This window comes from Melanotaenia boesemani, chromosome 14 (genome assembly GCF_017639745.1).
Source record: "Melanotaenia boesemani isolate fMelBoe1 chromosome 14, fMelBoe1.pri, whole genome shotgun sequence".
NCBI classification, from domain to species: Eukaryota; Metazoa; Chordata; class Actinopteri; order Atheriniformes; family Melanotaeniidae; genus Melanotaenia; species Melanotaenia boesemani.
The window spans coordinates 28200828-28304503 of NC_055695.1; the positions used below are offsets into that span (position 1 = coordinate 28200828).

Below are 103676 nucleotides of genomic sequence, written 5' to 3' on the forward strand. Positions count from 1 at the left end.
AAAGGCATGCTCTCATAACCACACCCAACAGTGAGGTCCAGTACAACATGCATCACTTTTATAAGGCCAGAAAACAGTAAACAGCCACCTGATCTGAAAATGAGTCGGAGAATAAGTCTTACTGGCTCATTGCCTTTCCTCACTTATAATTCAAAGTAAACAGCTATTATTGCCAACATCTGCATTGTAAGCAGTTCCCTCCTTTGTGTGAGTGAGGGTGATAAAATGAAGGCTGTCCATAATGTCCCTCATGCTCCCAGCACTGGACATTCAGTACTTTTCCTTCACTGCATTTTTAGGCAAGGTGCTACTCCTACCTTGACTCAGGCAGGGAGTACGGATTGTATCATTTAAAACTGTTGATACTGTGTGATTAAAAAGCAGTTTGCAGAAAACTTTGACATTTCTGTTGTTTTGTTGTTACTCCTTTCACATTGTGCTGTCATTCATCCACACATGTCATACTCAAATAAAGACTGATCCCTCAGTTTAGGAGCCAAAAACTACTGAGGACCCCCACATCTGTTCAACTGAGGCTTAGGGCCAAATAAGTTCATGTATATAAATACCATTCAATTGCTTTTTAACACAAAAATGACTGAACAGCCAATCACACGGCAGCAAATCAACACATGTAGCCATATAGACATGGTGAAGATGACTTACTGAAGTTCAAACAGCATCAGAATGACGACGAAAGGGGACTTAAGTGACTTTGAACGCAGCATGGTTGTTGGTCTGAGTATTTCAGAAACTACTGATCTACTGGGATTTTCATACACAACCATCTCTAGCAGGGCCAGACTGGGCTGGGAGTCATACACTCACTCCAGCTGCCCCAACACATCCTGCATGCATATGCCCAGACTCACTCAAGTGACATACACACAGTTATGGACCAAGTAATCACCAAAGCTCATTATTCTAGATCAACATGCACATAAAACTACAAGTTCCTTGTCCCATGTTTTTCTCTTCTCTGCCCTCAATAAAAGATTCAACACAACAGTCAAAAGATGACCTTATGTTGAGATAAACAAGATGATTGCACAGCAAATCTTTCATTGTTGAATGTGGCACAGTTTATGAAGCACACTGCACATTTATGTACATAGATTATTAACTCAGTTTTTGTTTTTTTTTGTCTTATCTTTATCTTTATCTCATATCTAGTTTTAAACTGCTTTCTTCTATTTTACAATCTTTTATGGCAAAGTAAAAAATTCATTGTTCAGGGAAACTTGTTTCTTTACTGGGCTAACGTCAAACACTTTGAATCTTTGAATGATTGTATTATTTTGTCTCAAATCATTTAGATAGAAATTTACTGTTACATAAATCAACTGATGGGATTTGTGTAACATTAGAAGATGAAAAAGTCAACTCAACTTAGACAAATAAGAGACTGTCCAACTTTATCGGCGGTTCCCAAACTTTATCATGCAGCAGCCCACCTGTGGAGGTATGTTTGGTTCAGCAAGACCCACCAAATATTTCATGCAGTCCAAATCTTAACCATGGAAACAGAAAAACATCCACAAACACACTCCGTATGGAGTTAACTAAAACCTCCGACATCAACATTTAACCAACAAGCATAAAAAGCTGCAATCACATCATTTACAACCAGATAAATACACTGACACACTGATTAGGTTAAACGGTTCCCTCTTCAGCATGCAGCCTGATAATAAAGTGTTCCTCACTATCACAGTTTGCAGCTGTTTCTGAGTTGGACAAGGACAGATGTGGACCTGTGTACAGACCAAGCAGCCAAAGGATCTAAACATCCACATGTCAGTTTAGCACAGCACATTATACTAAATAAGATTTTATCTATGATACGGAGAACTCCAATATAAGCACTCCTGTTTATCCAAGGTTGGAATAACCAGCAGCTTTATGTTTCGGCTGAGAGGAGCTATAACAGAAGGTTACAATTCTACTGCAACAAACCACAGCAACAACAGAATTAGGCTTTGACAGGAAGTAATGCCAGTGTCATTACTGAAGCTACATAAAAAGTGTCATGAAGAATCTCAACTAGCGATCATCATGTTATCTTCAGCAGAGCCGGCCCCATGGCATACGCAAACTAAGCAGCTGCTTGGGGCCCACAGGTAATCACTCTGATTATTTAAAAGTTCAAATCAATACTTGAACATTTTTCTAAATTTGCTACTCCATGAAGACTCAAGACCAAAGCCAAAATGACATTGATATGATGTAAGCTAACTGCAAATAAATGGCTGTGTTACATTTACAGCATATTAAATTATCAAACACCGGTGCTGGTATGGTGGGAGGGGCCCCAAATCAAATTCTGTTTAGGGTCCTATTAAGGCTTGGGCCACATTGGCCCTGATGGTCAGATACAAATTAGCATCATGTCACCAACTGTCTCACATATATCACACATTTATTAACCAGTCAACTCGCTTCCTGTTGCTGCTGACTGCACGCTGCTGCCGGTGAGGACTATGAACATATCAGAAAGTTCCCTCATCCTGGAGTTCCCTTTAAAAAATTAAAGTAAAAAAAACCTTCACTTTTCCACTTTTTATCAAGTCATTTTGTGCCACCACGTTCCTCCTCCCTCCCCCCTCTGTGTTCTTTGCTCATTTTGATCAATCTTAAAAAAAAATCTTGTTTGCCCGTTAGTGTCAAATGACAAGAAAAAATCTTTGTCTGTGGGTGGATGCCAATACCAGGCAGACCAATCAGCTGCACCAATGTTTTTTTTTTTTTTTTTTTTTTTTGGACAAGCAGGGCAGTCAGGCTACTTTGGGCCCCCAGGACACCAGGAGTTGTCCCGCTCCTCCCATAGGCCGGTCTGGGCCTGATCTCTAGGGTTTACAGAAAATGGTCTGAAGAAGAGAAAATATCCAGTGAGCAGCAGTTGTCTGGACCAGAATGTCTTGTTGATGTCAGAGGTTAGAGGAGAATGGGCAGACTGGTTAGAGATGATAGAAAGACAAAAGGAACTCAAATAATTGCTGGTTCTAACCAAGGTCTGCAGAATATTATCTCTGAACACATAACACATCCAACCTTGAAGGAGATGGACTACAGCAGCAGAAGACCACACCGGGTGCCTCCTGTCAGCTAAGAACAGGAAACTGAGGCTATAATTCACACACACTCACCAACACTGAACAATAGAAGATGGAAAAACGTTAATGGTCTGATGAGTCTCCATTTCAGCCCCACATTAAGATGCTAAGCTCAGAATTTGGTGGAAACATCATGAAAACATGGATCCATCCTGCCTTGTAGGCTGTTGGTGGTGTAATGGTGTGGGGGATATTTTCTTGGTCCACTTCGGGTCCCTTAGTACCAACGTGACCTGGTTTAACCAGCACAGCCTACCTGAGGATTGTTGCTGACCATGTCCATCCCTTTATGACCACAGTGTAGCATCTTCTGATGCTACTTCCAGCAGGATAATGCACCATGTCACAAAGCTCAGATCATCTCCACCTGCTTTCTAGAACATGACAATGAGTTCACTGGACTCCAACGGCCTCCACAGTCACCAGATCTCAACCCAGTAGAGCAGCTTTGGGATGTGGTGGAACGGGAGTTTCTCATCATGGATGCAGCCGACAAACCTGCAGCAACTGTGTGACGCTGTCATGTCAATATGGCGCAAAATCTCTGAGGAAGGTTTCCAACACCTTGTTGAATCTATGACACCAAGAATTAGGGCAGTTCTGGAGGAAAAGGGCGTCCAACCAGGTACTAGCAATGTGGACCTAATAAAGTGGCCAGCGAGCATAAGATGCAGTAATTACAACCAAATGAAGCTTACAGCAGGACAAAATGTTGATCTTATAATAGTCATGAAAACAGACAGCCTGGAAATATTCTGACACTAATTCAGAAACCTCTTGCTGTGCTATTACTTTATATTTAAGTAATTATATCCTTTTATCACCTCCCCACCTGAAGGGAAAGCTGTTTACAGATGTTTGCAAATCCAGCTGAGGCTGCAGAGATACTAGCTATTTTTAGACTTGTTGCAATGCAGAAGGACAATATACTGCTCATGCAATCAAATTATTTTATAGGTGGTGAAACAGCAACCCAGAGCACAGCTTTCACTCTTCAAAGCAACTGGAATCAAGGCCACATCTCTGCTGGTTTGTGCACATCCCATGAACGTGATGCCTACCAAAGAATTCTGAAACACGAATCAAATATTTGTTTTCTTCCCTGAAAAGGAAAGTGTTTGCATTTCTTTCGTAATGATGAGGCGCTATGGTTCAGTGAAAGTTTAATTCAGATGAGTGTGAGAGTAATAAAGTGGACGAACGCATCATTCTGGCTTTACTTAAAATGTTTACCACACTGAGAACTCATGAATCTTTACACACATGATGGTGAATCTCACTGAGTTTTAAGTGACCAAACTGATGTCACCTTGTCATAAGAAAGACATCCTAAACAATATTAACTTTTTATTTAAACTAACATTGTCAGACAACAGACATAAGATGCATTCATGTTTTATATCCTGCTACTGAACAGTGTCAGTCAAAAGATGAGGCCTATTTCCAAACTTTCTATTTGTGTTGTACACGTATACATACTCCCCGTCCTTTCCCACACATAGAAACAACTGGAGCAGATGTAAAAGGTGAAATCCAAAGTGGTCCCAGTGGTATTAAGCACATTAAGAGCTGTGAGTTCCAGACAGGGAAAGTTTCTGATGCAACATCTAGTCTGCTGCCCAGTGGACAGCATATACATCCACAGCCAAGCAGAGTTCATACATACATTCACCTCATTCTTAGTCTCTTGATGTGGCTTTAAAACGAATATCTGATGATGTATTATTAAACATCCATCCGTTTTTCTGCAGCTCCTGTTCAAGATAGCTGGGAGTCCATCTTAGCTGGATAATGTGCAAACTCCACAAAGAAATGAGCGCAGCTGGGTTTTAAAACCAGAGATTTTCTGGCTGGGAGTTGACAATGATAAAATCACAGAAAATAAGGACAAGTAGGATGATTTTCCTTAGTTTACTGCAGCTAAATATGACTGAATACATACTTCGTTTGGACTTGTCTTACTTTAAGTGGATTTAAAAGGTTAAAATGTAAAATGTTACCATAAAAAACTGCACTTAAACACGAGACTACACGCAGCACATGTGGGCCATGTTGGTTTCCTTAAAGAGAGACAGATGACATGTGGAATAGGTATAAAAATGAAGAGAGACCATTAGTCAATCCACCAAATTATACTCAGTCATTCTAAAGTAAGGCAGCTCCACATGGTGCTGTTTACACCGTGAAGCTCCTAATTTACCTAATGACAGCTCCATGAACACCAGCTATAAACTGCACATTATCACATCCCAGCCTGTCAGAGCTGTAAATAACTTTTAGGAACACAGATAAGTTTCCTTTATATTAGTTCTAATTTGAACCAAAAATCTCTTAAAACTATACCTCTGTTATTTTATCTTTATGGAGACATAAACAAAACCACTGAGGTGCATTATTTTTTTAATGATACCCCTAACAAGGCGCTAAGGTGTCTATAGTGTCACAAATTGCTATAGTAACTTCTTTCCCAGCCAATCTCTCCTTAACGATGTGTAAAGCAGATACCTTCTTATCTGGTGTATTGACCAAGGGCACCTGCACAGCAACAGACTAAATCAATAACATTTGAAATTCCTCTGGTTTCAAACCAGGCATAATGCTTAAGAGCTTTTGTTAGCATGTCCTCTCTCTTGTGCGACATTTATTATCATCTTGACACTGATAGGACCATGGACAAGACTTAATAGATGATTTATTAGAACTGCCAAACCATCTGTCAACATATTCATCTGTTTTATGCACATATGCTCCATTTACATTTCATGTCACAAAAGTTGGACTTAATTCAATGAACTCTCTGCTAATCATTTTATTTTCTATAAACAGGGTAATGTAAACGTGGTAACTGAGGAAACATTATCAACATTCAGATAAAGAAGCTCCCTCATGTAGGGACTGCAACTTTTCTCCTTCCTTCTTTGAAAGTAAGTCACAAGCCTCAGAAACAACAATGAGTCACATGTACTGTTCTGTAACTCATCCTCTAAATGTGTCTTCTTACTGTATGTACTGTGTTTGTTTTTTTTAATGTGGCTGTTTGGATCACAGTGCAGGGCGTTGTATGTCATAGGAGATGATACAGGAGCACGGTCCAGAAAGCACTCAGGCACACGCCCGACAGAGTCACGGCCAAATCACTGCTCTGCTGGAGCCACTGCTCGCCGCCCAGAGTGAGCCGTAGATTCCCCTCTGCTCCGCGGGCTCGCCCCCTGACGCCATTTTGCTCTGTACTGAAGTCAGCACCACGTTGGCTGATGGAAGACGCCCTCCTGTGTCTGTGTTCTGTGTTTAATTGCAAATGATGAAATGAGATTAAGATATTTTCTATTGAGCTTGTGTAAAATGATACATGGGGAAACTGCACCATCGTGTGGTTGACGTTTGCAAGTATCTGCAGCATTGAGCAAACAGCGTCGCTTACCCAGGCAGCTGTCCAATGGCACGACGACAAGGATGATTAAGATGGAGAGGACAGATGCATATGTCTATAGAGAAGGAGGAAGAATGATTTAAATAAATTATTACATTTTCTCTTTCAAAACAGCAACCTTTAATGGATTTAATGTCTTATTCATGACTAGAGCCCAATTTGAATCTTCATGTATTTCAATAATTAAAAGAAAATGGATAATGATAACATACAGTAGGAGAACAACTTGTGGTATGATGAGTTTTATTATTTTTTTCTGTTACATACAGAATGAGTAGGTTGTCTCATGCCTACCAAGAAGAGCTGAGCACGGTTCTGAGTCATCCTCCTCAAGGCTTTTCCCATCTGGAGTCCGAGCAGAGCTAAAGAACAGGGAGTAACTGCCTCCTCATCCTCAGCCTCTACACATCTTGGATAAAATAAAGGAAACTGTGTTACACACAATCAGAAATACCATCAGCTGTAGTCACTCAGACAGGATCGATTAGCATTACTCTTTGTTACGACAGCTGATGATTTAGTTTATTTTTGGTTTATTTTTTGTGTTTAAAAAGACACCTTTTTAAGATCTTCTCCATCACAAAGTCCGGCTCATCGTGACGTGACGCATTGAACAAGCTGAGGACGCTCTGTGGAAGAACGTGCCCACGATGTGCCAGAACAGCCAGGTTGTACACCCCCTGTGAGTCAGTGGGAAAACAGAATCAGAGCAGCAGGCCAATGGTTTATTCCGTCAGAAAAGTCTTCTAATAATAACACTGTGTGATGTTGTGTTTTTATTGCAGTGGGCCTCAGCCTGTGGACGTTTAATTAAGTTTATCATGGGGTGATGAGATTACAGCCCAAGTAAATCTGTCACCTGAGGGCTGCCCGCTAGAGCCGCTCTGCTATACATTGATACGGCCTGCTCAGCCAAGGATAATGAGTCCTCTCGTGTGCTGGAGGAACAGCAGTTGTAGTAGTAGTAGTCTCCCATTTTCAGCAGCGCTATAAAGAAGATAAATATTTGCTGCTCAGTGACCAGGCTGACAGAAAAGAAAAAGGTTAAAGCAAAATGAAATGAGCTGAACTCACCAGATGGATGAGGATCAAAGTTTAATAAAGAGTAGCTGTGATATCTCCACTGACAATCGTAACCGAGATTCAGCTCCTAAGAAAGAGCAGAGTAATAATGAAGGTTAAGTTATCAGCTGCTAATAACGGCCCTCTGGCATACGTCTCCTCTTTAAATGTGTGACTGGAATTATGTGCAATTTGTCCATCAGCTACGATTACGACTACTTATGAGACATCGACTGCAGAAGTGTGTTAACAATCAAGCTAAAAGATCGGGCAGTGCTTGTTTGAGGGACACACATGAAGAATTTAAAACTAGACAAAGGTGCATATGTTTACCTCACACAGGTGTGCCACATTGCTCTGGGCTAAACCAAGACCAGCCTCAGCTGCCAAAACATACTTCACAAATGCTTCCTGCCTGTTGGCAACACAATTAGAGAAATATGAAAAAGTGTGGATGAACACAACCGGCCAGCAGAAAGTGACTCAATGAGGATGATCGAAATGTGATTGAAACTAATTTCCCTACCAAGAGCCCTGGAGATAGGCCTGAAGAGCCTCTCTGATCATAAATCCAAGGTGTCCGTTCTGTTCGCAGACCTTCTTTAGCATTCTGTGCAGAGGTTAAAGAATTGCTGATGAATTATGGAATATCATTTACTTCTCATAAACGGGAAATATTATAACATGATCTAAAAATAGATGCAGATTTATTAAGGTCATTCTGTAAAAAAAAAAAGAAAAGACAAAGACAGCAGCAGAGAGCGTCTTTAAATTCATAAGATACCAGAAGAACTTTGGTAAGCAGAATCTCTGTGCCAGGCAATAATGTCGTTACACTGGTTTTTATTTTTAGACATGCAAATGTTGGGTTCTGACCTTGAATTAGCCACCGTCATTGAAATTAGATGCCACCGAGCTGCAGGCTACAGTGCCACAGCTCATAACAATGCTTTCTTCACCAAGCTAATGAAAGCCTCTTACATCACAGCCCTCTCCACATCCTGAGACACCCCTTGCAGGCCTCCTGTTGAAAGGTACCACGCCGCCTCCACTGATGCGGCTACGTGCCCGAATCGAGATGCGTTTAGAAACTGCTGGAAGGCAGCACTCTGTGGGTCATACCAGAAACACATCAGCTCCACAGTCATCCCCGAACAAAGAGGAAACTACTCTTTGACAAAGTCTAAGAAGTAAACCTCATTCCTCCATGGTCTGTCAGGGTTTTTCCCATTGAGGTGATAAACTCCCAGGTTGAACATCCCATCATCACTCCCGTTCAAAGCCGCTTGCTCAAAGTATTTTAATGCATTTTTGTGGTCCTTCAGTACAATCCCATGGTACCACCCTAAACCATTCAAGGCATTAATTGAGCCCTAAAGCAAGGAAACAGACGCTGGTATTCAGGGTGAACTCTCTTTTGGTAAACACAGCAATTGATCTCCGCTCACTCACCATCGCGGCCGCTTTTTTCAGCAGCTGAAAACCTCGAGTGTAGTTCCTTTTCACCCCTTTGCCCTGGAGGGATCGACATCAATCAGAGAATCAATAAGTGTCAAAACAACCCCACACACACACACACAGGAACAGACACAAAAGGTCCAGCGTTCAATTCAATCATAAAAAAGTGGTCTTAATAGTTTTACTCAACCTTCATTAGGAGGATGGAGTAGTCGTACATCGCAGAGGGATCCGTCATTTGCATAGCACTTCTCTCAAACCACTTCACTGCGCTCACTATGTCTTTTGAGACTCCGTTTTGTCCCCAGTATAGCATCGTTCCCAAGCGTTTCTAAAGTTAATCGAGTTTTTATTAGTCTGTTCTGGTAACTGGCTCTTCCACTTGCCACACAGGACAAATTAAAAAAGGGCTGAAGACTTTGTCTTTATGGTTTTATACTCTTGCACATGTAAGCATATTTGAATATTAAATCTGATGGAAAGCCAGATAAGCTTTGCAGCTCACATACCTGAGACTTGATGTCTCCCCTCTCTGCTTGGAATTTCAAAAACTGGAAGACATCACCTGACTCATGTGTCAGGGTTTTTAAATGGTCTTTGTTGCTTAAATAGATGTATTCAGGTGTGTATTGCTGGAGAAAAGACAAAAATAATCGCTATTATTGTAAACAACGACAGGTATTTGATTAAAAAGATTTGACTGACAGCAAACAAACTCGCAACAGTCATCAGATTGCGATGCCAAATCCTGATTGGTGGCATCAGCTGTTTTAATTAAAGCTCAGTCCGCATCAACGTCACAGCCAACAACAAAAAAGATGAAAGTCAGTTATTTTTTTTTCTTTTTAATTAAATTGTAAGCAGATAACATGTTGCTGTGTCATCTAAATTGACCTGAAAGTTTTCCTATTGGTCAAAACTCTAATAAGATGTTTTCTCTATGTTTAGGAGTATTTCAGCTGCAGCAGACAGTAAGGTATCTGCTGCTTTTATGCATCTCTCTTCACTGGATGTAGCTTATTGAAATACTCAGAGAATAAACAGGAAATCAGCTGGAAGCAGCCTTTTCTCATAGCGGGCTCCTTATCTTTGGAGTACTCTCCCTCCCATTCATCAAGACTGCTCTATTTTTAAATGAAGATTTAAGAGCCACTCTCCTCTGATCTAGCCCGCTGAACCAACAAACACACTATTAATCATATTTTGAAGTCTGTGTGTTCAGTAAGACTGCTGTCATATGTAAAGTATGTTTGTAGAGATCAATAATTTGTCAATGACTTTTTATACTGCACAACAGGACATAATAAAAAAACGTTTCTACGACCACGTTACGTCTTTTCTCTTTCTTGCCAAAAAAGATAAACATACCATTCATGTCTGCTCAGGTGGGAACAGCTAATGTGTGGGTTCACGAAGGCAGGAAAACTATCTATTAGCATATTGTAAAATTCACTAACAGTACTGTCTTTTCCTAAATAGAAAATGAGATTCAATTAAAAGTGGAGCCTCTCAGTATTTTTCCCACTTTTATCTAATCAGTTTAATGAAATAATTACGTTTTGTAAGAGGATCAAGCATTTGTCTGAATCACACATTATTATTGGATTTAATCTGAGACGCGTGCACATCTTTCACATTAGTGCAGGAGGGTCTCTATCCAGTTTAATTCTGAAGGGATTTCAATTTGATATAGTGCAGGATGTGTTAAGTGAGAAGAAATAGCTTGAATTGGGCAACTTTAACAACCCTGCCATATAAACTCATATTTCACTCTGAAATACTGACTTTGGGTCTGTGGCGTTCAGTAGAAGGAAATGCATTTATTTTACAGTGTTACGTGGGTGGAATTAGAGTGACTGAACAGGGGAGTTGCAAGCAGGTTGTCTGCTGTGTAGTCTGTAAAATAAAGATGCATGAATAACTGGGCATGCACTCAGTATTTAAAACACTTATTCCAAAAAGATAGAGATGCAAAATGCAAATACAAACAGAATGTAATGCTTTGCAAATCTCATAAACTCATGTTTTATTCAGTAGAACATAAGCAACATAGACGTTGGAACTGAGACATTTCACCATTTCATGGAAAATATTGGCTCATTTTGAATTTGATGGCAGCAACACATCTCAAAAAAGTTAGAACAGAAGCAACAAAAGCCTGGAAAAGTTACTGGTAGAAACTTCTGACAACTAATTAGGCTAAATGGCAACAGGTCAGTAACATGACTGGGTATAAAAAGGAGCCTTTCAGAGAGGCAGAGTCTCTGAGGTGTAAAGATGGACAGAGGTTCAATAATATGTGGAAAAACTGTCTACAAATTGTGTAAAAATTTAATGAAAATGTTCCTCAAAGACTTTAAAGATCCCACTATCTACACTGTATAATATCATCAAAATATTTAGAAAATCTATTTGGAGTAAAATATTAGTTTATGAAATCTGCAAATCACTGGATTCTTACACAGAATCCCAACTGGAATTCTACAAGGTTTCCCAGTTCAATTCAGTTCCATTATCGTTTAAATATGAAAGGATTTTCCTTCAGTGTGTTAAAAATGCTTTGTTAGCCTGTACGCTACCACTTTAATGCAACTTCTTGACACGTCCTACAGTTTTATCTTCAAACTATACTGCAAAAGTGAGTTTTTTATGGTATTTGTAAATGAACAGATTTCTGGATGACATGCATACAAACTGACAAACATGGAAAAGAGAAGTAATGTTTATGTGCGCTGTTCCAGATTTCATTTTGAGTTATCAGACAAGGTAACGTGGGAAAAAGTCACACTAATAATAAGAATTAGATATAAATCCTGTTGGCCCAACCAGTTTAACTAAGTTTGCCCTTATTTGAAACTCAATATGCCAAAAAATCTACTTTTTTTTGTTTGTTTTATTGAGTGAGCTTTTATAAGGAGTTTTTGTGTGTATGCTATTCTTTTTCTGCTATTGCAGTTTCATACTGAGCTGATGAGCAGTGATTTTGTATTTAATAGCATTAACTAAGTTTTTTTTTTAACTGCCTATTAGTACCACCACTTTTCCTCCAGTAATGCAAATATTTAACTAACGTTGAGTAATTGATACCTTCTTTTCATGCATCTGTGAACTGTCAATGTTGCTCTGTGCCCCAGCATTGGAATAGTAGCTGTAAGCCATGTCCTGGTCTCTAGGAAACCCATCAGTCCCATGTGTGTGTTTATAGCCTGCATGCATCAGGGCAAAACGGTCGTCACCGGATGCACCGATCAAGCTATAAACATGACCCTGAAACACACAGAGGGTCAATATTATAAGACATTGAATGAATGAATGAATGAATGAATGAATGAATGAATGAATAAATGAATGAATGAATGAATAAATGAATGAATGAATGAATAAATGAATGAATGAATGAATAAATGAATGAATGAATGAATGAATGAATGAATAAATGAATGAATGAATGAATGAATGAATGAATGAATGTTCATGTATGTGTTAATTATTTGTTACTGATAATATAAAATAAAAAGTTAATTAATAAAATAAAAACATTTTTAATAATAATTGCTCCAAAAATCACACATGTACTAGTATCATAAAGTCATTATTAGGATACAGGGAAGGTATGAGTCTACCTGTTCTTGATTGACTGAGTGTCCCAGGCCAGACAGGTGTATGGTGGCCAACAAGAGTGATGCTCTGTGATTTCCAAAGCAAGAGGACACTTGTAAGAAAGCCATTGATTCGGATGTGATTTTCTTTTCAGCCTCATCCAGGGGGAACATTGTACCCACTGCCAGGTTAAACAAAGCACTCTTGAGGTTCTTCACACTCCAAGATCCTGCAGAAATGGATAACGATGTGAGAGATGAGATCAATCACTAACACAGTTCATACCTTCCTGGGCTGAGATGCAAATCTGTTGCACCTGTCCTGATTTCATCCTCTTGCCTTAGCAAGAAATGAAAGAATGTGCTGTGTTTACGCTGTGTTCCCCAGGACCATGCTTGTGTGCAGGTTTTCTCATTTCTTTTAAACTGACCCAACAGCCTGAGGAAGTCAGGAGTACACACAGCTGAAATAAAACAGATACAGCAACCTGTCAACAGCATTGTTCACACACTTCTTAGTTGTGCAATTGAGTATTTGCACTCTGGATGTTACATCTGCACAAAGTTTGTCTGTTCAGATTGGTTGCAGCATTGCGTTTATAGGGCATGTCAGAATAATCTTTCACCTTTACTGGCTGGTGAAGGAAGGTGAGCTGCAGTTGCTTCCTGAAAAAATGCCTTTGTAAATGTTCTTATTTCCTGGCATTCCTTATGAGCCCTTTCCAGCTCCTGTAATGTTGACTTAGGCTGAAGTGCATTCTTGACCTGTGGCAAACAAAATGATGTATTTGAAACTGGAATAAAAACAGAACAACAGTATTTGATTTATGACTGCAGCATCTCCACCTCTTTAGTTCCAAGACGGTAGTATTTGATTGGCCCAAAGTAGCCGTGGATGCCGGCCATGTATTTGCTTCCTCCAATCACAAAGTATCCATCAGTGTCATCAAAGTGGATACTGTCCTGAAATCTACATATTTAAAAACCTTAATAATCATTTATACTGGCAAAAGTAATTCCTGGACTAACTGGTTCTTTTTAAAGGACAGTGTTTTTTATCAGTGTCTTACTCATATACAAATCTGCGAGTTTCTTCATCCCATGTTGTATCCAGCAGAACCTGAAAGTTAGACATAGCAAGGCATGAGCTTAGAAAAAAAAAACTACTGAACTGTGAACAGCTTCAAATTGAAGTACACACTGCAATCGCCCTGAGTCCCCCAGCTGGAAAGAAACAATCTTTCAGGATCTTACAGCTGTTCCAGGAGAAAACAAAACGCCCCAGCACAAAAAGAAAACTCAGGTGAAAACGAATGACTGCAAGCTCAATTTCGATTTCTATTCCTCACCCGACCACTCAGACCCACATGTTGGGGTGATCTACCTTTGAGTCGAGTACGTAACAGTCCAATCTAATCCATTTCCACAGGGGCAATGCCACGTTGGCTTTGAATGCTTCATCCTCTCCTGTTGTTACATGTGCCTGAACTATGATGTTTCCTACACAGGAGAGATGACAGTTATATATTTCACAAGAGGAAATCCAAAGTTCTTTATTAATACATGGCACAGTCTGTTCCTCTGTCACACAAACACACATTATCCCTCACAATCATCTCATGATACCTTAGTCAAATCCTCCATGGCAGCTTGTTGTCTTCTCAAGCTGCCATGACCCACCTGTGTCTGTAAGCTGCAGCAGGACAGAGTCATAGAAATTTCTCCTGTTGACATGATGGATGATCCCACAGAGCTTCATGTGACACCATTTTAACAGGTAGATCCACACAGATAAAGTGACTCTAAAAAAAACCAAGCAACCAAATATGATTTGACAAATCATTTCTTTAGCCACTCGAGCGTGAGGCTGGATTTAAAACGCTGTGATGTCTGCTAAAACGCCTGACCTCTCTGCTTTTCAGTGACCGTAAATAAAAAGCTTATATGCTCTGGTGAGGAGGCTTGGTGAAGCTCATAAAGTCATTTATAAAGACATTGAAGTAAAACTGGAAGTTGTTTGCTAGAACAGATGCTGGCGCTGAAAAGGAAGCAATCACTTACATGTGACCTGGCAACCTGCTGATCTCAACACAAACCAAAACGCCATGTGTGTTCGGGTTCACATTTAGGATTTTCAACATCTAAAAAGCTATTTTTTAGAATTTAGTGCAACATTTTCTGATACTGCTGGAAAGTTTTCTCCTGCTGTGTAGCTAAACTTCATATGGAATAAATTAAGTAAATCAGGAGTCAGTGGGTGAAGTTCACCTGGGTTGTGACACAGCGTGAAGGCGGGCTCTCTCCAGGGCTCCGTTAATGAAAGGCTGGAATCTGCGAACTCCCCCAAAGTGCTCACCAGTACTCGCCAAAGGAAATTTCAACATATCGATTGCATCTGTGTATATAAAACAAAGCAACAGACCAAGTTCTTAAACGGCTTTGGAGATAAAGATTGTGTATTAACAAAAAATGTCATTATGACTAAGGGCCTGACCTGACTCTTGTGGGCACTGATGGATTCTGCTGCTGGTCATCAGTCGAGCAGACCATGACGGGCACCCAGCGGGAGGTTGACTCGGCCCTTTGGAAAGCAGTGCTACTTGTAGCACTTTATAAATCCTCAACATGGAGCTGTGGTATGTGCTGATTTCGCTGCCTCTTTTTATATAATCCAGCCAGGCATGAACTGTCACATTCTGGCTTTCCAACATGTTCCTGCTGAAAAAGTCATGATGATGTGAAATGGACAGAGGCAGTCTGAGCCGCACCTGCTGGATCCGGTAGACTCGAGTTGCGCTGCTGATCCATTTTCTCCTGAAGACCACCAAATCTGTCTTCCTTAATGTTGACACCACCACCTCCACGGCAAGCTGACATGGCCTGGAGCACTGATACCGCACACGGACCACTGAGCCATCTGCCACTTTGTCAGGGACTGAGTCAAACCCTATGAAATTGTCAGGCAAGGTCTCACCACTCTGAGTGGAAATGGCCTGTAACACACACTGTCCCTGAGCGAGGTGGAAAAATAAAATAAAAATATTACAATACATGAACTGAAGACTTCAGAGCCCCCCCCACCACAGATTAGACAAATGAATCATATGCTGACTGTGTTAGCCTGTCAGGCAGTCAGAAGGTTTTTTTCTAACAGCTGCCTGCTGCATCTGAAAACAATAACAACGGCAGTGCAGAGACAGTGAACAGAAACATGAGCTGAAACATGTTAGTAAGTCTTTAAATATAAAGGGATTATTCAGCTAATTAGCTAGATAATTAGCTCATCCAGTATCACTAAAGGTGGTGTATTGTTGTTTTCAATACAAGCATCGTACGGCTGGTTTAAAGATTCACTTTCAAATGTGTGTGATAAAGTTGCTTACCATTAGAAACGAAGAAGCAAAAACAAAAATGATCAGGTGAGACCAATTCATTTTGAATTCAGGACTTTTAATATAAACTAGAAAATAAAAACAAATATACGATCCCGTGATTCATGGTTCCTCCATTCAGCAAAGTTCGTTTGGTCTCATTGTTTTCAACCCTTCCTAAAAAGTGGGCAGTTGTGTGCGTGCACACCCTCCATAATGCAGCATTACTTGTTTTTCTGGTGTTGCAAGTTCAGCAACTGGCAAACAACCAGTGTCTGGGCTGGCTTTGCTAGTCTTTATCTGCTGTGGAACAAAAAATGTTTGATTCTCATTTGTTTTTCTATTAAGGATCAAAGCGTAGAGTCCAACTTAATTTGATGTGCTTGGGCCAAGGCATCAACTATCACCCTACGCTCTCTTTGGCCTTCTCCCACACAAGACTTTGAAGAAATCAGATCTGAAAAACAACCTGATATTGCAGTCAAAGTTAATTACCCATGGACTACTGACAGTTTATGTTTCAAAGAGAATGAAACATTGGTAATGTTGCTGACGGGTTGTTTTAGGTGACCACACAGGAACATGAGCAGGCTCTGCTTGTCTATATAAAAGGTGAATGCTGCTAGAACAGACAGAGGTATCTATGAGGCAACTGACAGGAAAGCAGGCTGGAGAGAGGGTTATAGAGCCATCAGAAAATACTGTAAAAGGATAAATTTTAAAGTGTAAAAAGACAAAGGGGATCCCAGTCAATGGCTTTGCAGGACCTGTGTAAGCTCCAGGACATCTTTCAGGGAGATAAAACCACTGATAGATCTTCAGTGTCACTTGGAGAAAAGACAAGCAGTAACTATATAAGTGGTTTGCCCTTCAGCAGCAGCAAAAGTCTTTTACATTTTTACATTCCAGTGGCAGAGTATCTGGATGAAAGCCCCATACAATTTGGGCAAATCAGCCTCATCCAGAGCTCCAGTCTTTCATCAGAAAGCTCCCTCCTAACACCGTCCTTATCTCCCAGCTTTCCATTTACATCCTCTCCATCTGTACCTCCTCCCTTTCCCATGTCTCATGGGACCACCACCTTAGCTTTTATGTTTCAGGGTGGTGTACTGGCTGCAGCAGACACTCGCTCCAGCTGCTCCGGCCTCGTGGCGTGCCCGGCCTCCCAAAAGATCCTGCCCATCCACAGTCATTTGGTGGGTACCACCTCGGGAACTTCGGCAGACTGTGCGCTTTGGAAGCGGATTCTGGCTCGAGAGCTGCGTCTGTACCAACTCCGCCACGGACGTCGGTTGACCACAAGAGGTGCTGCTAAATTGCTTTCACACATGCTTCACCCTTTTAAGGGAACTGAGCTCTGTGTGGCTGCCACATTGTGTGGGTGGGACGGAGGGGAGCTGGATAATGGATGTCATGACTGTGAAGTCACAGAGACTGATCACAGCGATAAAAGAAAAACAACAAGTCAAAAGACTGACCTGGAAATTATTGCAGATGCTTCCACTGAAAATGTCTTTGTACCAAAGACTCAGATCTCTACAAAGAAAAGTTTTTCTGGACCCAGCTTGTTTTATGTATGCAGTGATGGTACTCGCCTGCAGGGAACTCTCTTTTCTGTAGGTTCGGGATCCCCCTATGCCTACTCCATTTTGGACCAAGGGGTTCACTGGGGACTGACAGTGGAGGAGGCCACATCCATAGCTAGAGAAGCTGTGTACAGAGCCACATACAGGGATGCATACTCAGGAAACTGTGTAGACATTTATCATATCACCTCAAAAGGCTGGACTCGCAGGACCAGGGAGGACTTGAAAGAGGAATATTACAGAGAAAAGGAAAGACGACGACAAGAGGGAATGACGCGACTTTGTCAGAGTAAAGACATGAAGCAAACAAAAATGTCATGAGAGAAGAAAAGCAAACACCAGGGAGTGTTTTGAAGATGCTTGACGGCATCTTTGGAGCAGATACTGAATTAATGAACAAGCCAGGCAGTTGCATCCTCCAGGCTATTTCTCAAATGATTTGGGCATGCATATCGTTCCATTTATTAAACAGCTGATGTTTTGTTTGCACTGATGATAAAATGCACTCAAACAGCGTGCTGCTGGCTGGCTGGCATTTTGATGTAGATGTTAAAGCATTATGAATAATTTCATCATTTCAAGTATGAGATAATTACTACCTACTCCTGCATGTGGTTTAATCGCATAAACAGGGAGAGGCAAACAACAAGTAGTCTAAAGATCTAAACGTCCAGTGGCTGTGGGTTAAAGTGATTTGCTGTGTATCAGAAGATATTAAGCTATAGAAACAAGGGGCTGAAAACTGATTTGAGTCTGCTGTCAGAATACAATAAATTAATGAATTAATTAAATTTTGCTGAGCTTGACTGTTTTGAATGAGCTTGTGGTCATAAATTTTGTTGACAAGTTATCATTTAAATTACAAGGACTCTGCAGAGACAGGCCAAACTGTACTTAGCAATCATTCATTATTAACCTCAGTGTTTAACTGAGTGTAAATAGCCAAAACGCAGAGGTCAAGGGCAACTAGTGCAGCATCATTTATCATATGGGAGCAGTTTTGAAGTGTTTGGATTATGCGATGATGTTGTGTTTCTCCATGTCAATATGATGAGCTAATTCATAAGTGTTGTAATATATTGTGTATGACAGTGTTTTTATTGGCTAACATATCCTTATGTGTGCAGCCAGTATGTGTATGTGTTATTAACCAAGCAAGATAAATTACATGCAAGGATGCGTGACTGCAACATGAGATGTGCACAAGTACCCCTGATGATTGACTGTAGCTGTGACAGTGAGAGGAGAAAACTTCCCTTACTCCCCAACCTCATCCATAATTCCCATCTTTTGGAAGATTGTTAATAGTGGAATTACTAAGCAAGTGAGTTAAAAAACATAACAAGCAGGAATCAATTTGGTGGTCCAAATTTAAGAGTGTGCAAGGGGTAAATCAAAGTTCTGAGCCTAATAATAGAGCTCTGAGTCTAAACTTGTGTGAGCTGCAGTTCCTCCTTTGCTTGGCTTCTTCAAAGCTTTTTTTTATTTTTATTATCATTATTTTTTTATGCTCAGTTTTTGCTTCTCTCACAGAAACCCTCAGAGCAGAGAAAACTCGTCTAGATTGACCGAAACACACAATGTCATAGAACCAGTCATCAAAGTTAGATCAATACATATGCTTTTCTTTTTTTGTGCATCTAAAAGAACAAACTTGACCTTAATCAGCAGAAGTTTTTTTTTCAAATTCCAATACCTTCCTTTCACAATACGAGCTCAGAACAAAAAGTCTGAGTACAGCAGTCACATCACAGACAAATGTGTTGTTAACCACCCAGCTAAACATGAATGATTAAAACATTTATCAAGTAAATAAAATTAGGTCAGAAAATCACAGGAAAAAGAGTGGCGGTGTCTGTTCTGAGACACTGGGGGCATGTCACAACATCTTGATTTATAGATCTCAGTTCAACAGGCAAACAAAGGGGAGTTTATTTTAACTGAAGCTGAATTTAACTGAAAATTGCAGTTTTGGCTAAACTGCTAGTATTATTTCATCTGAATCGTACATTCTCATGACAAGCAAGCTGCTGAGGATTCACCCAAAGTACATCAGCATAGCATAAGTATGTCAAGGAGTTCAGTTCATCCTGCAGCGGTGTCCAGCTTAACTAAGGGGTGTCAAGCATACAGCCCTTCATCATACTGTGAAATATTGTATTTTTCAGCTCCTGTTAGTGCTGATTAAATCTTATGTGACTTTGTAGATAAGTTGTAATGCACATGAAAATGATAAAACGATGCAAAATATTGTTGAAACTGGAATTTTATTTCTCAAGAAATTTCCGGTTGTCCATGTTTTCTAGTTTATTACATGTAAAAATCTTGATAGTGTACTTGTAATTCTTCTTTCTACTAAGAGAAAGGGGAAAATTTGCAGTTATTTATAGATTATTATTTTACTGGTCTGGCCCACTTAAGATCAAATTGTTCTGTATATGGCTCCTGGACTGGAACAATTTTGACAGACCTGGTTTAAGTAATGGGTGAATAATGAGGCAAGTGTTGACACTGATTCTGAATTCTGCTGCAGCTCTGCTCAAAATTAATCCACTCATCATCCACTGATTGTAATTACTCCTGAAACTTATGTTCTCTCAGTAAAGCCTTTTCAAACTGGTTGAAAACCCCATTAACTTCTGGATCCTGAGTGCAATGAGAAAGTGGTTAATATGCATTCAGACCCATGCCAAATTACTCTGAAATTAAATTAAATAAAAAATAATATAGATAAATTAATATAGATAAAGCATTTTTATTTAATTTCACATCATTGACTCTGCAGTAAGACTTGGTGATTTTTTGGCTCAGCATCAGTGGGAACTCTAGACCATGTTGATATCCACTAAGTTCAGAGAACAAAAAGTGGAGCCGGCTCATTTATTCATGACAAAAACACGTCTATAGACTGTAACACCTCACATTGAAGCTTTGAAATGAGAGGGACAACTTGCAGACAAAAAGAGATGAGACTGATTAATCTTTATTTATCTATTTATTTTTAATTAGCTTGCTGTCAAAGCCCCACTTCCAAACTTTGGCAGATTTTCTCGCTATGTTGCCACCTAATGACGAATAATTCAGCAACTGTCTTGCATCCTGTCTCTTCTCTGAGCTCTCTCCAGCCAGAAAAAGTCAGTCTGGTGGTGTCTTATTTCAAGCTCTGTCATTTTCTGTCTTCATTCTTCTTTCTACTTGCATATCTTTGCTGAATCAGCCATGGTGTGCACTCTACATGGCAAATGTGTTGATATCCAGTTGTTGGTGTGTGAGGTGGTGCTGTAAAGTGAAATGCTGCATTAAAGCAATGCACCAGGATGGACAAAAAAGAAAAAAAAAGTTGTGAAGTATGGTTTCTCAACCTCAGGACACTGCAGGGCAACAATGGTTCCAGGAATGTACATAATAGATATCAGTGTGCCATCAAAACAGAGACACTGATTTTTTAAGTCAGAAAGGTATAAAGTGTTACTATAAGATAACTGGAAGCTTAATGTGTCTTTGTGTGTGACGCTGACATCCATAGTCCAGTCAAAAGTAGTCAACTAGCCTGATTACATTTGAGTCCTGGCATGTAGCGGCATACTAGACCAGCAAGCTGGAGTCTACAGAGCATTTATGATAAACCTTCTAACACAGTTAGAAAGACTTTGGTGTATAAATGGTAGATTTGTGCTGCCCTTGAGGCTATACATCACAGACAGGCCAAGTTCTACAATTTGGGCATCCAGATAAGCCATAACTGGCTAGTTGCTAGTCCAAGATAAATGCACTAAATAGGCTTATTTATAATGTTGAGATGTTAGGACTGGATCGGATTTTGCTCAAACCCGTCATGGATTAGATGTTTCAAGCATGCCAAAAACGACCAAAGTGACCAAAAACACTTTAACAAGCCAAATTCAATACTGACTAAACACAGATCTCAGCTTTTTAAGATGTTTTAAGCAACTACTGTCTAACATATCTAACTTACTTCAACACAAATTTCTGAATTTGCTTTGCTCAGACTACTATCATGGTATGCTTGTAAATCCTCCCTAGCTGCCAGATTACTGCATGGCTTTTTTTGCTTGCTCAGTGGTTGTCATTAATAAATCTCGGCACACTGCTGGATACAAGGGATCTGTCAAGTGACCTCAGGGCCATTCCAGTCTCATCCTAACTTGCTTACAGCCTGTCTTGTTTCTTAGTAATCACACAGAAGCTGACAACCATTAAAAACTGTGATCTGTGGTTGCTTTTTACAGTTTACACAAGTTCAAACAGAGCATCTCTGCAGCTGTTTTAGTGGCATTCTTATTGATTAAAGGACACACTTTTTTTTTCTTTGAAATGCAAAAAAAGTCCAAACATTTGGGCAAATTTGAAACATGAAACCATCAAGAATGTGGCTTAAGATAAGTAATGTAAAAATGACTGATTTATATTTTTCAAATTGGGTCAAATTAAATTAAACTAACATTTGTCATATTAACCACTTTCCAGCTTGCCACAATAAGTATCACCAACATCCAACCAAGTGCTTTAATACACTCACTGGCCACTTTATCAGGTCCACCTTGCTAGTACTGGATTGGACCTCCCTTTTCCTCCAGAACTGCCTTAATTCTTGGTGTCATAGATTTAACAAAATGTTGGAAACATTCCTCAGAGATCCATGTTGACATGACAGCATCACACAGTTGCTGCAGGTTTGTCGGCTGCATCCATGATGAGAATCTCCCGTTGCACCACATCCCAAAGCTGCTCTACTGGACTGAGATCTGGTGGCTGTGGAGGCCGTTGGAGTCCAGTGAACTCATCGTCATGTTCTAGAAAGCAGGTGGAGATGATCTGAGCTTTGTGACATGGTGCATTATCCTGCTGGAAGTAGCATCAGAAGATGCTCCACTGTGGTCATAAAGGGATGGACATGGTCAGCAACAATACTCAGGAGGCTGTGGTGGTTAAACCAGGTCACGTTGTTACTAAGGGGTCCATAATGTGCTAAAAAAATATCCTCCACAACATTACACCACCAGCAGCCAGAACTGTTGATCCAAGGCAGAATGGATCCATTTTTCACGATGTTTCCACCAAATTCTGAGCCTAGTATCTGAAGATGAAGCAGAAATGGAGACTCATCAGACCATCAACGTTTCTCCATCTTCTATTGTCCAGTGTTGGTGAGTGTTTGTGAATTGTAGACTCAGTTTCCTGTTCTTAGCTGACAGGAGACACCCGGTGTGGTCTTCTGCTGCTGTAGCCCATCTGCTTCAAGGTTGGACAGGTTGTCTGTTCAGAGATAATATTCTGCAGACCTTGGTTGGAACCAGTGCTTATTTCACTTCTTGTTGCCTTTCCATCATCTCCAACCAGTCTGCCCATTCTCCTCTGACCTCTGACATCAACAAGACATTTTGGTCCAGACAACTGCTGCTCACTGGATATTTTCTCTTCTTCAGACCAGTTTCTGAAATACTCAGACCAACAACCATGCCCTATTCAAAGTCGCTTAAATCTCCTTTCTTCCTCATTCTTATATTCTGTTTGAACCTCAGCAGGTCGTCTTCATCATGTCTACATGCCTACATGTGTTGAGTTGCTGTCATGTGATTGGCTGATTAGATATTTGCGTTAACAAGCAACTGAACAAGTAGATCTAATAAAGTGGCCAGCAGTGAAATCATGAAAAAAATAAAATCTGGAAAAAAATTTTGTTCAGGATTTATAGGAGATAATCTAACTTGTAAAGAGTGGGTGTCATACGTGTCTGCATGGTCACGTGTCAAAAATAGTATGATTTTAGGGTAACTGCTGTGGTAGTTAGAAACTAATGGAGAGAGAGAAAGAGGTAGACACAGACAGGGAGGAGGGGAGGGAGAGACAGCGGGAGAGAGACTGGGCGAAGTGGACAGACCTCACGTTGAGCTCGCGTGAACCTCGGCATCCTTTCCCCACGTCGGATTCACTTCAGCTCCGTTAAACCTCTGGACCACCATGGCACACACACGGTAAGCTCTCATATCTTCCCGATGAACCACTTTAAATCCTCGCAGTTTACTTGTTTTCACAACCGTGACAAGTTTCCAGCCGTCGTCTCTCTCTCTTTTTTCAACCGTTCCTCGGGCTATTGGTGACGCGGTTTTCACAACAGTTTCAGTCAGTTTGAAGCTGTTCATAAATTAGACGAAATAAAACATAATTTGTTTCCTGTCGCACGTGCAAGTAGTTCAGGTGAAATAACGGTTGACTGACAACGACTGCAAGAAGTAAAATAATATTTTGGGTGAATAAGCTGATCGCGAGCCCCTCACAGATGGCACGAATAGTGTTTTTTCCCCCTCTCTCGTTTTTTTTCCTTTTTTTTAAGCTAGCTGTGTGTGTGTGTATAAGCGCACGCGCTCAACCGTTTGTGCGCTCCTCACCTGCCGAGTGCTGGGATGCCACCCTTTAAAAAAAGCTCCCCCCTGTTTTAGCAGCCGACAGCAATATTTTGGGACGTTGTATTCATTATAATAGTTAGCCCAAGTGTGTTTAATCACATTAACATGCATCAAGTAGGTCACTTTTCTGGTTTGCTCTAACAAGACAAGGTCACGCTGCGGGCTGTTTAGTATATATATATGCTAATAAGTAATCCAGATGTGTGCGTGTGCATGGGTTTGTGTGCAACTTAGACCAAAGAGAGACTGCAATGAGCCATCACGTGCTTTAAGAAATGTAACGTCCCTCTGTGTTTGCAATGCACTGTCAGAGAACACATTATGATGCATTTTCATTTGACAAATAAAGTAGATGAATGAACACTTACTCAGCAAAATGTGCATGCTGTGGTATCACTTAAGCTCTCTGAGTGTCAAATCTTGACAATAATGAGGTGAGTGATGTGCTGAGTACAGTAGGCCTCTCTTCACCAGTCTGATTTGGATGGACTTAAGAGATTTCCCAGTGTGGGGCGAGCAGGGGGAGAGCCAGTAAGAATGGATGAGAGCTCTGTAGGCATTAAGATGAACGTCGGTGAGGCAGAGAAAGCCAGAGATGTGCAAATGGAGCAGAATCTGTCCACGTCCTGGCAGTTAAAGCTACCAACACTACCCCCCCTCTCCCCTTCTCCTTAGAGTACTTCCACCACTGCCCTCCTTTGCTCCCTCTATGCCTCCATCTCCCATTTTTCCCTATGTAAAAAGCCTGACATGCACAGGCTATTTTTAATAAAAGTGAAATAGCCTTGTTGCAGTGAAGCGACTCAATGCAGAGTGAAGAGAGACTGAAACAGCGATTTGCAATTTGGAGCTATGTCACCACTCATCATTCCTTTCTGAGCCAGCAACAGCAAATCGTCCTCACGCTTTCATCCTCTACCCCTGCCTTACATTACACACACACATACTTTCATACACACTCATTTTCTAAAGACATCAAACAACTGTGAATGGCATGTACTGCTGGCGACGTGGGCTTTAGAGCAAAAGCTGGCAGAGAGAGAAATGTAAGCCTTGAGCTCAGAGTATGCTAATGCACAATAGCTGGGGAAGACAAAAGTATTTTGAAAGGGCCACTTCTTATGTTTTCGTAGATTTAAGATGGAGATGTAGAACATGAGGCATTACATGTGCACTAGGGATGTGACAATTATAGATTTCTTTGGTGCAGTTATTGTCAGAGAAATAATCATGATTTTACCAGTAATATGCGTTAATTTCCCGTCACTGTAATTGTTTAAAATCTCATCAACACTTCTTTTATTTAAAAACAATTAATGATTCAGCCCTTAGTGGAATAGTGATAATAAATAAAGAAATTAGACAATATTTCTTATTTATAGTTTAATACAGTTTCTTCTACAAGCCTTTCCACACTGATTACAAAAAAAAGAATGGCATGCTAAGTAACACTAAGTCAATCCTTTTTAAACAGCGAAACTATCTGTCAAAAAAAGTTTGAGACTTCTGTTTTTCTCATGTGGAATTCGTCACGTTGCTCTGTAAGCCCAACCTGAGTCGTACCCAAGTACAAAATTGGAAATGACATAATAACATTTTATTTCAAAGTTATGTTAGTTAAACATTAACGTCATTTTACCCAGTTACTGTAGATTCACCTTTTCTTTAGCAAATGAAGTCGGTGGTTGGTGGAGGTAGTTTAACCTTTCCTTTCATGTCAACTGACTTGCTTTACGTCCAGTTTCCACCGAGTCTGTGTACTGGTTCTGGCTGCTGTTTTGTTCCGATCTCTGCTGTACGTTAATTCATACCGGGAGCGTGTCCACTCGACACCTGAACCAGAGGGCGCGTGAGTGCAGTCCTCATAGCTCAATCAGCAAGATCACGAAATTGTAAGAGAATTGGGGAATCTTGTGATTCTCCACTTCCAGGATAAACATCTCATCGGCCATTATCAAAAAGAAAAAAAAAAAAAACACAGAGAAGGCCTGACCTACAAGTGACGTCATGTTTCCATAGTTCAGTGCTGTGCTAATCTGCACAGGTACTTTTATTTTGAAATTTTGTAGAAGCTTTTACACTTCTCCCGTGTCTTATTTCCTGTCTGGTCCTTTCTGAACTCCTGAGCTTGACTTGTTCTGGAAGCATGCTCTAATAAAAAATAGACTTGGCGCATGTTTAGTGGAGAACGAGGCGCTCCTTCTGACACGTGCCGCTGCGCAGCCGGTGTGAACCAAGCTATTGATCAAAATACCGCAGCGTGCACACACCCGGTGGAAATTGGCCTTTACAGGCTGTTGAGCTGTCCTCCACAATGACACCCTGGTCATTGTTTTCCTCAACCAAAAAAAAAAAAAAACTTGCATGCTTGATTCACTGTGGGGTAATAATACTTCCTCTGCCATGCTTTTCCACTCGGGTACACCTTTTTTTAACTTGCATGGAACGAAAACGCAGCAGCACAAGCGGCACCACGTGGATATTGTGTAATAGGGCTGCACAATACATTGAAAACTCACATTCATCATGATATTAGTCTGCCTGATATACATTTTGTTGTATTTTTTATTTTGTTTATATTCGGTATAAAGCACTTTTTGAAAGGCAACTGATTGATTGATACTCTAAATGTAATTTTGTTGTTACTGACAATAACAATAAATGATTAAATCTTGAGTATTGGCAGAGCAGAGTGTGGTTGAACAATATACTGAATGTTGATTTTGGCTTCATACAATAAAAAAAACAGTGATTTATGTGTTCCTAAAGACAGCACGCTTCTGCCGCTTCCATAGGTGAATCTGGGCAAATACCTTAAGTAGACCTGCCTCCATTGCTCCCCAATGCTGCCAAAACTTATCCACCATGTCGCTATATTTATGGAGTATTCCCAGACCCTTATAGCAACACTTTATCAAAACAGTAAATACTTTATACAAAAACATCTGTGAAAAGTCTGTCAAGATAAATCACAACACATTGCTGGACCTCACTGTTTACTGTACATGTAATTTCGAGTAGGACGTACATGTAATTCATGTCAACATTAAAATAGAAATAAATTAAATAATAATTGCCCATAAATAGGAGCTTAACTAAAGTGGCCACAAGTTAATTATTTCCTTCTGTCACCACAACTTAGTAATCCATGGCGACAGGATAAGATGTCATTGTTTTTTTTTATTTTTAAGTCACCAGATGGGCTTCTATTTATCGCAGATGATTTGTAAATGTTCAAAATCAATAATTTTTTATAATTATTAAAAGACAGGAACAGAGCTGCAAAGTGTAGCAGGAACATAAAAGTCGTGCATGCCACCCGGACACTTTAGGGTAATTGACAGGTACCTAAGATGGAGCACCCCTAAAATTGCACGTTTTCTAATATCATGCAGCCCTATTATGTAATTTCATTTTCATTGTGCTGATCTGCTGCATAATCTTTTCTGGAAATTGATGGTTTAGGGGTGATCTTTACCATAGGTTAACCGTGATATTTAATACAACAATTAATTAAAATGAAAATGAAAAAAATCTAAGGTGGTTTTACTTTTGGAAAAAATATAATGTAAAAAGATTAGAAAATACTCAACTTTCCCTGTGATCAAAAATGTTTTTACTCCTTGCTTAAGTGGGTCAGCATCTAGAGAGAAAAAGAACATTGGTTTAATTTTAATCTGTCCTTTTCATATGAAGCATATTGGTTCAAGTGTATCAGAACTTTTTATGGCTCATATTATAATGTACAGTGGCATCAAAGTCTGCTGCATCTCTGTATGCACTGTGTGCCTCTAAATGAATCAAAGCCCGAGCTTATCTGGACATTTATTAAGTCAGAGCAGGCCAGAGGATTTAGGTTGCTCTGTATGCACTGCACTGTATCATATGTCCTTTAGCCAAACTCTGCATAATTTGCATGAAAAGGCAAGAAAATTTCTTTTTGGAATAGCAACGTAGAAAAATGCATTCATGAAAACTTTAGCAAATGTGTCTGAAAACCACGTCCCTGTGTTATGTGTGACTTATGCGCTATTGCTCTGTGGAGATGATAATGCATGCCTCCATGTGTGCATAAAGGTGAAAGCAGATGTCAGGAATGTTCCATTCATTGTGAGAAATGGTGAGTTAGAGTGATGGATGCACAAGAGACGTGGATGAGTAAGGGGGGAAAAAAGAAAAAAAACTGTAATCACACAGTTTCGGTTGGGTTTAGTCACTGACACTTTCCACTGCATCAAGTTTCACACATCAATGATCGAGGATCTGACTCAAATACTGATGAAACAGAGATCATTAAACTTTTGGGAAATGAGGACATACCATCGATTATATTATTTATGAGCCTAATTAATTTCCTAAGGGGAACTTCTTTCATAACAGGGCATTGAGGTATTGATGGGGGCATCTTTAGGTATGCCATCAATCATCTGCTGTCCAGGCAATTGTGTGTGACAGAGCAGTAAAGCACCTGAGCTGCACCTCACCGCCAGGTCCTCCGGCTCAAAATTAATTGAAATTTTTAAAGACCACACTTATCTCTCCGAGTTTGTGATCAACAACTCACGCAACAGCTCAAAGTAACTCCTTTTTTTTTAAACGCACTTTCATGTTGCATCAATCTGTAAAAAAATCACAGCTATTTTTACTGCAGCCGGTAGACGGCTTCGATGAGCAAACAAAGACGTTCAACAAACATTCATGTTGAATTTTGATTTAAAATATCCTCCTCTTAGCTAGATAATGAGTAAGATGTCAGTTTCTTTGCATCTTTTTAGTATCTTGAAGCATTTGTTTCCAGCATTAATGAATGTGGGAGAAATCACACTAATTATGTCTTCTCTTAGGTATCCTGTGCAGCATGCACCCTGCATGGGAATGTGTGAGGAAAGTAGATGAAATGAAGATGCATTTTAAAGAGAAGAGAGGAAAAACTGAAGAATGAGCAGCTGCAATAAACCATCATAAAGGTCCGCATCTGATCAGCGTTTCCTCAGCCATTCCCTGAGACAAACTGGTCAGTGAACATTTGCAATGGCAGCGCATGTTGTGCTTCTTTTTCTCTTGTTCTGTCAAGGGGAAAGAAATGGCATTTCAGAGGCCGCTGGCCTTTCAGAGGAAGATGAAAACTTGCAAGTAATATCAAGCAAAAAGCAACTCGTCTTACCTCATCCAGAGGCCGTGGATATCTTGTTTGTGGGAATCAAAGAACTGGAAAGCCGTGGTCAAGATGCAAAGGATGACGTAACATCAATGCCGAATGTGGCTTTTCAACTTAGTCACAGAAATCCAGCTGATTTTGACTTTATGAACAGTCCAGTGAAGCAGACAGAGTTACTTAGTCGTCTTAAATCTTCTGTTGCCTCCTTATTGTCTAAACATAGCCCTGAACTTACTTTGAACCACAAGAAAAGTAGCAGTTTGACTTATGGAGAGGTTGAAGGAGTAATTAATGGTCACAGCCTTGTGCCAAGGTCAGAGGAGGACTACACTGTCCAGCCTGGGCTCTATGTGGACACTGGAGTTGGTGACATCCAGCCGGAAAGGACTCGAGGCAGTTCTAAATGGGTCACAGAGTCTGAACAGAGATGGTCGAAGTCGTACCTGCCACCAGTGGAGCCTCACCCCCGGCGCCGCAGGAGCTGGCTCTGGAACCAGTTCTTTGTGATCGAGGAGTACAGAGGGCCCGAGCCTGTGCTCATCGGACGGGTAAGCTGTTGTCACAACCAGTCAGCATGCACATGTGAATCATCTGCATCTGTTTGTATAAAATTATCCTGTGTTTCATTCCTGAGGGCCAACAAAGATATTTATTTAGGAAGCACATTTTTTCTGTGAATTATAATCATGTAGAGGACAATTTTATCAGGGGAAACAAAAAGCATCCTCTGTGCTCAGTTACCTTTTCACTCAAGTTTCCCCCTCGATACGTCAAAGGAAAAACAGTTTGCGCAGTGAAAATATAAAAACTTGATATTTCACCAAAAAGTTGTTAGCAGCACTTGACTGAAATGGAAAAATTGGTGAATCAACATAGATGTAATTTACTCCGGGGAATGTTGGAGACATCCCAACCGCTTCCTGAAATGGCCTATTTCTTTTCCATCACTTCACAAAATCATAATTTGTTAAAACATGTTCTGAAAGGTACCTTGCAACAGGAAATGAGGTTTTATGGTAAATGCAGCTCCCTCAGGTGTGTAGGAAAAGACCACCTGCATGTTATCACTGTCGCAGTAAAACACACACCACAGGCAGTGAGCTTTAACAGTCAGTGTGAAAGTCTCCAGGTTGCAGCATAGTGGAGTCAGAAGGCTGCAGAAGAAATGAGTATGTGTTTAAAAATCCAACAGAATGTCTCGCAGCCAGCTTTCATCAACAGGCTGTGAACCGTGAAAGCTCATAACCAGCCATGATCTAAAGTGATCTAATGAAACCACTGTCCTCACAGCTACAATTTGGAGACAAAAATTTAGACAAGTAGAGTTTTCTCACATTTTGATATTTTAATAATGTGCCCAGAGCAAGTCACGATAAGTTGAACTTGACTCAGAAGCTTTGCTTCAGAGCTCTGCTAAATTAAGCAAGCTTAGTTAACATTAACAGTTGATTTATTATCCAAAAGCTTTGGTGCTGTTATTTGACAGTATTTTAGGCAGCACATGTCAGGGATCTGACTGACATGCAGCAGTGGATGGGAGTAGGAGAAGTGTTACTTCATCAGCTGCCATTGTTGAGCCAAGCTCAGTACATTTTTTGTATTGTTAGGTGACGTCCTTGTGTGTCTGTCAGTGAAAGCAAAGCTCCATGCAGAGAGCATGACAATGTAAAGAACAGGCATAACAGCATGAGCCTTGTGTGGAAAATCTTCCTTTAACAAATTGCAGAAAAGAATCAGAAATTTTAGTTTTCTATTTGGCTCTCTATTAGTTTGGTTCATTTGGCCCCTTTTAATCACATCCTCTCATCTTCCTTTACACCTGCACCATGCAGAGAATTAGCACCAGCAGCTGTTCATCTAAATGAGCCAACTGCTAATATTTGCTTCTTCATAATGGGAAGAAGCATTTCCCAATTAAAGCAGTTCTCTTTCTAGATTTTCTGGAAGTTTAGTTAAATGCTTCGCTCCATGTAACTGATCTCTAATTTATTGGTTGGGTTTTTTTTACTGTGTCATTTTATTATTGATTTAGATAGCAAATTTTAAAGATTGGTTGAATTTCACCAGTTACTTGCAAATAAATTTGCTTTTGTATTTTCCAGGACTGAAACATTGATAATTAGAAATAAATATAGAAATGAGAATACTAGTAAATGATAGTGAAATAAATGGTTGTGATTTTGTCATGTCTGCTTATTTGCCTTAGTACTACAGATGGAAATTTGCCAGCATGTTTACATTTAGTTTTTTTTTTTGTTTGTTTTTTTTTTTTGTTTTTTGCACTAATATTCATGAACCTTCATGTATATGATATAAGATGATATAATAAATAATTAATTATTATTAAAATGTAAAAGAAATGTTTTACTGAACTGTATACAGTGACAAAACCAAAAAAAGAAGTTAAAATGACCAAGAATCAGTTAAAATATAAAAAAAAATAGAATAGGAAAAAATGCAGTTAATAAATATATTAACACAAAGTTTGTTTGTTTTTGTTTTTTTTATGTTTGTTTGTTTTTTAACCCTGTCCTGTCCAGCATCCTAACATACAGAACTGCTCTCTGTGTATTTTGCCAGACAGATTTGCTCTTCCAAGGCAGACATGTTATATAAATGGCTCCCCTTGATGTTTGGAATATTTTTATTATTAGGGTCGGAGCCATACGAAGTATGGAAGGACCCTATTGTTTTCCAAATGTTTATTCTTCTCCTCCTCCTTCTCCTTCTAAGCATTTTGAGCCTAAATATCACCCCCTAAACACCCATGAAAAGTTGTGAAATTTGGCACACACATCAAGCCCGGCGAAAATTTCGATATTCTAAGGTCCACATAGACTTCAATGCAAAAATGGCTCAACGGCGTCTACTTTGACGTAGGAAGACGAAACTCGGCACACACGTGTAACACGTAAGTCGAGCAAAAAAGTCAATCAAACACCTGTTGCCATGGCAACGGGGTGCCCGCCATCTTGGCATTTATAGCTATTTTTTCACAATTTTTTTCACTTTACACGCATCGTATTTGAACGAACTAGTCTGAGGGGATTTGTGCGATTGACTCCAAACTTGGTGGGAAGCTTCCTGACAAGTTGGGCACCAAACGCTCTTCAAATCTTTCTAATAGAAGAAAGCATGTTACCGTGGCAACCCACGGAAAAAAGCCTTCTCGCCATGAAACACGGTTTGCTCATATCTCTATAGAAATACATGGGATCTGCACCAAACTTGACAGGATTCATACAGGTTGGGCCCTTAACGCATTACACCACCTGTTGTCATGGCAACAAATTAGCATCGGGTGGCGGGGTCCAAGGGGCTCGGACCCGATGGATGCCGCTTGTGGCTTTAATTTTTATTATAATCTTATTTTCATTAGTCTTGTTATGTCTGTGCCGAACTTGACAGGGAGACAGAGGAAGAGCTAAAAAGAGAAAAGGACAGAATTGAAATGTGGAAATAAAAGTTGTCTAGGCTGCCTAAATCACATCAGTAGTCACAAAAACAATATAAACTACCACAGTACTACACAATCCATTAAGAAAATAGGATAATGATGAAATCAAAGAGTCATCAAACATACCTGTAGAGAAACGTACCAACACAAAGTTAAATCAATGTGGTTGAAAATGAAAGCAGAAATATCAACTTATACATAAAATTTTTATTTTGTGTTTGGATTTATTGGCATATTAGTTAATTCAGCAGCTATTTATATATTTTAGTATTTTTTGTGATCTTGCCAGCCATCCATATGTTAAATGACCATAGATAAACAGAATATGGATGTTTTTATCTGGTGAAGCTGATCTCTAAATGCTTTTAAGGTGTAATACATAGCTTTCAAACTTTTTGGCTGCAGCTTTATTCAAATTGGACTGTATTTTTATCCAATCAGGTTTGACATATCACTACTCAGGTCCTCCCTTTGATCAAGTCAGTGATGGCTGAATGCCAAACTTTAAAATAGTAGTTAATAAACCAACAGCTGAAGTCACAGCTGTGACATCTGTTTCCTGTGTGCAGGATAGGACTGAAGCACAGACAGAAATTTCCACAAACTGGTCAATAACCAGTACAACAAGCTCAAGTTTGGATGTTTTGTCTCTGCTTACCTCTCCCAGTGATTCCCTTCTTTAGTTCAAACAGAAAGCTCAGTTTCCCCTCATGTTATTTTCACCTATTTGTCCTCTGGGATGTGTTTTCTCCCACGTTCCACAGGACAAAACACGTTTTCACACATTATCAAATGAGGGGGAAATAAATGAACCGTTCATTTGTGTGAATATTCAAAACATGCAAATATACATTTGTTAAAGAGAATGTTGATGTTGTCCCTTTTTTGCATAATAATAATAATTTCTCTTTAAATATTTCCCCTCTTTGCTCTAAATGTAACACAATGTACTCAGGAATGCTGCACAAACATCCTTTTAATGTTGACTTGTCATCATGTCACATGAGGTTTTATAGCAGCCACACCAGCAGCCTTCATCTGCCGTCGGTGTTGCAACAACAGAGGTGTCTGGGGTGATTTAGTCCATAGCACACCTGAACTGTTCAATCCCAGGGGTTTTACTTGTAGCTTTTCACAGTGGGCCACTCCTCACTAATGCAGCTGCTGGCAGCTACAGTGTACTCAGAGTAGGATTATATCAGCTGTAACGCTAACAGGAAATGCTGCCAGCCTCTTTGTAGCTTGCGGTATACTTTATAGTGACAGTCTAGATTGGATTCTTACCAGTGCAGTATACACCTCATAAATGTTTAATCCCCCTCTCTGCTTGTTATTGATACAGTCAGGGAGGGGTGTTAAAGCAATCAGTAGTCACACAAGACTGCTCATTCCGGTTGCAAATGCAGTCTCAATGTTGATCTTCATGCATTAAAGCGCTTCTGCATTGTGAAAGAGATGAAAGCAGAAAGTTTTCTCTCGAAGGCCAAAAATAGAGCAGTGATCATGTCAAGGCCTTCTGCCGTGGCAAGAGCTGAGGTGAGCTATCAACAGTTCAAATCACAGGTGCCTTAACCTGTGTGAAGGAAACAAGAATCTCTCTGCTAGGAAAAGCAGTGCGAAGCAGATATAAACCCGGAGGTGGATGTACTGCACAAGTGAGAGGAGGGGAATATCAAGATTAGAGAGAGATTGACAAAGGAACTGAAAGACTGTTTCCTCTTTTTCTCGCTTTGTTTGTATGGGGTGGATAAATTTCCTCCCCGCTGCGATAGTGTTTTTCCATGCTGCATGAAGCACAGCAGGACTGAGCCAGCAATTAGACAATGAGGAGAGGTCTGGATAGAAAGTAGGAGGCGAGGGAGGGGTAAACAAGTCGGGGAGTGGGTAAGGCACAGCCTTCTGACAAAGATGTCTCTCGTGGTGAAGAGTGGGATCAAAATCAAAGCTACTTTTAAGGAAGAAAGCAGGGGAAAAGGTGTGGGTGTTGGTATGAATAAAAAACAGTACTTTATATAGCACTGTTCAGTGTATACTATTATAAGTTTATATAATCCCCAGATTCATCCTCCAGAGCATATACACCAAACAAAACACACAAAATGAGCACAATTTTCTCTCTCCTCTGCTTGCATGCTGTGTGAAGTTGCACTAATATGAACATCTGTTGTTAAAATGCATTAATTTTCTCATCTGGATCATTTCTGACAGTATGTTTCAAAGCAGAGTTACTTTTAAATAGACGGATGTCTTCAGCACAAAAATGGTTTTAAATATTATTCTCTTATCAGTGTCAGACAGTTACATTTGTCTTGCCATACAAAGAAAATGTGCTGCAAAAATTAATTTAATTTACTGGATTAAAAATAAACAGCAAATTGTGCTGAATTGAATAATTGGATCTTGTGTCTTTGACCTCTTTTTGATGACAGGCCCCTGTACAAGAAGATACGTGTAGTACAGAAAAGCTTTGCACACACTAGAAAGCATCGGTCCCAACATGTAGCATACCAAAATCACTGGAAGAAACTCAGCTAAAAACTTCCAAGTACTGGCATCCAAACCAAAAATAGTTCAAACCCCAAGAATTATATGTAAGAAAAACATGAGAACTGTCCACTTTAGAGCTTCTGCTAATTTCTCCACTTCAAGCAAACCACAAAAACAATGTGTCATGTGAAACCAGTCTCAGAGCTGATTATAAAAAAGTCTCATCACTGTGGGACAAAAATTCTGAGAGCTAGCAACTAAAGAGCAGCAAATAAGAAAAATCACATAATCATAAATGATGCCTTAATTTAGCCGTTTTGTGGTGAAAAGTTTTCCAGCTCTAAAAAACTCTACTGTGTTCTCTTTGACTGCCTTTATTGAAATAAATCATGAAGGTCCTGCTAGTTTCCATGAAGATGAAGGAGGTTTTATAGCGAAGTATTCACTCTTCCTATAATAAACTATCTTGGGCTTCACTTCTTTCTGGATCCTCATGGTGTTTCTAAAGTAAATGTGGTGCTACCCCTCCATTCTCCTAACTCTGTCCATCGGCAACATCGGCTGATGGCTTCCTGAAATATATACCTGCATAACACCTCGATTAAAGTGAACTGCTTAGGTTCACTTTTTAAATTTATATTTGTGCACAGTTCCTCATCAGACATTACTAAATTCTGGATGAAGTAAGCTGCTATCCTCTGGTTTTCACTGAACTTAATGTGGTTTACTTGTAGGAGGAGAAAACCATTAAAATCATCTACCATGCTCCAGTTGAATTTACTCTGACACAGTAACATATATGTTGATTCTGTCACATCTGTAGTAATCTCACATGTCTCAGCCTTCTTTTAAGGCCACATTTATACATACAGTCCTTGTAATTGTGAAGATATACTTAATTTGTTTTGCATTTGTTATTTCAGAAAGGAGGTAGTAAAAATAGGCCCTGTGAAGAAAGTGATTCTTAATGTCATGTTCCTGTGCAGTTTAGCTTTTTCTTTGGACAATAATAATAAAAATCTGTGGATTCTACTTCCACTAAATTTTAGAGAAATTTATTATAGTCAATAAAAAAAAATTCTATAAAAAGATAGAGCAGACTATCAAAGGGTTATAAGATTACTTTTGTCATGAATAAAAGAATGAATAAAGCTGATCTGAACTGGCTAAATCAGTTTGAAAACAGACAAGGCTTTAGTTCTCATGAGTGTCTGAGGTCCACAACAGAGGTTGTGAGTAAGCCTCGTGGATTGTTAAAATGTGCAGATGTGCCTTAAGGATAGAGAGATGTGAGGGCCCCTGGTCAGAAAGCACTGTGTGATGAAGGCTGAGTAATCTCTTTTACTTTCTATTTCTGTGTGTCTGGCTTTTTACCTATCCAGCTCACACTAATATCCTCTCTGCCATTAAATACCGATCCAGGATCTTGCACCATGGAGGAAAACAGAGTAAGGGGAAGAAAAAGAGAGAGATTGGGGGTGGGATAAGAAATGTGAGCAGATGGGCAATCTGTGTAACCGAGGTAAGTTGATGAAAAAGAGGAGAAACAAGAGTGGGGGGGGTGGTATTAAAGGTAGAGGCAAAGTAAGGCAGATGGATATATAAGAAGGGAAGGGGCAGATGGATAGAAGAGGCAGAAAGATTTACAGATGGATATTGCCTGTGTTAGTGGAATTCATCTGTGAATATACATATATGGCATTTGCAGGGCCACTGTCCGCCTCGATGTGGATTTGCCCTCATCAAAACCCCAGTGGCATGTTTGGTCCAATGAGTTAATTAGCTGCATGCATCAGTACTCATCCTGGTCCCATATGTATCCTCCACACCTGGTGCCATTCCTCTCAGATTCACTAAACACATTCCATCTTCACATAATTTACCCATTTTACAGAGTCAGGTTTGCTGTACATGCCAGACAAATAAGAGTGTTAATAAGAGATACCGGTATCAGCATACCTCCCGTCAGAAAGTGATGCCTAAAGGTGTTACAGCAATTTACACTGTTTGCGTTTGATTTTGCAGCTGCACACAGATATGGACAGAGGAGACGGGCGCACTAAATACACCCTGGAAGGGGAGGGAGTTGGTTCTGTGTTTGTAATCGACAGCAACACCGGGAACATACACGTGACCAAATCTCTGGACCGAGAGGAAAAGGACCAGTATCGTCTCGTTGCAACAGCTACCGATCGAGAGTCTGGCCGAGCACTGGAGCCCTCCTCAGAGTTCATCATCAGAGTGCAGGACATCAATGACAACCCACCTGTCTTCCCTAATGAACCCTATGTTGCCATGGTGCCGGAGATGGCCAATATAGGTACAGCGCTCAAACAAGCTATTGAAAAGCTATCAGCTTTTTTATCAGCTATAATTTATGTAATTTAAATGGTTTCCAGTAAATTCAAGTTTATTAGCTAGCACAACACTAAGATATCTGTCTTATGCTCTCATTTATTACTCCCCATATTGATGTACTGGCCATAATAATGAACTTTGTGGTTCAGTAAATTATGATTTAAAACAATTGATGTATCCTCAACATCATTAATTAATAAGTAGATTTGTTGTTCAGAAATGGACTAAATATGTACAGTAGAGACCATACCATGTTGTCAAGTCACATTTATTTACATTTATTCACATTTAAAAACAACTGCCATTCATAATGGTTTCCTTGCTACGATGCCAATAATCTTTTTTTTTTTATCACTAGTTAACATTTCCAAATCAAAATAATCCAGATTATAAGTACAACTGAATGCATTTTACCATGAATGTTTATTTAAATTGTTTTTATGGACTTTTTTTTCTTGAAAATACCAAACAACATTCTCTCAATGCTTTCTTTTCCAGCCAGAAACAAACACATTTGAAATTATTTACTTTACGCTTTACCCTAGTAGATATTTTACAACATTACTTTGACAACAAACAAGAAGATTTTTGGCTGTCCAATATTTTGTGACATTTAAACAGAAGTCAAAGATGTATCAACGTAAAAAAAAACAAAAAGAATAATCCAATACAATCTTTGTTCCACTTCCTTTTTCATCATCAACATTATCCCAATCCTCCTTTAACCAGCCTTGTTCTTCACACTGCCACATTTTTGTTTCTCCTTCTTCACATCACTTTGTTTAAACATCTCTCCGCATTCAGCTGCACTTTGTTCAAAACGTTGCTCATAAACAACATTATCTATGCTAAAGTAAACATCCAGATGTATGATTCAGTCGTGATAGCACTGCCAGGACAAATGACTGAAATGATTTGCTTCATTCATCGCCTGCTGAACTCACCACTAAGTTTTCATTTTCACCTGTCAAAATTATTTTTAAACCATCTTTGGCTGGTTGGCCAGTGTTAATTTAGGGTCCTGATGAGGGAAACTCACACAGCATCATGTAAAATTAAAGCAGACAAAAAATATAGTTTTTATATCTGATGTGAAATGATCTGTGTTGTTATGTGAACATTACATTTAATGTACAAAAGAGGCCTGTTTCAGAGACTAGAATTGATAGACAGTCCAAGAAATATGGAAGTGGAAAGACAGATTAACTTATCAGATTGTTCTATGGAGTTAAAACATGAAGAGCTTCAGTGACCTTCTTGAGGGGGGACAAGGGGCAACCCTCTATAATGGTAGGGAAAACACTGGGCTATAAAAGCTAATAATACAATCTTAAAATAAATCTGTGTCACACTGCTTACCAAAGCATCTGAGCTAACACTAAAGTAAAGTCTGGCAGCTCCATTTTAAACTAGTTGTGGTTAGTTGGACAGAGTTAGTCCCATTTACTGAGTGACAGTACAGTTGTATAACCAGGTAGCGAGAAAGGCATGGTTATCCATTTCCATATACTTGTGAGATAAAGTAAAGGAGCTGTCTTTATTTGGCCACATTTCTATGCAGATGAACCTGCTTTTCACACGACTAACGACTTGTTTGTTAAAAGTAAAAATACTGAAAAACACAGAGATTTATATTGCATTATGCACACTGTCAGAAGACCATGATCGTTTCAGTTTAATTTTAATTTAATTTTATAAAATGGCTTGCCAGGATTAAAGTTAACAGCTTAACAAAACTTTCAATAAAGTCTCTTCAGATATACCCAGATGGAGAACAGATTAAATTAAAATGCAGCATTCATTCATTCATTGGCTGAACCGCTTAGTCCATTACGGGTCGCGGGTAAGCTGTAGCCTATCCCAGCATTAACAGGTGAGAGGCAGGGTACACCCTGGACAGTTCACCAGTCCATCGCAGGGCCAACACATAGGGGACAAACAACCATTCTCACTCGCACTCACTCCTAGTAAGAATTTAAATTCATCAATTAACCTAACATGCATGTCTTTGGACGGTGGGAGGAAGCCGGAGAACCCGGAGAGAACCCACGCATACACGGGGAGAACATGCAAACTCCACACAGAAAGGCCACCGCCCTCAAGGTTCGAATGCAGCATCTTAAAATGCAGCATGTCAAAAAAAAAATAGAAAAAGCTCTAGGATGGTGCCTTGTTGGACTCCGCTTTTAACCCAATAACGCCTTAATTTATTTACAGTTATATGATAGGAAAATACATATAAAAAAAAATAAATAAAAAAACCAGAAAAGACTTACAATGAATAAAATACAAATAAAATAGTAATGAATTGTTAAATATCATTATAACAATAAACTATAGAAAAATACACATATGATAGTTAATAAACAATAAAGAAATAAAATAAAAAGAGATAAAGCAAAAAAAAAAAAAAAAAAATTAAGGCAAAAAGTGGTTTGTCCAAATTTGCAACACCAGGTGTAAAGAAGTTCATACGAATTAGCAGTTTCCTATTTTGAAGCAGCGCAGCCTGTTAGATCGGAAGTGAACCATTTTAATTGGGGATGTGCACGACTAGTTGAAATGATGCACAACGTTGAATGACTAATTTTGTTTGGAGGAGGGTTATGTCTCATTGTGCAGAAACTATTAGCAGCGCTGTTATAAGGACTGCACTGCCCCTTTAAGAGTGAGCTACAGAGAGAAAGAGACACGTCAGCTAGCGCAGGTCTGAGCTTTAAAAGTTAGCTGAGATGAACTGTTTAGTTTTTGCTACAAGCTTCAGTGATAAATAAAACAGCCATGCTGCTTGCAACAGGGTCCCATATCTGGCTTACTACTGCTGGGTAAATTAAAGGGAGTTAACCCCAAAGCTAGCTGCCTCCTCAGCCCAGGAGGAATCGCCTCTGCCGCCCAACCTCGGTTTGCAGGCAGAAGCAGGAAAGTTTAACATCTGTTTCTGCTGGCAACAGACCAGAGCCGCACGGTTACTAAACCATCACAAAAATGTCGCACTACAGACACCGTACTAATGTGAAAATGCTTCCTTCTAACAGCCTTATGTATTATAGTTTATCCAGCAAACACAAATTCTAGTTTAGGCTTTTACAGTTAGGATATTATTTGTTTTAAATGCTTGTTCATAAGCTGACGATGATGGATGCACTAGAGATAAAAACTCACTGGTCCATTGACAACTTGTCCAATACTAATTGAGATATTTTATCCAGGATTAAAGTAATAGTCCGACACACTGACAGATAGGCTTTGTCAGTTTTCAGATAGCATCACTAGGAAGACATAAATGTCTTAACCTATTTTCCTTTAAGAATTAACAGTAGTATGTTTGTGTTCTCTGTATGATTTAAAACAATCGTGTTTTTCTTGTGTTTTCTTTGTCCTCTCACCCATGTTATTCCTCTTCTGTTTCACAGGCACATCTGTAGTCCAAGTCACAGCCGTTGATGCTGATGATCCAACGTATGGAAACAGTGCTCGACTGGTGTACGGGATAATTCAGGGCCAAGACTATTTCTCTGTGGATCCCGAGACAGGTCTGTTCATATCTTCACATGTGCCACAAATAGCATTTAAAGCTGTTTCATTGAAATGCTCTCCAGCTGGCGATTACACTTTACATACTTAATCCCCGGTCGTTGAAATTATACAGTATGTTTCATTCCTTCCTTCCATATGCTCAGATGCAGGAACTTGAGTTTTACGTGATCTGTTCACAAACTGAGGCGCCCTGGGGACACGTTTTGAAACATCCTGATTTTAAAAGTATGACTTGCTTTGATGGTAACGAGGAAGGACACTGTGTCACTGTGAAACCTATAGCTGTTGTGATTTTTGTTCCTGCTCTTTGTTCCACCAGGCGTTCTGCGGACAGCAGTGCCAGATATGGACAGGGAGACCCAGGATGAGTATCTGGTCATCCTCCAGGCCAAAGACATGGGGGGGCATCTGGGTGGATTAACAGGGACTACGACTGTCACTGTGAAGCTGAGCGATGTCAACGACAACCCTCCTCGCTTCAGAAGGAGTAAGCTTTGCTTTATCACATCTCCACCTAATTGATGGGTGCTTTCGGTCTCTGTAGCTGTAGAAAATGTGTGAACGTGAGTAAGTGAAGATTAAAATGATGAAATATCTTGCAATGGCATTTGTGACAGGAGTCAGAAACTCTTTGCCTCTTTTAGTTCCGACTTGATATGACAGGTTCATGATAAGACACAAGCACTACAGCTTGTGAGTTGACTTTTCCTCCTTTATTTTATGTTTTGCTAATCATTGTTTGTAACATCAGTTTGAAATAACGTAGCCTTTCAAAAAGCACCGACATCAACATTCATATAAACATTCCCCGGTGGTCCCTGCACTTCAAATGGACTGCATCTTGATGTAGAAGAGTGAAAGATCATGTCCTCTTTTTCTTATCCGAGCTTTTCCCTGTTCCATAGTATTAATATTTCATCTTATAGTTCAGTGCTTTCTGCTTCAATAGACAGTAAAATCACTGCAGACTATGTCTAACACTCAGACATACCCTGCATTTCTTTATATACAACCATTTCTCCTTTCCCTTTTTCCCCAGTCTTCCCTACTTTTTCTTCCAGACAGTCTTTGCTTAAATCCATTCATCTTTATGTTTAAAGCACCCTCTCAATATAGTGATATATTGTACTGCAATACACTTTTTTATGGAAGCAATATTGTAATTCCAAATGTCAGCAGTGTGTTATTTATTTACCAATTTCTGACAATATCTTCCCAACTCACTGCAGGCCATTATTTTCAGCTTGACAATATCAGCACAGTTTAAGCAGACATCTCATTTAATATGCTCTTTGAAAGCAAAGAATGTGATTTTTAAATGTTCTTTATGTGGAGGAAATAGCGCTGATTTGATTGAAATTACGGCATTTTTTTCTGGATGCGCTTCGTGTTGCTGTGCTTGGTTACAGCAAACAGAGCTCATCATGGGATGCCAAGTGAATGATGCGACCTGCCACAGATCAGTGGCTGCCCTTTCATGCCTTCAAAGTGGACAGACTGTAATCCAAGCTAAACAATAACAGCAGAACAGATTTAACTCTGCGAGGCTAAGTTAGAGCAATTGTTTGTTTCTGTGTTTCTCAGTGCCCAAGTTCCCAGAATCCCAAAGATAGATCTGATATAAGGTCAAGACAAAAACAATGTATTAGCTTCACGTTTCAGTAGTTTGAGCTCTGTTGTGTTTCCATGGTTGTTTTATAAAATCAGCTAGCCTGATAGTAGCTACGAGTATATTGATAGAGCTAATTCTGTTTGTCCACAGTAGAGTTGACGGCAAGAGTTAAAAGCTACAATATATTAACAACTATGTGATACTTTGAGCTAAGAGGTAGCATTACTATGCCGATATGCTAATGTTAAAAGCTCTTGGTGTGTTAGAACGTAAGTGTTGTCTAACTGAATGTAATAAAAGTTTAACTTAAGTCAAATGTTCATTGTATAAACTGAGGAGAAAAAAAACTCACCTACCACTTAGACTGTCTCCTATTAGTCCTGAACAGAATATATTCTGATCACTCATCGGCCACTTTATTAGGTCCACCTGTTCAGTTGCTTGTTAACACAAATATCTAATCAGCCAATCACATGACAACGACTCAACACATCTAGTCATGTAGACATGATGAAGATGGCTAGACGAAGTTCAAACTGAGCACCAGAATGAGAAAGAAAGGAGATTTAAGTGACTTTAAATGTGCCATAGTTGTTGGTCTGAGTATTTCAGAAACTGTTGATCTACTAGGATTTTCACACAACCATCTCTAGGGTTTACAGAGAATGGTCTGAAGAAGAGAAAATATCCAGTGAGCAGCAGTTGTCTGGACCAGAATGTCTTGTTGATGTCAGAGGTCAGAGGAGAATGGACAGACTGGTTGGAGATGATAGAAAGACAACAGGAAGTCAAATAAGCACTGGTTCCAACCAAGGTCTGCAGAATATTATCTCTGAACACTCAACATGTCCAGCCTTGAAGCAGATGGACTACAGCAGCAGAAGACCAACTGGGTGCCTCCTGTCAGCTAAGAACAGGAAACTGAGGCTACAATTCACACACACTCACCAACACTGAACAACAGAAGATGGAGAAACGTTGCTGGTCTGATGAGTCTCCATTTCAGCTCCACATTCAGATGCTAGGCTCAGAATTTAGTGGAAACATGAAAACATGGATCCATCCTGCCTTGGATCAACTCAGGCTGCTGGTGGTGTAATGGTGTGGGGGATATTTTCTTGGGCCACTTTGGTCAGCTTAGTTCTCGAGATTCTCATCATGGATGCAGCCGACAAACTTTCAGCAACTGTGTGATGCTATCATGTCAATATGGAGCAAAATCTCTGAGGAATGTTTCCAACACCTTGTTGAATCTATGACACCAAGAATTAAAGCAGTTCTGAAGGAAAAAGAGGACCAACCCGGTATTAGCAAGGTGTACCTAATAAAGTGGCCAGTGAATGTAGTTAGCAGTTTTCTCATGCTCTCTTGCTACACATCCCTTTTACTCTTGAAGTAAAAGACAACTTCTTATCTGACAACATTGCAGTATAAAAGGAGGAGACTGGTAGAGCAGCACAGATCAACACCAGTAAGTTTTACAGACCAATGAGAGGACGAGAGAGAAATATCTACAAATCTTTTCAAGTCCAACATATAAACCAGTCTGCAGCAATATCAGTCCATTCAGGCAGAAGTGTGAGTGAATGCTGCTGTAACTCTAAACCCCTTATATTTAGTCAAATTTTGATTTCCTTCATATAAATAGATCAGATTATCAGATTAGCTGTGGTTAGCACTGAAACACTGAAACCAGTAACCCATCATTTTGTGCTGTGTTTTAAGTACATACATTGATTATTCTTAAACTATCCTGTGAGCCTGCAGCTTGTAACAATGCAATTAAAAAATAAATATTTTTTTAAAAAGCTGTTATTCCCTAAAAGGCTGTCAGGGTGAGGTTCACGTTTTACGTGAACACCAGAAACAGTAAAAATTAAATTGCAAAATAATCTTAGAAGCTTCCTGGAAATCCATTTTCCCAACAAAAAGGTTTTTAAATTGACTTTAGTCCCATCAGTCCCATTCAGTATGACTTGTTTCTCCAGTTTAATCCCAGAGACTGCTGCTGTAATGTAACTGGCATATACAAGGATTTAAGAATAAAACAACCATTGATAGCTAATTATTGATGCCACATGATAAAGATAGTCTTTTCTGTCTCGATGCACTGAGATATTTATTGATTTTGAGTCATTCTCAGACTTCATAGCACCGTCAGGTAGTCTAGAGTAACACAGGTGGCGGCTTCCTGACTTCAACTAAAAAGCCAGGTGATGAAGTCTTTTTCTCTATTTTCTTCTTTCTTTCTTTCTTTCTTTTTTTTCTGGAGTTGTCACTCTACCTTCTTCTCACCCCGAAGAAAAGCATCCATCAGAAACTCAGAGAGACTGACATGTCTTAAAATTTCTCGTTTGCCTGACCTAGATTTCAAAATCCACGACTGCTTGATCATTTCAGCTCAAAAATGAGCATGTGACCAAAATATGGGGGGGGGGTTATGTGTTAACTGATTTAAATCATATTTTTTACAGTTTAATAGTTAAGTGAGTGACTAGTTAAAGACTCTCAACTATCTGTTTGACATTAAGGAGGACATTGGAAAGGGTTTAGGATGTTTAAATGTTTGATTCCTTCTGGTTTTCATCCTGAAAGTATGTTCATGTCCACAAAAAGGGAATCACAATTAAAATGACTGTATATTAGCTTTTACTGAATGTCAGAGAGAAATTTTTCCCACTTTCAAGCCTTAACTCTGTCCTAAGAAGGAGTGTATTTATTACCAGTAAGGTTTAGAATATTATAGTAAACATGTCATATATTAGAAGAGACAAAAAAAGTGTAAACAATGCTTTAAACTGGATCTTGAAATATGTGTAGGAGAGCAGCTGCATCCATTATGTAAATAGCAGCTTTGTTTTGACTCAGAATTGAGCCAAACACCATCCTCATCAACATTCAACACCGGTGCTCCAACCCCTCCATTCATTGTTTTCCTCCCTGCAGGTGCGTGGTCGTTCTCCGTGTCAGAGCTAGCAGCACCAGGTGTGGAGGTGGGCCGTCTCACTGCCACCGATCCGGACCTGGGAGAAAATGCACAGCTGGAGTTTACCATCATGGACGCAGAGGAGGCTGAAATATTCAACGTAACTGGAAGAGACAAAGAGGCTGTCATCGTGCTCAACAAAGTGAGCAACTGGACACAAAACAGAAGCACAATGAAGGCGTGGAAGATCTAAAGCCGCATGCCGGCTTTTATGCTTAAATGGACACATTTTTTGAGGCGGTAAAACACTTCAAACAACCCCTGTTGCTGATAGCTTCAGACCTCCAGGGCTCTATGATGAGCAATTAATGAGTAATAATGAACTAGAAATCAGCTGTTGTAAAAACAGTAGCTCGTTTGAAGGGAGAAGGTCACGTTAAAAGCAGTCAGTGTGAAGCCGTCTTTCTACATTTAAGGGTTTTTAACAACATGAGGCATTCAAAGATAATTATTGTGCTGTGAAATATTAAATTACGAGTGGAGAAAAAGAGAATATGGTGATTAGTTACTCAAAAATCTAACGGAGTCAGATAAAAAAGCAAGTCCCAAGTGGAAGCTGTGAGTTACAGAGAGATAAATAAAAGTGAGAAAAGGACCTGAAATGAATTATGAAGCAGTCTACTATATGTGGTTAGAAATAGACCACGTATGTGTATTAATCATAAATGAGAGGTCTTCACTGATTGTGACTGTTTCATTCTTCATCATACAGCTTCTGGACTATGAATCCCGCAGTTCGTATACTTTCTCGGTGGAAGTCATGAACCCTCTTATGGATCCCAGATACATAAAGAAAGGGCCCTTTAAGGATCAGGCAACAGTCCGAGTCATGGTCCTTAACGCTGATGAGCCACCACGTTTCTCCCAGAACTGGTATCACCTGGATGTATCTGAGAACTGTCCTCCTATCTGCTCTGTTGGCCGGGTTCATGCTGTGGACCCAGACACAGGACAAAGCTCCAACATCAGGTGGCCATCAAACCATCTTTCACTCATTTAGCAGCTCAGTTACTGCTATCTCTTTCCAATTCTTGATAGAGCCTGTTTCTGTATCCTAGATACTCCATCGATCCTCAATCAGACCCTGAGGCTCTGTTCCGCATCGCATCTGACACAGGTTTTATCAGCACTGTGATGGAGTTGGACCGTGAGCAGGACCAGTGGCACAACATCACAGTCATCGCCACACAACGGGGTATGACGGCACCGGGGCGCCACGCTGTGAAATATTTCACCAAGTGAAGTAAAACCTGCAGATATCTGTAATAATTTTATCTTTTCCCCTTCAGACAATCCAAATCTTGTGTCAAGAGTTGTGGTTGCCATAGAGACACTAGACCAGAATGACAATGCACCGGAGCTGGACAGGCAGTACAAAACATCAGTCTGTGACTCCAGCTCTCCTGGTCAGGTCTGTGCTTAGAAATCAGTTTCTCCTCATCTTTTACTTAAACTTATTTCATTCCCTTTTTTATTGATTGAAAAATACTCAACTTGTTTTTAACAATTTTGCATTTATTTATTTAGTTTTTTCCATTTATCCAGATAGTTTTGCTGGATATAAGCATTATATTGTTGTGGTCTTTTCTATTAATAATTAATAGACTTGATGCATCAGTGCTCTTCTCCAGTCCTCCGGGGCCCGGCTCCTGCATGTCTTGGACATTTCCCTGCTTCCACTCGCCTTGCTCAGATTAACAGGTCACTAACAGGCTTCTGAAGAACCTCTTTGAGGAGACCCATTTATTTTGAATCAGATGTGTTGGAGCAGGAAAATATCTCAAACCTGCCGGGCAGCAGCCCCCATATGACCTGAACTCTTTAAAGTCTGATCCAAGTTAAAAATTTTCAATGTAAAGGCTTTAATTGTCCCTTTAACAAAAGCAGAAAGAAAAAGATGAAAATAATTTGCATATATGTATTGTTTATTACTGTGTTGTCAGAATTGTTGTAATGCAGAAGGTGTCCACTAGGGGGCAGAAGAAACGAGATTGCATACAACAGAGGTTAAAGCAGTGGCGCCTGGTGGAAAAGCATTTTTGAAGAGGTGCATTTTATAACATTTAGAAGGAGGAGGGGTTGTTTATTATTACCTTTCTTCTCATTAGAGGTTATACTTCTTATTCGGATTTTTTTACACTGTAAGTGACAACAAAGGCTTTTCTGATTGTTATTCTGATTATGAAGCTTCAGGTTCTGGGTCATTTACCTACTATAGTATTTTTAAAATTGGGTCGGTATGGACCAAGCTTATTAATCCTCTTTCTCTTTCATATTATTCCACTCGATGTCTCACTATGGGATGCTCTTTTTTTTCTCCAAATGGGCCCTGTGTGAGAAGATTTTTCTTAAAGAAATGACCTGATATGCTAAATTTTCTTCAGAAGTTGACATTTTCTCTTCAGGTTCCTCCACTTGCATCAGTTTGTTCATCATCCGTTTAGCACCGTGACATTCACACTTGCACATTTGGACGCCAGGGGTGTGATTTTGGTTAAAATAGCCTCGACTTGACAGGCGGAGAATCAGTCCCACCGGATAAATTAGGAATCTAATATTCTAATATGTGTGTGTATGTAGACATATATATATATATATATATATATATGTATATATGTATATATATGTATATATGTATGTATATGTATACAGTGTTACAGTGAATGTATATATACAGACACACACACGTGTGTACATTTACTGTAACACTGTATTGTGTATTAAAATGTAGTTAGTAATGTTGCATCATCTAATTAATTCATTTCCTAATTAAATGTTTTATGGTGATGAACAAACTGTTGTGAGTAGAGGACCCTGAGGAGAAAATGGCATTTTGCCTCATTCATGGGGTCTGTTTTTACCAGCTGCTAATGCTTTTCAGCAAACTTTTTATCGAAGGCAATAAGGGGTTAAAGATGTTACCCAGAAGATTTCCAGTTTAGCTGATGTGGTGACAGCTGTGGTTACCGTGGTGACAGCAAACACATGAGTATGTCAGTATAAAATGTAATAATGCAGCTTTGATCTGATTAAATCCTGCACATGTTTAAATTTGATCTACAGTCAGAGAAATGACAAACCAGCTTTGTGTGTGTCCCGTTATCACTTCATGGTTGCTGCTGGCTGCTTTTATGATTATGATAATTCCTTATCAAAAAGAGCTGCTCCATCTGTTTCCTGCAGGTTGTTCAGGTTCTACGAGCCATTGACAGGGACCAAGGAGGACAGGAGACACCGGTCCACTTCAGCATCCCTCCAGAGTCCAGCTCTGCTCTAAACCTCACCGTCAGAGAATCCGGAGGTTGGCTCTGTCACTTCTTTTTTAGACATGCAGAAATCAGACACTCGTGACCACCAAAACTGGTGCTGAACCTGCTCCATGTGTGTGTGTGTGTATTTTTGTCACATTATCAGGTGTGACAGCCAGCTTGGTGCTTCAGTCAGCCTTGGAGCCCCTCCCTGGCTTCTCTTCATCTTTGCTCACCCTCTACGTGCCAGTAGTGCTGCGTGACGGGGCCTCAGGTCTGACCAACACTGGCACGGTCACTGTGACCATTTGCCCGTGTCTGCAAGGAGGCATGCAGACGGAGGACAGGGGCAGACAGAGGGACAGGAGATGGGAGAGACACATGGTCTGCCTGCCCGTGCCGTCCGCCTCACCATCTCTCATATTCAGTTTGGTCACATTGCTGGCCATGTTGGCTTGTGTCACCACTCTGCTGGGTAGGTTTGTTCATCTCTCATAAGTCTTTGAAACCCAATAAATATGTATATTTTGTGATTTTTTTTAAAAGATGCTGAGCCGTTGTGTCAGTTTGCATCTGTAACATCTGAAGATTGTGTGGTCATGTGTGTGTTTTTTGCCCTTTAGTGGTGTGTGCACTCTCGCTGTCATTGCGCCATCAGAAACGAGACTCCCACTCACCCTTTGAGGAGGATGATGTCAGGGAAAACATCATATCCTACGATGACGAGGGGGGAGGGGAGGCAGACACCGCAGCTTTTGACATTACAGCGCTGCAGAGCATGCACAGAATCCAGCACATGCACAACAACAGAAACATGTGAGTTGTTCCCCAAAGATGATAAAAACTAAGTTTATCCTTGTTATGATGGCTGGTGCGTGTGTGTTTGTGTGTGAGCCCGCGGGTCTGACTGTGTGCTTTTCTGACTTTTATCTCTCGGCACAGATGGTACACCCAACAGAATCCACCCAGAGCCAGGACGTACAGCTGGAGCCGTTACCCCCGCCCCAGTCTGGGCCCTCAGCAGCGTCCGGGCTCCGCTCCGCTTTACGGACGCCTCTGCTACGGCGTCAACACACTGCCTGTTCTCAGAGATTACCCAGCCGGGCCACTGGAGGCAGGCCTTCAGCTGCCTCAGCTGACCCAGGGGCTCACAGGAGGTCATTGTGGCAATTCTCCCTTCATCCCAAATCAGAGCACCTTTGAGCCTCTGCTGCGCTCTCCTGAGATGAGCCTCGGTAGTTTCCAAGCAGAACATATGCTGGCGAAGAACACAATTACAGACAGAAATGAAAGCAGTGAAGCGGACGCAGTCAGTGCAAAAGCGAGTGAGGATCACAGCAAGGTCAGGAAAAACTGTCCTGTTAGAACGGCTTCATAAAGCAAACATACACAGATCATATATAACAAGTAACATAACAGGGAACCACTTTTTTAATAGAGTCCCTCCGTTTTTTGTTTGTTATCAAATCCCTGTTTCAAATTTTGACCATTTAAATATTTATATTATATTAACTATTATCTTTAAAAAAAATATTCCTAATATTATTGACCAAATGAAAAGAAAAACATGCAAAGAAAAATAATTTTTTTTAGTATGAACTTTAAAGGTTTAAGTTAAAGGTGTAAGAAAATAAATTAATGAATGAATTTAGTCATTTAATCATGAAAAAGCCAGTCAAAACTGAATTTGTTCTAAAAGCCAAGTGGAAAATATTTCAATATTTAAATTAAACACTGATCATGATTAGTTTTTTCTGCACTTGTTTGCAGCCACTGATCAAAGTCAGTAAAATGCTGTTAATTCAAGCGTTCATTTTTTATTTAATTATGCTTTTTTTCATTAACCAGTTAAATCAGTTAAGAGCCAATTTTCAGTTATGACGACGACCGGACCAACAAACAGCAGCAAAAAGCAATTTATACAAATGATACCGCAATATAAAATAATAATAAATTTAAATAAATTAAACAATTTTAAAAAACCTAAACATACTCATAGAAAATACACATCTGGGACCAAATGCATGCGGCTGTGTAAATTGACACATATACAATGTTTTCTCAGATTTATAAAGCTGTGACTACACTTGGTTCTCTTTTAAAGATCTCAATTCTTTTCTAATTATACATGCATGAGCCTTATTTTCACACAGATCGTTAGCAGTGAATACATGTCGACATTCCACGAATGAATCATTCGCATATAAAAACAATGTTTGCACCAAAAGTTATTAGATGTGGTAATAAAAAGAGCAGGAAGAGAGCAGCGCGGTTCCACCTACTTTTAAACCGAGTCACATCTGAAATATGAAGAAAATAAAGTGTGTTTTATTTGGTGGTCTCAGCTGTGAAATCACAGCAGAAAAACTGCTGGGCTGAAAATAATAACAGAGACTTTCAAATCCTTGCAGAGCTAAAATAAATAAACAGCAGCAGTGCTTAATGCACTGTTATATTACAGTTTGTAAACTTTATTAATACCAGTGTATGGGCTTGTTATCGTAGAAAAAAAATGACATTGTTAAAAGGAAATGCAAAGTCTGTGAAATTGGATGTTTTATCTGATTTTAAATTCTGTTGTTTTAAGTTTTACCTCACCATATTGGGCTCATGTGAAAACGTTTTATATGTGAAGACATGTTCTCGTCCTGGATGTGTCTTAGAATTTGGTAAATGCAACTTAATATAAACAACATGGAACATAAACAGTGTCATTATTTATTTAATAAAAACTCAATATGCAGAAGTGCGGAAAGCCCTCGCTGCTTCCATAGAAATGAAGAAAGGAAGTTTCCATCCGGGGACTGACTGATCATCATCGGCGTGGGAAACTGTAAAAGCTGAAGTTTAGTCTGTTTTTTCTTATATGTGTTTGTTAACACAATGCCAAGGAAGAAAGACATCAGCAGTTATATTAGAGAAGCTGTTGTTGCTGCTCATCAGTCTGGGAAGATCTTGTAAGACTGTTTACTAGTAATACACACCTCAGCCTTCTTTGTGGAACTTAGACAACATTGAAGACTGTTGTCAGTCTTCTCAGAAGCAAGTTCAGTCCAAGGTCAGAATGTGTAACACGCAGAGAAACTGCAAGAATCCTAAGAGCTACATCTCAGACGACTCTTCAGCCCTCAGTTAACATGTTAAATGTTAAAGTTCACGACAGAGCAATTAAAAAAGAATGAACAAGTATGGCTTATTTGAAATGTCTGCTTGTCAACGTCCCCTCGCTCTAAAAAGAACGTGGCAGCACGGCTTAGGTTTGCAAAGCTGCATCTGAACAAACCACAAGACTTACAGAACCATGTCCACTGTCTAACAGCATCAGTCCAGATGTCCTCAGCGCTGTCCTTGTCGGCAGATACCAGGTAATTAGGACTCGTAGTAAAGGCGATGTCACACACATCTGCTGGATTTGTCTATGGCTCCTTGTGGTTGTCCTGTAGATGGTATCAGAGATTAAACATGCCGTCTGGTGTTTGGCATAAGACATGTCTTGCAGAGTAACTGTGTTTCTCTCTTCTAACCATCATGGCTCCAAACAGCTGACGTGCTGTGCTGTTTAGCCACAACTTCTTCTGAATCCACATTTTCATCGCTCATCTCATTACCTTCTACCATCAAAACGTTCACCCCATGTGCTCTAGCACCACCGCTGTTAGTTTCTACATGGAGCATCCAGGACAGGAAGAGTCCACTTAATTCACTATTGATGCGCAGAGCATGAAAGCTCAGCAGCGTTTGGAACAGCATCACGTCGCTTCCTTAAAACATGCAACTAGGGTCGACTATCGCAGTTTAGGCAGTTGCTGCATTATGTACATCGTGAAGGCTAATATCACCCTGAGATATATTGTGCAGCCCTATAATAAATGTCATTGTGCCATCAAATGAGTCAGAATCACACGGTTTTAAGGTTAGAAAGTGACATGGTGCTACGATAACAGAGCTGTACATTAACAGTTGTTGGTTTTTTAAGCTACTGAGACATTGCTTCTGCATTTAAACTTCCCTTTTGTTCAGTAAATAATGACATTGTAATATGCTGTGTTGATCAGAAGCTTCACATACCTCACCTCATGAATTTATGAAAAAAAATTGTTTTCTTATATAAGTTTTCTACATCCTTTATAAAGTCCAGTTTAGAGGGAAAAGTATGTTTATTTGTGAGTCAGGAAATAGTCAATCAGGATAAGTTCTGTTGGTCATATGACTAAAACTTGGGCCGACCTCCATAATTCAGATGAATGAACTTGTTCCAACAGATTTAGTTTGGAGGTATGGATCCCTGTAGGATTTAAAACAGATGACATGTTGAATTTTGCTTTCAGCTAAAAAAAAAAAAAAAAAAAGCTGTGTTTTTCCTTCCATAAATTTATATCTACATATTCTTCTCTTTTACAGATTAATCCAACAGAAACAGAGTCGACAGCAGCCAACATCACTGCAGATGTGACCTATGAGTCCTCGTGCCAGAGTCACACCAGCTTCTCATCAAACCAACGAGAGGACCGACCGGGGTCATCGCAGACTCAGACCAGCACCGGGGCCACCAGCTGCACTGTGGATGACATTGATACTGACTCCTCCATTCCCTCCGTTTCAGAGCAAAATTATTCAAATGGCAGCCGAATCAGCTGCGTGAACCCTCCTGCTTCTCTGAAAGGAGACACATACAGCATTGTAGGCTCGCTCAACCCAAACAGCTTAGGGGAGTGTATGAACGGGACTAGCAGCAGCGGGGTGTACTCAGCAGGGCTGCAGCTACTCAACGTTGCCAGGCTCCAGAGAAAAGACACGACCCCGCAGCCTTTGCCCTTACCTGAGGGCTTGTTGAGCAACAACAAAGGCTGGGCGCCCGGGGCGGAGCCTCAGAGAACAGAAGCCGCAAACCCGCAGCCTCTCCGGATGGAAGAGCTCCTTAACATCCGCCTGGATCGGGTCACCTTTGACCTGTCGCAGCCGCCCTACGACTCGCTGCAGACATACGAGTTTGAGGGCCGTGACTCTCGGGCCGAGTCGCTGAGTTCACTGGAGAGCGACGGAGAGAAGGACAACGGGAAGGAGGTGGGAGGGATGGAGGAGCTAAACCAGAAGTTTCAAAGGCTGGTGGAGATCATCCGGGAAAGGAAAAAGGAGCGGGACAAGGAGACGCAAGCGAGCAAGGAAGGTGAGGCTGCAGAGACCACCCTGAATGAGACTCTTAAACAAAGTGAGGACAAAGAACAAGTACAGCAGAGATGGGATTTCTAGACTCCAAAACAAGACAGGTTCGAAAGATAAGAGCTGTCTTAAACACAGCAGGGGTGACAAAAGATGGAGCCTCCGACAGAAATCGTTTTTTCTTCCTGCCGCAAAGAATCCAGACGGTTGTCGGTGCATGACGGACCGGTGGGACAGCCAGTGCAGTGTTTAGTTTTCACTTCCACTGTGTTAAGAAGCTTGGGAGCCTGTCACTGTTCACACTGATCTTGTAACTGATATTAATAATGCACTTGGGGCTTTCAAAGCCAAAGTTATGAAAAATTTACTTTTCTTTTTTTAAATATTGATTTTAAATCCTGAAAGCCTCATTGTTAGAAAATAGGCTTCATCAAATATTGACAGAAATTGTGATAGTTGAGCACTTGCACGAAAATCTGTGGAATCTGAGCTCATTTGCATCTGAATTAGAGAATTTCAGAAAAGCCACACAGACGTACGGAGAAGAAACGTGGGTTTCCACTGCCGCCCCAGTCGAGACTAAATGTACGCGTTTATACCCTGCAGCTACACAGAAACATTCCCTCAAGTTGTCACTGTTATAATAAAAAGAAAAATCTGCTCACGCTGTAAGACCATGAAGACTAACACTCAATGACTTGTGAACTGTTGTGAAATAACATTCATATGTAGATAAACATCAACTTCAACTCTGTTCTTTGTGGCTGCTGGATATTTACTGGATATTTACACAGGAATCAACTGTTGTATTTAGTTGTTTTTAGTTATTCAGCTGACAATACAGTGTTCCCTTTAATTCACCCCCATAAGAATCCTAATCCTCTATTATGTTAGCATTTGCTGAATTATCCCCCGAGTTCTCTTCATTTTGCACCTTTTAAAGAGACAAAATAAGGCAAGAAGCTATTACATGAAGCTGTTCACACACTCATTGTTTTTGGGATTAGTGCCACAAAACAGCCAGCAGGAAAATAAGATTTTATTCTAGGAATGTATAATGTTTTTCAGGAATTCAACCGTGACTCATTTTTAGAGCAATTTCACAACAGCCTTCATTATTCTGAGAAAAGCCAGAATGAGTTATTAACATAATGACATTATTTTCACTAACATGATAAAGCATATTTTTGGCTTTTACCCCGTTATTCTCACTGCCTTCGTTCCTCAACAGAGGAAATTTAGGCCTTAATCATCTGTCCTTTTAATAAGATTTGAACGGTTTCAAACTAAATTTGGCAGAAATTTATTGGCATTCACACAAGAAGCATGTGCTGACGAAGAAACTGTTTTCCTCGGGCAAGAGACAGAAACAGAGTGAAAGGAAAGGGACAGACCGTAATGCACATTCGCCGCATACTGTGGCATGTTTCTAGCATCACACTGCAAGTTCTGGGAGTGTGTAACAAAATATGGTCTGAAACAACAAGTTCCCCCTCCCAGATCCCAGGAGAAAATCTCATGTAAAATATAGATGGGGTAAATAAAGCAACGAGGCAGAATGTGGAAGCCAAGCTGCACTATTTCATCTAAAGCAGACAGAAATAATAATTCAGGTGTTTTAAAGGTACATTATTGTTTATGTGCACTTGAAAGGAATCCAAGAAAAGTGCAGTAGTGCGAGTTGTTGTTAAACTGACAGTACAACGGTGCCACCTAGTGTTACATGTAGGGACTGCATCAGCATGAGGAGAGAAGTTTGGAAGCATTCACCCAAAAACTTAGCAAAGTCTTGATAATGTTTATGGATTGGAGGTGAAAAGGGGACAATGGACAAATGATGTAGCAGGGGTCAGAAAAAGAGTGCTGGTTAAAAGACCTTGCAGCTTTTTATCATTTAATTTATTGTATTTTTTTTTCTTTTTAAGTGTTTCTTATTGTTACACTTTTTTTTCTTCTGGCCTCTATTTTACGTTTTTTATCAAATTAATTTATTTGATTTATTTATTTACTTTTATTGTTATATTAGTATTTAATATTTATGTGTATTTATGTGTTGTTAATTTAACTGTATTTTATTTTATTTGAGTGTGTGTTTTTTGTATGTATTTTGTTTTTATATAATTGTAAATAAATTCAGTCATTAAGGGGTTAAAGTACAAAAACACAATGAATCGAGATATTTAATACACTAAAATGATCTCTTTTAGTTTGTGCTTCATCACAACAATATAAACTAGTGAAGTTTAAAAAAAAGATCATTTTTACTGAATATTTCCACCAGTGTTGTTCATGCAGACTTCACCCCCTCCACCTCCACCTCCACTGAAAAGATGCATGCAAATGTGAGGAAATGCCCCAAACAGCATGCATTGGTGAAAAAGTGCCTTCTTTTTGCAGCTTCCACCCACCCCCCCAAAAAAAAGATTTCACTGAAATGAATCACATAAAATGTTTGACTTAAAACAAAAAACTTCACAAGCAGAACGACCGTTTTTCTCACAGCCTTTAAGATCTCTGTTAGAAACATCAGCATCTTCATGCAAACACATCCATGCCAGGGTTTAGATTGCTTTTATTTGAATAGGGTTAATTTTCCTTCAGTCAATTCTGCATCTAGAAACAACAGAGATGTTGATCAAAGCTACTAATTAACTTACTCATACAAACCCAATTCCAAAAAGAAGGTTGGAGCAGTGAGTAAATACATGAATCAGTCTGGAACTGAAAAGAAACAGCTGGAGGAACATCTTGCAACTAGCATGAGTATATAAGGAGCACCTTAGAGAGGCAGAGTCTCAGAAGTAAAAATGATATAGGTTCAGCAATCTGCTGAAAACTCAACAAATTGCAGAAATAATGTTCTTCAATATAAAATCATGAAGACTTGTGAAGTCCAAGAATCCAGAGGCATCTCTATGCAAATGGGAGAAGGTTGAAAATAGATATTTGATGTCTGTGGTCTGTTTAAAGCACTGCTTTAAACAGACCTGATTGTGTCACTTAAATCACTGCATGGTCTCCGGAACCTTCCAGAAATCACTGTCTGTGAACAGTTTGCTCCACAAATGCAGGTTAAAGCTCTTCCATGTGAAGAAGATGACATCTGAATATGACCCAGAAACACCTCCATCCTCTCTGGTCCAACACTGATTTAAAATATATTGAGGCAAAGTGGAAACTTATGTGATCGGAAAATTTCAATTTAAAAATTCTTATTGGAAACCTTGTTTCATCTTTCACCATGTTGCATCTTCTAGAGTAGACTACAGAGGGGGACCATCTGACTTGTTGTCAGTTCTCAGTTCAACATCCTGCATCTCGGATTGTATGAGGATGCATTTGTGTTCATTGGAACAGGAAACATGCACATGTGGAAAGGCACAGGAGCAACATCTGCTCCCACCCAACCATTGCCTCTTTCAGGGAAGGCCTTGCAGATTTCAGCAAGACAATGCTAAACCACATACTGCATCTATCACATCAGCATGGCTTCACAGCAGAGAAGTCCAGATGCTGAACTGGACTACAGGCAGGCCAGTTCAGAATTCAATAAAAAACAATTGGAGCATCAGAGCATCAAAAAGAAAGAAGATATGTTACTTTATCTCTTGAGATCAGTAGGAGGCAGCATGGAGTTAGTCAACAATATAAAAGTTTAAACTGACCACAGTTTGACTCCATTTCAGACACGTTTGCACTATCATGGCAGAAATGTTTGGTAGTCACCAGATTTCTTTTAAAGATCATATATAGTGGTGATATATCTGCACACAAATCCTTTCCAACCCCAAACATTTATTCAATAAATTAAATAATTAATATTTAGAAACTGCAGCATTTGTTTCTTCATCAAGTAGTAATGACAGTGCATAAATGTTTTACAGACAACATCAATGAAAATTATTCAAAATCAATACCAAAATTAATTTTTGCACATTTCTAATAATATTAAAGAGCAACAACCTCCACACAGAGCAGCTTCATAGCAATTTTTAACTTATTGCTTACACGGAAGACTTTTCTTAGATTTACATCTGCGTGAACCCTTCATCTTCTGTAAAAGCAGTGTTGCAAACACCCTCATTGACTGAGCCATTTTCAGCTGTTTTCACCCGTCTCTCTTCATCATTCTCTTCCTCATCTATTACGTTATTCTTCTTCCTGCAATGAAAACCAAGACACATCAGGTCCAGTTATCACATCTTTACAATATATTTAATCCATTTGGGATCATCAGCTCACCGTTTCTTCTGGAGCACAGAGGACATGAGCAGAACCACGAAGCCGGCAACGATCACACCCATCACCAATCCAAACACTATGAGCCATGGAGGGGTGTCAGGGACAGCTGGGGCTGCCAGGGTGGGAAGGATGCCGATAAACTCCAGAGTTTCGTCAGAGAGCAGGAAGGCACTGTTGATCCGATTCCGAGATTTTCTATTGGACAAAGAGGAATACAGGATTTAAAATACTCACAGTGGAACAGTTAATAGAAACAGTGGTTGTCCTCTTCTGACAGCATTGACAACATTTAGTCAATTACAGCAGCAGAGCTAGAAGGGTAGCCAGGACGACACGGGCCACCTCTGAAACCTGATTGGACACCCCTGGTGATTGACAGGTCAGTAGACAAGTAGAACAGACACATCTTTCCAGACTTCATTGAACACCAGTGTCACTTCACCAGTTTGTAGTGAATTTTAAAGTAGTTTCCTAATTAGTCATACTTTGAAAAATATTGACATTTGGCTGGACATTACTAGGAGGGATTTTGTCCCTGTGCAAGTACAGCTACTAATGTTATGTAAGGCTTTTAACCTGATGTTAGCATGAAGCTACATGTGCTAATCTAGTTTAATGTTAGCACTAGATTAGTTTTAAGATAATGTGGAGAAACCATGTAATATTTAAGTTTTTATTAAGAGTATTAAGGGGTTACACATCAACTCAGTTAATCAAGATTTTCACATTAGAGCTGAAAATAAATTATAAAGATGCTCAAAGCATACGTCAGTATCCACATTACTTAGCACTGACTAAGCTAACAACATGATCCAGTTCAATTTAAACAGGAGGCTAGCAGGGCTGCTAGTTGCTTTTAAAAGTAAGCAACTGTATCAAAATGTAGAGAAATATAGACTGAAACCAGTCTGATTTTGTTTAGGAAGATATAAGAATTAAGAGAAAGGGAGATATTTCTGACTTTTTTGTAAAAACGAAGGCCACAGATCAAGTCGAAATACACCCCAATCCCAGTAACAGCAGCCTGACAGCTTGCAACATGGAGCTAGCCTCACAGGGATCCAGTCCACCACCACCACCAGAACTGCTAAGGGGAGAAGTTTGATTGTTTGAACAACCAGTTTAACTTTCTATGAACCTTTTTTCAAATTGTTTCAGACATTTCTACTTGGTGATCCAGATTACTAATGTAAACATGTTTTATTTTTCACGTCTCTCTAATGTGACCACAGTTATCACAGCAGTGTATGTGACAGTTAGAGAGAGGAACACAATCATTTTCTTTTTACTATCTGACAAAGACTGCATATGATAAAGTCTTGGCCCACCTTTTGGTCCCCTCGATTACAAAAGTTCAGCTCTGCCACTGGTCAGTTATATTTGAAACACAGACTACAATACGTACATGCACACCATATTTTCAGCAGGATGTTTCTTTTACAGGTCACATTTGGCTGCATGTATTGATGCACTGCATCACTGATGTTAATTATTCTGTTCTGAATAAACTTGTGCTCTTCAGGGTTTGTACTTTTAGGAACAACTCATAACATTTCCATGTCATTTTTCTCTACAGTTCCTCCCTAGAAGCTCTGTTTAATTGACCATAATTACTGGTAGTGTGCTGTGGGAGGCCCTGTAGGTACTGTAGGTCCTGTTCCTGGGACACAAGCTGGGACTCATCCTGGCCGGTTACGAGGTCTTCTGATTATGTTATCCTAGATGAACTTATCAGTTAAGTCTGCACTATGAAAAGCAGCTTTTGTTTTTATCAAGAGATCAAAATATTTAATAATCATACAATTTTAAAATGCACCACTTTCATTTTTCAAATGACATAACTGGTCTGGAAAACTTAACAGCTCATAATGGGAAGCAATTATGACTTTAGTTCAAGCTGTAGGGCCAGTAGTCCTCACCGTTCAAGTGAGACTAACCCTTTGATCACTGAAGGGAAAAATAATCAGAAATTAATTCACAATGTAAATTGGACTGAAACACAGAGGATCGTTGGTCAGCTTTTGGCTGCTTAATGTAAGAAACAGTCAGGCGAATGAACGTCAATCTTTTTATCTGATTTCATTTGTTAATTTCAGTCCGCATACTTGAACTTGGAGTCAACTGCTTGTTAACACAAATATCTAATCAGCCAATGACATGGCAGCAAGAAATGTAGACATGGTGAAGACAACTTGCTGATCTCCTGGGATTTTCACACACAACCATCTCTAGGGTTTACAGAGAATGGCCTGAAGAAGAGAAAATATCCAGTGAGCAGCAGTTGTCTGGACCAGAATGTCTTGTTGGTGTCAGAGGTCAGAGGAGAATGGGCCGACTGGTTGGAGACAATAGAAAGGCAACAAGAAGTCCAATAAGCACTGGTTCCAACCAAAGTTTGCAGAACATTATCTCTGGGCTACAGCAGCAGAAGACCATACCAGGTGCCTCCTGTCAGCTAAGAGCATGAAACTGAGGCTACAATTCACACACCAACACTGGACAATAGAAGATGGAAAAACATTGCCTGGTTACCAGATCTCAATCCAATAGAGCAGCTTTGGGATGTTGATTTGAATGTGCAGCAACCAGTATGATGTAATTAAACCAGTATGATGTAATTAAACCAGTATGATGTGATTAGACAATCATGATTTAAACAGTATTAAAATTAGATTTTATGTTCTATTAATATTAATATTTAAATTAATATTTAAAAGACACATTTTAACCACTGCTATGTTACCTGAATACTGCTGTTAAAAAGCAGATGATTTGTTTGAAGTATTATTTTAAAATATGCAATACTTTTTAATAATTTTTTTAATTTTGCACATAACAATACAATTAATTGTGATTTGAAATTTTTAATTGTTGCTTAGTACTATATTCAGTAGTCCAGTTGTAATTGTTATATCTGTTACTGTTTTATATATTTGAATGCATGCATTAATGCCTGCATTTGTTTGTCTCAGATGTCAGGGAGGAAGCAACTCAGCATTTTATCATAGCATTTATCAAAATGGCGTTCACATCTCACTCTGAGCCAAGCTGCAAAGTTCAGAGCCCTGAATGTTTGTGTTGCTCTAACTTTTTTCTAACCCATATTAATTATTTGTTATCTTTCTCATATGAAAGTTCAGATTACTTTGAGAAGAAAACAGTATAAAAAGGCAATTAAAGATGTTAAGAGCAATATGGGTTTGGAAATACAATATTGTTTGAACTTTGGCCTTTCTGAGGAAATAATATAATATAAATAATTAACATTTTCAATATAGCTTTTCTGAATCATGATTATTTGATTACCTCACGGCCTCCTCCACCTCTCCTCTCTCAATGAGTGACATGTCGACTGGTGACATTACCACGAACCAAAAGGACACTCTTGGAGTCTCATCACACACGATGATGTTTGACACACTTCCAGAGGACAATAAAGAAGACGGTGCCATCATTAAACAGGACTGACCTCATTATGTTAAATGACAGAGAAAAACAAATGCAAAGATTAAAAGTACAACAGTTTTCTTACCTAAAGTTTTGTCCTTGGATGTGATTCCTCATGGCGTAAGCCAGACTTGCTCGGAAAAAGAACCTTTCACTATCATCCCACTCATACTGAAACATCAACATCAGATCATGGATTGAATTTTATTAAAAGCTTTTACAACATGGACCTTGTCCTTACATCGGTTAAAGAGATTTCTGGACAGGGTTTATAATAATCTCTTGTGAAAAAGATTAGATGTTGTTTTAGTAAGATTACAACTATTTGCATATCTTTACGCCTTTGATAAAAAATCATTTCAGATGTTATTGAACTTTGAAAAATATTTATTGATTTTGACTTTGACAATAGCAGTAGTAGCATAGTCTCTGTTGAATTACAAGTCTGGACTACATGAAGGCTAAACAGGCACCTGGATTCTTTGGCGAAGTGCTATTATTGAAATTATACGTGGATTTATTTGGGTTTAGCATTGATTTGCTAAAATAAGCAAGATCATCCATAATAAATGTGTCTTTTACATCAACTTATTATTAGTCAAACATTTTTTATACATTAATGGTGCATTTTGGAGGTTGTAAAAAATCTCAACATCATGCGCACCAATGACCCGGAGTGTCCAAAGTCAGTCCTTAAGGACCGTTGTTGTAATGGAAAAATTCCACAACATTGTCCTGCAGGTTTTGGAAATTTTCTGTTGCAGCACACCTGAATCAGATAAGTGGGTCAACATGTTTGGGCAGCACTTGACATCAAATGGTCTGTACTTATATAATGCATTTACCCAAAGCACTATATAAGTATATAGTATATAAATATGTGTATATTATAAGCACGTCACATTCACACACTGATGGCGGAAGCTGCCATGCAAGGCATGCTCAACCACGACCAATCAGCAGCAGTTTGGGGTTGGGTGTCTTGCTCAGGGAGACCTCGCCATGAGCTCGACGGGCCGGGATCGAACCGGCAACCTTTGGGCTACAGGACAACCACTCTACCCACTGAGCCATGCCACCCCATTATACTGTTGATGAGAGCTATTCAGTTTGAAAAGGGGTATTGGAGCAGAGAAACATCTAAAACCTGCAGGACTGTCGCCCTTGAGGACTGGAGCCGGACACACCTGCCAAATACTGTCACATATGTTGGTGTTTGGACAATTTGCTCTTAATGAGCTAAACGCTTCCTCTCTTTTTTTTTAGGAGGAGGAGGAGGAGGAGGAAGTATCTATCTATTAAATTCTAAATATTTTATCACCTTACAACTTTAACAGTTACCAGCATTGTATTACTCATCCAAATCGTTTTTTAAAACATGCTGCATACATAATTATTTATATTCCATCGGCATCCAGCCAGATAAATGGACAGAAGTGAAGAAATTATGATTAGTCCTCTTCAGAGGATTGAGACTGGGATGCAGGTTCACCTTTCAGTGACCCCAAAATACACCTAAAGGTACTCCAAAAAGTGGAGTAGAGAAGCTAAAACCCCCATTTTCTCTCCTGTCCCTCTCTTTGGTTAAGCCAAATAAAGAGGCATACTTTTTACCAGGCAGCGTTCGGTGCATGTTTTGAACTAATCAGCTATATTTATTTATTAATACTCTGGTTAGAATGAAGAGGAATATTAACTTCTATACATACAGCTTCTTTTCCGAGAGCAGTTTTGATGCTGAGTCGAACTTTGTAGGCATCTGGAGCATCTAAAAGAAAGAACATATTAAAAGTTCTCCATGTACATGAACTTATTTCCCCACATTTTGCCTTAAACTGTTTCATTCTAAACATAAACGCTGGTGAAGTTATTATCATTTCCAGCTTCATCTTTTCCATAAGTTTGACTTTAGACCAGCATGTGCTTCTCTATCACTGATATGTAATGAAACTGTTTGTTTAGAGGCAAACATCTGAGTTATGTGTCTAATCTGACTGACCAGATTAGAAGCTGCATTCCACACTGACTGCCTGGTAACCCGTGGTTTCTGATAGTGAATGAGTAGAAATACAATATGTGGTAAAGTGAGAATACAATTGATTTAACCTAAAGGTCTGTTTTATGAGGTTACTTACTTGGTCCACACAATTGTGCTGGCAAAGCAGGTGCCAAACAGAGCAGGAGGAAGATCTTTTCCAACATTTTTCCAGAGAAGAAGAAGCTAAATAAACTCAGGCTGCAAAAGCTCGACTTAAACTCCCAGCGTCCAGTGATTTGAGGAGGTCAGCAGAAGAACTTCACTGTCTTAAGTTTAATGGTTAACCTAGGACACACCAGAACTAACCCTACCTCTGTTAAAGAGGTGGTAGACGCTGTGCTGTAGCACATAGATACTGTGAAGTGGGTCGTGCAGTTAATGTGCTCTTGTTTGTTCAAGCTTCCTTAAAGAGCCAGATAGGTCTGCTAATGCCAGAGAGGCCGAGCTCCAGGGGAAAACACAATGCCCACTTTGCTTCTGTTTACCTACTTCAGCACTGTGTTGTGTGTCTCAGACTTTCTGGTAATAAGTTGCAATATTTTCATTTTTCCTGGACATGGAAACAAAGAAAAACCTTATTTATCAAACACAGCTGCCATATCAGCTCGGTAATGCAGATAAGAGCAGCAGCTGCATTCTTTCTGGGGGAAAACCTTAGTTTGGCACACAGATCACAGCAACTCACTGTTAGTTTGTGTCAAACTAAGCATTTTTTTAAATACTTTGACAAGTTGTGCTGTTCTAACTCCTTGTTTCTTATAGTTATCAGAGCTTACTTCCATTTGTTATGCAATGACAGAAAAAATGTACCCACAGATTTCTGATCTCAGCATGTTTACTAAAAAAAACTGTTCTGAAAGAAAAACAGACAGCAGAAAATCTCCGTAAATCATTAAAGGTTCTCCGATGAGACATGCTGTATATTTAAGGTTAATAATCTATTTTACCCTGACAGCGTTTTTGTTAATTGTTCAACAACTTTTGTAATGAATAGTGCTCAACAGTCATTTATAAGAAACTAAGTTTACAGAAGGATCTTCTTCAATTGAACCTTTTTTAATCCCTGTAATCTAAATCAAAGGTCACCACTAAACTGTGTTCTTGGCATATAGTACATAATAATTTTGCTCCCATAAAATGTTTTCCCCATAAAACAGACAACACCCATGATGACACACCAATGACAGTATGTTTGTGAGATTTAAAGTGCAGCATCAGTAACAAAATTGCTCTTTGCTCCCACATCCAAACTGTAGTTCTGTCTGTACAAGGAGATATGACACTTTTTTTTCCTGAACTGATTACAGCAGTAGATGATACTGTGTCATTTTATTACAAACCTCATTCCAAAGAGGTTTGGACATCATATACACAATGATTCGCAAGTCTCATAAATCCATATTTTATTCCCAATAGAACATAAACAACATATGGCCACATCTGTAAAATGTTGGATCAGGGGCAACAAAGGGCTAAAAAGTGTGAATCAAAAACAACTGGATGAACATTTAATTAAGTTAACTGGCAACAGCTCAGTAACATGACTTGGTATAAAAGGAGCATTTCAGAGAGAAAGAGACCTCAGATGTAAAGATGAGAAGTCATGTCAATCTGAGACAAACTGGGTCTAAAATTTGTGAATTTTCAAAAATGTTCCTCAAGATTGCAAAAGTATTAAAGATTCCATCATCTACAGTGTATGATATCATAAAAAATTCAGAGAATCAGGAGGAATCTCTGTGTGCATGGAACAAGGCTGGATGCTGGTAACCTAGGGGTTCTCAGGCAGCATGACATTAAAACCAGACATGATTCTCTACTGGAAATCACTGCATGGACTCAGAAAGACTTCCAGAAACCACTGTCTGTGAACACAGTTCACCCTGAAATCCACAAATGCAGGTTAAAGTTCCATCATGCAAAGAAGAAGCCAGATGTGAACATGATCCAGAACCAGCGCCGTCTTCTCTGCACCAAACCTCATTTAAAATGGTCTGAGCCAAAGTGGAAAACTATTCTGTGGTCAGGTGGATTGAATTGTTAAAATCTTTCTTTGGAATCTTTGGAAAGCATGGACACCGTGTCCTGCAGACTAAAGAGGAGAGGAAGCATCCAGCTTGTTATCAGTGGACAGGTGAAAAGCTGCATCTCTGATGGGATGGGGCTGTGTTAGTGCCTATGATGTGGGCAGCTTCTACATCTGTGAAGCTCCATCAATGCTGAAAAGTACATGGAGGTTTTAGAGCAACATCTGCTCCCATCCAGACAACGTCTCTTTCAGGGAAGGTCTTGCAGATTTCAGCAAGACAACCCTGAACCACATCCTGCATCCATCACAGTAGCATGGCTTCACAGGAGAAGAGTCTAGATGCTGAAAATCCAGCAACTAAAGTCCTGGACTGTTGAGCAGCTAGAATCCTGCATCAAACCAGAACGGGACAACATTCCTCTCCTAAAACTCCAGCAGCTGGTCTCCTCCCTTCCCAGATGTTTACAGACAGAAGAGGGGATGTTTCACAATGGTAAACATCACCCTGGAACAACGTTTTTAGGATGTGTTGCTGCCATCAGATTAAAAATTAGCTCATATTTTCCATGAACTAATAAATTGTCTCTGTTTCAGCATTTGATGAGATTTGCAAATCATTGCATTCTGTTTTTTTATTGAAATTGTGAAAAAGTTTTCAAACTATTTGGAATCGGGGTTTAAATTATCAATGAAAATTTAATCCAGAATAAAAACAACTTAATTAACAGTTATTATTCCAGGTGTTTAGACTTTATTTTCTTCTGTGTTTAGATGCAAATTTTACAGCAAAGTTGGAGTTATTCCTGCTTCTCCTTAACCTGTAAAAACAAACATTCAGTTTCTCATGTGACTCTGATGACGCTACCGTACAGGCCTCATTCATCCCTTCACATGTGCTCCCACCACATACTTCCCAAAAAAAAGGATTCACATATGTGCAAAACAACGTGTCCATGCGTTTTTTTTCTGTAAGGTTATGCACATTCTTACAGGTAATAGTTAATGTAGTCAGTCAACTGTGCAGATTTTCCTGTAGATCATCATAAAACTGTTCCACCCCCTGACATCATGAGTTCAGTGTGGGTTTCTGGACTGATGACGGTTCCTGCTATAACACAGAGGGGTTCATATGAAATAGTATTCTGCTTGTTAGAGAGAAGTGAATCGTGTACTCAAGGGGAAGATTATCCTCCACAACACTCGCTTTAAAGTATGGGCTGCTGACAGTTAGCAGCACATAAAGGGCAGTTGTTGTAATGGTGCAATTATTGTGCTACAGTAGGATTCTTGGTTGAAAGATACGTACAGTTCTCACTGCTTTAAAAGAGCCCAGAGCTGAAACTCTGCGTCCAGTTTTAATGTGATCGTACTGTACTGGTGGAATGTGAAAAACTGTCTTGTGTTTTGTTTTTGTTTTTATTAGATTTTTTTCTAATTGTCGTCCTTTTTATTTAGACTGTTTTCTGAAGTCGCTCCTAAAGGTTTGTATTTAATTTAATTAAATGTGCCAGAAGAACTAAGTTATTCTACTCTATTCTGTTCTGGGTGTCATTAGTGAGCTGCCTTGCAAAATGCTGAATCTAATTTGAACTGACTGACTTACAGGCTGACTGTAAGCATTTCTCCTCTTTCAGACTAGAGAACTCAGGGGAGGCAGTGAGGTGACAATCATTTTAACTAAACGAGACATCCTTGCTTCAGAGGTTCATTTTTTAAAATGATGTTAAATGATGTGTGACTCAGATCTATCATGTCACCACTGTTGCAGACAACTGCTTTTAATCTCTGTAAATAAATATTAAATCTGTTTGATTAATGTTCGCTAAATGTGATGTACCCTTACATTCAACAATCACTCATTGGACTATTTATTGGATCCATTTCTCAAGTGTTTGAACCTCCTTTTACCTTCTGAACTGCCTTAATTCTTGGTGTCATAGATTCAACAAGTTGATGGAAACATCCTCAGAGGTTTTCTCCATATTGACATGACAGCATCACACAGTTGCTGCATCCATGATGAGAATCTCCCGTTCCACCACATCCCAAAGCTGCTCTACTGGACTGAGATCTGGTGACTGTGGAGGCTGTTGGAGTCCAGTGAACTCATTGTCATGTTCTAGAAAGCAGGTGGAGATGATCTGAGTTCATGACATGGTGCGTTATGCTGCTGGAAGTAGCATCAGAAGATGCTCCACTGTGGTCATAAAGGGATGGACATGGTCAGCAGGTAGGCTGAGAAAATCCCAGTAGATCAGCAGTTTCAGAAATACTCAGACCAACAACCATGCCATGTTCAAAGTCACTTAAATCTCATTTCTTCCTCATTCTGATGCTCAATGTGAACTTTAGAAAGTCGTCTTCACCATATCTACACGACTTCATGTGTTGATCTGGTGACTTGTGATTGGCTAATTAGATATTTGGTTTAAAGAGCAACTGAACAGGTTTACCTAATAAAGTGGTCAGTTATTTCAACTGAAGCCTGAGTGGCGACTAATTGATCAGTTTCTATCTGCTACAGGTAGTTTTTAGAAAATCATTAAAATTCATGAAATGTTACAGATCCAAACACATGGACTCTTTCTCGGGACCTGTCTATTGTAGCAGATATTTGGTGTTTAAAAGAACTTTACACTGTTTTTAAATTCTGTTTAAGGCATGTTAGGGGTATGACATAATTAAGATTCTCAAAACAAACACATTAATAAGCTTTTGCTTAAGTTTGCTACTTTTATCTAAAGTAAATTTTAGAATCACCAACCTAACATGCATGTTTATTAACTGGAAGGAGGCCAGACCCAGGCAGAAGCCAAACTCATGCAGCGACAGCATACTAAATCACTTCTGTGAGGCCCTGGTTGGACGATGTGCACCATCCAGATCTGCAAAGTCTCAAAACTTTAGTACAGAAGATGTTACAGGATCTCACTATGCAAACGTTAATTATCCACACTTTTCTTCTAATACAGTTTTCATAAATTCCCTGAAAGTAGAACAAAATCTTGTGTTTACAGTCATTAAAATGCACCGGTTATCTCTATTTTTTCATTTTTGTCCTTATAGAGGCCTCATGATGACTATTTCTCTGTTTTAATTAATGTTTTTTTGTTGTTGTTTTCTAACATGAGAGCCCACTAGATGATTTGTCATTTAATCTGTAAAATTAAGTGTAGATTTTCCTCAATTTTCCTTGTCTGTCGGTGAGGAGGATTCTTATGGAATATTTTAGCTCAATGAGATGAAAATGTCAAAAATCTAAAAATATTTAAGCCGCAGAAATTTAAGTAAGCAGAGTTTTTATTGTCACTGTACATTTCTATAGAATTAAATTGTCATTTATATTAATCGTATATATCCAGCACAATATGTGATAAAATAATCTAACAAATAAATCATCTAAAAACATTAAAATTGTAAAGCAGTAAAGACTATAATGACAGGACCGGGAATAAAAAGCTCCATGTCAGGCTCTGGAGAAGAAGCTGTCCTTATTCTGCCAGAAGGGAAGGTATCAAAAACACCTTGTCCAGGATGTGTGTAGCCAAACCCGGTCTTTTCAGCTGTTTCTCAGCCGGGCGGAGTGGATGATTCAGGAGTGATCTGCTGCGGGTCCGATCGCCATACTAAGCATCCATCAGTCTGGATGCTTTCTACTCTCTGGGAAATTTTGTGTAAATGTGCAATGGGATCAGGAAATAATTCATTGAATGGTGCAAAAAATATCTAAAACAAAATTATATGTTAATCTAATTGATCATAAATTTTATTGTGTATTCATGTATTTATTTCCAACTTAAAAAAAATTAAAACACACTAAATTTTTATTCATTGTTGTGTTTAATGTATTTCATTGTGGCACTTTTCTGCCTCCATATGTTCAGACCGGCTCTGCCGGGATCTTTTATTTGGGATTAATTTGTAGTGACTTGTGGAACCGGATAACCAATCAGATTTCACCATCTGTTGTTGAGTTGCAGTGACAGTTTAAATTAATTCGTGAGTCACTGTTCTCATGAGAACTATGAGATGATTAAGTGAAATAATTACATAAGTTTACACACTTAAAATTGTAACATTGGTTTTAATAGAACATATCTAGTGGATATAACTTTATTAAATCTAGCTGTTGGTAACACAATTCTTAAATACGTTATATTGACTTTGGAGGGCAAAACATTGGAAAGATTAATGCACTTAAGTCAGTATAATTAAGATTAGTATAGGAGGAATGGTGACAGTGGTGAAGCAATGTTTCCTACAAAGTTTTTCCCTTCTATTAACAACAAATGATAATTCACTGTATGAAACTTTGCACTTTTACTTTGACAAATTAGCAACAGTTCAAATGACTCAATACTTTTATTAAAGTTGTTTTTTGTCAGTTTTTGTTATCAATATTTGAAATGACATGAATTTTTTTATTGATTTTAGAAAGATGTAAAAAAAAAAAAAAAAACTCAAATAAAAATGTCATGTCCATTTTCCGATCATCCGTGTTAAAAAGTCTCACATTTTCTCTTTAGTTTTCTTTTATCTTCTTGTTTTATATTAATTAGAAATAGTAAAATGTTGAAACAACATCATCCCATGTCAGCCTTGTTGACCTCTACCGCCAAAGCTCCTGTTGTGAGGAAACCAGTTCTCAGTTAAACAGGCAGGAAAACATGTTCTGGTCTCAATATTGTCCTAATATCAGCAATAATCCACCTGTCACCATAGTTTAAGTGCATGGATAACATGTTCCATAATTTAAAAAATACAGCTTACCTGTTAGAATAATGACTGGGGATGAAAATAAAGGATTTATAACTAATGTTGGTATTGTCATGTGACTGCTTTCCAGTTATTGGCCATCCCTGTGTTGAAAATAAAACCAACATTTTGTGAAGCATCTCTTCTAATTTATGTGAAATTTTTCAAATCAAGTTTCTTCCATAACCTCATGAACTTGCAGCAAAATCAAACTAATCAAGATTATAAAAGTTTGCATGTATTTTTAAGCAGAGCCAAATAAATTTTACAGATTCATTGAATCAAATATATAAGTAATTATTTAAATGTGCTAGTTGTTAATAAAAATAATGCATTTATTTCCAATACTAATTAATGACACATTTTTTTTTTTATTTATTTAATAAGCTTATTTTCTATAGTAAAAGATTAATGACTAATTTAATTAATAATCTAATCCTATATTTACTTATCATTGTGGCACTTTTCTCCTTCCATACCCAACTTTACATGAAAAAAAATGTATGATTTTGTTCTGTGGTGGAAAGTAAATCAGTTTTCTTCTGCGCTCCTGTGCTTTGCCGCCCCCTGCAGGCACTCGGCGGTACTGCAGCAATCAGCCACAATAGACAGTAGGAGTGGACAAGCGAGCCTGAGTCGATCAGGCGGTCTGTCTTCACGAGGATCGTTCTTACAGAAGGTGATATCGTCCACCGCTTTCCCAGGACCACCGCCTTTGCTTCTCGGAGCTGAAACAGAAAGAGGAGCAGCATGTATTGATCTGTTTGGCTGCGGTGCTTGTCCCGAGGAGCGGATCCTCCATGCGTCAGCCCTGGGAATGGATCAGGAATCCGGTGCGGCGTCTGCGGGCAGTTTCATCTCCCTGAATGAACATGAGCAGAGGTATTACTCAGGTCTCCACGGTCTGTGCCAGACTGACACTTCAGGAAAGCTGTCGTCCAGCAAAGTGGCAGAGCTGTTCAAGGCGTCTCAGCTACCTCCTGAGTCCCTGCATAAAGTGAGTGCATGCATATGTGTATAATGCGTGTGTGCTGCTTGGTCATCACGTTATGAGGTGTGTGTGTGTGTGTGTGTGTGTGTTGGGGGGGGTGATAGTCATCAGCAGCCTGTGTTTTCCTCTGTGATAATAACATAAACGATATATCACTGTTTCCTCTGTCACTCAGGAAGCTGCACACATAGCTGTGTGTTTGCTCTGTTATAATCCTCTAGTCATTAGCAGGCAGTGTATGCAGATTTTATGGTTAGATTTTAGGTTAGATGTTTATTTCAAATGTATGATGAGAGAAAGGTTCAAATGTGTCAAGGGTTGTTGACAAGAAGAGTTAGGACTGCAGATTTTCCATGTGTAGATTTAGTTTCACATGCACTGAAAAGTGGAAGAAAATGTTATATATCACCTAAACTTTGTGTCGATCTTGATTTCTGTTTGTTATTGTGCTCTCTTTTCCAACTCAGCCAGTGGCTTCCATCAATTTTCAGCCAGTATCAAAGAGTTGGATCTGTTGTGTAAACCATCACAGAAAACACTCGTGTTATGATCTCAGTCACATCATAGGTGTGCTGAGAAAAACTTCTCAACATCTGCAGGTTGCTGTGGTGGACTGTTAAAGATGTCTGATGTGTGACCACACATGCATTAATGGGTATCAATGCTGAAGAAAACAGCTGAATGTCCGAATTCATCCATAAATTTTTAGCAGAAGACAAGTCAAATTTAAACCAGACAAATAAAAACTTTCTTTTTTTCTATGACATTCATAATGCTAAAAAGCTGATTGATTTCATTTTGGAGAAAATAACAGTGGTAGGTGATAAACAGTCAGTTTTCTGACCCATCACAGGAACAGAAACACTTTTTTCCAGCTCAGATGCCGCCTCGGTTTCACGTCACCCTCTGTCCCGAGGGGCCGGCGCCCGGCCGTGGCAGCCTATTGTGTGTCTGTGTGGGTGTCAGGAAGTTTGGCATTGAGCTGCGCTTCCTTCCTGTCCAGCCTGGATCGCCGCCACCACACGGGGGTGACTGACACACTGCCCTCTGAGCTGTGCTCAGCCCTGCAGCAGGATGCCTGCAGGATCACTCTTGAAGCCAGTTCTTTCTTCTGAGGTCATCGTGTCACACAAGAGAGGCTGATTTCCTCTTGGCTCTGATTTACATCTCGTGTTATGATTTGGGATCCATATGTTTTACCATAAATACTCTCTGATATTTGTCAAAACAAAGAACAGTGTCCTTTATAAGCCATATGCATGGTGTATGACGAGGAAGGATCTTTTTGTCCAAGCCGTGTTTACAGCTGATGAATGGAAAAGCATGACACTTCCTCCTGCTGCAGTGGTGTCACACGTTTTGACGCATATAGATGTCTAGTCGTGCTGCTATTGGCTGAGAGTATTTGTATTTCCGACTAAGCAAATGTTCTCTGTTACATTTTATCATGAGGCTGTGCTACAAACAAGAGCAGCGAGTGTTTGTGCTCGGGGGCGTGTTCAGGTACAGAGGCAGCAGGGATCTGTTGACAGATGAAGCTGCCAAACCGGTCGGACTGAATGAGGTGTGGTCAAAGTTCTGCTGGTGTCAGGTCTGATGGTCGTATTAACAGTGTTATTAGTGCTTTAGTGCGGTGTTTTCCAACCTGAAGGCCCAGGCCCTGAAAGGTTAAACGTTTGAGAGTAGTTGCTATTCTACAAATACTGCAGATTTTTTTTTTTCCAAGAACAGAAACAAAACAGCAGGACCCAGTCTGATAATATAAATATCCACTTACAGGCTACTTGATTAGGTACACGTGTTCAATCACTTGGTAACACAAATATCTAGTCAGCCAATCACATGGCTGCAACTCAACAATGTAGTCATGTAGATATGGTGAAAACTACTTAATAAAGTTCAAACTGAGCATCAGCATGAGGAAGAAAGGAGATTTAAGTGACTTTGAGCGTGGCATGGTTGTTGGTCTGAGTATTTCAGAAACTTCTGATCTACAGGGATTTTCACACCAACCACCTCTAGGGTTTAAGGCCCATTTATGCTCACTTACGTATGTAAATAGCAACGTCCATGTTAAACATGGTCATACGTCAGCGTCCTCATACTTCCATGTGTCTTTTGCGTTGCCATGGTTGCTAAGTCAGTTCCTCCACTAGTGGGCAGTGCTAAGTTCAGAGTTCAGTCCCGCGAGCCAACGTCAGTTTTAGACACCCGTTGGCAGCAATAATGGGTCACTATACAGTTGTTTCAACTGCCCAACACGCCCTAAACACTCACATATACTCTTTTTTTGAAAGCTTGGATAACTTCTACAGTTGTCGTCTTCATTCTTCTAGTTTTTTGTTCCCTTCCTGATCCACTTCTTCTTCTCTGGTTAATTTCTTTTCCTGGTCAACACTGCCCCCATGATTTCTGGTGGTATTGCTCTGCCTTCTCCATCAAGCGACGGATAGCCCGGAAACCAACCAAATTACGCGTGTAAAGACTGACGAAACCGTCCGTATGTCTGTGTATCTGTCTTCTACATCAAGCATAACTGGGCCTATACAGAGAATTGTCCAAAAAAGAGAAAATATCCTCTTTTGTCTGGATCAAAATGTCTTGTTGATGTAAGAGAATGGGCAGGCTGGTTAGAGATGATAGAAAGGCAACAGGAAGTCATTTAAGAACTGGTTCCATAACAACACGTCCAACCTTGAAGCAGATGGGCTACAGCAGCAGAAGACCACACCGGGTGCCTCCTGTCAGCTAAGAACAGGAAACTGAGGCTACAATTCACACACACTCACCAACACTGGACAATAGAAGATGGAGAAACGTTGCTGGACTAATGAGTCTCCATTTCAGCTCCACATTCAGATGGTAGGCTCAGAATTTGGTGGCAACATCATGAAAACATGGATCCATTCTGCCTTGTATCAATGATACTGGTGGTATAAGTGTGGGGGGGATAGTCTTCCCTTAGTACCAACGTGGTCTGGTTGAACCACCACAGCCTACCTGAGGATTGTTGCTGACCATGTCCATTCCTTTTTTGACCACAGTGTAGCATCTGCTGATGCTACTTCCAGCAGGATAATGCACCATGTCACAAAGCTCAGATCATCTCCACCTGCTTTCTAGAACATGACAATGAGTTCACTGGACTCCAACGGCCTCCACAGCCTCCAGATCTCAGTCCAGTAGAGCAGCTTTGGGATGTGGTGGAACGGGAGATTCTCATCATGGATGCAGCCGACAAACCTGCAGCAACTGTGTGATGCTGTCATGTCAGTATAGAGCAAAACCTCTGAGGAGTGTTTCCAACACCTTGTTGAATTTATGAAACCAAGAACGGAGGCAGTTCTGAAGGAGAAGGAGGTTCAACCCGGTACTAGGGTGGACCTGATAAAGAGGTTGGTGAATGTAGATAATATGAACTAAATATAATTTATTTGACAGACATTTGTTATGTTTTAGATCTAAAAGCATGATCATAATAATATGTGGATGCATGTTCTCAGACAACATCCACACTGACTCATTTTCAGAATATTTCATTCACATTTTAAAAAAAAAACATTGTTTATTAATATACAGTCAAACCAGATGAGGATGTTGGCATTTTTCCATCTTGCTTAAGTAACCTTCATCCTTGGAGCCACAGATCTGATCTGTCATTTGGCTTCATCAAGGCTATTACTGTTTCTTCAGAAATAATCTCATTATCATTGTTTTTCCAACGACCTCGTGCACACTGATAACCACTGCAGGCCTGACCTCCACTGTGTGCTCAGCCTCTCATGGGACTGCAGTTGTTTTGGATGTCCTACCCCAGTAAAAGCTGTTAAATGAATACATTGCAGGTCAAGCAGACATAATCTCTCATAAGTCAGTATGAGCCACATGTACTGCACCAGCCCCTTCACCCTCATTAGACAATGGGAATGAACCACACTCTTGTCATTTTTATTTCCAACACACAGAAAAATAAATGTTTTCTAAAATGTGTGTTTGTACTGGGCTTGGACAAGTTTTTAGATAGATAGTGTTAATCCACAAGTGTACAGATAATCTGGAATCTGTTTGTATATAACAGTCAGGGTTATCTTTCTGAGTCTCTAAATGTGACCCATGGAGCAAGTACGAGAGTTTGATTGTCTTGTTTGGCTCTGTGCAAACCCCAGATCAAGGTATACCATACTTCTTGGCTCATAGCACCTGGGATAGGCTCCAGCCCCCCCATAACATTCAAATAGATTAAATGAGGAAGGAAAATGGATGGATTGGTGGATGTTTTCATGTACAAAGACAAAAATGAGATATCAAACTATTCAAACACACACTGCTTTATATAGATACAGTATTAGAGTTCTTTCTGTAGTGAGTTAGCCTAGCCAGAATACCACGTGTTTTTTAACTCTTTACTAAAGATATTGATAGCTGATGTGTTTAAACTGGCTTGATAATTTGTATATTCCCTTTGCAGAGAGTTAGGTTTGCATATTTCTCCACTATCACTACTTTTTGTGCTATCAAGCTAACTGATTGTTAGCATACTTAGCCTGAATATAAAAGTATCAGAAAAATAAGGAAATTTCTGTTTGGTGAATTATTTCTATGTAGTAACAATTCTTCTCGGCAATAATCTTATTCTGTTGTAAAGTCTGTTTATTTCCCTTTTAAATGAAGCCATGTTTGTAAGAAAAACACATTTGTGGGATGAGCAGCAGAGTTAATTATGTGGGTTACACCCATAAAAAAGTAACAAATTATCTCTGCCAATGCTTAACAGCTTATTCTGCTATTAACTCTCATTTGGAGCTTGTGGTACCCCAGGTGATGATTGGTTAGCCCCACTACAGCAGTCAGTTGTCTGCTCCAAGCCTGTCATAAATGACTGATCTGGATGGGCAGGGGTCAAGTTCGGTCCTAGAGAGCCTCTGTCCTGCGGGTTTTAGATGTGTCCCTGCTCCAACACACCTGATTCAAATTAAATGGATCCAACAGCCTATCAGGTTAGGGTTAGGGTTCCCATTGGAATCAAGTATGCTGAAGCAGGGAAACATCCAAAACTTGCAGGACTGTGACTCTCTTGGACTGATCTACCCCTGGGATGGGGCCTGTGTCATACGGCAACTTCAGGCTGATTTGCAGAGAGCCCTGGTACCATCTCCAAATTGAAGGCCAAGTTTCATAAAACAGGGAATGTCAGAGACAGGCTGCAAAGTGGGCGTCCCAAGTAGACGACACCTCAAGAAAACCGGTATGAAATCACCGGTAGCTCTATATGCAGGACAGACTGCACACAGCCACTCTCCGGCCTCGCAGGGTCTCCTGATGGCCTGCCATGACTGCCCTTTACCGTCAGGCCGGTTTGGTAGCATCTGGTGGTCTCTGTGAGAAACGCTGACAGCTAGGTTTAAAAAACACAACTATGAGAGATCATTTCATGAACTGTTTCTGCCCTAATTTACTCATCTAAACTGGTTTTCCCTATTTTCTTATCTTTTTTGTATTGAAGATTTTTAGTAATTATCCACAACTTGTTTTTGAGATCAGTTTTATTATATATGTATTTCTCTTGCATTTCATTTCATGTTTCTATTTGCTGTTTAACACTTTGATTTGCAATCTGCTTGAAAAAATGCTATTAAAAATAAAGAATGATTGATTTGGTGGAGGCAGTGTGATGGTGTGGGACAGCATGTTCGTCACTGAAAAAACAATCTCAATGCAGTGAGGTGTGGAGATGAGATTCAGGAACCAGCTGAAATCCCTCCTTTTCCGCAATCTGGGATCGAACTCTATCCTCCATAATGGCAACTTTCGCACCCACGGAGCAGGTTTATCAGAGACTACCTCCAGACTTTGGGAGTGGAGAAGATGAAATAACATGCCTGCAATCCTGACCTTAACCATATTTTACACTTTGTGCCAGAGTGACCAGCACAACCACACTGGTTGAAGAATGGGATGCCATCCCACAGCATTGTGTGACCAGCATGAGGAGGAGGAGACAGACTGTTGTGGCTGTGCATGGTTCTTCCACTGAGGCTCCAGTTTATTAAATGAATAAATAATTAAACTGACCATTTCTTTTTTTCTTCAGACTTTAATCATTGAATCTAATAAATGACACCAAACAAGACTCAGTAGCAGAATCAGCTGTTAACCACAGAAGATTTGACAAGTTTTTTTATGGGGGTAACCCACATACTCAACTTTTCTGCTCATCCCACAAACATATTTTCCTTATAAATGCAGCTCCATTTAAAAGGGAAATAAACAGACTTTCCAGTAGTATAAGATTTATTCCAATAAGTATTGTTACAACAAAAATATTCCAACCAAACACAAATTTCCTTATTTTTCTACTAAGCTTTATTTAATGGTTATGTAATCTATATGTGACTGACATGTACTTTTATTCAGACTAAAACTGTTTTACTGTTGCTTCCTTCTTCCAAAAGTCACATTGTTTCATCAGTATCTTAATGATTTGATTTTTTTTTCCTTGATTGTCCCACAAACCCAAATATTCCTACAGCAGTCATTGTACATCTAATCAAGAGAGTGCAGGATAAACAGATCCCACCATGCTGCTTATCCCTAACATACTGTTTTCTCTATAGTTATTCTGTAAAGAGGGCTCATAATTTTGTACTACACATCATCTCGATCTGGGCCTAAAGTAATTGCATGCGTAAGCTTGCTGTGTGGTCCTTGTAGGTCATTGTGTCCAAATTTTTAAGCCCTTCTCAGAGCATATTTGCTTAACTGGTTTGAAAGAACTGCATGTAAGAGCTCGGTTTTCCTTTGATTTAAAATGTAATTCTGTATTTTTCAGGTGACTGAGGTGTGTGGAGCAAAGCATCTGGGTTACTTTGGAACAGCTCAGTTCTATGTGGCCCTGAAGCTGCTAGCAGCCGCCCAGTCTGGTCTGCCCATACGCCTGGAGAGTGTAACCGCCAGTAAGTCTGCTGCTCGGGGAGAAGGAGGCTTCTTATGAGAGCAAACAGGGATCAGGAGATTATCTTAACATGGCAGGATTTGGTCTAATCTGGTTTAAAGGCAAGTCGCGTGGAAAAAGCTAAGTGGGTTTGCCCTTATTACAAGAATGCACAATCAGTCGAACCAGACCAGAGAGAAAATCTGTTTCCCCGAAGCTGCGCATAGTTTAATGGATTATATGTGGAAGTGTGTTCAGAGGTTCATATGTGCGGTGGTTTGCTGTGTAAGGCCCGTAAGAGGCTCATCCTGATTAATTCCTCAGTGTTAGTCTAGTTGTATCAAAGGTCACCTTGCAGGAGGCTGCAGGTCAGACACATTTTTAAAATTAATTTAAAGAAAATAGATCTGTCAGGTCAAATCAATAATTATGAAAGAAAATCATCCAGATATTGTCTCTGTAGATCTACCTCTTCCCAGATTTGTTGGGCTGAAAAATGAGCCAGAGATGCGATACGTCACCGTTCCTCCTGCCACAGACGCTCAGGGGGCTCAGTGTGGGTCTGCAGCTGGTACCTGGACCCCAGCAGACAGGAGCAGCTTCAGACACCTGGAGGCCAGTGCAGACAGGAAGGTGAGCTTAAACATCATGTGCACTGTTTATAAGCATTTATTTTATTCAGTCTTTTCCATTTTACAAAAAAAAACATCAAAGACAAATAAAACTAAACTGCAGAAATGAGCCAAAATGGGTTGAATGTGTGGACATCAGGTTAAACTAACCCACATTCACACACAGACAAATCGTCCCACCTATAACACACACGACATCCAATCATTAGAAACATCAATATCGATGACAAAAGTCAACTCAAATCATCTCATCTTCAATCCAGCTGTTGATTACAATGTCATTATCTTCCATAAATTTACAGAAAGTACTCCAGATACTCCTAAACTTGTTTTCGATCATGTGGCTTCGTTTTTCTGAAGCAAAAATAGTAATTAATAGTAATTCTCTTCAGCCATGGTGATGTGGCACTGGTCGCTACACACCGCTTCATGTCCAAACGCCAGATGTTAAGTAAAGTCCTCACATTTCTGGATGTAGCTGAATTTTCTGGATAAATATTGAGTAAACAGTTTTGGGTTAAGGGGCACCTTTTCACCAATGTTTTGGCTGATTATTGAACTTTAAACTTTATATTTAAAGCAAGAATCAGGAATGTTGGGGTTAAAGTGGTGCAAGTGGGATGGATTAATGTACAGTCTTTACATTTATATGTTTATGGTTTGAGTTTGAGCCAGAAAACATGCTTTGGACCGTTTCTCCTCTTGCTATATTCTCCTGCTGTTCTGCCCTTCATGCTTGTAGGGTGTTGTGTGATGACTCAGCAGAGTTACTAACAAACATATTATACAGCAAAGAGACATGCCCCCCAGTACATGGAAAGTTCAGTGTGAGGTTTTCTATAGTGGATAGAGGAGGAAGTCTCAAACTGTTGGATGTGCACTGTTTACTGCAACCTCTACATGTTCAGTATATTGTGCAGCTGCCCAGCATGACCATGAGGGGGGCTGTGAAATATAGACGTTGGCAGAAACGACCACTTGAAGAGAGATTAGAGAAGGGCAAGCCTTGTGCAGCTTAGCAAGTAAAACCTAAATTTGATGCCAAGTCATTCTGTGTTTGATAACACAAACGGGTCAAAAGTTTAAATTAATGGCATGAATTTGATGTCTTAGTGCCACAATAAAACTATATTAATACAGATGTGTGTAAACATGTCAGGGGGGGGGGGGGGGGGGGGGGGGCATGTTGCAGCCATGTTGATTCCATAATGGTTCAATGTTGCCTTAAAGCAGCAATTTTCCATAGTGGTATGTTTCTACCTCAGGGCAATTTTCATTTTTAATTAGCAAATAACTTACATTAAACTAGTCTGAATATTGTTTTTCCAGACAGAAAAATGCAGGAAACTATGTTTTTATACCCTTTTTGTAGTGCAAAATTACAAACCTGTCCTTTTAAAAAAGCCTAAATGAGTTTCAGAAAGGTCTTCCCTCCATTTTTCAAGTATTGTGTCATAAGGATGCATTTTGGAAATGTGCCAGTAAAAAAATGGTGTACTGCCAGAGTGACATGGTGCAGTAGAGGTTTGCAGAAATGCACAAGATTCATGTAATAATATTTGCAGAAACGTGCATAAATGCACACTTTGGCACAGTTTTGTTTAAGATTAACTCCATAGAGGCTACATACCATCATGTGCATGAGAAATAACAAATAATTATGCTTTTTCTGTTAGAAAGAGCCGTGGTCGCCACCTCGATCCCCATGTAGCTCACCTCCTCGCTCTCCGCTGGCCTACCGCAGCTACCTGTACACCAAGCAGAGAAACGGGGTTGACACACACATCAGTAAGACAGTTTTCTCTCATTTTAAACAAAAAGAATATTCTGTATTTAGCTTGTTTGGAAATAAAAACAGAAACAATAACTTGCTTCATTTGCGCTACCTGCTCATTCCTACACATGCTGATGGCTCTTCTGGTTCATTTGACCTGTAAAGCTCTCGTTCTATCAGATAACATTCTTTCAGAGGTGCAATCAACAGGAAATCACACCATGTCAGTTTTCAGGTCTCTCCCATGCCAAAGCTGTGTTTTTCTCTCCTGTCCTTAAGCCTATGAAAGCAAACACTCCTCTCGACCGGTCGTTCAGCTGGAGCAGCACTCCTCACCCAGCCACTACGGGAGCAAACCCACGATGGAGCATCCAGCTATGGTTCGGGTAAAGCTGAATTTTTAAAAAGATTTTTTACATCTTTACCCTTAAAATTATTGCATATAATACCAACAATTTCTCAGGAATGGTAGTTTGTAACTCTGTGGGGTAAATTGTGATGAATAGCTTATCCTTTAAGTGATCTGTTGATGTTTTCTAGGCATTTATATCCCATCCAGGAGGTTTACAATTATTTTGCATTTCTCCACATCTGTGTAGGCTTCCTCAGTCGAGAGGCTCGAACAGCAGAGTACTGCTGTGGACTATTCTGATGATGACCCCTGGAGGATCACAGAGGAACAGCTGGAGTATTACACAAATCAATTTAAAAGCCTTCAACCTGACCTGGGGGCTCTGATCCTGGGTATGGAAACCACACCACCGGTAATGACTGTAAATCATCCTATCAAGCTGTTTTACCACTGTTTGCTCTCCACAGGAGCTGTAGCAAAGAACTTCTTCACTAAATCCAAGCTACCAATACCAGAGCTCTCCCACATTTGGTAAGTGGTGACTCAGTGAAACATCTGTCCTTGTTTCATTCTGGGGTTAGCTGGGTGTTAATTCACCAAGTACTTCAGTGTGTCCTCTGAGGCAAAAACAGGCCCATTTTTTTAAAAGACACCAGATAGAAGACAAAAGGATTTACGACAAAATATTCTGAACTGGTTGATGATTTTCAGTTTTATTTTCAGTTTTATACACATTAGTGACTCCATGAACTACAACAGATATTTTCCTGTTCGTCCAGTTTCTTTACAGTTGGCTGAGCTGAGTAACTTCTGTCTGCTTGCTTAGCTTAAAGCAATCAGACTTATCCTATTGATTCCACTGTCACTACCACCGCTGCCAGTTTTTTTGTTTAATTTTTTTGTTTTTCCAGTATTTTTACGAAGGAAAGACTTGTATTTTAGGGCAGTCATCAGTTCTGTCCCATGAGTGTCCTTCTCACCTCTTTCCTTTTGAGTAGAAGCACCTGTGCAGTATTGTTTTTTTCTTAGAAAAAGGTTTTGAAGGAGAGAGGTTTTCACTCCCCAGCTGAATTCCCAGCACAGCTCCTTCTACTTTGTGTGAATGATTTTGTCAGACGATGCAGCTTTTGTCAGAGCTGAGCTCATGCCTGGAAATGCTTTGAAAGAGACTGACTGTGAACATGTATAAGCTATTTTTCAGTCAAAATTTCAGTCTTTTGACAACAGAAAGAAAAATATGACTGAGTGCAGCTCACTCACACATTACAGTATATTTTATATACCTATGTGCAGCATATTTTATCACAAATAGTAGAAAAGAAGTAAACGGATGTTGAGAGCTGTCACAAGCGAACTATACCAAAACTGCAGTTATGCTATAATAATGCTAGTTAGTGCATTATTACATTAGCAACTGCTTTAGCAGCTTTAGCTACTTTCCATTGCAAACGGCTAGCAGCACTACCTAGATTATTATTCATGATTTAAAATAGTTTCTTTTTTTAAGAATGTGTTTATCAATGTGTACCATTTTACTTACTCATTTCTTTGCATTAGATTAATGTTCTCTTGAAAAACATGACACCACTCGAGCTAGCATTCGTTTAGCAAACTATTTTGCTAACTCGATGCTAGCTAACTACCTTAGCTTGGCAAAAATATTAATCATTACCTTGCTTGTTTTGTTTTTTTTGTTGTTTTTTTTTGTCATTTCTAGTCACACTTTGCTAATGAATATTGAACATTAGCAAATCTGTAACTGCAAAACATTCAACTTCACACAGATTTCCGTCTCCACATATATACGAACAGCTAATGCAGTTAATTCTTCTGATCTGTAATTTATATTAATTAAATCTCCTTGTAATAATTATCAAATTCCTGGAGGGAACTAAATAATTATGAAGAACCTATAAAAAAAAATGGAGATTGGATTCATACTAATTCAATGAACTGACTCCAATAACTTGGAGGGTTCATTAAGTCTGTGAACAGCACATCAGCTGGAAATGTAAATAAGTGAACATTTATGGTAATGTGCTTGAATCTTATGTTTAAATGTAGTTTTTCTTTGATGAAACATGTTTTTTTTCTGAGAGTAATCTGTCAGATTATAGGTCTTTGCATGACACATTTTAAAAAACACAATGGTAACAAGAAACAATCAGGATTACAGTTTTAAGACTTTTGTTTGTTTTTCGTTTTTTGTTTGTTTCTTTTTTGTTTTCTGTTGTTTTGTTTTGTTTTTTATTGTTTGTTTTTTTTAGCTACATGACATGTTCTTCAGTTTGTGAACTGATGGGCTGCTTTTCTATTCTTTCAAGGGAGCTGAGTGATGTGGATAGAGATGGAGCGCTCACCTTTTCTGAGTTCTGCATAGCCTTTCACTTGATTGTAGCACGCAAAAATGGTTACCCTCTCCCAGAAAGCCTTCCTCCAACCCTGCAGCCGGGGTTCATGCAGCATGAAGAGGGCATACCTGATACTCCTGAAGTAAGGGGCAAACCTTCAACACCTCTTTTTTTTTAAGGTTGAATACAAGTCTTATTTCAAAATTAAGTTCTAAAAACTGACCTCTGTCTGCAGAGTGCAGAGGCTTTAATTGTGTTTGATGATGCAGAACCAAGGCCCAGTCAGATGGTAAGACATCTTTTTCAAGAAATTGATGTGTAGTCCTTTTTTACTACCTGTAGAGGGCAGTAACGAGCTAATTATAGGACAGTCTTGCTCTATCTTAAGCCACCAGAGCAGATTCTTTAGCTTCCAGTGCACTGATCACTTGTTTCAGTCTCTGCAGGTTGTGATGGAGTGTTTTATTGCACTATATTTTACTCTTTTTAGGATCAAAGCATCATAGAAAGGCTTCCACCCAGCTTTGCCACAGTACAGCAAGATTTAAAAGAAGAATCCAGCAAACAAGGTAAACATTTAGTTAAAAAACACTTTATTTTAAATTTAAGTGAGAAATAGTTTAGTCAAAAACAAATGGCTGCACTTCTTTTAAGTGAGTTAGGTTCATAAGTCATAACAATATTTTAAATGGTGTTTAAAAAGTGAATGAAGTTTTAATACTCTTTCTATTTTCAAGTTTACAGAAACAAAATGTTGGATAAAGAAGCAGCAGTTCAACGTATGAGTTTCTTATGTTGCTGCTGCTGATTACACACACACACACACATACAGTAGTAGCGGTTTAAAAGTTCCCATCCAAGCTGAAAGCCAGCCGAATACCTGCCGGCTTCCAGCCCAGTTCCATTCCAGTTCCAGCCAGCTGCCTTCCAACTTCCAGCCGCCAGAGAGGCCCCCTCCTTCTCCTGGGAGTGTCGATGTTTTAATCAAACTCCACCCATTCCTTGTAATATAGGGTAGACCCAGAAGATGGCGCTTCTCTCACAGACTTCTCATCGCCCGTAGTCTGTCAGATTTTATCTGAATTTACACTGACCGGCAGAGGCGCCACTCAAAGCACCTCTGATGGCCAGTCACAATTCATAAAAATGCATAAAACTTAATACATAATCATCGTTTGACGTGGAATGTGAAATTGTAACATGCTTGTGCGCTGCCAATTGTTTTATTCAGAAATGAATGCTAGTAGGTTAATAAAACCTTTCAAATACTGGATCACAGCCCCTAGCTCTATTCTCAATAGGATGTATTTATCATACTGATTAATCTTTTAATATTAGCATTATTAACATAGACAAATCAGATTTGGATCAAGCAACACAGAATCTGTTTGAGGTAGCTAGGAAGGGTTATTTTATTCTCATATTATTTATTTCACCTCCATAAGAAGACAGGGCGACAGATAAAAGCCCCACGCAGGATCGGAGATAATTTCTTCCACTTCAATGTGTCTAATCGCGGGGGGACATCCAACACTCGCTGTGCTGCGACTTCCTGCTCGCCGGGAATCCCGATTACGTCACCCCTCCAGGTGGGCTATTCCCCGACACGCTCTGATTACCATTCCAAAAGGTACTGTATGCAGCCCCCAACTTGAACATGCGCCTTCTTCAACATTCGCACTTGCTCCAGAAAATTACCATCTCTTAGGCTCCTCCACCACCACTTTGACTGTGGATTGATACGTAAATGAGCCGCAATGAGGCAGCTGAACAAGTGACCCAGTTTTGTGATTGTTGCACATTGGGTAAGAGTGGTAGTCAAACGAGTCCAGTTTGTGTTGTCATGCTACCAGAAATTCAGTAGGCTAGTCGGTCCTAATGCAGTGAATTTCCATGTTAATGTTGCCAAATTCAATAGCATAGCAAGAGATGAAAAAAGAAACAACGATATTTCTTCAACATGTTAACCAAAATATTTACCTCTTAAAGCATAAACCAAGTATTTACAACAAGCAGTGTGCTTTTTAACGTTAACGTGTGCCATAGCCTACTGCACCGCGGTTCCTCCTTCCAAGTCTTCTTTTTTATTATATTGTTGTTTTATCATCTGAATATACTACAACAACACAGAGAAAATATATGAAAGTTTATTTTACGCTGGTATTTGCGCAGCAGAGTTTTCTGCCGCCGGATTTGTAGTCCAGGAACGGAGAACACAGCTGCTGCCAGGAAAGGTGGATTACATTTTGTTAAAGCACAGCAATCTCCGAGTAGCCTATTATAAATACCCTCTCAGTGGCAAAATAAAACACACTGGTCTGGTTTAGTCTTCACTCTGAAATGGTTCAGTCAGAGGAATATAAAGCTGTTTTAAAAATGTTGAGCAAGCTTAAAATAAACATTCATAGGCTATCTATGTGTTTTAGATTAACACAATGATAAAACAACAATAGGCTATAATAATGGAAAAGAAGCGGTGCAGCATGGCAATGATGCGTTAATGGCTCGGGTCGCGGGTTAAACATCAGTCTGGTTCGGATTTAAATGGAATAAATACATTGGTGACGAGTCAGGTTCGGGAGTCATTCTAACGGGTTAGAGCAGGTATGCGTAGCAAAACAGAACCGTGCAGGACTCTGCTCTAAGCAGTTCGGACTTGGTTGACCTGGAACCATTTGACAATAAAATCTGGAGCCATCCTGCAACGCGCTCGCTTAGGCGTCCAGTTAAACCGTGTTTATTCAACCAGTCCCTACTTCATTGCATTCATTCTTTCCTCATAGCCTACGTGCACATTTTTTTTTCAAGATTGTTTATGTCAGTTTTGTTTTGGAAAATGAAAAAGGAGTCTTTGCGCAGAACTTATAACATTATTCTAATCTTGCCACTTGCCTATTTTATTATTGTGTATTTTTGTAATAACATGTAAATTCACTGCATAGGAACCAACTAGTCTACTGAATTTTGTGTGACAACACTAACAGAACTGTTTTGACAATGCAACAATTACAAAACTGCGGCTCATTTACTTATCAATCCATAGTCAAAGTGGTGGTGGAGGAGCCTTGGAGATGGTAATTTTATGGAGCAAGTGCGAATGTTGAGGAATTTAGCCTATGTTCAAGTATGCAGCCCACAACTTGGTATACCTTTCAGAATGATAATAAACAGAACAAGACACACCAAACCAGGAGCTAAGACCACGAAGTTCAGCATCATGCTTATCTATCTTTGGCGTTTTTACACCAACATTTTTATACACTGGATAATGATAATAATTATCGATTAAAGTCACGGATAAAACTGCTGTTGTTAAAACACCCATCTCTTACAAAATCTAAAATGTAAAACAAAAAAAACAACAAACAAAAAATCTGGATCACTGTAGAAATATCTTTATTCATTGCTGATCATCTGGCCATTGAAGCGTTTTTATTTGGAATTGGGAACAAATATTTTCCACCCTGTTATATTCTGTTCCACTCTGTTATGTTCCATTCCACCCTGTTAGTAAGGTGTTTTTTAATTTTTTTTTTTTTTTTACTAAAAACATTGAGGACTGTGAACCTTGTTGCACCATATTAGGAAGTGAGGAACATTAAATTGATTTTGCTTTTCTGTTCCCAGGTCAAAAGGAATGTAATTATCTCTCATTTGAAATACTTGATTATGCTTTCCTTCTTGCCTTTGTGGAAACAGAAACGTGATAATCTCTCACTTGAAAGCAAGCTGGGCGTACAATAGTGTGATGACGATGAAAACTCACATGACCAATGCTCAATAAAGGGTACATGAAAATGTGAGAAATGGTCAAAAGCACAAATACCGTTTGTGGTGAGTGAAACTATACAGCACAGTCCACAAGGCTCTTTTCAAGCACACTCCTCCCCCCAAGGAGTATGCTTGAACAGCTAACGGCAGGTAATGGCTGTGTTTACAAATGTAAAGGTGCTAATTGTTGGCCATTGAATTGTTAATTTCAAACCGGGCAGCCTTTTGGTTGTACTCTGGGCATGGTAGAGGGGTAAGAAATCTCTGGGTTTTCTAGTGTTAAACACTGGAAGCGTCGCCAGCGGTCTTTTGATGACCGCCAGTCATGCTATCATGCTTATAGTGTATTAAAAACTAAACGGCTGAACCTGGTATTTTAGGACTTTTATTATATAGTTGTTGTCTATAGTTTTACCTGCTTACTTGTTTGGAAAAGTAAACACATCAATATTTACGAGCAGTTTAGCACGTCTAAACTTCCACAGAGCCGCTCAGGGAGACTCTTTCTCAGCCAAACTGTCGTATATCACGGCTATGGAGTTGTAATAAATGCCCGCCCTACTCTGCTTCTGATTGGCTGTAAGATCACAAACCCTGTGTGATGATAGGCTGCTGGTTCCTGTCATTCCTACCAGCCTTTGCGCATGTGCCTGCTTCAGACAGTGGGCAGGCAGCTGTCCCACCGCTGAGACACAGTTGTATGACGTTTTATCACGTTTTATCACTAGATCGCTATGAATAAAATCCAGGGACACTTCATTTCACAGTATAAACCATTTATTTACTTATCTACTTAGGATAATAGCACTTTGAGGCCTAATTCAGAATATAGGTTGGGCTGGGTCCGGACTTTTGTGATCCCTGCTTTACACATTATCAGTATTATGTTATTTTTACCTGCCGATATTACGTTATGATTTTGTCAATATTCAGTTATGCAGCAGCTGTATCAACCCCCACTGTGAATAACTTACGTTGCAGTCAAATGACCGCTGGCAGCGCTCCTCGGGATGTTTAGAAAGCTCGCTGCTAGTGACATTCACCACTTAGCCGACTTGAGGAGGTTGTGCTTTGCCTCATAACACCATTAGCTACACATGTCGGCTTTTTTGATACATTTATTTGACGCCATTTTCAAATCAAATCATTTTTTAAATGTTGGCAAAAATGCAACAAATGAGCGACACAGCTCAATATAAACTGTTTAGAGAGCAGCAAGATCAAATCACTGCTCCTCCCCGTGGACAAAAGAGGGATTGCAGCTGTTTTTTTACTTGGGCTGCTTAGGGGCAGAGCCTCGCTGACGACGTCATTGCGGGGGATTACATTACCCCCACAGACCTGTGAAGGATCGGCCAAGGATCAGTCAAGGACCAGTCAAGGACCCATCATGGAAACAGGGGAACTTTTAAACCGCTACTACTGTATGAACGATACTGTTACTACTCTTGAAAACAACTAAATACAGTCCTGAAGTAAAGTAATTTTATGCTCTGTAATTTTTTTTCTGTATTTCTGTTTGTGTAGATGCTGGTGTGAAATGTTTGGCCATATCTCAAGAGAAACGAGCTCTACATCTGGGACCTTTTCCTGAGAGACCAGGTGACTCTGAAGAGCTTTCTCTGTTCCTGCACATCACATGATGAGAGTTTCAGATTCAGCAGGGATAGTCTAGCACCAGAAACACCCAATGCAGGTTTTTTTTTAAAACACCCAGCTACTGAAAGCAAGCCTTTTTAAGTTTAGGCATATTTTTCAAGCGTGTTGCATGGTGGTAATTTACAGTGATGATCATGTGTAGCATTAAATGAGCTGTTAGCCAGATAAATTCTCAGTTTATGGGTAAAGGGAAGTAGTTGCGTCTCATTTACAACCACTTAAACAGGACTAAAAGCCTTTGTTTACTTAACGGTAATCTTTTCTCACAGAGCCACCTCAGGATTTGGATCCACAGATAAAGACTAAGACCAGACCAAGGTAAAAATGACCCCATTCCTCCCAGGACTGGGTTAAACAATCTCTGATTGTTCCATGCTGCTGATTAACTAGAATTAAATTCTTTGTCCTGCCACCTGTGTGACTTCACCTCCAGGTCCTACTCCAGCACTTCTATTGAAGAGGCCATGAAGAAGGCAGAGGAGCCCCCCACACCTCCGCCTCGACCTCAGAAAACCCACTCCAGGGCCTCCTCGCTGGACCTTAACAAGCTCTTTCAGCAGGGCGCTCCAGGTACGACTCCCGCATCCACGGCTGCTTCCTCCTCTTCCCACAGTGTTAGGTTTTTGTCCCTCAGCAGGTGAGAGCGGTTCCAGCCAGGAGCAACAGCTCATTGTGTAACCAACCTATCAGGTTGTGTTTAGGACACTTCTCTTTTCAAAAGCAGAAATGGAAACAGGTGTTTTTATTGTTTAGAAGCGAAGCAGACAGGAGTGAAATGGAGACAACATGAAGAGGATATTACATTTGATTTAAACTTATTTTTTCTTGGATTTTAGGAGTAAAAAGTGGATGGCTGCTGCCTCCTCCAGCCCTCCCTCCAAGACCACTGACTTCACAGGTAAGTTTGTCAAAGCTATAAAATGCGCAAAGCCTTCATTAGAAAGAAAGCTTTACCTAATTACTACCTTTAACTTCTCTTCCAGGTGTCTCCTTTTATCAGCGTTTCAGAGAAAACAGCCCATAACAAAGTCCAGCAGCCGAACTTTGCAGACTTCAGCCACTTCAGGGAAGAGGTGAGAGCACCACCTGATGTCAGACATCTCACATCTGCCTTCATCAGTCTCAGTCTTACCTTGACTGTAGAAAGCAGGAAGTAATCCTGCTAAATAATAACATTAACATTCAGCGAGCAAAGATAGAATTTCTCTTCAGACTATCGACGTTTTCCGCTGAGCCATTTTCCTTCTCAGATGTTGCTCTATAAATGTGTCATCAGGGTTGTGTGTGCCAAATATACATGCCTACAGTTCAAGGCATAAATAAACTCAAAGGTTATGGTAGCAGCATTTATCAACGTTTACATCTGTTGCCTGGAAGCAAATGAAGGATTTATTTATGGCTTGAGTGACATGCATGTAGTCCAAGCTGTTTTTCATGTTTCCTTATATGATAATCCACAGAATGAAAGCATTCTCACAAAAAAAGCTTTCATTTTTAAGATATTTAAGGCCTAAGTTGTATCTCTATGAACTCAAGTCATTTTAAACTGATTCCCCAACGATGTCTCATCTGTAAAACCTCATGTTTAACATTTCATATCTTTTCAACCATTCAAAAGAAGTTCCTTTTTTTTCTGTTTATACTTCTGCTCATGGGAACCTTTTAATATTTCCTCTTCTGCCACTAGGGAGCCTAATTTAGGAAACACAGGCGATCACCATATTAGGACGAGCCGAGAGCCTGCAGGAGCCTAAAATCCCCTTTATAAACTTCATTTTTGCTGAGTGATTAATGACACACATGCTGATTAATGCACGAGATCTGTGACTTTTTCTGCTATTTATGCTTGTTTAAATCAGTTGTTTGTCTGCCAGGAAAAAGAAAACTAAATGTAAATGTTGTATTTATTGGACTCAAATAATTGCACTCTTTTTCTTCTTTTTTGCAAGGCTTGTATTTACACAGCTTTGTTTGGTTTTTGTCCTCATGGGGGCGAAGCTTTGAGACCTTATCTTGATTGCATCCAACCTTTTGTTGCAGAAATCTAATGTAGACTTGTGGTTAAAAGGCACAGCTGTATTTTATTTATTTATTTATTTATTGATCTCTGCATTTAAAAAAAAGTTGGCATTAGGGTTAAATCCCCTTTCTTTCTCACTCTGGTGCTCAGTTTGAACTTCTTCAAGTCGTGTCTACATAACAAAAGGTGCTGAGTTGCTGCCATGTGATTGGCTGGTTAGATATTTGTGTTAACCAGCAGGTAAACATGTGTACCTAATAAAGTGGCCTGTGGATGTATGTGGATGCTAGAAATTCAGTCTGTTGTGAGTAAGAAGTAAAGGGGTGGCGTTTGCTGGAGATCAGAACTTGGTCCGTACGCTTCTTGAATATGTTTTGCCACCTCGTCCAGACAAACATGACAGCATAATAACTTCATCTCATCTCAGTTTCCTCAGTTTTCCCATCAATTTTCAATATTTTTCCCATAATAAAACACAGTCAGTTCTGTCTTTCGTTCCCATGGAAAATGTTTGACCGTATTGTTAAAGCTCTGTTCTCTAACGTAATTAAAACCAGCCACACCAGATGATCTCAAAGATATGCTGTGTGCACATTTTTCACTTTGTAAGATAAACTGTAACCGACACCAGCCCAGGTTCCTCAGAGACGTTTTGTACATTAGTGAATTGTACATGTCGTTATAAATGGCTTCCTTGACATAAAACACTGTATGTCAAAACCTGTGGGGAACTCTGGGGAGCAGTTGAGTTTACAGCCTCACATCTGCAGATTTATTTTCTTTTTTTAGGGAACAAAGAAAAAAAACTCATCCACTTGAATTTCACCTAACTGCTCATTTTTTTTCACATGACTTTATACAGTTTAGATCAGTGCTTCTCAAACTTTTTGTTGTACTTTGTACTCGTGTAGATGTCATTTTTCCACCCAGTACCAATAAACCAGGGGCTTCAATTTACATTTAAGTTCAGGGGCCACATTCAGCGCCGTCTGATCTCCACTAGGCCGGACCAGTAAAATAACAGCATAAGAACCCATAAATAACTAAAACTCCTAATTTCTCCTCATGTTTTAATACAGGACTTTTACATTTAATGAACAACCTGAAAATGTCTGGAGAAAAAAAAAAGCTCAGTTTCAACAATATTTCTCCTCAAATGCACATTTATATCATTTGTTTACATATTTTATTTTTATCTACTTTATTTGATATTTTCATTATGTGTAATTTATATCTGAAAAATATGTAATATAAATTTTCATTTAAAAATTTATATATTCATAAAATTTTCTATTTAAATAATTTTTTTAAAAAATCATTAGTATTTATTTTATTAATTTATTAACTTAATATATGTTAAATATGTTTTATATTTTTTTTATATATTTTGATTTTATATTTTTATCTATATAATTTTTTTAAACTTTTTTTTTAGTTCTGTTTACATATTATATTTATATTATATATTTATGTACATATTTACACATGCATTACAACAGATCACAATGAATCTATTAAATCACAAAACATTTAAGGTACTGAAAAGGAACAGAAAAATACAGTATTTCACATTATGATCAGAACCATGTACATTTTCACATGTGTGTAGTAATTCTGACGACGTGAACTGACTCACCTCATACAAACTGAAGTTAGATTTATTAAGTAAGAAAGATATAAAAGATAGAAGCTTTCCCCATTTTTTATTTTCTCACGTACCACCTGGAGTGTCTCCAACTACCCCAAGCGATTCGTGTACCACCACTTATTCCACTTTCCTTTTTTACTTCACTAATTATATTTGCTGAGCTCCATTTACTTTATTTCTCTTAAACCTTACACTTTATCTCCCTCCACCTAATAAAACATGTAAAGGAGCTACAGCAGAGTCAGAATAAAGACACTACAGTCCGTTGAGGTGTTTCTTGACGCTACTGCTGCTGCCATTATAACATCTTTTAAATACCACATAGTCCTATTTTTCTTACCTTACATCAGGAATGAACAGATGCAGGTGGGGCTATCATGCATGCTGTACCAGGACATGTGTCTCCCACTTAGATGGAGACAGCACTGATCATAATCTAAATTAGGTTAGTTGTAAAATGCCATTCCCCAAAAAGTGACAGTGATGGCACTCCTTTAGAGATCCCAGTCGTCACGATGCCAGAGTGAAACACGACCTACAGCTGATGTGACCACACGTGCTGCCTCCGGGGCTCCTGCGGGTTATTGCCACTGCAGCAAACTACTACAGCGCCTTTTAAATGTTTCCATGCTGCGGTTGTGTTTCACATCCAATAGTGCAATGAATAGAAGGACCATTTATCTGTGAGTCAGTCGCTTTCGAAGCCAAATTCATTTTTAGGTTCTTTGGGTACATTAAACAGCCGGAGCCTGTTTAAGCCATCGGGACAGCCCAGGCATTTCTACTGCCACCGTAATGGAGACAGCAGCCCCAAGAAATTAGTCGAATAAATTCACTCCATCCAGAGACATTAATGACGACTTCCACAAGGTGCTGCCCTCTAAAAAAATGCTTTCACTTTCTACAAGTATTATTACTATGTCCTCACACTTTTGCACTATTAACCTCTCTGCTGAATGAAAGGAGACAGTGATGTATTAAGCATCATGTCCAGAGAAGAAGAATGGCTGGAATGCAGCAATCAGATGTGGTAAATTCAAGTTAATCCATCATGAAGCAGCGTCTAGAGAGCACTAGATCCTGGTCCCTGCAGAGAGAAGGTGCTGATTTATTCACGGTCAGGGCAGATCGCATTTCATCCTGCCTCTTTATAGACATTCTCTTGTGTCATTTCACCCCATCATGACATCAACACTCTACTCTTGCACAAGTTTTTCAGGTCTTTTCCCCCTGTTTTTTGTTTTGTTTTGCAGGAGGAGAGCAGTGTGAAACCTGAAGAACAGGGAACATACTCTAGATTTGGACCAAGTTCTGAGGATTTGACAAATACTTCAGAGCAGGTCCGAACTACTGACTTGCAAACCATGAGAGACACATTTTTTTCTGATGCATGAGTCTCTGTTTAAGTTTGTGTTCCAGTGAGATAATTTCTGTTTCTGATTCAATTTCAGGACCTCTCTGCCACTTCTCACACTCAGCCACCGCAGAAGCCAGTTCGTAGAAAATACCATCCTGAGAGCCAAAACCTGGAGACTGTTCCTCAGCCTGCCATGCCATTCCCTCCCCCAGCCAAACCTAGCCAAAAGTTAGTTAAAGGGGTAGTTCACCCTAAAATGTGTTTCTGAGCTGTTAACATAGTGTTACTTAATTGTGATGAAAAAGCACCTATACTGTTGTTAAAATTTGTAACTGTCTACTTTCTTTAAAAAACAGGATTTTATGGGTCAATAATAACTAAGCGTCCCCTAGAGGATAAAAGTTTTCATGCTGCTTCTGTACGTTACGAAAACATCTTAAAAGCCTCACAGCTCCCTCCCTCCCTCCAGATTAAAAAAATGCAGGTCTTCACTTTGCAGGTATAGAAACCGCACCCACCGACGCATATGTACTGGTGCAAATTTGTTATCTGATGTAGATTCACTAGTTTCAGACTTTTGGACTTTTCCAAAGCTTTTGAGAAAATATTCCTGCAATGGGACAGATTTGTGCTTTTGAGGGGTGTAAAAGTAACACAAGACTTTATTTTTTATCTGCTCATCCTCATCTGGCGACAGACGACAGCTCAAATCGCAGCAACAGCAACTTAAGGCGGCACTTCCTGCAGTTGCCACAAAATGTCTCCACAACCTGCTGGAGCTGCTGACAGGCCAGCGTAACAGCTCTAACAGCTCAGACTGATACGGTTCAGAACCACCTTGTTCATGTGTAGTTGAGGGGATTCTGGAGGGGAAAGTCTTCCACCTCAAAGACCGCTCTGTGGTGTAGGTGCTTTGTGAATCAGTTTTGTCCTCCATCTTGCTGCCATTCAATAATTCCTGCCTGTGTATTTACGACCCGCCCACTCTCCGCCCCTGATCCCGATTTTCAAAATTTGGCAGTTCGTGTAGTTACGCAAAAACTAATGAGTGTAGTTATTGTTTAAATATTCCAATTATCACACATTTTAAATTCAGTTTAATGAGACTATATTAGAATTAAATTAAATAGATCAGTCCCAGACCTCTGGGGTCACCCAAAGAGCACAGGGGGTCCCTGAGGCCTTGAACATTAAGAGCCATTGTAAATAATGTCCACAAACTGTCCCTGTTTTAAGGAAAAGAAAGTAAGGCTATATGTTGTTCATTTAACTTTGGCTTTATCAAAGGACAATGACTCATCCGGAATACATTATTAATGGTGGGAATTTCACTTTTGAAAGCATAAAAATTAAGCATGTTTTCAGCATGGCGTGGAGCAACGGGTCCATGGCTTTTTGGTATATGAAGGGGGTCCCTGAGGAAAATAGGTTGGGAAACAATGAGTTCAATAAATAAAAAAAATGTATTAATTTTTATTCATTCTTTTTATTAAGTGGCTACTGGCTAAAATGTAGCCATTGCTACCAATAAAAAAGTTTATTTTAAAACTCTTGTAAACAATATTTCATAGAAATACTGCTTCACAAGACAACTTTTCTTTTTATTTTTTATTTTTTATCAATTAAAACAATTACACGTCTTGTCCAACACCAGAAACAGAAAGCTAAGCAAGTGGAAAAATCCTCCCAAGTGAGCTAGAGGCAAGCAAAGTGAGAGAAAATTCTGTTTACGTTCATTAAGTTGGCCCAAACATTGATTTATTAAAGCTAATGTTTAAGTTTAAATTAGCTACTGTTTGCTAGCATGCTAGCCAGATAAACATCAGGGTAAAAACAGATCAGCTTTTACAGGTTATTATACTGCCCTCTAATGGTGAAACGGATGAATATAATAAATCCTCTGAGGGGTATATCAAGACTTTTCCAGATAGAATTTAAGTAGTGGTGTGCGGATCAATTCTAAAATATTAGATATTTATGTTCTAGTCTTGTGTCTGTTTTAGTAGTTTTGGGTAAATATGTAGTTTATCATTGACAGGAACACAGTGGAAAGTAACTATATTATCAAAATCTCATCTAAAAGAAACCCAGTTGGTATTTGAAATACACTTTTTTAAACATATATTTTGGCTTTCCAAATACATTTTGTACAAGTTGATGTACGAAGCATGGGCAGACCTTAACCATTCTCTGGAAAATGTGCAGTGATTTCAGAAAATGTTCCTCAATGAAAACTTGCTGGAACTTCGAAGATCCCACCATCAACAGTGTTCAATGTCGTTAAAAGATTCAGAGAATCAGGAGGAATTTCTAAGCTGAAGCCAAGACACAGATGCACTTATAATAGTATGACAATTAGTGACCTTTGGTAACCTAACACGGTATCTTGTAAGTAATTTGAATTTGAATGTATCTGCTTGCTGTGGGTCCACATACATGGTAGCTGCCATATTGGCACCACCATTTTTACTGTGGTCTCTAAATGGACAAACAACTCTGTGAAGTGAAAATCTCTGGGTTTTAATACTGCAGTAAGGCAAGGCAGTTTATTTGTATAGCACATTTCATATACAGGACAATTCAAAGTGCTTTACATATAACAAAGGCATTACAGATATTTAGAAATAGTAAAAGGCATCAACACAGAATCACAATAAAATAAAAATGAAATACACTTAAACCACTAGATCCACTCTCAAATGAAAACATGTCTGGAAGAATTTTGGCCATCCTGGCTACTGTCCATTCACAAGTTGCTATACCCATCTTTACCATCAGAGTAATTCTTACACACTGTAATGACCAAAATATGACTAAATAATATTAATTTACCAATATTCTTATTTCATAGACTGTTTAGATTTTGTTTGTAATGTTCATTTAGTTTAAAATACATATTTTTGGCATCAGTTATCATGGTGTCGCGATAAGTGTTGCAGCATTTGGGTGAGGCTTTTATGTGTTCTAAAATGGCAGAAAAACCCATGAAACCCACCCAGAAAGGGGAATTCAGCAGCGACTGAGTTAGACACTAATTCACCATAATGACTCTAGCATGTGTGCCTCTGTCTGCTTATGTACCAGTCAGCTCATTGAAACGAAAGTGAAGTAGAAGGTGGCTATCAATAACATCGAGGCTCCCAGCAAAGGATTTCTGACTGATGCACAGCCACAGTAGCTTATCTATAGATCTGCTGTTATTCATCTGCACTGCCTTTTTTAGCTACAAGTATGTTACTTAAATTCTTGGTTAATGAAACACTTTGTTAACCAACTAAAAAATAGCTTGATATCTAATGAATCTCATGTCCTGTTAGGCTGCTGTCCAGACAGAAAAGGGAAATCCAGATGGCAATCCGGAAGAACAAGGAAACCAACGCAGTGCTGACACGCCTCAATAGTGAGCTCCAGCAGCAACTTAAGGTCAGTCCGTTTTCTAGTTCTCAAAGCACAGTTTGTGGATACCAGTATAGTGTATTGTTGTCCATCTGTGTGAACTTTATGATATTCTCTACCCTCCACCTTCTTTGGGGAACAAAAATAGGAAAATCAGCCGTGCAGATCTTAGAGAGAGACATCTAAAGGATGCATGCTTGACACAGCGTGCACATTTAAATCTGACAGTTCAATCAAACAACAGGGACTTGAGTGTATGCTGCATTTAAACCGCAGCCACAAGAGTGTGGGATTGTTTGTGTTAACACTGTTTCAAAAGCTCTCGGTTGTGTGTGGGAAGTTGGATTCTACTTATTGCAACTGACAGCAAATACTCCCGCCGGCCCAACTTGGTGAAAAGCTCCAAACTCAACTGTCTGCCCCCCTGCCCATCACTCATAGCTGAACTAATGGCTAAGACTTGGCTGTTTGTATGGGGAATCTGGCTGTGGCACACACACTCTCATTATGGACACATGCTGCATGCTTGTCATTCTCCCAGTAAGGGATCCCAGAGTAAAACCTTCACGCTCACATGCAGGATTTTTATAGCTTTCATATATCAGAGGCTAAAGAATTAAAAAGAGAAGGCAGCTAGCAACAGATGGCCTGGTTTGTGCCATGCTCAGCAATAATGCAATTTGATTTTTAAGGTTTTGTAATCATGCTATTCTATTTACTAAAGGTCAGTGGGGAAGATAGGAAAAAAATCATTCTATGTCCTCAAAGCATTTGTGGAATTCTGCAGAGAAAGGCAAATGTGTCTTTAAATAGACCCGGGCCTTGTTGAAATACCAAACAGCCACTGGCACTCACATATGTCTTCTTCAAAATAGAGCCTAGGCCGGTCAGGCATCCAACTACAACAGGGTGTGTGAGAAAAGAAAGGAGTGCTTGATGGAGAGGAAGTTCTCTCCTGACTTGTCGCCAAAACAATGCCAGGGAGACGGCAGCGTTGTCATTTAACCCAGCCTCGGTTTTTAATTATCCCAAAGAGGGGAATATTTCTGGTACATTCAGACTTTTTAGAGACACCATCTCCAGCTACACCTCCTTATTTAGAATTAACTGGTAACTATGTCCAAACTTTTTTACTGGTGCTGTGAATGCAGCACATAGTACACATCCTCATAATGATCTATTCCAGGTGAGGAGGTAAACTGAACTCTTTCCTCTGTCGTCAGCCCTCTGGTAGAGCTCTAAGAACAGGATGTGTTCAACACCTCCATATTTCAGGGTGTCATGAAGATTACAAGGCCTCTTTAGAGGATTAATTTTAAGGAGCATTGTTACTGTAGCAAACAGAGTCGACTGGAGGCCGTTTTACAAACATGGTAGTGTCTCCATGGAGGCAAGGTCTTATCATAACTCCCCACTGTGCTCAGCTTTGTTCTTTCTTTAGGGAAGTGACAAGGTCAGGACCTTTATTCCATATATTAATGCTACATTCACGCAATCTAGTTCACATTTTGGCTTCAAGTGACCCTGCAGCTTCTCTTCTTGTGTTACTTTTAGAACAAATTATATATTTTGTGGTGCAGTGAACATTGCAGTTTTTTTTGTGGGAGGGATGATGTCTGGGATATGTTCTTGGCTGTCGTCACCATGGCAAACAAAGTAAACAATGTTATTAGGGCCTGTGGGGCTTCTCTTGCTCTGACTGCAGAGTTTGGAGGTCATGTTTTCTTTGTGGTCGGCTGCAGGTGGTTCACCAGGAGAGAGTCACCTTGGAGTCCCAGCTGGAGCTCCTGCGGCCTCTGGCCTCGACGTGACCAAGCCTGGGGGTTGGATCAGGGTCACGTTGCCAGGTCTTCACCACAGCACACCAGTTTATCTGCTGGAGCCAGGAAGCAGAAAGTTGTTTTGTCATGAGCGTCTAGTCAAATGTTAAAGGGCTGTTGATGGAAGCAAAGGTGCATTGTTGACTCGACAAACAGGGATGCAATTCTTCCTTAATCAGGAACTCTTGTTCCATGTCTGTATGTTACTTTTGGAGGAATAGAACCACATATTTTTGAAAAATTACTAATTTTTTTCGTTGTGATGTTTTAACTTATTTCTCATATTTTAGATTTCCTGTTAGTTTCACTGTATGAATCCTAAATTGTTTACAGTGCTTGTGATTGTTTGCACACATTGACATGAATCTGGTGAATGTTTATGTTCTGTGGCAATCACAGGAACTAAAAACCTCTCAGTCTTTTTATGTACAGTGCATTTTTTTAATGTGTTTCCACACCCATGGTCTAAATCAAGTGATGGTGCTACAGATTTCTTAACCAATCATATTCTGTTTGCACCTAAAGAAAATCAAAAATGCACATCTGCAACGTTGGGATTAATGTTTGTCAAATCTATCATAGACAGATTAATCTGAACTGGCTTCGTATTTAGCTATACTGAAGAATGCTGATACTTTTGACTCAAGATTTAAATGCAACGTGTTAATTTTTGCCCATTAAGTTGCTCCATCTTTAATTTAGATGTGTTTGAAACAAAGTTTTTTAATCCATCAATGTCCTGACCTGCAGCCCTACTGTTAATGATTTAACTGATATTGTAGTTTGGGGGAAAGAAGGTATAAACAAAAAAGAAAAGAGCACAATATCCCATGATGCGCTGGATAGATGTGGATTTGAGACTTGGTGCCACTTTAGTTTGCTCTAAACCTTTTGTTCCACACAGCTGATGGGATTGAAGTGATGAACTCGTGATGGCATGTCTGATTCTGCATGTTTGCTGAAATGTTGTGAGCTATACTGTTAATTAAACTAAAATCATGTCCAACTAAGCTCTGAGCTTAAGATGCAAATCAAAACAGTCAATAAAGTTCTCTATTTTTATTGCTTGAATTATCCTTTTTCTGTCAACTATGGCTCGAATGCAAGATTGTATTTTTTCAACCCTCTAAATGACATGTAGAAAAACTCATATTTTCTCTGAGACATGAACCAACGGATATTATTTTCACATCATCATAAGAGATCAGACAAGCTGCAGTCATGACCCTCCTGCCATAACAAAGCAGTTTCCCCCTCTCCAGCACGAGGGTCAATCAGATCACCACCGATGGCTCGATTCCCAGATCCTCTGCTGCCACTACCCAAAAATATCCACTGACACATTTGGCTCTCATTTAAGACACCTTACACTCTGATTGGCCCGGTTTGACTCACTCATGACCATGTGTGATTTACTATGATTTACTCTGCAGATTGTTACTGCTTAAAACCCTGTGATTTTTTTCTCATCAGGTCATTGCTTCTATAAAATCTTGCACCTTTGTACCCTTCAGAGAGAGTGTAAATTTGTTTTATTTGGAGCTTTTGATATTAACTTGAGGAATCAGATGAAGCAAAAATATCTTATAGTGAAAATAATTATATTGAGAATCTCCCAATGAATAAATATTTTTATTTTATAAGTTTAAAGAACTTGAGCATAGAATTGAACATAAGAAAATATACAAATTAATTATTTTTAGTTTAATTTGCAGCAACAGCGTGGCTGGAAGAGTAATTGCCACAAATCAAAAATAACTGGAGGAGCATTTGACAATTAATTGGGTTGATTTGCAACAGGTCAGTAACTGGGTATAAAACGAGCATTTCAGAAAGGCAGTTTCTCAGATGTAAAGATAGGGAGAGATTTACCCATGTGCATCAAACTGATTAAAAAAATGGTTGAACAGTTTAAAAAACAAATTCCTCAACATAAAACTGAAGCGACTTTGGAGAATCCACCATCTACAGCATGGATCCTCAATCGTGGTCCTTGACGGCCGCTGTCCTGCAGGTTTAAGAAGGCTGAGTCTGATTCAGAGTCTGCTAACCACCCATTTATCTGAGTCAGTTGTGTTGCAGTAGGCAAACTTCTAACACCTGTAGGACACCGGCCCTTAAGGACCACGATTGAGGATCCTCAATCAACATTGTATAATATCATCTAATGATTCCGACAATCAGGAGGAATGTATGTGCACATGTGACAAGACTGAAGGTTCAAACTGTATGCTGGTGATCTTGGGGTCCTCAGGCAGCACAGCATTAAAACCAGACATGATTCTCTACTGGAAATCACTGCATGGACTCAGAAAGACTTCCAGAAACCACTGTCTGTGAACACAGTTCACCCTGAAATCCACAAATGCAGGTTAAAGCTCCATCATGCAAAGAAGAAGCCAGACGTGAACATGATCCAGAACCAGCGCCGTCTTCTCTGCACCAAAGCTCATTTAAAATGGTCTGAGCCAAAGTGGAAAACTATTCAGTGGTCAGATGGATTGAATTGTTAAAATCTTTCTTTGGAATCTTTGGAAAGCATGGACACCGTGTCCTGCAGACTAAAGAGGAGAGGAAGCATCCAGCTTGTTATCAGTGGACAGGTGAAAAGCTGCATCTCTGATGGGATGGGGCTGCGTTAGTGCCTATGATGTGGGCAGCTTCTACATCTGTGAAGCTCCATCAATGCTGAAAGGTACATGGAGGTTTTAGAGCAACATCTGCTCCCATCCAGACAACGTCTCTTTCAGGGAAGGTCTTGCAGATTTCAGCAAGACGACGCTGAACCACATCCTGCATCCATCACAACAGCATGGCTTCACAGGAGAAGAGTCCAGATGCTGAAAATCCAGCAACTAAAGTCCTGGACTGTTGAGCAGCTAGAATCCTGCATCAGACCAGAATGGGACATTCCTCTCCTAAAACTCCAGCAGCTGGTCTCCTCCCTTCCCAGATGTTTACAGAAGGAAGAGGGGATGTTTCACAATGGTAAACATCACCCTGGAACATTTTCAGGATGTGTTGCTGCCATCAGATTAAAAATGAGCTCATATTTTCCAAAACTACAAAAATGTCTCAGTTTCAGCATTTGAATTTTTGTTTATGTTCTATTGGGAATAAAATATGGGTTGATGAGATATGCTTTTCATTTCATTCTGTTTTTATTTATATTTTACACACAAGTGAATTTTTTAAATTAGCAGAAAAATCTTTAGCATTTTCTTGTATGTTGTCTTTCTCTTCCTTTTGAGTTAGAAAAAAAATTAAAAGGTGCAAAACTGATCAAAGCTACTTAATTAGACACTAGCATCTAACGGTTAGCTTTGTTAATGTTGGAAAAATAATAATGTTGGTATTTTAAAAAAAGCTATAAAATTTAGCTCAAATTACGCTAATGTTAACATTTAGAGTTCAAGTAACGAATGTGCCAAAATCTTTTGTAAAGTCATGTATTTTATCACTTATTTGTCTTGGAAACAGCAGAAAGTAAAGAATTTGAGATTGTGAAGTGTTTTACAAGGCTACATTGAGTATATTGGAGAACCCAAGAAAAGCACAGCTGAATGAGTCTCTTCAGGTAATTAAAATCACAGGAAGAGAGAGCAAAGTGAAAGCACTTCTACATCCAACGGAAGCCACTGAGAGCGTTCGGGCTTGTGTATGAGCAGACTGGAATAAGATATTTCTCCCACATCTGAGAAAACGAATGGAAAGAATAAATGAGCCGAAGTGAAGGGGTTGAGGCTGGAGGGCTGACACAGGATGCCAGACAACATCAAGGCACTTGAAATTCCTCTGTGCCGTACCGATATTTGGCACCATCCTATGCATGTTGGTGCTTGCTGGATCCACTTGTAGTTTCGCTTCCCGTGTTGCAGGTTTTGTTTCATCTTATACATCAGGAGAAGGGTGTGTGTATACTTTTAATGACACAGTTTAACTCTGAGCTCTTCTCACTGAACTATAAATACCACCTAAAAGAAGTGGTTTGCATTGCTAGATGACAGCTGCGTTTGATGAGGAAAGTACTATATGCTATATACTATATGCATGTTTTTAGATAAATGCTGGCTTGATATACAGCAGGACTACTCAGGTCTTTCCTACAAGAGTTGCAATCCAGCAGGCTGTCTATGTATCCCTGCTCCAACACACCTGACTCAAATGAATGAGTCCTTGTGCAGAACTTGATAGACTGTTAGATCCATTTAATTTGATTCGGTGTGTTGAATCATGAATAAACCTGCTGGATAGTGGCCCTTGTAGGAGCGAACTGAGTAGCCCTGATATAATTGCCACTGGTTCTTTATCATGTATGTGGCTGGCAATATATAATGCAACTCAGAAGTAGCTAAATGAAGTGAACAATATATTGACAGCGTACAGAAGATGTATCTATATCATCCCTGGTGG

General features: G+C 39.5%; 5 protein-coding genes across 7 annotated transcripts; 3 read left to right on the forward strand and 2 right to left on the reverse strand.

Annotated features, from left to right (window-relative positions):
• Nucleotides 1-5140: 5140 nt before the first annotated feature.
• LOC121653241 (protein sel-1 homolog 3) lies at nt 5141-16204 on the reverse strand. The gene is made up of 24 exons (XM_042006578.1): nt 16046-16204; nt 15157-15673; nt 14931-15057; nt 14343-14464; nt 14047-14162; nt 13733-13782; nt 13509-13632; nt 13289-13427; nt 12980-13126; nt 12687-12892; nt 12151-12330; nt 9573-9695; nt 9254-9394; nt 9058-9120; nt 8802-8978; nt 8587-8714; nt 8132-8215; nt 7939-8020; nt 7618-7693; nt 7403-7530; nt 7102-7223; nt 6838-6952; nt 6535-6598; nt 5141-6395 (listed from the first exon to the last, which is right to left on the reverse strand). The coding sequence occupies exons 1-24, from the start codon at nt 16094-16096 to the stop codon at nt 6178-6180; spliced, it is 3300 nt and encodes a 1099-aa protein (XP_041862512.1). The 5' UTR covers nt 16097-16204; the 3' UTR covers nt 5141-6177.
• A 149-nt stretch (nt 16205-16353) lies between these two features.
• On the forward strand, nt 16354-18809 carry LOC121653242 (proteasome subunit beta type-11-like). The gene has a single exon (XM_042006579.1). It carries the CDS (start codon nt 16786-16788, stop codon nt 17938-17940), a length of 1155 nt encoding a protein of 384 aa, XP_041862513.1. The 5' UTR covers nt 16354-16785; the 3' UTR covers nt 17941-18809.
• Nucleotides 18810-23381: 4572 nt separating this feature from the next.
• On the forward strand, nt 23382-56017 carry LOC121653240 (cadherin-24-like). 2 transcript variants are annotated; one of them, XM_042006576.1, is made up of 14 exons: nt 23382-23615; nt 28892-29753; nt 37175-37469; nt 40921-41040; nt 41364-41531; nt 45603-45784; nt 46355-46611; nt 46701-46837; nt 46932-47053; nt 48826-48943; nt 49057-49365; nt 49514-49706; nt 49833-50232; nt 53292-56017. In XM_042006576.1, exons 2-14 carry the CDS (start codon nt 29079-29081, stop codon nt 54138-54140), a joined length of 3825 nt encoding a protein of 1274 aa, XP_041862510.1. In that variant the 5' UTR covers nt 23382-23615; nt 28892-29078; the 3' UTR covers nt 54141-56017. The 2 variants fall into 2 exon arrangements, with proteins under 2 accessions (XP_041862510.1, XP_041862511.1); XM_042006577.1 differs by lacking the exons at nt 23382-23615; nt 37175-37469 and having other exon boundaries at nt 29536-29753.
• Nucleotides 56018-56605: 588 nt separating this feature from the next.
• cltrn (collectrin, amino acid transport regulator) lies at nt 56606-64245 on the reverse strand. The gene is made up of 6 exons (XM_042007428.1): nt 63875-64245; nt 63449-63507; nt 61825-61910; nt 61599-61712; nt 58293-58487; nt 56606-58211 (listed from the first exon to the last, which is right to left on the reverse strand). The coding sequence occupies exons 1-6, from the start codon at nt 63939-63941 to the stop codon at nt 58079-58081; spliced, it is 654 nt and encodes a 217-aa protein (XP_041863362.1). The 5' UTR covers nt 63942-64245; the 3' UTR covers nt 56606-58078.
• A 6809-nt stretch (nt 64246-71054) lies between these two features.
• On the forward strand, nt 71055-100325 carry reps2 (RALBP1 associated Eps domain containing 2). Of its 2 annotated transcripts, XM_042007014.1 has the most exons (20): nt 71055-71558; nt 78382-78505; nt 78947-79116; nt 80792-80903; nt 81169-81275; nt 81489-81633; nt 81709-81772; nt 83566-83734; nt 83828-83881; nt 84083-84161; nt 84330-84371; nt 88891-88965; nt 89292-89340; nt 89456-89592; nt 89859-89920; nt 90006-90095; nt 93944-94030; nt 94142-94275; nt 97365-97470; nt 99186-100325. In XM_042007014.1, exons 1-20 carry the CDS (start codon nt 71061-71063, stop codon nt 99252-99254), a joined length of 2373 nt encoding a protein of 790 aa, XP_041862948.1. In that variant the 5' UTR covers nt 71055-71060; the 3' UTR covers nt 99255-100325. The 2 variants fall into 2 exon arrangements, with proteins under 2 accessions (XP_041862948.1, XP_041862949.1); XM_042007015.1 differs by lacking the exon at nt 84330-84371 and having other exon boundaries at nt 71060-71558.
• The last annotated feature ends 3351 nt before the right edge of the window (nt 100326-103676 follow it).

Excerpts from the sequence above, each read along its gene's own strand:
- LOC121653241 (XM_042006578.1), bottom strand. The coding sequence starts at position 16,096 with ATGAATTGGTCTCACCTGATCATTTTTGTTTTTGCTTCTTCGTTTCTA. Across the intron at positions 13,633-13,732 it reads ACTCGCAGATTTGTATATGA|ATTTCAGGACAGTATCCACT; the intron begins GTAAGACACTGA and ends TTAAATATGTAG. Across the intron at positions 7,531-7,617 it reads CTTTGATCCTCATCCATCTG|CGCTGCTGAAAATGGGAGAC; the intron begins GTGAGTTCAGCT and ends TCTTCTTTATAG.
- LOC121653242 (XM_042006579.1), top strand. The coding sequence starts at position 16,786 with ATGGCTTTGCAGGACCTGTGTAAGCTCCAGGACATCTTTCAGGGAGAT.
- LOC121653240 (XM_042006576.1), top strand. The coding sequence starts at position 29,079 with ATGGCAGCGCATGTTGTGCTTCTTTTTCTCTTGTTCTGTCAAGGGGAA. Across the intron at positions 29,754-37,174 it reads AGCCTGTGCTCATCGGACGG|CTGCACACAGATATGGACAG; the intron begins GTAAGCTGTTGT and ends TTGATTTTGCAG. Across the intron at positions 49,366-49,513 it reads TTGTGTCACCACTCTGCTGG|TGGTGTGTGCACTCTCGCTG; the intron begins GTAGGTTTGTTC and ends TTTGCCCTTTAG.
- cltrn (XM_042007428.1), bottom strand. The coding sequence starts at position 63,941 with ATGTTGGAAAAGATCTTCCTCCTGCTCTGTTTGGCACCTGCTTTGCCA. Across the intron at positions 61,911-63,448 it reads CTGCTCTCGGAAAAGAAGCT|TATGAGTGGGATGATAGTGA; the intron begins GTATGTATAGAA and ends TTGATGTTTCAG. Across the intron at positions 58,212-58,292 it reads TCTGTGCTCCAGAAGAAACG|GAAGAAGAATAACGTAATAG; the intron begins GTGAGCTGATGA and ends TTTTCATTGCAG.
- reps2 (XM_042007014.1), top strand. The coding sequence starts at position 71,061 with ATGTATGATTTTGTTCTGTGGTGGAAAGTAAATCAGTTTTCTTCTGCG. Across the intron at positions 79,117-80,791 it reads AGGCCAGTGCAGACAGGAAG|AAAGAGCCGTGGTCGCCACC; the intron begins GTGAGCTTAAAC and ends TTTTTCTGTTAG. Across the intron at positions 80,904-81,168 it reads CGGGGTTGACACACACATCA|CCTATGAAAGCAAACACTCC; the intron begins GTAAGACAGTTT and ends CCTGTCCTTAAG.